Source organism: Myotis nattereri, assembly GCF_964212035.1.
Source record: "Myotis nattereri genome assembly, chromosome: 12".
NCBI lineage: Eukaryota > Metazoa > Chordata > Mammalia > Chiroptera > Vespertilionidae > Myotis > Myotis nattereri.
Genome location: NC_138087.1, coordinates 33,614,095 through 33,758,273, shown reverse-complemented (window position 1 = coordinate 33,758,273; position 144,179 = coordinate 33,614,095). Strand labels below are relative to the sequence as shown.

Below are 144,179 nucleotides of genomic sequence, written 5' to 3'. Positions count from 1 at the left end.
TTATTTACAGGTTTCAATGTTTTTACATTAACAACAGTAAAGCTTATAGTTGTCAATGGACATTTGAGTCATTTTCTGTTTTTTGCTATTACAAACTGCACTGCTATGAACATACCTATACTTCCTTCACATGTCTCCCAATATAAATATGCAAGAATTTCTCTAGGAGTGAGACTGATGAATCATGGGGTATTTTTATTATTTTCTTTACAAAGTGGTTATACCAAGTTATCTTCCCATCCACAGTATATGTATTCCTCCTGCTTTATATGACCACCAACACTATTTATTGTTAGAGTTTTTTATTTTTGCCAGTCTCATGGATAAGGTTATGATTTTTTGTTTTGTTTTATTTTCTTAATCCTCATCAGAGAATATTTTTCCCATTAATTTTTAGAGATGGAGGGAGGGAGAGAGGGGGGTGAGGGAGAAACATTGATGTGAGAGAGACACATCTATTAGTTGCCTCCCACAGGAGCCTCAACTGGGCCAGGGATCAAACATGCAACCCAGGTGTGTGCCCTTGACTGGAAATCAAATCCAAGACCCTTTGATGCATGGGTCGATGCTCTAACCACTGGGAACACTGGCCAGGGATATGTTTATGGTTTTAATTTGCATTTCCTAAATTACTAATGAAGTAGAACATTTTTAATAGCTTAATTGGCTCTTCAGCTTTGTTTTTCTGTGAAATACCTACTCAAATTTTTGTCCATTTTTCTACTGAATTTTTTTCTAACTGATGTGTACAAGTAATATATATCCTGGATAATGACCTTTTGTCAGTTTTATCAGTTGCAAATGGCTTCTCCAATTTGTGCCTTGTATCCTCATTCTTTGTCTTTGAGTAAACAGAAATTTTAATATAGTTGAATTTATAAATCTTTTCCTTCACGGTTTTTTTCTTTTTGTATCTTATTGAAGAAATCCTTCCATATGCCAAGTCATTAAAATATTTTTCTATATTGCTTCTAACAATGTCATAAATTTGCTTTTTATGTTTTAAAATTTATTTTTATCACATGAATAATCCATTTTCCCAGCATCACACATTCATTCTTTTCCTCACTGATTTGCTTTAAGTTTCCATATACCATATAAAGATCTACTTCTTATCTCTCTATTCTGTTCCATTTTTGTCTGTCTTTGAACTATCAGGTTTATAAATCTTGATATCTAATATTCTGGTAAAGCAAGTCCCCCAATCTTATACTTCTTCAGGATTTGCTTATCTCTTCCTAGTCCTTTGCATTTCCACCTGAATTTTAGAATGGGCTCATTAGGTTTAAATATACAATTGGAATTTTTATTGGAATTGTATTGAATCTATAGATCCCTTGGGAAAAGTAAATTATTTACAATAATATATCTTCTAACCCATATTATTGAATGGGTTAGAAGAAATAGAGAGAAATATACTATATTTCTCTATTTAGATATTTTCTAAAGATTTCAATAAAGTTTCATAATTTCTGCCATAAAGTACTTGAACACTTCCTATTAGGTTTCTTCCTAGAACTTATTATTTCTTAATGCTATTGTAAATTTTATTAAATCAGACCAACTGTTGCTATTGTATAGAAAATGTAATGACTTTTTAGTATATATTGTGCCCAAAAGGCATGCTAAACTTTTTTATTAATTCAAATAAGTTACCTATTAACTAATTTTTTATCTTGATACATTTTATTCTTTTTTTCTTGCCATATCACAGTGGCTAGAACCTCAATACAATGTTGAAAGAAAGCAAATAATATACTAACTCCTCTTGTTCCTGATCTTAAAGTGAGTGCTTTTAACATTTCAAAATTGAGTTTGCCAATATTTAAGTTGAAGAAACTGTGCTGCTGAGAAATAAAGCAGTGGCTCAGGATCATAAGGCCTCTAAGTGATAAACCCAGGATTCAACACTGATCCAACACCCATGTTCTTTTTTTTTCAACATTAAAATATTTTTATTAGCATTACATTGAGCCAAAATCAAACTGCTGAAAGGCACACAATACATATCATTATGTGAAGTTAGGAATGTGAAACAGTAGTGAAACACATACATAGACTGAGAAGGTAGAAAGACATGCATGGAAATGAGCAACAAGACATTCAGAAGAGTGGGGCTGGAGGGGAAACCATCGAGGTCGATGAGGAAATGACACAGGGAAGTTCTGCTTGATGTTTATTTTATTATTTTTTTAATTTAAATTCTTTATTGTTTAAAGTATTACACATGTCTTTTTTTTTAATTCTTTATTGTTTAAAGTATTACACATGTCTTTTTTCCCCATTGACCTCTCCCTGACTGTCCCCACCCCCCAGTCCCCACCCCCCAGCACATGCCCTCACCCTCCCCCCTGTCTTTGTCCATTGGTTATGCTATTATGCATGCATACAAGTCCTTTGGTTGATCTCTTACCCCTCACCTCCCACCTTCCCTCATAGGTTGGACAGTCTGTTCAATGCTTCTATGACTCTGGTTCTATTTTTGTTCACCAGTTTATGTTGTTCATTACATTCCACAAATGAGTGAGATTATGTGATATTTATCTTTCTCCAACTGGCTTATTTCGCTTAGCATAATGCTCTGCAGTTCCATCCATGCTGTTGTAAATGGTAAGAATTCCTACTCTTTTACAGCAGCGTAGTATTCCATTGTGTAGATGTACCACAGTTTTCTAATCTACTCATCTGCTAATGGGCACTTAAGCTGTTTCCAAATCTTAGCTATGGTGAATTGTGCTGCTATGAACATAGGGGTGCATATATCTTTTCTGATTGGTGTTTCTGTTTTCTTGGGATATATTCCTAGAAGTGGTATTACTGGAAGACCCATGTTCTTTTAATCAATTTGTCAGTGGAGAAAAAAAGTTAACTAGTGAGGCTTAAAATAGGCAGAGGCAAGACAGTACGTTTGGATTTAAGAAGATCTAAACCACAATAAAAAAAAACAAAACTTTGAGCTTTGCTAAGACTTCAGAAAATCCCGGGACTCTTTCAGAGGGGCAAGCATGGATATGATCCTTCCATAAAATTGTCAGATGGCTCTCACTGCTCACAAGGATAAAGTCCCAGTACCCAGCAGGCTACCTTTCTAGATTTATTTCTAGCAATCCTATCCCCAAATACCTTCATCCCTGCACAATTCATCATTCCCCAAACTTGTTATATGTTTTCAGTAGAGACCCGGTGCACGAAATTCATGCACAGGTAGGGTCCCTAGGCCTGGCAGGCAATCAGGGCTGATCTGTGGGGCAACCAGCAGAGTGATAAGGGCCCCCCGCTCACACCTGCCATAGCTGGCCTGTTGCCACCCGCTCACTGGCCCCACCCCCCGCCGCTGTCACTGGTTGGGACCTGTGGGCTGGGGCAGCTCCTGTGTTGAATATCTGCCCCCTGGTGGTCAGTGCATGTCATAGCAACCAGTCGTTCCACTGGTCCCTTGGCCGGTCGATTGCATATTAGGATTTTATATAGATAGATGCTACTGTGACAGAGTATTCAGTTCTTCCCCCTGTTGCACAATTAAGACTCCTCTAACCATTCATTTAGTCAACCAACAAATAATTAAGCACTAAGGATATAATGGTACAGAAAACAGAATTAGTCCATTCATTTGTCAGGGGTTCAGAGAAGAGGAAGTTGTGGGAGAGAAACAGAGGGAAGAATAGCAATGTTATAACTGTCTTTCCATTTTTTTAAATTGAGTTTTTAATTTGTAAGCTATGAAGTTCCCCATCTTATCCCTTTGCTTCTTTTATTAGTCACAATTCTCCAAAGAAACAGAACTGAAATCCCAACAAACGTTTCATGCTGACCTCCCTTATAAGTTCCTAATGCTGACCAGCGGGATGGCTTTGTTTCTCTCTTACAGTAACTTGAAGACTCTAGCCTGGCCAACCTTGCTGCAGCTAAGGAGGGGTAAAAAAATTTTATGGAGCAGAGTATTGATTTTCTTTCTTAGGAGATGGAAAATATTAAGCTGTCTGGGGTTTTGTTCATTTACTTCAAGCCCAAGAGGGCTTACATAGACTTCGCACACTAAAAGAAATTTAATTTTCAATTTGGATTAATAGAAATAACAGAAAATGATTATTTAAAGTCCTATAAAATAAAAATATGGACAAAGTCATTTTGAATGCAACACAAGAGGGCCCTTTTGGGGATGCTGGAGACATATGTGTGTGTTTTTCTAAATCTCCCTTCCACATAGATGAAAAAAAAACAAAAAACAAATAACAAAATATATCCTGCTTATAAAATCATGTAAGACATTTTCTTTAGCATGGGCATAAAGCTCAGTTTATCCACAGAGTCTATGAAGCAGCATAAGATAAGGGTGCAAATATACAAATCTGAATACGCCTTGGTTCAGTTTAATAGTCCACTATCAGAAGAGTTTACACTACCATCTAGTGGTTCTTTTAGGGAAAAAAAAATTTGTTTCCTTCAAAATGCTTCATCTAGATAGGCAATCTGGTTTATAGAAATAGGTCATTTTGTTCTGAGGGAAAACAGGCTAAGAGCAATAAAACAAACACCTATTTATACAGTAGACCATGGTGGACAGATCATTAGATTAAAAGTCTGAGATCTGATTTTCTATTTTTCATAGCTTTGTGATTTTGGACAAGTCTTACCTCTCCAAGATTGTTTTTCTCATTTGTAAAATAAAGTGACTGCACTAGATTGGTGTTTCTCAAGTGGCAAGTTATAACACAGTAGTTATACAATAGATTTAATAAGTCATGATCAGAATTTTAAAAAATTTAAATATAACAAAAAACTATATCAGAGGTTATTTGATGAAGTAAATAAATGTACGCATATGTGTTGCATGAGTATGTCTCTGCATATATATATGTTTCCAGAAGCACAATATAAAATGTATCTGTTACTATGGGCCACAGACAAAAAAATGTTAGAAAGTCTCTAAGATTCCTTTAAGTTCTAAATTCCATGTGTCTATGAATTGTGCCTATGAGTCCTGACTCCAAATACTGATAAGGGTTTGAACCTGCTTAATTTATATCTGATATCCGATAGACTAGTCTGCTGACCAGCAGGATGGCTTTGTTTCTCTCTTACAGTAACTTAAAGACTGGCCAACGTGGCTCAGGGATTGAGCATCAACCTATGAACCAGGAGGTCATGGTTCAATTCCCGGTCAGGGCACATGCCCAGGTTGTTGGCTTAATCCCCAGTGTGGGGCATGCAGGAGGCAGGCAGTCAATGATTCTCTCTCATCATTGATGTTTCTATCTCTCTCTCCCTCTCCCTTCCTCTCTGAAATCAATAAAAAAAAATTTTTTAAGATTCTGACTGAAATAGATAAAAATATTTGCCTAGTTTTATTATGTGTTCTGTTTTATTTTCTTTCTCCAGAGACTACTACCAATCTTTCTAATACAATATTTCTCAAAATAATGATCCAGGAATCAAATGCCTTAGGAATGTTTGTTTAAAAATAAAAATTTTTGCTTCCTTATCCCACTGTTAGACCTACTGAATCAGAACCTTGAGGCAAGTCCAGTAATTTGCACTACCCTCAAGTAAACGTAGGTGATTCCTATGTGCCTTAAAGTTTGAGAAATACTAGTTTAATTTTCAATGACATTTCCAAGGAGAAAGTTCTTAGCAACTAATTTTGTTGATCCCTATCCATCCTAACATTCTTTGTGCTATCTCGTCCTTTTCTCCATTTACCTCTTCCAAAAAGAGATAATCCTTGCTTATTTCCATCTCAAAAGAACAGATTTCTAATATCTACAGAGAATTAGGCCAATGGAAGCCCCAGCAATTTCCAGACATAAAATCTATAATATCTAACATATGACCTGAGACCAATTTGATTTTTAATATATTAGACTATACTGAACAGATACTAGACAAAATTGCTCATATGCACATAGTCATGCTTGATACTTTTAAACAAAGGCCATATCCTTTTTCTTCCAAATTTCCAAATAAATACTTATGAATATTAGTGGTTACATACATCCTTACTACTCAAAGTGCAGTCCCTATACCATCAACATCAATCAGCATTGTCTAGGAGATTGTTAGAAATAGACTCTCAAAGCCTACCCTAGAATCTGAATTATCTGCATTTTAACAAAATTCCCCCAAGTAAACCGTATGGACACTATAGTTTAAGAAGTGCTACACTATAAATAGTTGGACCTGAGATAATCAATCAGTAAGTACACAGTGATTGTAGCCAGGTTTTTTTTTAAATATATTTTTATTGATTGCAAAGAGGAAGGGAAAAGAAAGAGAGATAGAAACATCAATGAGAGAGAATCATTGATTGGCTGCCTCCTGCATGCTCAACACTGAGGACCAAGCCCACAACCTGGGCATGTGCCCCGACCAGGAAATGAATCCTGATCTCCTGGTTCATAGCTCGATGCTCAACCCCTGAGCCACACTGGCCGGGCTAGCCAGGATTTTTGATGGAGTTCACAGTGGGATGGGGGAAATATATGGCTTCCATGCATTGTTATGGACTGAATGTTTCCTCTCCAAATTCATATATTGAAGCCCAAACCCCCATTATGATGGTAATTGAAGGTTGGGGGCCTTTGGGAGGTAATTCAGTTTAGATGAAGTCAAGAGGGTGAGGCCCCATCATAGGATTAAAATCCTACCTAATAATAGACAAAGATGGTAATTGACCATACCTTCACTATGCCTCCCATTGGATAATCAGCACAATATGCAAATTAGCCACCAACAAATATGGCGGCTAATTTGCATACTGCAGGCAGGGTTGGACAGTGCAAGCCGCCATCCGGGCCCTGTGTGCAGCCCTAGCCAGGTCCCCCGTGTGCCGTCTAAGCCCTGCACCGCCTAAGCCCTACCCCTAGCCGGACCCCAAGTGCCACTTAATACCCGCCCCCAGCTGGGACCCCTGTGTGCTGCCTAAGCCCCACCCTCAGCCAGGACACCATGGCGATTAGAGAGCAGGAAAGTGCCGCCCACAGGGAGCACCAAGCAGGGCCTGACCCCAGGTCCTGGCGATCCAGCTATTGGTGAGCAGGAAAGTGCAGACTGTAGGCAGCACCCAGCAAGGTCTGCTCCTGGGTCGCCATGGCGATCCCAAAGCAGGAAAGGGCGGCCTGCAGGCAGCCCCCGTGTGTGCCTTCTCCTGGGTCACCGTGGCGATCCATGAACAGGAAAGCGCAGCCTGCAGGCAGCACCCCACCCTGGCCACAGCTCAAGGGAGAGTACAACACGCAGTGGAGGCCAGGAACCTGAGAAATCAACAGAGAGGGGTGCCTGCTCCAAGCCTCCACGGTGTGGCTGGGGGCAGGCCCCCAGCAGACACACACACACACACACACACACACACACACACACACGGGACGCCTGCTCCAAGTCTCTGCTGGCAGACTGTGGCCATCAGTAGGACATCCACTGAGGGCTCCCAGACTGAGGGGCAGACTGGGCTGAGGGAACCCCACCCCCCAGTGCACGAATTTAATGTACCGGGCCTCAAGTCTATAATAATAAAAGCCTAATATGCTAATTAGACCAGACAGCCAAACGACCTTCCGGATGTCCTTCCTGACCAAGCCGTGGCAATGGGGGCCAAGGCAGAGGTAAGCTCACAGTGAGTAAATTTTAATAATTTTAAAACTTTTCGCCGAAACCGGTTTGGCTCAGTGGATCGAGTGTCGGCCTGCGGACTGAAAGGGCCCAGGTTCGATTCCGGTCAAGGGCATGTACCTGGGTTGTGGGCATATCCCCAGTAGGGGATGTGCAGGAGGCAGCTGATCGATGTTTCTCTCTCATCGATGTTTCTAACTCTCTATCTCTCTCCCTTCCTCTCTGTAAAAAATCAATAAAATATATTTTTTAAAAAAAACAAAAAACTTTTATTTCTTCTCCCTACATTGTCTCTGTTTTCTCTAAGTTATTTTTGTGTGTGTGTGATTGCATGCTTCGGTACATTTCTATCCTCAAGTGTCTGATAATTGTTGATTATCTTCTCATAGTTAAAAAGCTAATTGGAAGCTGTGAGTACCTGGGAGGCACTTGAGCTCCATCCTTAGATATTTTGGATGGCCTGTTTAGTTGGGAACTTCTAATGCCAGTATGTAATATGGTAAGCCACACGAAGAGTGCAGTTATACTTGGCTGTAGGTTGGGCAAGCATCATTACAAAAGGAGTGCAGTCCAGAGGCAGAGAGCAGAACAGAGGTGTCAGGTATGATCAAAGCTACATAGGTAGCTATATCATGATTCCAGGCTATACACATCAATTTGTAGCAAGACTACAGAAAGTGACTAGGGAGAGGGAGAACTCAAAGGAAGTAGAATGGACCAAAAGGTACCATGTACCAAGCATACTGGGGAGGGAAACTGAGGCAAGAGTCCATCTTATGAATAAAGCCAAGATTAGGGGATGAAATGGGAAGCTACAGCTCAGAGATTACCTAGACAGCCAGGGCTCTTGTTGGAATGCAAGCACTAGGTTGCTGATGTTAATAATTAGACTTCCACTACCTTCAAGACTGGCTCAAGAACTAGTGAGGGCCTGGTCTAATAAATGGGATCCATTATCTATAGAAAGCTGGGAAAGATACTGAGTAAAAGAAATAAGGCAGTGACCGACAACATAGGTAAAAACATAGTTTAAATTAACATCTAAAGCATACCAAAGAAGCCGAAACTGGTTTGGCTCAGTGGATAGAGCGTCAGCCTGCAGACTGAAAGGTCCCAGGTTCGATTCCAGTCAGGGGCATGTACCTGGGTTGCGGGCATATCCCCAGTAGGGGATGTGCAGGAGGCAGCTGATCGATGTTTCTCTCTCATCGATGTTTCTAACTATCTCTCTCCCTTCCTCTCTGTAAAAAATCAATAAAATATATTTTTTTAAAAAAAAGCATACCAAAGAGGATAAATTATTCACATAATGGCAACATGGTTGGAACAAAAGGGAACAACTCCAGGCTAACAATTAGTTAAATGTACCACTGTGGCCATACCTACCATAAAATATGAAAATACTTCCATACTAGTTGGCAAATAGCAGCTACACTGAGTCCTTAAAGTGTCCCCCTCCTTCTCCCTTCTCTCTCCTAAACCTCCCCAGTGGCATAGATCACCTCTTGATCCAGCATACAAATGACCCAGCAGAAGGCCTCCTGGACTCTATTCCAGCCACTGTCCATTCTGATTATCAGTGCTCATGCAGCATCAGTTATTAAATATTTTGCTATGTTCCTGAGAGGCGTAACCTAAATTGTGAATATAATAAATGTGCATGCAAATGAACAAGTTCACAAATATTTTTACATGAGCAACCCATATTTAATATCTCTATGAATGTGAGTGCAGAGGTATTCTAAGAGGTCATGTAAAGAATTTTCATCAATAGAGGAACCTTCCTCATACTGGTGTGAAGTAACTTCAAGGCTCTTTATTCTAAACAGCTATCTCTTCTGAGTCTATGAGTCATCTGTAGTATTTACCAACCTAACAAGGCCCAGTAAAATACTTTCAACTTTAAGATAAAAATCCAACTTGGGACTTCCTGTTCAAACTCCATGTTCTCCAATAAAAAAAAACTCACTAAAACGACAGTAGAGGAAATTTTTAAGGCATAATACATAAGGGCAAAGAAATCAGGAGAAGAAATAACCACCACAAAAATGAGAAAGATGGAAAGCAGAGGGAAGAGTGATAACTTAACTTGAGAAATTTGAATCCTAGTTGGCTGCGGAAAAATTCCAGAATCGAAGCAAATTACACTGCATAACCACTAAAAGGCTCAGTAACTGGCAGCACCAGATGTCTCCTGAAGTAGGAAGAGAAGGGTGGTAGTGTGAAAATAGTACTAAATACATGAAGATTGGTTAAAAAGCCATTTAGGGCATTAGGCACCTCTATAACTCTCCCCCAACTCTAGTCAAGTAATTGTGGCAAAGATCATCACAAAATATTGAAGGTTTAATCTTTGGGGATAAAACAGAGGAACTATGATTGAAGGGCAGTAGGCACAAATGAGAGCAAGGATTTGTACTAAAACAGGGATAAGATTTAACAAAGCCGAAGATGGCCAATGAAGATATTTTATGTTCAACTAGTACTAATCAAAGAAATATAAACTAAAAGAGCATGATGTAATACTTCCCTATTAAATTGGCAAAGACTAATGATAATACCTAGTGTTAAGGAGAATACAGGAAAACAAACTCACAATCTGCCGCTGGTGGGTAAATAGTTTAAATTTTTCCAGAAGTCAAATATATACCAAAAATCTTAAAAGTGGGGTCCAGCCACACTGCTTCTAAGAATGTACCTTATCTGCCCTAGCTGGTTTGGCTCAGTGGATAGAGGGTCAGCCTGCAGACTGAAGGGTCCCAAGTTTGATTCCAGTCAAGGGTGTGTGTGTGTGTGTGTGTGTGTGTGTGTGTGTGTGTGTGGTACCTTATGGAAATAGGTATGCAGAGATTTAAATAAAGAATGTTTATAAAAGCAAAGAGAAAATATGGGAGCAAACTAACTTCTCAACAAGAGATGTTAGATTAAACAATTACATATATTTATACAATATCATTGAGATAGATATTTCGTTTGCCTCTGTAGCTTTAATCTCCACCCTTCTCTACTCTTTTCCTCCCTATTTTGTTCCCTGAAAGGTTAATCTTTATAGAGTGTATCAAACAGGTTCCCTTACCTCCTGGCTTCAAGTTATGTTTGGCAGACAGAAAGCATCCGAAGAGATGACTGTTCTGATCAAAGGGTGGAAGGAAAGAGGTCAGGGTACTTATTCCTCCTGTTCCCTCCCTGTAGGGCCATAGTTGGCAGGAGGTCTTAAGGGGTTTCTGCAACCATTCCCTCCTATTCCCATTTAGGCTTTGGAATAGTAACTGCTTCCCTGTTGCTACCCTTGACTGCTGCACTATCTCTCAACCCATTGTGAACGTTCTTTAATTATTCATTTTAAGTAAATCATCTATTTCCAACTAAGAGTCTGACTCTACTTCCACTGAAAATCATGTGTCACTCCTATAAGACATTCTATGGGTTTGCCACAATTCATTCAACCAACACCCTGAAAAACATTTAAATTGTTTCTAATCTTAGTGAGGAGTCTGACTCCTGGCAGAAAACCTATGTGTGATCTCTCAGGCCAGACCATAAGCAATTACAAAGACTTTACCTGATAGGTTCCTTGGGAAAAGCTGCCCTCCAACATCAAACTTGGGGCCCAGCCAGTGCACTGCAGTCTCAGAAGGAGTTGTAGTCAAAGACTCAGGCCTCCCAGCCAACCATGCTCTTACACATATCTGTATTCCTAGCCCAGACACCTCCATTTGGAAGCCTCTTTGTCAGGGACTTTCCCAGATATCTCTGCTGAGACCTCCTTAGGAGAGGGAGGAAGAGGAACTTTGAAGACATATTTCTCCACTCTGACTCTGGACTCAGTGAGTACTATTTTTCCATTCCTACCTCCTTCCTCAATCCCTCCTCCCAGCTCCTGGGTCCATAAAATGGCAGGAGCCTTTTGTTTGGAGCTCTCATGGTAGTGAGAAAATCCTCACACCTGATCCTCACCAGGGAAGATCCATGGGGACGAATGAAACACTAGGGGAGCCTGGCTTTCTTTTGATTAGTCTCTTGCTTTATACTAGAGCAGTAAGTAAGGAAAGCCTGACTGTTACTTTTATTTTGGCAGCTCAGCTCTCTCCAGCTCAGCTCTTTACAATTTACTATAAACATTGCTCAAAAAACTAAGCTTACATGTGTATAATTTCTCACATGTGGGAATATATGATAAATTTCTAGAAGTACAATTATGATCAAAGAGTAATACATAACTTTGATAGCTATTGCCTAATTTATCTTCATAGAGATTATATCAGTTTATGCTCCTCCCCCCGCATTGTATAAGAGTGCTGCTCTGAGTGAGTTATTTAAATTTTTGTGCATCAGTTTTCTCTTCTATAAAAGGGGTGTAAAAATAGAACCTAGTTCACAGAATTGCTGTGAGGATTAAATGATTTATTACAAATTAGTGCTTTACTATTATTATTTCCTATACCCTTGATAATAAAGAATACCATTTTATTTTTGCCAATCAGAAGAAAAATGGTCTCTCAGTGTAATTGTATTTCACTTGATATGAGCAAAGTAAGCATTTTATTATATCTTAAAGGACAAAGAAGTTCTTGATACAGTTATAGAAATGCTGATATGAAATAATCTCCAAGAAACCTTATTAAGTAAAGGAAGCAAGGAGCAAATAGTGCACAAAAGAGTTGTGCATAAGAAGGGTTAAAAAATAACATGTTTACGTATTTTTTTCTCTGTGCACAGAATAACTCCAGAAGACTATACTGGAAACTGGTAACACTGAATTCTGGGGTGGGGTATGGAAGAGCAAGGTGGAGAAACTAGGATAAGGATAGGAGAGGTATTTTTTTATTACACACATTTTTTCACCTTTTGAGTTTTGTCTTGTGAATGCTTCACATACTCCCTCATTGCCAAAAAAAAAAAAAACCCAACAACAACCAAAAAACATTTTTTTAATAAAATTGGTTTAAACTTTTTAAAATCATTGTAAAAAATGTTTTTTTAATATATCTTTATTGATTTTCAGAGAGGGAGAAGGAGAGAGAACTAGAAACATCAATAATGAGAGAGAATCATTGATCAGCTGCCTCCTGCACTCACCCTATTGGGGATCATGTCCACAAACCAGGCATGTGCCCTGATCAGGAATTGAACTGTGACCTCCTGGTTCATAGGTTGATGCTCAACCACTGAGCCACGCCAGCCCAGCAACAAATGTATTTTTAATAACATGGAAAATGTTCATGATAAACTGTTAAGAGAAAATATTAGGTTATAAAGCAGAAATGTATATATAATCCAAACCTAGTAATCATATATGCATAGAAAAATATCTGGCAGGGTAAAATCAAAAGCATTAACTATAATTAACACTGGAGAGTGGAGTTACCAGTCATTTTTCTTTTCCTTTCTATGCTTTTCCGTATTTTCCAAATTCTCTGCTTTGAAAATGTATTACTTTTATAACTAGAAGGAAATGTTAGCTTTAAAAAAGGACATGCATAGCAATAAAAATATATAACAAAATAAACACATAACAACATAAATGAATCTCAGACATGATTTTAAATAACCCACCCACAATCCGGCTGGTGTGGCTCAGTGGTTGAGCACTGACCCATGAACCAAGAGGTCGCTGGTTTGAATCCCAGTCAGGGCATATGCCCAGGGTTGCAGGCTCAATCCCCAGTAGAGGGTGTGCAGGAGATAGCCTATCAATGATGTTTCTCTCTCATTGGTATTTCTCTCTCTCTCTCGCTTCCTCTCTCTCAGAAAGTCAATAAAAACATATTTTCTTTTAAAAAGAAGCCACACACACACACACAAAAGAGTGCTTATTATATGATTCCATTTACAGACTATTCAAAAACAGACAAAACTTACGTTTATAGAGGCCAGACCAGCAGCTACCTGTGTGGGGGAAATAAGGGGAGAAATGGCTGTGATTGGAAAGGGGCATGAGATAGTCTTCTGGAGTGTCAGAAATACTCTGTGTCTTGATCTGGTGGGGGTGTTACACGAGTGTGTACATATGTACAAGTACCCTGAGTTATATATGCAAGATTTGGCCACTTTATGTATGTTATATCTCTATTTGTAAAATTAAGTCTAGAGGGATATTATTTCTACAATATACACACAAAGATATTATGAGAGTTATATATGCCATATCTTAAGAGAAAAAAGAATAACGGGGATGTTCCAAAGAGCATGCAATGGTAAAGATGGAGCCAAGTAGACCTAGACCTAGGTTTGAATTCCAGCCCTGCCACTATCAGGGAAACAGCCAAAATGCAGAGACAAAGAAAGAAGTCCTAAATGAAAGAACAGGAGAAATCCCCAGAAAAATAATGACATGAAATAGAGGCAAGCAAACTACTAGATACAGAATTGAAAACAATGGTTATAAGAATGCTCAAGGAACTTTGTGAGAACTTCAACAGCATTAAAAAGGAGACAGAGCCTGGCAGGATGTGGTACAATGGTTAGCCTCAACCTATGAACCAGGAGGTTGAACCAGGAGGTCATTCGATGCTTGAGTTATGGGCTTGATCCCCAGTGGGGGGGGGGGCGGTGCAAGAGGCAGCCAATCAATGATTCTCTCTCATCACTGACATTTCTATCTCTCTCCTCTCTTCTTCTCTGAAATCAATGGAAAAAAAAAACACACATTTTTTAAAAAGGAAGGGAAAAAAGGTTTAAAATGGCAATAGATATCTATCAGCAATTGAATCTAAATAACGAACAAATAAGCAGTACAGAAACAGACAAATAGGTATAGAAAACATTTTGACAGTTGCCAGATGGGAGGGGAGTTGGAGGGATGGGTGAAAAAGGTGATGGGATTAAGAAGTACAAATTGGTTGTTAAAGAATAATCATAGGAATGTAAAGTACAGCATAGGGAATATAGTCAATAATATTCTAATAACTATGTATGGTATCAGATGGGCACAAGATTTATTGGGATGATCATTTAGTAAGTTACATACTAGTAATGTCCAATCAGGTTGTACACTGAAATTACTATAATAATGGAAGTCAATTGTAATTGAAAAATAAATAATTATTTTATTTAATTAATTTAGTTAGTCAGTTAGAAAAGCAAGCAAGAATTTACTGACCACAACAAAAACACAATTAGGACAGTGAAACAAGGAAGGGCATAGAAGGAGCAACAGGAGAGTCTAGGCTGGGCTGTTCTAACTTTCTGAGAAGTCAGAAAAAAAGAGTGCCTCAGAGACAGATTCAGGGGATTATCCTGGGATGAGCTGCCACTGCCCATTGGTCCCCTGGTTGCAACTCTTGTAGGGTCTCTTGGAAGTTTAGGAGATACGGGCCTATGGGGGAAGTAGAGGGGAAAGGGAATATAATGGGCATGCTATGCTTCCTGGATTTTAAATATAAAATACAAAATATAATAAGATACTTAACCATTTGTACACCATAGGTGTCTAGAGACACATGGGGCGGATCTTTTATAATTAAATTCAAAATATCATGGCAGTTAACTGGTTAAAATCAAAAGGTTTTGGTTTTTTTTAAGTATGTAACAAAGGTCCTGGCCGGACAGCTCAGTTGGTTGGAGCATCATCCCATACACCAAAAGGTTGTGGGTTCAGTTCCTGGTTAGGGCACATACCTAGGATGTGAATTTGATCCCCAGTAGGGGGTGTGTATGAGAGGTAACCAATTGATGTTTCTCTTTCTATCTTCCTCCCTCTGTAAAAATCAATAAACCTATTCTCCGGTAAGGATTTTTTTTTATAAAACATGTAACAAAGTAATTTGATATTTATTTCCCATCACCACCCATCCCTTGAGGTATTTATTGGTGAGATGTTGAACAAAACAGCAGCTAATGTCAGAAAAACACAAAGAGGAAACCAAACAAGAGGTTTTCTTTCCCATGCCAGAGGACTAATGGTACTCCAGGCAAAGAGGATGGATTTTATCTTGTTGATCTTGGGCAAAGTCTTCTGGAATCTAGCCAAAAGTCCTGAAGGCAACTGAAAATAATATGAATTTATCCATCTCTTTCTTTATCAACAAGGATGTGATTTGTGCCCTACCCTCACCTTAAGGACATTTTAAAAGTTAGGTACTGATCATTCTAAGCGGCATTTCCATATTTCCTGTTCATTACAGTTACTACTATACAAAAGAGACCTTTTATACAGTCTTTCCAGGCTGGGAAGTGCAACATGGAATTTTATTCAGTAATATATTAGACTTTGAAAAAACAACTCTGACTAAATCCTGAAATAACAGGAGGGGATCCCCTTTGTTAGCTCAAGAAGAAGCCCCAGCCCAGCCAGCATGGCTTAGTGATTGAGCTTCAACCTATGAACCAGGAGGTCACGGTTCAATTCCCAATCAGGGCACATGCCCAAGTTGTGAGCTCGATTCCCAGTGGGGGACATGCAGGAGGCAGCCCATCAATGATTCTCTCTCATCATTGATGTTTCTATCTTTCTCTCCCTTCTTCTGTGAAATCAATAAAAATATATTTTTTTAAATGGTGACAGATATTAACTAGACTTATTATGGCGATCATTTCATAATATATACAAATATATTGAGTCATTTCACCTGAAATTAACATGTTATATGTCAATTATACCTAAGTTAAAATATATAAATAAGTCCCAAAACAGGCAAAACTAAATAATGCATTATTTATAGATACATACATAGGTGTCAAAAACTTACAAAGAAGAGAAGAAATGACTTCCCCAAAATTTGGAGTAGAGGCTAACTGGGGAGATAGAAAGAGAAGGACATGCAGTAAATTTCAAAAATATTGGAAACATATTATTTCTAACTTGAGTGGTGAGTTCCTAGTTATTTACATTTATAATTTTTAAAGGTACATATATACTTTTGTTCACATGATTTATTTCAGTTTTAAGAAAGAGCTAAACATGAACTTTATAAAAAACAACCTAAGTAGCCCTGAGTTTATAGATTAATCTCCTAAGTTTCTTACTTAACAACTATGTGACCTCAGACAAGTTATTCTCTATGAATCTTGGTTTCCTAATCTTCAAAAATGGGGAAATTGAGTCTCACAGAGGGTAACAGTATTTCTAATACCTACCTTTCAGGAATATTATGAGGATTAAATAAAATAAAATGTGAAAACACCTAGAACAATTCGTGGCACATGATAAGCAGTCAACAAACATTAGACATTTCCATTATTTTTATTATAGAAGATACATAATAAATGCTAATTTCCTTCTGTCTTTTCATTCAGAAAGGAAAGAGGAAACTCTACAGTCCATTCTGAATTCCAGTAGAAGAATCAAGCAGTCATTACTGTTTGTAGTTTGCTGCATTACTACAGTGTTTCTTCAATTCTAAAATGCTTATTATTATGTGAAATTTTAATGCTTGTAAAATTAGGATTACATCTTAAAATCAATGTACAATTTGGTATAGGTTTTCCTCCTAGAAACCTTTTACTTAAAAGATGTCATACAATTGATTGTGTCTCACAATTAAGGAAATAAAATAATTATGCTGTCGCTATAGCAGGCATGACAGTTTTAAACAAGAATAGCTACGCAACCAGAGAGTAGAGTTCAGGCCTCAGGTTTTTTGTGTTACAGCAAAATACCACAATGGTCATAACCTTGAAAAAAACATGAATTTTCTATTAGTAGTCTGATTTTCCCCAGACCTCTGCAGAGTTAAATTGCTTTGGCCCCACATTTTGCTGGTTCTAAACCTTCAGTGTCAAGCTTCAGGATTTAACACTCCACCTACAAGTCTCCCTAGTTACTTCTGGGAGTCCTCAATGATCAGTCGCTTCCATGTGCTTCTGCTCTACACTCTCTGTAGACATCTCCACTTTATGCCCAGTCACTTGAGAGAAGGTGTATCTACCACTACTCAAAATCTAAACATTCTCCAGATAAATTTTCCTACTACATTTTTCTGCTGGGTTAAAGGTCAAGTAATCTGGGTCCCCTACAGACATGTTAGCAGCAGTCTAGTCTTTGTTGAAACTGCATGTAATTCAGGAAGTGTCAAAGAGGAGCTTGATAATGAGAAGCAAGTTTCAATCTTGTCTTTTTGCAATCCCCTGCTCCCTTTTAAGGCACCCTCTGAATTTCTAGATCCTGACTAGAGAAACAAGTCAAGCCCTAGGTTCCTTGACAGAATACAGACCATCTACATCCATCAGTATATAACTGACCATGTCTTTTCTGGCTCATGTACCAGCTTTGTCTACTTTCTTCTCTTAGGTGATTCCCCACTATTGCCACTAGAACTTATCTTCCAACATGCTATCCTCCAAAAAGGAAAAAGATCAAAACTTCTAGGAAGTTCTCCCCCACTTTCCTCATCCAAATGAAAAAAAAAGGAATAAGAACAACTTCCACTGTGAAATTTCCCCTAAAGTTTGTCCATATTGTCCTAAATAGAGCCCAAGGGCTTTAATATGTACTTCATGGGCTTCCTTGTACTTCATTTTCAGCATTAAGAGCTGTTTCTGGTTCAGTCTGGAACCACTAGCTTTTCTGCAAGCATCAAAGGAAAAGTCCATTCTTCTAGAACAAAACACAGTGTTTAAGGAGCCCTTACGACCCTTTGCAGACATTTATATATACAGCCCATCATGTTTCCAACAAGAAGAATCTTCATTTTTAATATAGGGAAGTCCTACATCTTTTGATAATTTTCCTTTCCTTCCTCTCCATGTCTTCATCTCCCTGTCATTCCTCTTCTACGTCTGAGGATCTGTACACACAAAACTACAAACCCCTTCATCCATACATATCAACTCATGTAAATGAATACTTGGGGGCAGGGGTTCACTAGTTCTTCAGATTCAACCAGATTCCTCTGAGGACTCCTACCACAATTATATACACCACCAAAGAAAATGAATAACAGTATTAAGCTCCAATTTAATATCCTGATAGTATGTTTGGGGTTCAGAGAGAAAAATCCTATTCTATAATATACCTAATCATTTAAAAAAAACACACACACTAAAAAACACTAATTGGTCCATGTAGGAGGAATGCTGCAAGAAAATGTCATCCTGGTCCTAAACAAAGATCAACTTAATTACTGAAATATGAGGATTGCTAGCAATAACACTTGCAAACCTACCATAATGGTCATAGTCTTCAAAAAAAACTTGAATTTTCTAATAGTAGCTGTAAGCTGCTACAAATATTCCAGTTCATGCTGAAGGATATCTATGGGAGGGTGACTCACTGCATATATTCTTGGTGGAGCTGGGCTATCATATGAGATTATAGTGAAAATAAAAATCAAATCAAATATTCTCACTTTCCACAAGAAAAGCCTAACTACCAATTTTCTCCTCCTACTCTTAAAACATTCTGACTGGATTAGAGTTTCAACTATATGGCTTGTTTTCAGGCTCAATTAAATATTTAAACATTTTTCGGTGAGCACCAAAGCCCCATTAAAGCAAGTCTAGCCCCAGAGGGATGTCTCCAGCACAGAAGTTCTCCCACTGCAGACACAGCTGATTCTCACAGCCAATTGGCCTGGAGGTCAACTCCTCACAGTGATAACTACAACAATCAAGGATTAATTACAACAAAACTGTGCACAAAGCCCACAAGGGGGTGCACCAAGAGTGTCTACCTCAGGTAATTGGGACATTTAGCACAGAAAGGAACTCTATCGACACAGCGACGCATAAAAAATGCCGAGACAAAGAAACAGGACACAAACGACAGAATTGGAGGAAAGCAAACTGCTGGATATAGAGTTCAAAACCACATTTTTAAGGTCTTTAAAGAACTGTCTAAAAGCCGCTGATAAACTTAATAAGGCCCTCGAAAAGACTGGTGAGACCGCCGATAAATGTAGTGAGATCTTCAAGAAGACTGGTGAGACTGCCGATAAATGTAGTGAGATCCTCAAGAAATCTAATGAGACCCTTGATGTTGTGATAAAGGACCAACTAGAAATTAAGCATACACTGACTGAAATAAAGAATATTATACAGACTCCCAACAACAGACGAGAGGATCACAAGAATCAAGTCAAAGATTTGAAATACGAAGAAACAAAAAACACCCAACCGGAAAAGCAAAATGAAAAAGAATCCAAAAATACGAAGACAGTGTAAGGAGCCTCTGGGACAGCTTCAAGCGTACCAACATCCGAATTATAGGGGTGCCAGAAGAAGAGAGAGAGCAAGATATTGAAAACCTATTTGAAGAAATAATCACAGAAAACTTCCCCTACCTGGTCAAAGAAATAGACTTACAGGTCCAGGAAGCGCAGAGAACCCCAAACAAAAGGAATCCAAAGAGGACCACACCAAGACACATCATAATTAAAATGCCAAGAGCAAAAGACAAAGAGAGAATCCTAAAAGCAGCAAGAGAAAGAAAATCAGTTACCTACAAGGGAGTACCCATACTACTGTCAGCTGATTTCTCAACAGAAACCTTGCAGGCCAGAAGGGAGTGGCAAGAAATATTCAAAGTGATGAATACCAAGAACCTACAACCAAGACTACTTTATCCAGCAAAACTATCATTCAGAAGTGAAGGCCAGATAAAGAGCTTCACAGATAAGAAAAAGCTAAAGGAGTTCATCACCACCAAACCAGTATTATATGAAATGCTGAAAGGTATCCTTTAAGAAGAGGAAGAAGAAGAAACAGGTAAAGATACAAATTATGAACAACAAATACACATCTATTAACAAGTGAATCTAAAAATCAAGGGAATAAATAATCTGATGAACAGTAAGCATTTTTCCTAGTATTCAGCTAAAATGAACAAAATGTTTATGGTAATAGTTCTGTAATAACAGAGTTAAAGCCCTAGAGAACCCACTGTAGTTAAATCTAGCAGTGCAAATGACTGGACTGCAGGGTAAATTGTCAATTTTTTTTAACTCATTTTAGAGAGAGAAGGAATGGGGAGAGGGAGAAGGGGAGGAGAGAGAGAGAGAGAGAGAGAGAGAGAGAGAGAGAGAGAGAGGAAAAGAGAGGGAAAAAAACCATGGATTTGTTTTCCATTCATTGGTTAATTCTTGAATGTGCCCTGATTGGGGATCAAACCCACAACCTTGGCATATCAGGATAACACTCTAACCAACTGAGCTACCTGGCCAGGTCTGTCAGTTCTTTAGAAGCAGCTGGAACCACAAATGTGGGTTATTTTATAAATTGATATAGTCAGGAAGCACCATATTGATCTTTAATAACAAAAGATGTCAAATGTTTAAACCTGTTGGCAGTGGTACAAATACCTATTCATTCCTAGCTCTAATAGCAATTACTACAATCTCACTTCTTTCTTCCCCAAACAACCCAGACCTGATGAAGGGTATGGCTTTGTTTTTTAAATTCAAGTTTCAATAACTTATCTATAAAACATATCATACAGGCTTAAAAAAATAAGATTGAAAAATCATTTTGTTGTATTTTTACCTTTATGTTTGAAAAGGATTGGTATGGCTCCATCAACCTTACTAGAGAAATAATTCACTTTTTACTAAAAATGGCTCAATAATATTTTCCTTGGAAACAAAAGATAGCAAACCATTGTAGAATTAAAGACAATTCTCAAGCTCTTTCTTCATAGGTTGCTGAATCAATTTTCTTGGCTGTTTTTAGTGCCAAAATAGCAGCAAAAAGCTTTCCGTTTCAGATGACTAATTTTATGAGCCTTTCTATGAAATATAGATTATTTCATTGTCAAACCTAGAGATGTGAAATTCTAAAACCATGGGGCAATGGCTTGATAGTTTACTATTTAATAAACTAAAAAAGTAGTTTATTCATCCTCTCTCCCATTTTTGGGGGGGAGGGGGTGAGGCAACCTAATTTTCGGTGGCCTTGTTTCGACAAGGATTAAAAAAATAGTTTATTCAAGTAATTGGTTAAAATCACTATAAATTAAATGAAATTTCACTTGATAGGTTTATGTTTTAAAAATATAACTGGCCATAACCGGTTTGGCTCAGTGGATATAGCGTCGGCCTGGGGACTGAAAGATCCCAGGTTCAATTCCGGTCAAGGGCATGTACCTTGGTTGCAGGCACATCCCCAGTAGGGGGTGTGCAGGAGGCAGCTGATCGATGTTTCTCTCTCACTGATGTTTCTGACTCTCTATCCCTCTCTCTTCCTCTCTGTAAAAAAAATCAATAAAATATATTTTAAAAAAATAAAAATAACTGTTCTTTTTATGTGGTTATATATAAGCCTAATAAAATGGATTGCTCCATTGTGTTACTTATTGGTCCAGGTCTACTCAGGAGGTCAGAACATTGCTAGATGGGAAACCCCCTTCCAGAGGCTATGTTTTGATTTGGCATCTGGAAGCAAAGTTGCTGAGAGGGGTCAGGTTAATTTTGCTACAAGGGAAACCATTACATAAAGGAATCGAACTTTAACAAAAGATTTCATATTTTGAATTGAAAGATGAGGAAGCATAGAAACAAGAAATTAGACAGTGAGGTGGATGGCTAAAATAATTCAGAAAAGGATAGTCAGGTGCAAGTTCAAATCTGGTGATTTAGAATCTCAACTTTGAATAGACAATGTGTGTTCATGTAATTTAGCTTAATCCAGGAGGTTCTTTACCCTTCATCCTCATGAAAGAGGAGTTCTAGTTCAGAAGTCAGAGCATTCCTGAAACCACTCATGTTTCTGCAGGCAATGGAGGAAGAGTTCACTCTCTGGAACAAAATAGTTTTTAGGCAGTCCTGGCTGCCCTTTTCAGGCCTCTATTCAGTCAAATCCCTTCATGTTTCCAATTCCAATGTTTTCATTGTTCCAAGAACAATTCTCATTTTTTAATCTAGGGAGGTACACTCATGACAAGACAATAAACACTATTCAATTATGTAAAAGAATTGTTAAATATACACCCAAAGGAGGGCTGAAGTTGGTTAGATGCTTTATTATAGCTACATAGGCATGACTATGGCTAATTGCTGCAATTTGCTGAGAATCATACCATGTTCCACAAGATAATGTTTGCAAGAACTACCACAGTATCCAACAAAATCACTAGAATCTAAGACTTGCTCAAAGCCACTCCTTGGGAATCAATAGCCAGCTATGGGATACTTGACCCCCTGCCCTCACTGGACTGAAGTCCTGATTTTTCCTCTGTATAAATTAGAAGCTCTGAAATTAGAAATAGGGGAATATGGTAGGTTGACATCCTGACAGACCTTATCCAACTATTTCTACCTAACTGATAACCATGTCTGTGGGCAGACTTGCTTTGAGAAATGTGAGAGAACGCTTCAAAAAGAAAGATGCAACTGCAGTATTAAAAACCCATGCACTATCCATTTGCATATGTCTTATTCCTTCTCTCCTAAGTTCTCACTGTACAATAGTATGTGGTTATTTTTTTATTAAGCTTAAGTTTGACTCAACTATTATAGATTTACTCCTCCCCACCAAAACAACAGACAATTGTGAGTGGTCAGACTCACTTTCTGAATCCTGCTATCCCAAGCCTCTGACACTGTTGATACTTCATGCCATGGGAGTATGTTAGTCACTACCGGGCTCAAGCATTCTGAGGAGACTTCAGATCCACTTTGAGTGATGCTAGGAGTTTCTCGGGGTCACTTGGGGAACATGGGAGAGGAAAATAGGTAGGGTATGAGGCCAGGAGTGACTCCCTGCCCCATTTGGGGGCAGTTTTTATTTATGTATTGGGCTTTTTCATACATTTCTATCAGTACAAAGAGTCCAATTGATTTTCAAAGGTTTGAAAATGGCTGGTGTGGTACATAGAGATCATAAGGGGACTCAGACTTGGTTAGAAGGCCAGAACCTGCCACTTACTATAGCAGGAGGGAAAGCACTACCAATAATAATCTCCGCACTGCCTACCTCACAAGCTCGCCGTTATGTCGAAATACCACTACGAGTGTGGGAGGCGTAAGAGCTTAGCCTGGGTTCCACCACAGTTTTCTCCAGCCGGAAGTCCCGTCTGCACGACCCTCCTCACCCCACCCCCCATCCCTCACCCCTTACCCGGAAGTGGACCCCGCAGGTCTGGCCGTCCACTCTGCGCTCTAGGTCTTCCATCCACTGGTGGTGGCGTCCATTCCACCCACCAAAATATGGATCCCTCAGACCTAGAGTCCCACCCAGCCCCCCAAGAGTCTGACCGCACAGACCTAGACTTCTCCTCTCCTGGCCAAGATTATTTCTCCACTAGCCATGAGTTTGACTCTCTCTACCTAGAATTGGACTTGGACTCTCTTAACGAAGACCTTTCTCAGCCCATGACAGGCGCCATGACAGGGACCTCTGCAGGCGCGTATGAACCCCATTCACCTACCAAACCGGAGGATCTCACAGAGGCAGAGCAGAAAAAGCTCAGGTCCGAGCTCACTAAATTGGAAGCTGAAATTGTAACCCTACGCCATGCGCTAGCAGCCAAAGAAAGACACTGCGTGGAGCTCAAGAGGAAGCTGGGCCTCACGGCCTTGGTGGAGCTGAAGCAGAATCTGTCCAAGAGCTGGCACGAGGTTCAGGCCTCCAACGCCTACATGAAACAAAAGACGTCAGCTGCACTGTCCACCATGGGCTCGGCCATCTGCAAGAAGCTTGGAGACATGAAGAAATCAGCCACATTCAGATCCTTTGAAGGTCTGGTGGGGACAATCAAGTCCAGAGTTGCAGGTGGCAGAGAGCTTGACAATGACGCCCTTCCTTCTTCAGCGGGGTGTGGGGATGATTGGCCCCCAGTTTCAGGGAATAGAGATGATTCACCCCCAATTACAGGGAGTGAGAATGATCCAGTTGCAGGGAGTGGAGATGATCTGGTTACGGGAACTGGGGATGACCTGCTTCCCTTTCTGGAGCAGGAATGAGCTCCTTATAACTTGCCTGGCCACCTAACCAATGCAAGAGCTCCCTTCCCTCATCACAATTACAACTCTGCCCATCAAAAACAAGCAACCTAACCACAATGGTAAAGTTAATTCGGGAAATGGACAGAGTCCAATTTTGAGAAAAGTAATGTCCATTTTACACAGGTATTTGCTGCTGTTGAGATAGAAAATCTAACATTTTGTACCTGGTTATTTTACACTAAAGTGTGTAGATCAAATGCATCACCATACTAGCCTTCCTGGGGTTGCATTTAAATGGACAAGACAATGGCTCCAGAGGGGTCTAAGGCCAAAGTTCAAACTCTTTTTTTGAAAACTAGTCTCATCAGAAGGCAAAGTAGGTTTCTGTTTAAAACTGGGAAAATGTATAAAGTAGGTTATAAATCTATCTACTCCCCATCTCCTTCCTTCACTAAATCTCAGAAAAAAACTTGAAAGCTTCAAATAGTCTATGATTTTTATTTTAAAAAGATGTTCAAGAAAACATTTTTAAAAAAGAAAACATGTTTTTTCTCTGAGACCCTCAGAAAGGGAAAAAATATTAGTAGACTAATTGTTACATAATACTATAACTTTTATAAAACTTGACTTTTTAAAAGCTCCTAATTAAGCAAAGTAACTTTAGCTTCAGTTTAGTTAACTACTTTGGATTCAAGCCAAAATTGCAACTTTACTTTGCCTTAAGCTGTGTTCTTTTTATATAGCAAAATGAGGATTTTAAAGTTTAAACTTGTGGCAGCATGTCTCTATAGCAGCATGCCACATAAAAGGGAGAAAGTTGATCCTCAGTTCTGCAGCAATTCCTAGTTACCACCTCCAGCTGAGGGTCTGGAGGGAAAACAGCATAGCCACATTCCAGAAAAACCCCTCTCTTAAGCAACATTTAAAACAGAATGCCTATCCCCTATAATGCTGTCTGTTATCCTGTTGAATGGGATAACTAACTGATTATACATCACTGGTCACCTTGACTCCAGGTCTGTCCTTTTTTATAGCTAACCCCAACTGAAAGGAAACAGAATCCTGTGAGTTTGTTTGAACTTTCTCATATCTGATTTTTGGAGTTATGATGTTTTTTATTTTTATTTTCCTTTCCCAATTTCAAAATGCCTGGACCTGGCAGCTTCTTTCATTCCTCCAGTTCACACTGCCTGAGGTAAAAGTTTATGTCTTAATGGCTTTCAGTAGGGGGACTAGGACACTTATTTGCAGCAGGTATACATTGATAACATCTCACTGCCTAAAGGTAGCCCCTCCAGCCTAAGAAGATGATCCCATCCAAAGACAGAGAAACAGCGATGAGACTATCAATCCCCAGAGGGAAAGTAGGGGAGGGTGGGGGTAAGGGGAAGAGATCAACCAAAGGACTTGTATGCATGCATATAAGCCAAACCAATGGACACGGACAAGGAGGGAGGGGTGGGGGGAGGGGGGGGGTGGGGGGAGGGGGGATGAGGACACATTTGTAATACCTTAACCAATAAAGAAATTTTAAAAAAAATAAAAAAAGATGATCCTGTTTTATTGATTCTTGAATAATGCTCCCCCTATATCCCTATAAGCAAAACCAAATAACCACTATAAATGCAAAAGTACTTGGTAAGCTGTAAAGTCAGTAATGTATCCCAACCCTCCACAGATTTCTGAAGATAAAGTTTTGCTTGGATTAAAGTAAGATATTCAACTATTTTTTAATCTGTTGTGTTTATCAACTAAAATGATTTTCTATGCTAAAGAACTGGAGACAATCTTGTAGCATGCATAAAGCCAAAATACTCCAACAGGCAAAGGCTTTGACCCCATATTGCAGAAAGCCTTGTGTTTGAGAAAAATCTCAGACTGACGTCATGAGCCAAACCAAAATATGTTCTATTTAATTTAATAATTCAAATACATGTAGTAACAGTTTCTCCAAATAAATCCTCAACTCACTGAGAGCATTAAGAACATATCTATCTTTGTTCATCATTGTATTTCCATGCCTGGGTAGACATTCAATAAATACCTTGCTGAATTAATGAATTAGTATCACATACTTCAGACATCAAATCTTTGACCCAAGAGATTATCAACAACATGAACTGGTTGACAAGTTCCCTATTCAAAGACAATTTAAGACTCTACTTACATGTCAAGCTCTGAAAGAACATAAATTAATTAGACATGGTGAATGCTCTCTAGAAATAAATTTTCTAATTGTTATAATTCACTTCAGTGGGTGCTAAAATAGAGGAAGTCTGTGAAGAAAGAGTATTCACCTCTGCCTTGATAGGTCAGAAAAATTCAGAGAGACAGAAAGTCTTAAAGGACATAGTAGGAATTTGCCAGACATATAAAAGTAGAACATTCCAGACAACAGCCAGAGGAACTAAATCAGAAAGGAATGTAATAGAATGACATGTTTCAAATAACCAACTGAAATTTGAACTTGCACTTGACTATCCTTTTCTGAATTATTTTAGCCATCCACCTCACTGTCTAATTTCTTGTTTCTATGCTTCCTCATCTTTCAATTCAAAATATGAAATCTTTTGTTAAAGTTCGATTCCTTTATGTAATGATTTCCCTTGTAGCAAAATTAACCTGACCTCTCTCAGCAACTTTGCTTCCAGATGCCAAATCAAAACATAGCCTCTGGAAGGGGGTTTCCCATCTAGCAATGTTCTGACCTCCTGAGTAGACCTGGACCAATAAGCCATTGTGGCTGGAGAGAAAGGATAGGTGGTGAGAGATAAACAGGGGCAAGATCATAGTCATATATGCTAAATCAGACATTAGTATTAATCCTGTAGGAAATGGGGAGGAAAGTACTTAAATGTATGTTTCTGACAGATCACTCTGGTCATCATAGAAATAGATTCAGATGTACTTAAGAGGCAGAATCTCCAAGACTTAGAAAACAACTGAATGGGCAAGAAGGATGGATAGATTTGTGAGATGATATGAATGTAGAATTTAAAAGACTTGATACTAACAATGCTGGAGCTGCACATTCATTTTGCTTTGGTTCTTTTATTGGATTCCAGCATATCTCCACCAATAGCCATGGACACCAAATACATGCCTCCATGAGCATATGGACTCTTAATTAAAGGTTTCCTCCAGATCTTCTTTCTTCTAGTTGCTTCTGCCTTTCCTATGTATTGCTTACCCTCATTTTCTAGCTGATCTACCATAATAATTTGATAACCTTTGCTCATCTAGCCCTATTTGCATGTTGGAGCCTAGCTTCAATCTATTTAACTGTAACTGGCCACTTCCAATAGGATACAATTTCCAACAGTTCTTAGAATATGTGAATCTCCAAAGATGCTCCATATCTGGATCTGGCTCTCCCCCAGTCAACCACTAGTTGAGAGGAATATTGGAACAAAATTCCCTGAGGCTCCCAATTTTCTTTGTCTTCCATCACCCAGATGAGTGGAGTAGGAGTGGAAAAGTAGAGACAGGGTTGAAAGTTCTAATTCCCTCCAGATGACACTCCCCATGCAGCTGGCAAGAGAGGGAACAGAGTACCAAGCCCTTGTTTGTTAGCATCATAGCATACCCTGGCATACTGCTATCACCACCCCCAAAGAAATTCACCAGAAACTTCTGGAGACTACTTTACTTTTTAGCTCCAGATTTTAGAGAAACTATATTACATACCTAACTTCATGGACTGAAAAGAGGTAAGCAACCATCAGTGATCCAGAACTATGTAGGTCTTCTCACAGTGGTAAGGTACTTGATAGCCCTACCCACCAAGAGAACAATGATGCCATTTGTTGATACTGTTAGGGGATAAGGTCAGTTGCATCTGAGCCATGGAATTTCAGTTTTTGCCCGTTAACTCCACTGTAAGAAAAAAGGATGAGTGTCACTGTATCAAAATTACTGGGGCCTTGCCCAGCCAGTGTGGCTCAGTGGTTGAGTGTCAATCCATGCACCAACAGGTCACCTGTTTGATTCCTAGTCAGGACAAATGTCTGGGTTGCATGCCTGATCCCTAGTGGGGTTGTACAGAGGCAGCCGATCAATGATTCTCTCTCATCATTGATGTTTCTATCTCTCTTCCTCTCCCTTCCTCTCTCTCTAAAAATGAATAAAAACACATGTTTGGCTCAATGGATAGAGCACTGGCCCACAGACTGAAGGGTCCAGGGTTCAATTCCAGACAAAAGCATGTACCTCAGTTGCAGCCTTGATCCCCAGCCAAGTCAGGACATGTGTGGGAGGCAACCAACCGATGTGTCTCTCTCACATTGATGTTTCTCTCTCTCTGCCTCACCCCCTCCCTTCCACTCTCTCTCAAAAAAATAAATGGAAAGATATCCTTGGGTGAGGATTAACAATAACAACTATATATATATATATATATATATATATATATATATATATATATCTCCTATCTAATAAAAGAGAAACATGGTAATTAGCCGTACGTCCGCTACCCTTCCCATTGGCTAATCAGGGCGATATTCAAATTAACTTCTGGCCAAGATGGCGCCGGCAGCCAGGCAGCTTGAAGTGAACATGAGGCTTGCTTGCTTCAGTGACGGAGGACCCAACGTTTCCCCCCCTGCCGCTGCCGGCCTATGAGCTTGCAGTTTGAAACATTGTTACAAATACAGAAGCTAAACAAAACCCCAGAAACCTGCTTTCAGCCAGCCGGAATCTCAGAGCTGGAGTTGAAACAGTGTTTCGATTATAGAAACCAAACAAACCAGATACCTGCTTTTAGCAACGGAGGCCTAAGAGCTGGAGCCAAGCCTCAGAGCTAAAGCTGGCCCAGAATAAAAAAGAAAAAAAAAGAAAAAAAGGAGCGGTTGGGAGCTTCTGTCACCCGCCAGCCTGAAAACAGCCCTCAGCCCCTCACCCAGACTGGCCAGGCATGCCAGTGGGGACCCCCACACTGAAGGGTGTGTGATCAGCTGAAAACAGCCATCATCCCCTCATCCAGGCTGGCCAGGCACCCAGTGGGGACCCCCACCCTGATCCAGGACACCCTTCAGGGCAAACCAGCCGGCACCCACCCGTGCACCAGGCCTCTATCCTATATAGTAAAAGGGTAATATGCCTCCCAGCACCGGGATCAGCGGAGCCGCAAGGCCTCCCAGCACCGGGATTAGCGTGACAGGGGGCAGCGCCTAAACCCCCTGATCGCCCTGCGGCTCTGTGTGTGACAGGGGGCGGGGCCACACCTCCCTATCCGCCCTGCTCTGTTCATGACAGGGGAAGGCGCCCCAACCCCCTGATCAGCCCTGCTCTGTGCCTGATAGGCACCCTAACCCCCTGATCGCCCTGTGGGTCTGTGTGTGACAGGGTGCGGCGCCCCAACCCCCTGATCGGCCCTGCTCTGTGGGTGACAGGGTGCAGCGCCCCAACCGCCCCCCCATGGGCCCTGCTCTGTGTGTGACGGGTTAGAGCCATAACCTCCCCATGAGCCCTGTCCTGAGTGTGACAGGGTGCGGCGCCCCAACCCCCTGATCCGCCCTGCTCTGTGTGTGACAGGGGGCGGTGCCCCAACTCCCCTATCGGACCTACTCTGTGAGTGACAGGGGGGAGCCCCTCAACCCCCTGATGGGCCCTGCTCTGTGCGTGACAGGGGGGAGCTCCCCAACTCCCTGATCGAACCTGCTCTGTGCGTGACAGGGTACGGAGCCCCAACCCCCCTGATGGGCCCTGCTCTGTGAGTGTCAGGGGGCAGCGCCCCAACCCCCTGATTGGCCCCGCTCTGTGCGTGACAGGGGGTGGCGCCGCAACCTCCCCATCGACCCTGCCTTGAGTGTGACGGGGGCGGTGCCCCAACCCCCGAATCGGCCCTACCCTGAGCGTGACTGAGGGTGGCATCGCAACCTCCCGATCCGCCCTGCTCTGTGCATGACAGGGGGCGGCGCCCTGACTCCCCAATCGGCCCTGCTCTAAGCCCGACCAGGGGCTGCACCTAGGGATTGGGCCTGCCCTCTGCCACCCGGGAGCAGGCCTAAGCCAGCAGGTCGTTATCTCCCGAGGGGTCCCAGACTGCGAGAGGGCACAGGCCAGGCTGAGGGCATCTAGTATATATATATATATACTAGATGCCCGGTGCACAAAAATTTGTGCACTCGGGGAGGAGAGGAGGGTCCCTCAGTCCCTCTCGCAGTCTGGGACTCCTCGGGAGATAACGACCTGCTGGCTTAGGCCTGCTCCCGGGTGGCAGAGGGCAGGCCCAATCCCTAGGTGCAGCCCCTGGTCGGGCTCAGAGCAGGGCCGATTGGGGAGTCGGGGCGCTGCCCCCTGTCATGCACAGAGCAGGGCGGATCGGGAGGTTGCGATGCCACCCTCAGTCACGCTCAGGGTAGGGCCGATTCGGGGGTTGGGGCACCGCCCCCGTCACACTCAAGGCAGGGTCGATGGGGAGGTTGCGGCGCCACCCCCTGTCACGCACAGAGCGGGGCCAATCAGGGGGTTGGGGCGCTGCCCCCTGACACTCACAGAGCAGGGCCCATCAGGGGGTTGGGGAGCTCCCCCCTGTCATGCACAGAGAAGGGCCCATCAGGGGGTTGAGGAGCTCCCCCCGTCAGGTCACTCAGAGAGTAGGTCCGATAGGGGAGTTGGGGCACCGCCCCTGTCACACTCAGGGCAGGGCAAATCAGGGGGTTGGGGCGCCGCCCTCTATCACCCACAGAGCAGGGCCGATCAGGGGGTTGGGGCGCCACCACTCTCACACTCAGGGCAGGGCCGATGGGGAGGTTATGGCTCTACCCCGTAGGGCCCGTGGGCGGTGGGGGGTGGGGCACCGCCCTCTATCACCCACAGAGCAGGGCCGATCAGGGGGTTGGGGCGCTGCCACTCTCACACTCAGGGCAGGGTCGATGGGGAGGTTATGGTTCTACCCCGTCACACACAGAGCAGGGCCCGTGGGGTGGGGGGGTTGGGGTGCTGCACCCTGTCACATACAGAGCCACAGGGTTATCAGGGGGTTTGGGCGCTGCCCCCTGTCACACTGATCCTGGTGCTGGGAGGCATATTACCCTTTTACTATATAGAATAGAGGCCTGGTACATGGGTTGGGGCTGACTGGTTTGCCCTTAAGGGTGTCCTGGATCAGGGTGGGGGTCCCCACTGGGTGCCTGGCCAGCCTGGGTGAGGGGATGATGGCTGTTTGCAGCTGGTCACACACCCTTCAGGGTGGGGGTCATCACTGGGGTGCCTGGCCAATCTGGGTGAGAGGCTGAGGGCTGTTTTCAGGCTGGCGGGTGACGGAAGCTCCCAACCGCTCCTTTTTTTCTTTTTTTTCTTTTTTATTCTGGGCCAGCTTTAGCTCTGAGGCTTGGCTCCAGCTCTTAGGCCTCCGCTCCTGAAAGCAGGTTTCTTGCCTTTGTTTACAATGTTGCGATTCTGCTGGCTGAAGCCTGGGACTAAAGCTGGTTTCTGGGGTTTTGTTTAGCTTATATTTGTTACTATGTTTCTTAAACTGCAAGCTCAGAGGCCTGCAGCCGCAGGCGGGGAACGTTGGTTTCCTCCATCACTGAGGCAAGCAAGCCTCATGTTAGTTTCAAGCTGCCTGGCTGCCGGCCGCCATCTTGGCTGACAGTTAATTTGCATATCTCGCTGATTAGCCAATGAAAAGGGTAGTGGTCATATGCCAATTACCATGTTTCTCTTTTATTAGTGTAGATGACATACTACTGAGGTCTTAATGCAATCATCATTTGAGACCATGTCCCATTCCTATTGATGGGAGGCTCAATGATGCCACAACTTCCAGTGCCTAGCATTGTTCACATAAGGAAAGTGACAAGTGAAAGAATGCCTTCTAAGTGATGCACCTTGGACAGGTAGTATGAACACATTATCATGTCACTTGGTCATCTGTTGGAAATTACTAAGCAGGTCCCTAAGTTAAAAATGTCTGACAATTCCTGAAAGTTCACCAGGTAGTTTTACCATTCATTTTTGGTTTATCTATACTACCACTCAAATAACTGACCACCTCAAGAAGGGAAGTAGGTTCTTCTGGAAGATGAAGGTTTTGGTCACTTCAACCCCAGTCATGGCTACCTGGCTTCATACCATAGCATCAAAACTGATGCATCCAACATGGTGCCACATCTCCAGGAAGACTTTCCTTGCAGAGCCTGGTCCATCTAGACCAATGGTTCTCAACCTCTGGCCCTTTAAATACAATTCCTCATGTTGTGACCCAACCATAAAATTATTTTCGTTGCTACTTCATAACTGTAATGTTGCTACTGTTATGAATTGTAATGTAAATATCTGATATGCAGGATGGTTTTAGGCGACCCCTGTGAAAAGGTCATTTGACCGCCAAAGGGGTCGCGACCCACAGGTTGAGAACCACTGATCTAGACTTTATCCACCTTCATGTCTTATCTCCCATACCCAAAAACCTGGGCTCGGAAGCCAGAGCACATAGAACTATTAAACACCTGCTGATTGATGCCTTGGCTGCCTTTATGCTTAACTAGAGGCCCAGTGCATGAAATTTGTGCACGGACGGGGTTTTCCTTCAACCTGGCCTGCACCCTTTCCAATCTGGGACCCCTCGGAGGATCGGGCCTAAACCAGCAGTTGGATATCCCTCTCACAATCTGGACCGCTGGCTCCTAACTGCTCGCCTGCCTGCCTGCCTGATTGCCCCTAACCTCTTCTGCCTGTCAGCCTGATCGCCCCCTAACCACTCCCTTGCCAGCCTGATCTCCCCCAACTGCCCTCTCCTACTGGCCTGATCGCCCCCAACTGCCCTCCCCTGCCGCAACCTGCCTCCTCCACCAGGACCCGCCTCTTCCATGCAAGGTGGCAGAGACGCTGGGACTGGCCTCCTCCCCTGCGGGACCCCCAGGCCTCAATGCGCGGAGCGGCTGCCGAGCTCTGCCTCAGGGCCCCGCACGAGGGCATCTCACGAGGGTGTGACACCACCTAGGCTTTTATTATATAGGATACTGCGAAGAAGTTATAAAGCCAGGAAAATGGTGGTGGGAACCAGCCTCCCACTAGCCTCTGTCTGACTCCAAACCTTTGGCTCTCTATAGCCCAAATTTTGAATCTATATCTGGCCTTATGGATCTGGTATTCAAACCAAGTGGTCCCATCAAATAACACTTGTCTTTTCATAATGCACTTTTAAAAATTTAGATTGGGAGAGACACAAGATGGCAGCGGAATAGGCAGATGCGTCCCAGGTCTTGTACCGGAGCAAAGGAGTGAGCAGCTGAAACTAATAACACCCACCCCAAATTGGCGAAGTATACTCAGCTGGTGAGATAGTTTGCAGCCGGAAAGGGCAGAGTTCCCCTGGAAAGGTAAAAACCAGGGATCTGGGCAGGAAAGTTTGCCAGACCTCTGAGCTCAGAGGGTCACAGGGAGACCACGTGGCACACAGCCGCCGCGTCTCTTGGGACAGGCACAGCCCCTGACTGTGGAAAGGAGATCTGAGGGACTGTTGGCGCTGGCGGATTTGAGATCTGGGTTCCATAATTATGGAGGACTGAGCCTAAAAGGGGCAGCCTGAAGCGCTGACCAGACCATGCAGTGCCAGTAAAAGAGGAGCTTACAGAGACTCAGCCTTCCCCGTTTCTGCAGCCAGCGTTTGTTTGTTTGTTTTCACTGAACTCTGTTCATAGGACATTTCGGATAAAGACACTCACCCGTGCTGAAAAGTGGGAGAAGGTGCGGACAAGTGGAATCTGGGGAGAGAAGGGGGGCCAGGAGAGGTGGCAGCAAATTGAGTGCTGAGTCACCCCTAAGCCCAGAACTTGGGCAGCCATTTTTTCTCCTGAGGCTATAATTCCTCCCTCCAGGCCCGAAGCAAGGAATACAGCCACACCCAGATTCCACCTTGAATGAGGTGAAGGATTAAAATAATCTGATTAATCCCTGGGAGTTAACAGGGTATGGCCTATAGAGGGCCTCTTAGTCCCAGCAACAACAACAACAACAGAATCACAGACATTCCAGAAAACTGGGATCTTAAGCCAGCCAAAGGAATGACATTTCAATTTTTCAATTTTATTTTTTTATTATTTTGTTAGCTTTTCTTTTTGCTTTTTTCTTTGTTTTCCCTTTTTTTTGTTTGTTTGTTGCTTTTTTTTCCTTTCTTCTTTCTTTGTTCTCCTTTTTTTTTATTCCTTTATTTCCTACTTCTGTTCACATTATTTTTTCAACCACATGAGCAACAGACATGTGAGTGGTGTGCTCTTGTCTAGGGAGCATCAGCCCCGTGAGCAGCCTACCTCGAGCCTAAGAGCAGCAGCCTCATGTGGCCTGCCCCTGTCCAAGGAGCAGCAGCTGTGTGAGCAGCCCGCTTCCCCGTCCGAAGAGCAGCAACCACACGAGCAGTCCGACCTGTCCGAGGAGCAGCAGCCGCACAAGCAGTCTTCCTACATCTGAGGAGAGGCAGCCCTGCGCAGCCTGCCCCCATCTGAGGAGCAGCAGCTGCACACAGCCCGCACCCTGCACTAGTCCGAGGAGCAGCAGCTGCACAAGCATCTTGCCCTTGCCCAAGCAGCAGCAGCCACATGAGCAGCCTGCCCAATCGGAGGAACAGCAGCTGTGTGAGCAGCCCGCCCCCATCCGAGGAGCAGCAGTTCTGCGAGCGGCCTGGCCCCATTCAAGGAGCGGTGGCAGCCCACCCCAGTGCGAGGAACAGCAACCACATGAGCAGACCGCCCACATCCGAGGAGTGGCAGCACTATGCAGCACACACCAGTCCGAGGAGCAGAGCCACAACAGCCTGCACCTGTCCAACAAGCAGCAGCCGGTCCTAGAAGCAGTAGCCCCAAAAGCAGCCCACCATATCAGAGGAACAACAGCAGTGGGCAGCCAGCCCCCATTCAAGGATCAGCAGCCACATGAGCAGTCCACCCCAGTTCAAGGGGTAGCAGCTGCGTATATAGCCCACCCCATGCAAGGAACAGTAGCCTCTTGATCAGCACATCCTCTGTCTGAGAAACAGCAACTGTGTGTGAAGCCTCCCCCCACCAGCCAGAGGAGCCACCACAGCGGTGAACAGCACCCACCACAGGAGCTCCTGCCAACTGAGGAGCAGCTGCTACAACAACTGCCAGAGGAGCAACCACAGCCCAAGGAGCCACTGCTACCCAAGGAGCAGCTCCTGAACGACTCAACATCTAGATATGTCGGTGAGATCAAACATGGGTAGAAAAAGAAACTCCCAAAGGAAAAGGAGAACTCGCCAGAAAAGCAGCTAAGTGAAACTGAGACATGCAGCATGACAGAAAAAGAATTCAGATTAAGGGTCCTAGATTGCATAAACTGGATGGAGGAAAAAATCAACAACTTATGCAAAAAGCAAGAAGAAACAGATGAAAAAAAATCAATAAGTTATGTAAGAACCAAGAAGAAATGAAAAGTGATATAGGTGCAATAAAAAACACCATTGAAAGTTTCAACAGTAGACTAGGAGAAGCGGAGGACCGAATTAGTGAATTAGAAGACAGGGAAACAAAACACACCCAAACTGAACTGAAATTGGAGAAAAATATTAAAAGACAGGAGGAGAGCCTAAGGGAGCTATGGGACAACATGAAACAAAACAACATACGAATAATAGGGGTGCCAGAACAACAGAAAGAGGAAGAGCCCCAAACAAGGTGAACCCGAAAAGACCCACACCAACACACATCATAATTACCATGGCAAATGCTCAGGACAAAGAGAGAATCTTAAAGGGTGCAAGAGAGAGACGGAAAGTTACATACAAGGGATCTCCCATTAGATTATCAAATGATTTCTCAACAGAAACACATCAGGCCAGAAAAGAATGGATGGAAATTTACAAAGTGATGCAAAGTAAAGGAATGAATCCAAGAATACTCTATCCAGCGAGGCTATCATTCAAAATTGAAGGGGAAATAAGAAGCCTCACAGACAAAAAAAGGCTAAGGGAGTTTATCACCACCAAGCCAGCAATGCAAGAAATGCTAAAGGGACTCGTGTAAAAAGAAGAAATAAAAAGCTCAGAAAGAAAAAAGGCACACAAAAAAAGAAATGGCTACAAACAAGTACCTTTCAATAATAACTTTAAACGTAAATGGACTAAATGCTCCAATCAAAAGACATCAAGTGGCTGAATGGATAAAAAAACATGACCCATACATTTGCTGTCTACAAGAGACCCACCTCAGAAGAAGGGACTCACACAGACTGAAAGTGAAGGGCTGGAAAAATATCTTTCAGGCAAATGGAAAGGAAAAAAAAGCTGGGGTAGCAATACTTATATCGGACAAAATAGACCTCAAAGTGAAGGCCATAACAAGAGATAAGGAAGGCCACTTCATAATACTAAAGGGATCAATACAACAAGAGGATATAACCCTGATAAACATATATGCACCCAATGCAGGAGCACCCAAATACATAAAAAAAACTCCTGGAAGATATCAAGGGAGAGATCGACAACAATACAATCATAATAGGGGATTTTAATACACCACTGACATCACTGGATAAATCCTCTAAACAAAAAATTGGCAAAGAAAGAGCAATCCTAAATGACTCACTAGATCAGATGGACCTAATTGACATCTTCAGAACATTTCACCCCAAAGCCACGAAATATATGTCCTTCTCCAGTGCTCATGGGACATATTCAAAAATAGACCACATATTGGGTCACAAACAAAGTCTCCCCAAATTCAAGAAGATTGAAATCATACCAAGCATCTTCTCAGACCACAAGGGCATAATATTAGAAATAAACTACAATAAAAACAACTCAAAATACTCAAACACTTGGAAGCTGAATAGCATGTTATTAAATATTGATTGGGTTACCAATGAGATCAAAGAAGAATTTAAAAACATCCTGGAAACTAATGACAATGAAAACACAACAATCCAAAACCTATGGGACACAATGAAGGCAGTTCTGAGAGGGAAGTTTATAGATCTACAGGCCTACCTCAAACAACAAGAAAAAATGGTAGTAAATCATCTAAATCTACATCTCAAAGAATTAGAAAGAGAGCAACAAGAAAAGCCCAGAGTGAGCAGAAGGAAGGAGATAATAAAGATTAGAGCAGAAATAAATGACATAGAGACCAAAAAAACAATACATAAAATCAATGAAACCAAGAGCTGGTTCTTTGAAAGGATAAACAAGATTAATGAACCTCTAGCCAGGCTCACCAAGAAGCAAAGAGAGAGGACCCAAATAAACAAAATCAGAAATGATAGAGGCAAAATAACAACAGACCCCACAGAAATACAAATGATTGTTAAAAAATACTATAAACAACTCTACTCCAACAAACTAGACAACCTGGAGGAAATGGACATATGCCTAGAAAAATACAACATTCCAAAACTCAATCAGGAAGAATCTAAAAATCTCAACAGGCCAATAACTATGGAAGAAATTGAAGCAGTCATCAAAAAGCTCCCAGCAAACAAAAGCCCAGGACCAGATGGCTTCACAGGGGAGTTTTACCAAACATTCAAGGAAGAACTAAAACCTATCCTCCTCAGACTACTACAAAAAATTAAAGAGGAAGGAACACTTCCAAGCTCATTCTATGAAGCCAGCATCACGCTAATACCAAAACCAGGTAAAGACAACACAATGAAAGAGAATTACAGGCCAATATCCCTCATGAACATAGATGCCAAAATCCTCAACAAAATCTTAGCAAATCAGATGCAGCAGTACATCAGAAAGATCACACACCATGACCAAGTAGGATTTATTCCAGAGATGCAAGGATGGTACAAGATCCGCAAATCAATAAACGTGATACATCACATAAACAAATTGAAAGAAAAAAACCACATAGTCATATCAATTGATGCAGAAAAAGCGTTTGACAAAATTCAACAACCATTTTTGATAAAAACTCTCAGCAAGGTGGGAATAGAAGGATCATACCTCAACATAATAAAAGCCATATATGACAAACCCACAGCCAACATCATACTCAATGGACAAAAACTAACACCATTTCCCCTAAGAACAGGAACAAGACAGGGATGCCCACTCTCACCACTCCTGTTCAACATAGTACTGGAAGTACTAGCCATTGCAATTAGACAAGAAGAAGAAATAAAAGGCATCCAAATAGGAAAAGAAGAAGCTAAACTGTCCTTATTTGCAGATGACATGATATTATACATAAAAAACCCTAAAGACAACATCAAAAAACTATCAGACTTAATAAATGAATTCGGCAATGTAGCAGGATACAAAATTAATGCCAAGAAATCTATGGCATTTCTATATGCCAATAGTGAACTTACAGAAAGAGAGACTAAAAAAACAATCCCATTTACCATCACACCAAAAAAATTAAGCTACATAGGAATAAACTTAACTAAAGAGTTAAAAGACCTCTACTCAAAAAACTAGATAGAGGAAGACATAAACAAATGGAAGAACATACCATGTTCATGGATTGGTAGAATCAACATCATTAAAATGTCCATACTACCCAAAGCAATCTATAAATTCAATGCACTTCCCATTAAAATACCAATGGCATATTTCACAGACCTAGAACGAACTCTCCAAAAATTCATCTGGAATAAAAAAAGACCCCGAATAGCTGCAGTGATCCTGAGAAAGAACAAAGTAGGTGGGATCTCAATACCAGATATCAAGCTGTATTACAAAGCCACTATTCTCAAAACTGTCTGGTATTGACACAAGAACAGACATATAGATCAATGGAATAGAATAGAGAGCCCAGAAATCGACCCGAACCAATATGCTCAATTAATATTTGACAAAGGAGGCAAGAACATACAATGGAGTCAAGATAGTCTCTTCAATAAATGGTGTTGGGAAAATTGGACAGATACATGCAAGAAAATGAAACTAGACCACCAATTTACACCATACACAAAAATAAACTCAAAATGGATAAAGGACTTAAATGTACGACGGGAAACCATAAAAATACTAGAAGAATCCCAAAGGCAACAAAATCTCAGACATATGCTGAAGCAATTTCTTCACTGATACAGCTCCTAGGGCATTGGAAATTAAAGATAAAATAAACAAATGGGACTACATCAAAATAAAAAGCTTCTGCACAGCAAAAGAAACCATCAATAAAACAACAAGAAAGCCCACTGCATGGGAGAACATATTTGCCAATGTTATCACCGATAAGGGTTTAATCTCCAACATTCATAGGGAACTCATACAACTTAACAAAAGGAAGATAAACAATCCAATCAAAAAATGGGCAAAGGACCTAAATAGACACCTTTCAAAAGAGGACATTCAGAAAGCCAAGAGACATATGAAAACATGCTCAAAGTCACTAATCATCTGAGAGATGCAAATCAAAACAACAATGAGGTACCATCTCACACCTGTCAGAATGGCTATCATCAACAAATCAACAAACGACAAGTGCTGGAGAGGATGTGGAGAAAAAGGAACACTCGAGCACTGCTGGTGGGAATGCAGACTGGTGCAGCCACTATGGAAGACAGTATGGCGTTCCCATTTGACCCTGTGATCTCACTTCTAGGAATATATCCCAAGAAACCAGAAACACCAATCAGAATGGATATATACACCCCTATGTTCATAGCAGCACAATTCACCATAGCTAAGATCTGGAAACAGCCTAAGTGCCCTACAGTAGATCAATGGATTAGAAAACCATGGTACATCTACACAATGGAATACTATGCTGCTGTAAAAAAGAAGGAACTCTTACCATTTGCAACACCATGGATGGAACTGGAAAGCATTATGCTAAGTGAAATAAGCCAGTCAATGAAGGAAAAATACCACGTGATCTCACTCATTTATGGATAATAAAGACCATTATGAACTTATGAACAAAAATAGATACAGAGGCAGAGCTGCCTCGAACAAACTGTCAAACTACAGCAGGAAGGCTGGGGAGGGTTGGGGGCCAGGAGGGCGGGGATAAGAGATCAACCGAAGGACTTGTATGCATGCATGTAAGCATAAACCAATGGACATAAGACACTGGGGGGTAGGGAAGGACAGGGGATTGTCAAGGGCAGGGGAAAAAAGGAGACATATGTAATACTCTTTGTAATACTTTAAGCAATAAAACAATAAAAAAATTAAATAGATTAAAAAAAAATTTAGTTTGGCCCTAGCCAGTTTGGCTCAGTGGATAGAGCATCAGCCTGTGGACTGAAAGGTCCCAGGTTCGATTCCGGTCAAGGGCATGTACCTTGGTTGCAGGCACATCCCCAGTAGGAGGTGTGCAGGAGGCAGCTGATCGATGTTACTCTCTCATCGATGTTTCTAACTCTTTATCCTTCTCCTTTTCTCTTAACTCTTTATCCTTCTCCTTTTCTCTCTGTAAAAGATCAATAAACTATATTTTTTTAAAAATTTAGTTTACCTTTTGATCTCTAACTCTGTGATGCTACCTATGAAAGCTTGACAAACCCATCTGAACCTTATAAGAGAGGAGATGGGCACCCTCCACATTTAGAGTCACCAAAGATTGCCTAGTTTACAATGTGTATAGTTGCAAAAAGGCAAACATCTATATATATAAAAGGCTAATATGCTAAGTGTCTGTCCAGGTAATGATGTCACGTAGCAACACCTAACTTCCTCTCCCTAGCGACAAGTAGCCTCCCTACAGTTTCTTCAGCCCAGGAACACAACTTGCTTTATAGCCAGGTGCAAACACTTCACACTTAAACCAAATGTCTTTGAAGCATTTTCCTGTACCTCATCTCATTTCATCCTCACAGAAGTCCTGGAGTATCTAGATAGAAGACTCAGTGGAATCCTATTTTCTTTTCATTAGCCAGAACATGGAGATTTGGAAAGTTTAGAAACTTGACCTGACTGAAAAGAAGAAATAGTGGACCTTGAAAATGACTTCAGGTTTTCTCACTGTGCAGAATATAGTCAAACACTGCTGCAGTTAAATATTTTACCCTTTGTTCTCCCTGCATGATCTATAATAATGATCTGCTTCATGTTGATATTTACTGCTGTGTTGCAGACAATTACCTGAAAGAGAAGTTAGGGTGCTTCACTGGGCTGGAAAGTTTAGCTACATCAGAAAGCAGGTCTAATTAAGCAAGTTTATTCTATATATAAAAGGCTAAGTTGACTCACACATGGATGGTACATATAAAGCTCTCACTGGCATCAATCACATGCATGTGTTTCCATCTGTCACTGTCGATCATGAATTTGTTTGACACTATTATAGAGAAAGGGTGAATATCAATATTAAAATATTTCTTCTAATTAATTTCCTTTCAATGTGCACAAATTCATGCACTGGGCCACTAGTTTGTAATAATAAGAGCTAACATTAGATTTCACTTACTATGGACCAGAAACTAGTCTAATGCATTTTACGTTTTAACTCATTTAATCCTCACTATAGCTCTTCAATGTCGGTTCTTTATTATTCCAGTTTTACAGATTGGGAAACCAAGATTCAAAGAGGTAATGTAATTTTCCCCAAAATACACAACTAGTAAGTGTCAGACCCATTTACAAGCTAGGAAGAGCAGTCTCACCAGAAAATAACCCTACCAGCACCTTGATCTTGAATTCCAGCCTCTAGAACTGTGAGAAAATAAATGTCTGCTATTTGAGCCACTCAGTCTGTGATATCTTTTTATGATAGTCCTACTAAAATAATAAAATTTCCTTCAAATTTTAACTCAGAAGTCACCCATACAATTTTAACCACCATATCCACATTTTTTGTTTTAGCACATATGTCATGGGTTATATTTTACTATAATTTTATCTTTCTCATTGACTCTTCAACTAGAAATGTAGTTGAAGAGGCAAAGTTTTTTATTGTCAGTTTTGTTCACTATTATATCCCCAGCTTCTAATGCAGTGTCTGGCATATAGTAAGTGTTCGATAAATAAATGACTTGAGGGAGGAAATCCAGGAACTGACTGAGTCTTCCTCATATTTTGTCAAACTCCACAGGACAGGAGGGAGGCAGAGCTGGGCCAGTAAGTAAAATCTGATTTGTACTTAAAAGGGGTCAGCATGATGACAAATATCAACTTCAACAAAAGATCAGAATAGCCAGAGACAGAAAGGCAAACTAGGTCCAAACCAAGTAGGAATCTTAAGTCACTAAAAAATTAAGGGCAGTTAGGCAGCCAACAACTAATTCTGCCATATACCTTGTTGGTAAGCCTTGTGGCTTTTACTTCTGCTTGGTTCACCTGCTTAGATATCTGTCTCCAGAAGGCTTTGAAGACTTCTCACTGCTATTTTGGCACTCTTGTCCTTAGCCCAGGCAGGATTGGTGATCTTAGGAATGATATGCAAGTCTACTCCATGCCTTCCAAAGTTTCCTTCCCTCCCTAGAGCTTGAGAGTCCTAAAAAAGAAAACGGTGATAGCACTCCACCAGGTAGCACCTAGTAGACTCTCTAGGCTCCCCCTGGGAATCTCTTGCTTTGGCTCCCATTGTCTGCCACTTGGATTTCATCTCTCTCCCTGAATCCTTTTGATGGCATCATAATTGTGATTTAATTCCTGGATGCTGTCTCTTTAATTACCTTCAGCACTTTACTCAAAAGTCTCTGAGCAGCTGAACCCAATATCTGGGGATTCTACTCCTACAGGAGTGGTTTGGAGCGAAGGAATAGAGAGAAACTAAAACATAATGTTTCTCACAGCCATCTCCCCCCACTCACAACTTCTCCTCAACACTAGGGGGTGCTACTTACACAGTCATTTTATCCTGTTTTGTGCCACACAAACCCCACTGCTTTTCTCTTCATCCCTAAACCTCCATCAGCCACATCTCTTGATGAAATGTTTATCATTAAAGCCTAAATCTATGATTCCTCCTGAAATATGGGTAAATCTTACACCAGTTCCTTAAGTAGAAAAAGACCATTAACTAGGATTTTGACTTTAACCTATAGAACGCACTTGAAATGCTGAGAAGGAAGTCAGGGGATTTGTTGTTGTTGTTAACTTCATTGAGTATCTAACAAAGTCCATATATTTCCTTCAGGACCAGGCAAATAGAGTGAACTTCTTGTTCTGATTGAAATGAGGAAAGAAAAATCCTTCTCTGAAGGAAGAGATTATTTGTGGCATTCCCATTATTAAAGAAGGAAAAAGGTAAATTATTTGAGTCAGTGGATGAAAAGAAAGGAAATGTACCAGGAGCTGCTCTGAAGCTGAGCAAGAAAAAATTCTCGAGGAGAAACTATGATGGTGGCATAGGGAAATACCGAAATTGCTGCCTCCTATAACAACTTCAAAACACAATAAAAAGACAAAACGGACATCATCCAGAACTTACAGGAAGGCTGGCGGAGTGGAAATTCTACAACTAGAAGGAAAGAGAAAAGCACATTGAGGGTCAGGAGCTGCAGAAGTAAAGTGCAAAGGTATGGAGGCTTGAGAGTGTGCGGAAAGGGACTGGTACCTGAGGACTGGGCTGTCTTTTTGAATTGGGAGGGAGTCACAAGCTCCCGACTGCTCTGAACTCTGGTTCCGGGAAGTCTCTGGGGACCCAGGACTCATACGGGGAGAAACTAGACTGTCTGGCAGCGGGCAGAACTTGGAACTCAAGGGCGGCTTTCCCTCAGAGGTGCTTGCAGCAATTAAATTATCAGGACACTGAGACGCGGGGCCCCTTAGGGCAGGGCTGAGAATCCACCATAGTTCCTTGCTCCACCCTTTGATTCCCTGAGACCCCGCCCCACCCAGGCTGCGGCAGAGGCTTTTGCATATGAATGCCCTGGCCCTTTGCAACCTGAAAATTACCTAACAAACTGCAGCTGGGCCACAGACCCAGAACTTCAAAGAGAAGGGCCAAGGCCCCACAGCAGCTTGCATTGCTTCACAGCTGGGCCTCATCAGGGCACCTCCAAACTCCAAAAAAGGAAGGGGAATCTGCAGTTCTCTTCATAGCTCCTGCTGGGTAACCTCCAAGAGCCAGTGTACCCAGTGGTCAGAGGGGGACCATCTGGATTACAACTCCTCAGACCCATAAGGGACACACACAGGGGGCAGACTCAGTGAGCACCAAAGCCCCACTGAAGCAAGTCTTGCCCCAGAAGGGTGTCTTCAGCACAGAAGTTCTCCCACTGCAAACACAGCCGATTCTCACTGCCAATTGGCCTGGAGGTCAATTCCTCCCAGTGATCCTACAACAATCAAGGCTTAACTACAACAAGACTGTGCACAAAGCCCACAAGGGGGTGCACCAAGAGTGTCCACCTCAGGTAATGGGGGAGGCTGAGCCACTGGGCCCTAGAGGACACCTAGCACACAAAACCACTCTACCAACACAGGGAAGCATAAAAAATGCAGAGACAAAGAAACAGGTCACAAATGACAGAAATGGAGGAAAGCAAATGACTGGATATAGAGTTCAAAACCACGTTTATAAGGTTTTTCAAGAATTTTATGGAAACCGCCAATAAATTTAGTGAGACCCTCAAGAAATCTAGTGAGACCCTCGAGGATATGAAAAAGGACCAACTAGAAATTAAGCATACACTGACTGAAATAAAGAATAATATACAGAGATCCAACAGCAGACAAGAGGATCCCAAGAATCAAGTCAAAGATTTGAAATACAAAAAAACAAAAAATACCCAACCGAAAAAGAAAAAAGAAAAAAGATTCCAAAAATATGAAGATAGTGTAAGGAGCCTCTGGGACAACTTCAAGCGTACCAACATCCGAATTATAGGGATACCAGAAGAAGAGAGAGGGCAAGATATTGAAAACCTATTTGAAGAAATAATGACAGAAAACTTCCCCTACCTGGTGAAAGAAATAGACTTACAAGTCCAGGAAGCACAGAGAACCCCAAACAAAAGGAACCCAAAGAGGACCACACCAAGACACATCATAATTAAAATGCCAAGAGCAAAAGACAAAGAGAGAATCTTAAAAGCAGCAAGAGAAAGAAAGTCAGTTACCTACAAGGGAGTACCCATATGACTGTCAGCTGATTTCTGAACAGAAACCATGCAGGCCAGAAGAGAGTGGCAAGAAATATTCAAAGTGATGAATAGCAAGAACCTACAACCAAGATTACTTTATCCAGCAAAGCTATCATTCAGAATAGAAGGTCAGATAAAGAGCTTCACAGATAAGAAAAAGCTAAAGGAGTTCATTACCACCAAACCAGCATTATATGAAATGCTGAAAGGTATTCTTTAAGAAGAGGAAGAAGAAGAAGGAACTCTTACCATTTGCCACAGCATGGATGGAACTGGAAAGCGGATAAATACATGATCTCACTCATTTGTGGAATATAATGAACAACATAAACTGATGAACAAGGACTGATCCAGAGACGGAGAGGCATTGATTGGACTGTCGGGCCTTGGAGGGAAGGTAGGGGAGGGTGGGGGTAAGGGGGAAAGATCAACCAAAGGACTTATATGCAAGCATATAGGCCTAACCAATGGACACGGACAACGGGGGTGGTGAGGGCAAGAGCGGGGGGGGGGGGGGGTTGGCGGGGGGTAGGGGGTAACATGGGGATAAGGACACATATGTAATATCTTAATCAATAAAGAATATATTTAAAAAAAAGAAAAAAAACCAAAAAACAAAAACAAACAAAAAACAACAAAAAAGAAAAAATTCTCAAGTTCTCACAACACACCATCCCGTAGGCCCCAAATTCTGAAAGCCGCCAGCTCCACACCTCATTACCCTCTTCCTAATCACCTCATAAGGGAATTCCCTGCCCTAATCTGACAGAGGCTTACAAGTAGGTGATAGTGGAAAAGGGAAGAGTCCCCCATTCCTGGCATCATTAGTTGAACCCCAGACCACACCTCCCTGCAAAAATACTGTTTATCGAGTGGCCAAGTACAGTAGTTCTGTTGGAACTCTACTTTAGAGCATTGTGGGTTAAACACAGCTAATCACCATGCATAAAATGGTTTCTATGGAGAATGCATTCTGATTTCCACATAACTCCCTTCTACAAATGAACCACTGGAATTCTGCCGTTCTGATACAGGGACTGCCTGTGCAACTCTCAAGTGAGAGGAAGATGTATTGATGTCTTTCAGGACTGACAGGTTTATAGGATAAGGAAAGATTGTGTGTTTTTTATGCTTGAGAGCTTTCTTACATTGTCTTTTGATCATTCTAGAGATAAAGAAACATGTTCTCTTCCTTTTTTGCTAGGTCTCAAAGGAATCTGAGGTACTGACCAAAATATCCATTGTTTCCTGTAGAGTCAAAAGCAAAGGTGTTATGTCTCACTTGCTTAGAAATGTAAGAGAGCAAGTAAAAGTCAGAAGGAAGTCTAATTTTAGCTTCTTTTGGGCACTTTGATCAGAAAACTATTAAAGCATATCTGATAAAAGTGCACTTCTTTATCAAAGCTCAGAGATTTTTGAGTTTATCTAAATTCAGATTATTAAACTGTACTTTAGCCACTTTAGTATATTTGTATATGTGTTTGGGGTATGGGGTTGACTCATGCAGTCTTCTAGGTGAAGCTGAAGTCTAGTTAACTCTGAAAAGATGCCATTACTAAGTGAGCTGTAGCTTCATTGTTTATATGCAAGATGGCCAACAAATCATATTTATCCTTTTTAGGGACACTTAGTAAAACAATGCAACTAACTTCTAATACATGGAAATGTTTCTACGCTGCAAGTTTTTTCTGAGGAGAAAAAAGACATGATTTGAAAACAGCAAGAGACGGATGAAACACACTTTTTCATATGAGGCATTGGCAATTAACATTTTTACATACAAAAAATGTCCTGCAAGTATTTAAAGAACATTCAAATAACTCTCTTTTGAGGCTATGGCTAAATTGTGTAAGGACAGTGACAAAGTTCAGTAAACCTTGATATCATGCATTTGAGCACATGCTATGTGCTAAGACATTACATCTATTATTTTCTATAATGCTCACTAAAGTCTTTTGGGAAAGAAATTAACACTCCCATTTTATAAATGAGGAAATTAAGGCAGAAAGATTAAGGAATTTGCCCAAGTCTATGCAGCTTGCAAATAGCAGAGTGGACATTTGAATCCAGGTGTGTTTGACTCAGAGCCAGGCACTCAGCTAAACTGTTGCCTCCAAAATGGCAAAAGTCCTGCTGCCACTATTAAACATTAGCCACTAAGGCCAAGCATTACCCAGGGGCATCTTTGTAGTGCAAGCATCACATGTAAAATCCTCCCAAAGGTTTTCTCTGTAGGAAAGAGGGCACTTGCAAGAGGAAGGTGATCTTGAATATTATTGTCAATATCAAGTCTTTAAAGTTAATCTATGTTTTTGTGCAATAGATGGTCTTTAAGCAAGTATCTTTTAGAAGTAGAATATAAATAATGCAATCTGCATAAAAATAGGCATAATGGCTTGTAGGGGATATAGGTGCCCTGCTTGGGGAAACTGGTAGACATAGGGGAACAAGCATGCACACATAGATATGTGTGTACACACATGCACGCACCTTGTGGAGTGGCCTTGCTACAACACAAAAGAGAGAGGCAAGGCATGTGTGCTAGTCCCATCTCTAGTCTTACTCAGAGGCTTGTTAATATTGGGAGGCTCAAGCCTGGTGACCTGAGCTAGCTGTCTTGAGGCTATGGCTAAATGTGGTGGAAGTTTGGATCACTTACTCTCATTCACCCCAGGATAGCCCATAAAGCTATAGAGGTATAAATTCTTCCTCTTGGAAGATGAGCAATGTCTATCCGTTCTTGTGGGTAGACCTTTGTTGATCTCCCTTTGGACATGGCTGTTGAGCATCAGGAGCAGAGCTATAAGCCTCCGTATCTCCTAAAATTCAGTATGTTAGAAATGCAATCAGTTTGTACCCAACAGAACCTCCTCCATCCCAATTTCCAACCAAAGCTCTGAATATTTATGAATCATTATGACTGTTTAATTTCAAAGAGGACTGCTGATTTGCCTCTAAATTTCTCTGGATGGGTGAATAGGAGTGGGTTTAGCTGCCCACAGCAACTGCTAGGCCCACAATCTGTGAAAGCAGGGTTTGCATCTGCATCCCATCTTCTACTGACTGGGTGGGCCCAGCAGGAACTTGTTCTCAGGGCTCTGAATTTTCCTTCTGTCATGTCATATTCCCCAGGCCCAAGGACTAAAGAAAAGCAAAGCCATTGCCTTGTTTCTAGGGCAACCAAGCAGGTGCTCTGAATCCAGTGGTTCATAACAAAACACTCAATTTCTCCTTGCTGGGAGGCAAAGGTTGTTCTAGCTAGGGTAGAAGTTACATTCCAAGTGGTCAGAACTGGAACCGTGTTTGCCATGTGGCATCAGAAGGTCAGATGAGCCAGCTAAATCAGCTTACATTGAGCTGGCAAGACAAAGAGTTAATAGGTAACCCAAAGGCCGAGGTTGGGATTGTAGAACTAGGACTTGAGAATCAGGCAGACTGGGGTTCATTCAATTTACAAGAAGGTAAGGAACAAAGAAAGGTGTCCAAGAGCACTGCTGTAAAGAACCTCAGAGTGTTCATAAGTGAAACCAAGACACCATGAAATATAAAAGGATACATGGGTAATTTGTTAGCTTCAGAGCAAAGTATGCAGCCTTCTCCCTCCTGCCAGTTTGGGGGTGAGTTGGAATAGGTCCTGTCTCCATCTAGTTCCAAGCCCAGGGGTGTATATCAGTGATTCATATTATATAAAAGCTCCTTTGTCAGAGCTGTGATATCACCTTGGCTCCAGTCTAGTGACTTTTGTCTACTTTTACCCCTGCTTGACCACAGATTAGGTGAAATATCAAGCCCCTTTTTTAGGTCTCCTGTCCCAAAGCTTTCAGGTAAGGTCCCAATCAGCTACCATTTAAGGCTCTGCAGGCCTAAGTACAGTCTGACTGGCAAAAAAGCATACCAAAAGAACAACAATCCAATGCCTTGTCAGGGTCTTCAAGACTTAACCTCATCAATTTCATCTTGTTACCACAGTGTCCCATGTTTACCTCATTCCAGCTTCACCAATCTTTTTGGTCCTTAACTATGCCAAACTCCCATACCACCCCTAGACCCAGGCTCTGCTCTGAGTCCTGCATTTTATGTCCCATCTAGCTTTCCTTCATCCATGCCCCTCCCTATAAGGTGAGGTCGACAGTCCATAGGACAAACACCCAGTACCTCCCACCCTTCTAGATCACAGTTGGAATTCCTGGGACCACAAAGGGCTCTGGGCACACAGCCTCAAACCTGATCCTAGAGCCTGCAGGACCTCTTCTCTCGGTCCATCCTCCTGAGAGGACCATTCCCACTGACTGGTATGTACATCTCTAGACTCTGTGTTGCATATCACATAACTCAGTGACATATATTCTATAGTGACTTTCCAGGTTTTTCCTCAAGGGGTCCTGGTCTCCCTTTTAGTCAATTAACTCTGGGTCTATATCCCACTTTAGTTCTAGAAACTGGGTGATTTTTTTCATTGCAGTACTTATGTCAGCTTTCCAGCTCTCAATTTTTATTATACAAATGAAACAATGCCCTGGTCAGACCTCCATCTATTTTGCCCCTAAAATCACCATAGATCCATGTAGGCCAAGGCACTTTAATTGCTACTCTGATTTTGATGCCATGTGCAATAATTATGTCCAACTTGTCTCTGAGAATTAAGACCTGCCATGGCCTCTCATTCTGAAATCCCATCATCCTCACTGATGTCAGGCAGCCTAATTTCCATATCACATCTGCAGGCATGGCCTGTAGATAACAGGCATCACTGAGCTTTCTAAATAAACTGATGGACCTAGTATATTTTCTATTGCCTCAGAAATGGGAGTGAGCACTGGGTCTTTCCAGGGAACACAATTGGTGACAGGTTCTCAGCTTGTACTTAGGAAATCCACTCTAACATTCCTGCTTCCCTGATCTATATGGTCTCTTTTGCTCAATATAATGCCAAATGACTGCTAACTTCACCTCACATCTTCTAGGTCATTGTCATGAATTAAGTTTCAAGGACCCAACCTGACAGTGTGTTTAGATCAGCCCTAGGTCTTAAAACATTGAATCCTGAGTCATGGGAGAATACCCCATACCAGTAAATTTTTCCAGCCTTATATTCCCCGATCTGATATCTTCAAAATCCGCTCCTACACATATTCTGTTACCTGCTAGTATATAATAGCCAGATTCTGCCATTTGTGTGATAGTCTACTTCCTCCCTAAGCAGGGACTATTTCTTTCCTCTCAGAGTGTGCTGGAATATGATCTTGGTTACTGGCTTGGAGGTATGGTGGAGGCAATTTTTAGAGAAAAAACATCATCTTGTTAGACACCTGCTTCAGGTGAGGCCATTGCACAGCCTCTAGGAAAAAGGAGGCTGATTTCTTTTGGAAAAGGAAACAGGTAAATTCTACTGGCCCAGGAACATTCCAGGGAATTTTTCAAATCAGAGTTCTTAGGTTGATCTACTAACGGATCTGCATCATAAGTCTCTGTGACCTCTTCCCATCTGGGTTCTGGCTTTAATATAGTGTATTTATGAAAGCCACACATTGAATTTCCTTTACATTTCTACTATCCTTATAATTAGAACCTAGATCTGATTTTCAATTCATCCTATTCTGAGGCCAGGCTGCCATCAACACCTCCAGTATCCAGAGAATCCCTTAAATTAACAATTAGCTGCCCTGCAACAATCATTTTCTTTTTGTAAGACTTTTGCTGCCAGACTCAGTGAGCACCAAAGCCCCACTGAAACAAGTCTTGCCCCAGAAGGGTGTCTCCAGCACAGAAGTTCTCCCACCGTAGACACAGCTGAATCTCACAGCCAATTGGCCTGGAGGTCAATTCCTCCCAGGGATACCAACTACAATCAAGGCTTAACTACAACAAGACTATGCACACAGCCCACAAAGGGGTGCACCAAGAGTGTCCACCTCAGGTAATTGGGAAGGCTGAGCCACTGGGCCCTAGAGGACACCTAGCACAGAAAACCACTCTGTCAACACATGAAAGCAGCCAAAATGCAGAGACAAGGAAACAGGTCACAAATGACAGAAATGGAGGAAAGCAAATGACTGGATATAGAGTTCAAAACCACGTTTATAAGGTTTTTCAAGAATTTCCTAGAGTAGGGGAGGCCAGGGGATTGTCAAGGGCGGGGGGAAAAAAAGGAGACATATGTAATACTCTTTGTAATACTTTAAGCAATAAAAAAAAATATATTAAAATAAAATAAAATAAAATAAAATTCTCTCTTTGTCCTGAAAAAAAATAAAATAAAATAAATAAAAACAAACAAACAAACAAAAAAAAAGAATTTTCTAGAAACTGCCAATAAATTTACTAAGACCCTCAATAAGTCTAGTGAGACCCTCAAGGACATGAAAAAGGACCAACTAGAAATTAAGCATACACTGACTGAAATAAAGAATATTATACAAAGGTCCAACAGCAGACTAGAAGATCCCAAGAATCAAATCAAAGATTTGAAGTATGAAGAAGTAAAAAACACCCAACCAGAAAAGCAAAATGAAAAAAGAATCCAAAAATATGAAGATAGTGTAAGGAGCCTCTGGGACAACTTCAAGCGTACCAACATCCTAATTATGGGGGTGCCAGAAGAAAAGAGAGAGCAAGATATTGAAAACCTATTTAAAGAAATAATGACAGAAAACTTCCCCTACCTGGTGAAAGAAATAGACTTAAAAGTCCAGGAGGCAAAGAGAACCCCAAACAAAAGGAATCCAAAGAGGACCACACCAAGACACATCATAATTAAAATGCCAAGAGCAAAAGACAAAGAGAGAATCTTAAAAGCAGCAAGAGAAAAACAGCTAGTTACCTACAAGGGAGTACCCATACGATTGTCAGCTGATTTCTCAACAGAAACTATGCAGGCCAGAAGAGAGTGGCAAGAAATATTCAAAGTGATGAATACCAAGAACCTACAACCAAGATTAGTCTACCCAGCAAAACTATCATTCAGAAGTGAAGGCCAGATAAAGAGCTTCACAGATAAGAAAAAGCTAAAGGAGTTCATCACCATCAAACCAGTATTATATGAAATGCTGAAAGGTATTCTTTAAGAAGAGGAAGAAGAAGAAAAAGGTAAAGATAAAAATTATGAATAACAAATACATATCTATCAACAAGTGAATCTAAAAATCAAGTGAATAAAAAATCTGATGAGCAGAATAAACTGGTGAATATAAGAGAATCAGGGGCATAGATAGGGAGTGGACTGACAATTCTCGGGGGAAAGGGGTATGCGGGTGTGGGAAGAGACTGGACAAAAATCATATACCTAGGGATGAGGACAGTGGGGGTGGGGGGTAAGCGCAAAGGGTAGGGTGGGAACCCGGGGGAAGGTGAGCTATGGGGGGGGGAGGGAAGAAGAACTGTAATAATCCAAACAATAAAGATTAAAAAAAAAAGACTTCTGCTGCCAACAAAAGCAGCAACAAATCTTGTAATTATCATTTTCCACATAATGCTTTGTAACTCCTCCCACCTAACCACAGGCAAGACTTCATTAATATGACCCTACTCTTAAGGGTTATTATTGTTTCACTTACCACCAGCAATGTGGTCTCTATTGCCTATAGTCAAGGAGACAATCCAACTCCAAAATTCTACCTTGAGAATTTGCTTTTTAGGGCTAATCCTGGAATCCATTTTCATAGCCTCAGTTCCCTAGAAAAGACAGAGAATGAGGTAAAGCTTTTGTGCTAATATTTTAATGGAAACTACAATCCCAAGGAAGCAAGAATGAGGGGAAAAGAGAAGTCAGTCAGGAAAGGAGAGAAGGCAAATACTAAGCTGACCATCGCTTTATAAGGCACATAATGAATTAATTGCCTAATGTCATGGGAACTCTCTAGAAAGGCCAAATGGAGATACTGTGTCTTGAAATCATCTGCTAGGGAGAAAAAGGATGGACAATTTATCTGCTGACTCCTTCCCATTTCTCTTTAAGTTTGCTCCATACAGCATCAATGCCCCTGTACTTTCACATTCCCTCTGGACATCCACTGGTTCCGGATGGAATAGGCAAGGCCCTAGAGATACTGTGACAAATGGCCAAGAACCATGGAACCTGTGGGGTTGAATGGATTGGAAAAAGCACATAAGCTAGGTCTGGTACAGCCATAGCACAAATGGGGTGGGGTTGGGGTTAGGGATATCTCACAATTACAGTCATGCAAACTTAGTATGAAAAGTGTCAAAGAGAACTTTGACACCAGTTAAAATTCTAGCCAGACACTAAAGGCAGTAAAAACAGATTTACTCACTAACTACTGCAGCAGGAAAGAGAGTCCAGTGTAAACCAAGCTCAACTTTGATTCATGTAGAGGTGATGGGTATCTTAAAGGAAGAATAAGGGATTAGAAAGAGAGAATAAGTAGGAGTTTAACAGAATTAAGGAAGTAAAAATTACAAAAAGCACGTAGGGAGTTTGGTCAATGTGATTAGGCCATTTGAATTTTCCTACTGGCATTTATCAAAGTTAGGCTCATGCCCTCGCATAGACACTGGGAGACAGGTGTTAATTGAAACAAATAGTAGATTGTTTTTGGCAGATTTGAGATTTCCCAGGAGGGAAGTTAATGGGTGCTTGATCATCCCAAATATATGGGCCTGAGCTGTTAGAAATCATGCTAGAGCTTATTCAAGTCTTTTGAGGTGGGCAGGGGTTGGAGGGTGGGAGCAGGAGTGTAATAAAACTGTGCTGAGAATCTGCAATCTCTATAGGTCAAGGTTGAGGCCTAGTCAAATAGAGGGCTCAAAGGAGCCTGCATTTGATCAAGAAAATAGTCTTTGTGAGTACATCTATGAACTAAGGACTCTGGTATCTAATACATATCTCTGACATTGCAAATCTGGATATTCCCTTTCTGACATCCATTAACTCCAGCAAGCTAGCCCTTGCTCTCTAGGCTAACTCAATGTCCCAGGGTCCTAAGTTGGCAAGGGAGTTCACAAACATTCACCCGTGTAAGAAATCATCTTCCTTTGCAGCTGGGTACCATTCCCTCAACCCTGACAAAACAGCAAGAAAACCTGATAAATATCCCCTCACCCCAACTCTTCTTTGCAAGACACTGGGTAGCTATACTACAATTTAGTAAAGATTAATTAAGTCCTTAAACCTTTAAAGGTGTTAATAAATTAACTCTGATTTTCTATTATGCAAAAAAAAAAATGAATACAGCTTATGTTGCTGCCGTTCTTTAGGAAATATGGGCATTACCTCCTACTTATTAAAAATTCAGGTTTTAGTACCATTGACTTACTAGAAACATGATCTTTAAAGAATAAATTCCTCCATTTACCTGTCTGTGAGTTTATTTTAATTCAACTTTATGGCAAAGTGACTTGCATTAAAACTAAGGAGAGCTTGCCCCTCTGAAAGTGTTTAATATATAGTCAAGAACCTGAGTTACCTCCAAATCCTATCCAACTCTGTGCTACTTGGTGTGCTTCAGAGGATCTGCCACCTACTGCTAAGATGTATTCAAACTTTTCAAACATCTAGCTTCAATTTATTAAAGAAATCTGATTATTAGATTGTCAAAATCTCTATTGTAGAAAAGCGGTACTAAGAGAATTCTTTTTGAGAGAGAGAATTCTTTTCCTAAGAGTCATTTTTCTAAAAATAATAGGTTGAATCAAAGAGGGAAAATGACCTGTATGGGTTATTCTGTTATCTTAAACAAATTTTGTTAGAAGATTGTGGACAAATGAGAATCATAGAATCTCATCCTTGAGTTAAATATTTTTACTGAGCCCTGCATAAGAAATGTTTGGTTAATACTTTGCAGATTCTTACAACATGTCACAGATCAGAACCTATTAGAATGGTGTATCAAGAATCTGCATTTTTTGCCCTGGCTGGTTTGGCTCAGTGGATAGAGCGTCAGCCTGTGGACTGAAGGGTCCCAGGTTTGATTCCGGCCAAGGGCACATGCCTGGGTTGTGGGCTCGATCCCCAGTAGGGGTGTGCAGGAGGCAGCCAATCAATGATTCTCTCTTATCATTGATGTTTCTATCTCTCTCTCCCTCTCCCTTCCTCTCTGAAATCAATAAAGATATATATATATGAATCTACATTTTTAACAAGCTCTCCAAGTGATTCCTATGGCCACCGAAGTTTAAAAACTAGGGTGGAAGGAGATGAGGACTCTCATACACTACTGATAAGAGGAAAAGTTGATAGTACTTTATTGGAAGGCAGTTTAGTAGAAACTCTCTCAACCAAACCTGGATTAAGTAAGTTAATAGGTAAACTGATAACAGTCCTTCTAAAAATAGTCCTCCAGGCCAGGACCCATCGAGTCCTTGATACCAGTAGGTTAGTCTTTGCTCAGCTCTTGCCATTTTGAAATATCTGCAAGCACACACACACACACACACACTTTTATGGCCTGGAGGTCAATCCTTCCTGCTGACTTGCCAATAGCAATCAGGGCTCAACTACAACAGGAGGGTGCACACAGCCCATATAGGTGTGTGTGGGGGGGGGGGCGGGGGGGATCACCTGGAGCACCCCACTCAGGTAACTGGGGAGGATGTGCCATTAGGCCCCATAGGACACCCACTACATAAGGTCAAGATCAGGAGGCATAAAAACTCTACTTAATACAAAGAAACAAACACAGAGAGGCAGCCAAAATGAACAAAGAAACATGTCCCAAATGGAAGAACAAGACAAAACTCCAGGAAAAGAACTAAATAAAATGAAGATAAGCAGTCAATCAGATGCAGAGTTCAAAACACTGATTTATAGGGATGCTCAACAAACTTAGGGAAAGAATAGATCAACTCAATGAGAACTTTAACAAAGAGATATAAAACATAAAAATGGAGATAGAAAGAAAAAATAGTCAGAAATGAAGAATACTGCTGGAAGCTAATACCAGCATGTCATAAATGCAAGAAGTTTCATCAAAAGGTTGATGGAACCTTGAGGATTGCCTGCTGGAAATGGCTACGGGCATTTCCCCACACCTAAAGATTTGCATAAACGATTGCTTGCTGCCAGACAGCTGAGAGCATTTCAATCTACATGTTATTGCCTCCTGATGGCCAAACACCTGAACAGCAAAGGCAGTTCCCCCAATCCAACAATGCCTACTGTATACCAAACTTACATTTGACATGTATATATACTTTGCCTTAAGACAAATTGTGTTAATAAAGAACAAGGGGTCCAGAGATTCAGGAGGACTTGGTTTCTTTAGCTAAGTCTCCTCTGGCTCCCCAAAATGCCTTCCAAAATTATGTTTCGTCTCTAGAATCTTTAATAATTTACCACAGCCCCTTCTCCAGATTCCTGAACTCCTTCTAGATGCTGAGAAATACGCACCAGCATTAGAATACAATAACTGAAATTAGGAATACATAAGAGGGAAACAACAGCTGATTAGATGAAGGAGAGGAGCAAATCAGCAATTTGGAATCTAAGGTAGCAGAAAACCTATCAGAAAAGCAAAAAGAAAGAAGAATACAATAAAAAGGATAGTTTAAGGGGCCTCTGGGACAACATCAAGCATAACAACATTTGCATTATGGGGGTGCCAGAAGGAGAAAAGAAAGAGCAAGGAATTGAAAATCTATTTGAAAAAATAATGACAAAAAACTTCCCTAACTTGGTGGAGAAAGCAGACACACAAGTCCAAGAAGCACAGAGAGTCACAAACAAGGTGAACTCAAAGAGGCCAACACCAAGACACATCATAATTAAAATACCAATACTTAAAGACAAAAAGAGAATCTTTTTTTTTATATATATATTTTATTGATTTTTTTACAGAGAGGAAGGGAGAGAGATAGAGAGTTAGAAACATCGATGAGAGAGAATCATCGATCAGCTGCCTCCTGCACATCTCCCACTGGGGACATGCCCGCAACCCAGGTACATGCCCTTGACCGGAATCGAACCTGGGACCTCTCAGTCCGCAGGCCGATGCTCTATCCACTGAGCCAAACTGGTTACGGCAAAAAAGAGAATCTTAAAAGCAGCAAAAGAATGTCAGTTACTACCTACAAGGGAGCTCCCATAAGACTGTCAGAAAATTTCTCAACAGAAACTTTTTAGGACAGAAGGAACTGGCACAAATATTCAGTGATGAAAACCAAGGACCTACAACCAAGATTACTCTATCTAGCAAAACTATCATTTAGAATAGAAAAACATATAAAGAGCTTCCCTGATAAGAAAAACCTTAAAAAGTCCATCACCACCAAACCAGTATTACCAGAAAAAGGGTCTTCTTCAAGAAGAAAAAGAAAAAAATGGCTGAAGCCGGTTTGGCTCAGTGGATAGAGCATCGGCCTGCGGACTGAAAGGTCCCGGGTTCGATTCCGGTCAAGGGCATGTACCTGGGTTGCGGGCACATCCCCAGTGGGAGATGTGCAGGAGGCAGCTGATCGATGTTTCTCTCTCATCGATGTTTCTAACTCTCTCTATCTCTCTCCCTTCCTCTCTGTAAAAAATCAATAAAATATATATTAAAAAAAAGAAAAAAATGAATAAAATAGCAATAAGTACATATCTAAATGCAAATGAATCAAATGCCCCAATCAAAAGACACAGGGTGACTGAATGGAAAAGCAAACAAAACCCATACATATACTAACAGAGGCTCACTTCAGATCAAAAGACACACACAGACGGGAAGTAAAGAGATGGAAAAAGATATCTCATGAAAATGAAAAAAAGCTGGGGTAGCAATACTCTACTGAACAAAACAGACTGAAAACAAAGGCTATAGCCGCAGCGTCGCTCAGTGGTTGAGTGTCAACCTATGAACTGGGAAGTCGTGGTTTGATTCAGGGCATACGTCCAGGTTGTGGGCTTGATCTCCAGTAAGGGGCATACAGGAGACAGCCAATCAATGACTCTCAATAAAAATATGTTTTTTTAAAAAAAAAACAAAGGGCCTTTGTCAATTTGGCTCAGTGGATAGAGTGTCAGCCTGCAGACTGGAAGGTCCCAGGTACAATTCCAGTCAAGGGCATGTACCTTGGTTGCGGGCACATCCCGAATAGGAGGTGTGCAGGAGGCAGCTGATGGATATTTCTCTCCTATCGATGTTTCTCTCTATCCCTCTCCCTTCCTCTCTGTAAAAAATCAACAAAATATATATATTTTTTTTAAAAAGCGAGAACTCAACCAACATTGGAGTTGTGATAGCCAGAAGGGGAAAGTCCCATGCCCTACCACTCATTGTGGGCTGTCCCAAACATAAAGAGAGGTTCCTTGCATTTCCAAGAAGAAGATTGTTTTCGACTCTGCTACCCTACCAGTAGGGAGATTTTTTTTTCCTCCCCTGCAACCATGGCCCAGCCAGTGAAAAGCCACTACACTTCAAAATCCCAGTTTATCTAATGAACTCTTTGTCTATAACAGCTCCTCCCTTTCCTCTATAAAAGAATGTACCTCTCTTTGCCATAGCTTACATGTCCCAAATTGCAGTTCTCTGCCATTCCTGAATAAAGTGTTTAGTTTTTCAGATCAACAAGTCCTAACCTGCAATGGGACTGTATTTGGGACTTTTAAATAGGTAATTAAGGTTAAAAGGGCATATGGTTGAGACCCTAATCCAATATGACTGATATCCTTATAAGGAAAGAGACACCAGAGATGCACACATATAGATAGAAAAAAATCATGTGAGGACAGAGCCAGGAGGCAGCCATCTGCAAGCCAAGGAGACAGGCATCAGGAGGAACCAAACTTGCCAACACATTTTTTTAAAATACTCACCCACTGATTTTTGGAGACAGTGAAAGGAAGAAAGAGAAAGAAACATCCATGTGAGAGAGACCCATCAACTCATTGCTTCTCATATGCACCCCGATTAGGCTGGAGATCAAACCTGCAACCCAGGTACATGTCTTTGGCCGGTATTGAATCCGAGACCCTTCGGTGCGAGGGCCAGTGCTCTAACCACTGATCCATACCACCCAGGACTAACACCTTAATCTTAGATTTCCAGCCTCCAAACAATGAGAAAATAAATTTTTTTCTTGTTTAAGTCACCCAGTTTATGGTATTTTTAATGGCAACCCTAGCACACTAATAATACATCATCCAGTATTTAAATGACCAAGTATTTTTAACCCACAGATAAATGCCTACCAATAAGAATAGAAAATAGAAAGTAGGGGAGGGCGGGGGTAAGGGGAAGAGATCAACAGAAGGACTTGTATACATGTATATAAGCCAAACCAATGGACATGGACAACGGGGGGATGGGAGCATGAGTTTGTGTGTGGGGGGGAGGTTGGGGGTTAAAGGGGGGGATGAGGACACATTTGTAATACCTTAACTAATAATAAAAAAATAAAAATAAAAATAAAAAAAAAGAATAGAAAATAATCACTTTAGGAATCTTGCAAATAATTTACTAGAAAATGATAAACTGATTCTATACATAGTAGCAAATAGAATGACCACGTGGGTCCAGATACTTTAATGACTACACCATGGTTGAATTGACTGCTCCCAAACTGGGACACATTCAGAGTTATCATGCTAATCACTATATATGGATTGGGACTAAGCCCAGAAGAGATCCAGGGAAATCATACTTCCTCTGTGTACCACACTACCTCTAGCATTGGCCCGATTGGACTTTCTGCTTCAAAAGAGACATTCAGGGGCATCTATTCTATTTCTACTTAAACTGCAAGACTATAATAATAAAAGAGTAATATGCTAATTAGACCGTGTGTATAATAAATGTTTGTTTAATGGATGGTCTAGAATAGTCGCACCTTAGATCAGCGGTTCTCAACCTGTGGGTCGCGACCCCTTTGGCGGTTGAGCGACCCTTTCACAGGTGTCGCCTAAGACCATCCTGCATATCAGATATTTACATTACAATTCAGAACAGTAGCAACATTACAGTTATGAAGTTTGGGGCTGCGAGGGAAGCCCGGGCATCCTTCCAGATGACCTTCCGGATGAAGCCGGGGCTGCGAGCGAAGCCCGGGTCCTGGGTGCCTGCCAGCAGCCGGAGATAAGCCCAGGTCCCGGGTGCCAGAGGGAAGCCGGTGCCAGCAGCAGGGGGAAGGAAGGCCTACTCTTGCAAGAATTTCGTGCATCAGGCCTTTAGTGGGACATATAAAAATCTTCTAGCAATATTGTGAGAGTTGCTTTACTGAAGTTACTGAATACAAAATCTTAACAAGGGCATGCCCCTGACTCAATTGCATTCACTCTCCTTGAGTTCCTTTTGACCTTTTGACAATTAAAATTCATTTAGCATATTTGCTGACTTTGGATAAAGTTGCTGAAGATATGCGCCAATTTTAATCACATTCATTTCTATTCCATGATTCCCCCTTACACACACACACACACACACACACACACAATGATCTATGAATAATTCAGAATAGCTGAAATCCCCAAGGAATATCTTTTTTTCCATGTCATCATGTCATTCATATATATATATATGGCTTTATTGTTGAAAGTATTACATAGGTCCTCCTCCCCCCCCCCCACCCCATTAACCTCTCCTAGCCTGCTCCCATCATCCCCCCGACCCCAGGCCCTCACCATCCCATTGTCTGTGTCCACGGGTAATATCTTTTGAGCATAACCTCACTTTTAAAATTTGTATCTTCCTCAATTCGTCCCCATAATTTCATTATATCAGGAAGCTAAATGCAAATGCATTTTAGCTCTTTATTTTGACTGTTTAAAATATGCACAAGGTATATTTCAACAAATGAAAAAAAAATCCAATAGGTCTCATTCTTTCCTATCATCTCATTCACATGTCATTCCAGTCTCTTTATTAAAGATATTAAAACACTGTGAGCCTTTGTTGACTCACTCCACGCCCCCTCACCTGCCTCACCTCAGGGATTGCTATCCCATCCCCTTCTGCGTTTGTCCATGCTACAACACCTTCTCTGTTGTCACATAACTCCACAACCACCCCTACAATAGTGGGGGTTTGGTTCACTTCACTCTTGTTGGCCTTGAGAATTCTAGGATCATCATCCTCCCCTTCACCAAAACCCTGTGGTTCTAGTTACATTGGCCTCAGGAAGAAGCGATGTGATAAAGCTGCTCTTCCATTTACTGCCTTTTCTCTTGATTCCCTGCCCACTGATCCCACAACACCACTAATATAAGGCTACAGAATGGCTACTAGGCTTTTCTGAAGAATTGTGAGAGACATAAAGTGAATTACAATGTAAGAAAAGACATAGAAATGGATGTTAAAGGTCCAAAGGAACAGAAATAAGGGCCCCCTTGGGAGAGCACCACAGTTCCTAGACTTGTTTCTACCACCCTCCTTCAAAGTTTACTTTGCCCCAGAGAGCCCTTCCTTTTTTATTCACAGTGAAATGCTAATCCTGCTTTAGAAATATCCTACTCCCTAACATAGGAGGTAATGTACTAGTCTTAGGCTTTGTGTTCCACCCAGAGCAATTAATCTGAAACTGAACATTTCCCTGTATCTGCATTTATATCTACAATAATAACACTCAGGATCTTCAGCAAAATTTTGAGACTCAAAGCAGTACACCCTTTCATGAAACCTTTGCTATTTTAGAGGAAAGCTATGCCTCCTCACTCTTCCTAGGGAAATCTAGCAGAAAATGCACATGTACATACACACTCACCACATGTGCTCACAGAGCATATGCACACACATGGTCACACATATGCATACATATTCACACACATGCATACACACACTACCATAACTTTAAAAAAAACAAAACTACCAACTTCTCATCAATATCTTTAATGACAGAACCTGCAGAAGCTTTTAAATTTAGCTTTTCCTTACTTTTGACCAGATCAAATTCTTATTGGGCTTTCTCCCTAATTAATCTCTGAAAGAGGAGGAGGAAGAACAGAAAGCTTTTTATTATTATATTTTATTGATTTTTTTACAGAGAGGAAGAGAGAGGGATAGAGAGTTAGGAACATCGATGAGAGAGAAACATCAATCAGCTGCCTCCTGCACACTCCCCACTGGGGATGTGCCCACAACCAAGGTACATGCCCTTGACCGGAATCGAACCCGGGACCCTTGAGTCCGCAGACTGATGCTCTATCCACTGAGCCAAACTGGTTAGGGCAGAAAGCTTTTTATTTCTCTATACAGATCGACCCTGAGGCCAAGGGTAGGATTTATGTTTTCATTAATATAATTAATAGATATTAAAAATTACTTTTTCTAAGAAGGGCATCTATATAATTATGTGAGTATAAACATATACTAGTACAAACATTTATTATACACACAGTAAAATGTACTATCTACATAAGTGTATAGTTCACTATTTTTACATATATAAACTCTCCTGTGGCCACCATTCAAATCATAATATAGAATGCTAGAGGCCCGGTGCACGAAATTCATGCACTGGGGCGCCGGGAGTCCCTCAGCCCAGCCTGCGCCCTCTCACAGTCAGGGACATCCCTCTCGCAGTCTAGGGCTCTTGCAGTCCAGGACCCCTTGCTCCTTACCGCCCGCCTGCAGCAGAGTCAAGAGAGACTACCCCCACTGCCACTGTGCTCACCAGCCATGAGCCCAGCTTCTGGCTGAGCAGTGCTCCTCCTGTGGGAGCGCACTGACCACCAGGGGGCAGCTCCTGTGTTAATCATCTGCCCCCTGGTGGTCAGTGTGCATCATAACAACTGGTTGTTCTGCCTTTTGTTCTATTTGCATATTAGGGTTTTATTATATAAGATCACTATCACCCAAAAGTTTCTTTTTTTGCTTTCCCTAGTCAGCACCACCAATTTCCCCACTCCCCAAAGTTTTGACTTCTAACACTATGGATTAAATTTGCATCTTCTTGAATTTTACATAAAGGGAATCATACTGTATATAGTTTTTGTGCCTGGTTTCATTTACTCAGCATAATTTTTTTGGGATTCACTCATGTGGCATTATTAGTAATTCATTCTTTTCCATCACTGTGTAGTATTCCATGGTATGAATATACCGCAAACTGCTCATCCATTTTCCTATTTATAGACATCTTAGTGGTTTCCAATTTGGAGCTATTATAACTGAAGCCAATATGAACATTCTTGTATTTTTGCATATATATATATATATATATATATATATATATATATATATATATAAAATTGCTCCTAGGGTAGTAGGTATGTAAAAACTGCCCAGGTTTCCAATTTGGTTGAATCAATTTGCACTCCCACCAGCGATATATGGAAGTCCCACTTGCTCTATATTCTTGTTAACACATGATATTGTCAGTCTTTTTATCTTTATTAATTCTACTGTAATTTGTGATAAGTTTTAAGAAACTAAATATTATTGTGATAGTCCTAAAAGTAATTTTTATTGCTATGGATTTAAAACAAACAAAACAATCATTCCTACTGTCTTTCAGATAGTACCATGATATATTCTGAGGGGGTCACTCAAGAAAGTATATAGTTTTGGCTTAGCTTGGATTAGATAAAATGATTCTGGGTCACAAATTTGAGGTAAATCAAAGTTTACCGGCATCAACTGGTCATGTGACAAAAAAATCCAGTCTGAACCAGCAAATATTTGAAGCACACTTATAGAAATAACATGTGGTAGGACGAAGAGATTAGAAGATCAAGAGAAATACAATAATAAGATTACTAATGCCTTAAAAATTTACCATTGGGCAACCTATTACAACTAGGGTTAGTAGGAGATTGTGTTTTAAATTAATTACAAAAATGGCCATAATTATTTCCCTGCCTACCTCTTTGCAATGAGTCTTTGTAGCTCCTCCTGTTAAGAAGGGGAACTCGTTTTCTCTCTCCTTAAATTTGGGCTAGCCTTGAAACTTTCTTTAGTCAATAAACTCTGGTGCCAATTCTGAGCCTAGGCCACTGGCTCTCTTAGAACCCTGCACATCCACCATGTGAACAAGTCCAAGCTAGACCCATATGGAACAGAGACAAATCATCTAAGGCAGTGGTTCTCAACCTTCTGGCCCTTTAAATACAGTTCCTCATGTTGTGACCCAACCATAAAATTATTTTCGTTGCTACTTCATAACTGTAATGTTGCTACTGTCCTGAATTGTAATGTAAATATCTGATATGCAGGATGGTCTTTGGCGACACCTGTGAAAGGGTCGCTCAACCGCCAAAGGGGTCGCGACCCACAGGTTGAGAACCGCTGATCTAAGGTGGGACTATTCTAGAGCATCCAATAATCACTTGAGACCTGCAAAACTGCTCAGTGGAGCCCAGCCCAAATTGTTGATATATAAAATAATGAGTTAAATAAATGGTTGTTGTTTTAACCCTCTAAGTTTTGAGGTGGCTTATTATGCAGCAAAAACTAACAAATGCAAGAAGTATATCACAAGTACTTGATGGAGAAGGAATTTTTAATTATCATTATGAATAGCATATATCAATTGCTTCTGAGTCCTGCCAACAGCTGCTGCTGATAATGGCAGTCAACATTCACTAATGATATGATAAGTAATTACATATGATAGCTCATTAATTCTTACAACAAAGCTATTAGGTATCTAATAGATTACAATTGAGGAAACTGAGGTTTGCTTCACACAGTTAACTTTAAAGCTAACTCTAAAGCTTAAGCTCTGAACCATTGCATCACTAGCTAAGAGCTAGTGATTTACTCTAATCCAATACAGGCCTTCCTCATTTAATTGCACCTTGCTTTATTGTGCTTTGCTGTATTATGCTTCACAGATGTTGCATTTATTTATTTATTTATTACAAATTGAAGGCAAGATCTTCCACCAGCAAAAAGATTACAACTCCTTCAATAAATGGTATTGGGAAAATTGGACAGAGACATGCCAAAAAAAAAAAAAAAAAGAAAGAAAAGAAAGAAAGAGAAAAAGAAACCCGACCACCAACTTACACCATACACAAGAATAAGCTCAAAATGGATAAAAGACTTAAATGTAAGTCAGGAAACCAAAACAATCCTAGAAGAAATCATCGGCAGCAAAACCTCAGACATCTCTTGTAGCAGTATGTTTATGGATACATCTCCTAGGGCAGTAATGGTGAACCTATAACACACTTGTCAGAGGTGACAGGCGAACTCATTTTTTTGGTTGATTTTTCTTTGTTAAATGGCATTTAAATACATAAAATAAATATCAAAAATATAAATCTTTGTTTTACTATGGTTGCAAATATCAAAGAATTTCTATATGTGACACGGCACCAGAGTTAAGTTAGGGTTTTTCAAAATGCTGACACACCGAGCTCAAAAGGTTCGCCATCACTGTCCTAGGGCAAAGGAAACTAAGGAGAAAATAAACAAATAGGACTACATCAAAGTAAAAAGCTTCTGCACAGCAAAAGAAACCATCAACAAAATGAAAAGGGAGCCCACTATATGGGAGAATATATTTGGCAATGACTCATCGAAAAAGGGTTAATATCCAAAATATATAAGGAACTCATACAACTTAACAAAAGGAGACAAACAATCCCAATTACAAAATGGGCAACGGACCTAAATAGACACTTCTCCAAAGTGGACATATAGATGGCTCAGAGACATGAAAAAATGCTCGAAGTCACTAATCATCTGAGAGATGCTATTTAAAATGACAATGAGGTATCACCTCACACCTGTCAGAATGGCCATCATCAACAAATCAGCAAATGACAAGTGCTGGCAAGGATGTGGAGAAAAGGGAACCCTCATACACTGCTGGTGGGAATGCAGACTGGTGCAGCCATTATGGAAAACAGTGTGGAGTTTCCTCAAAAAATTAAATATGGAACTGCATTTGACCCAGTGATCCCACTTCCAGGAATATATCCTAAGAACCAGAAACACCAATCAGAAAGAATGTATGCACCCCTATGTTTATAGCAGCACAATTTACAATAGCTAAGATCTGGAAACAGCCCAAGTGCCCATCAGCAGATGAGTGGATAAAAAAAGCTGTGGTACATTTACACCATAGATTACTATGCAGCAGTAAAAAAGAAGAATCTCTTACCCTTTGAAACAGTATGGAGGGACCTGGAGAGTATCATGCTAAGTGAAGTAAGTCAGTCAGATAAAGACAAGAACCACATTATCTCACTCATATGTGGAATCTAAGTAACAAAATAAACTGATGGAGTGGACCCAGAGATATGGAAGCATGGAACACAATGCGGAATCTCAGAGGGAGGGCAGGGGAGGGTGAGTGGGTGGGAGTTAATGAACCAAAGACCTTGTATGCATATATGCATAATCCATGGACACAGACAATAGGGTGGTGAAGGCCTGGGGTGGGGGCAGGGGTGGGCTGGAGGGGATCAATGGGGAAAAAAGAGGGCATATATAATAGTTTAACAAAAAAAAATTATTAAAATAAAATTTTTTTAAATATATTACAACCCACTTTATTGCTACACTCACTTTACTACAGTAATCTAGAATTAAACTAGTAATATCTCTGAGGTATACCTGTCCTACCTTTCCTACTCATCTCAATTTACAGATAGACAGTTGATAACCAAGAAAAGCTATAATTTTGCCCATAGCAGCCCCTCATAATTCCCAGTGTAACATAGTCTTTTGCTAAAATTCTTCATATGTAAATCACATTAGTGCTCATCATAAAACTCTCCATGGCATTTTATAAAAGAAAATATCTAGGCTAGATATCCTATAAAATTATCTTTCAACAACCTAGAAAATACAACAAAATTTTCTCACTGTATGGAAACCTTACAAAACGCAATGTTAACATATAGTTGGAAGGAATGCATTAGATGTACATATTTGGTTTACTTGCATTGTGTAAATATCATCTCAGGTACCAGGGAGAAAATGAGACTGTTATGTTATTATAAGTATTTTTTGCATTGTATTGTGATTTTGGGGGCCTTACAAAGTTCTTTTAGGTCTTAAATCTGGGGTCTGGGAGTGGCAGAGAGAAGACAATGGATCTTTTTGAGTTTTGAAAATCCTCTGAGATTTCATAAGAGAATAGAAAGCTGCTTCAAGTACCTTAAAACATTATGATTCGCCTGTTGAATTAACAAAACACCAAAATAATTTAGATATGTAAACTTGCCCTCGTGGGTTTGGCTCACTGGATAGAGCGTTGGCCTGTGGACCGAAGGGTCCCAGATTCGATTCCAGTCAAGGGCACATATCTCGGTTGCAGGCTCCTCCTGGCTTAGGCCCTGGTCAGGGCCTTGCAGTAGGCAACCAATCGATGTGTTTCTCTCACATTGATGTTTCTCTATGTCTTTCCCTCTCTCTTCCACTCTCTCTAAAAATCAATGGGAAAATATCTTCAAGTGAGGGTTAAAAATGATGGTAATAAGATATGTAAATTTGCCAAGCAAAAGTTAGCACTTTATAATTTATGTCCATCTTGAGCTGACTGGACAATATAGAAAAGAGGTTTCTCAAACTAATAAACCCAAAGCTCTAATATGCTTATAAAAAATTTTTTAAATATGCTTTTATTGGTTTCAGAGAGAGAAGGGAGAGGAAGAGACAAAGAGAAACATCAATGATAAGAGAGAATCATTGATCGGCTGCCTCCTGCAATACACCCTACTGGGGATCGAGCCCAAAACCCAGGCATGTACCCTAACCAGAAATTGAACTGTGACCTCCTGGTTCATAGAACCAAACCGGGCAGGCTAATATAGTTTTTTAAATGACAATGCTTCCCATTTCAAATTTTTTATTGTCTCAAATCACCAACAGAAAATTAGAATAAATTCTATTGATTGAATGCACTAAGATATTATAACAAAAATGGAGGAAATTAAGCATTATTGAGTGCCTATACAATGAGACTTTGTCTCATTAGGTTCTTAAGGCACTTTGAGATGTATTATACCCATTTCAGATACAGAAATCAAGGCTCAGAGAAATTAAATACATTGCTCAATTTCATAATGCTGGTAATGCGCAGATCCGACTTAAATTCAGGCCTATCACGCTATCCATCTTCATCAAATCTTCATTAAACAAATGAATTACTAAATGGATATAGATTAAGTTATATAGGATTCTCGCTCATGCAAATCAACAAAATAATGTCAACATGTGTTTTCAACTGGAAAACCAGGGGAAAATACCTCCCTATAGAAAGCATTTTAATATCATAACCTTTCCTCTTCACAGGCAATAATCTTAGTAGCAAACTAAGTACTGTATTAGTGAGACTGGGAGATTAATAAACAGAAATCTCACTTAAATTGGGGTTGGGAGGGCCTGTCACTCATTGTCAATCACTCTAAACAGGAAGAGAGACGTTTCCAGCTTCAATAGGAAGATGTTTTTCTACTCTACTACTCCAACAGGCAGAATGAGTATCTTCTCTTTGCCTGCAACTACTTTCAACCAATAAAGACTGTTAAAACTCAGCCAATGAAAAGCCACTACACTTTGAACTCTGTTTCCTCCAATGGACTCTGATTACAACAGCATCTGAACTTTCCCTTTCCTCTATAAAAGAATGCTCCTCTCCTTTGTTCTTTGGATGTGTGTATGGTTCCCCATTAGACTACATGGCCTGACTACGATTCTTTATTGTTCCCAAATAAACCCATTTTGTTGGAGAACTATCTGGCTATTTGCTTAAAGTCAACAGATTGAAATATTGCATTTTTCCCTCTAAACAAATCTAGAAAAATATCTATTTTTAATTATCTCAGTTTTCTTATCTTTCTTCATAAATAGGGATAGTTTTGAATGTGTTCAACCTCTTAGAACCTAGAGATTCAGATTATAAGAAAATGTATAGTAAAGTGTTTACTATGCAAAAATTATGGTTATCTGTATAAAGGAAGACAGGATTTATCTACCTACCTGAAAAGAAGAAGTGGGAGGGCATGAAGAAATGCTCTAAGGTAAAAATGATGAACAGTCATCTCTGCCTTTAGAGGCCTGCAGATTATGCACATTTATGGAACTGTGACCTCCCTCCCTCTCTTCATCCTTCAACAACCACTTATTAAATATATCTAGGTACCAAGCTCTAAGCTTTGTGTTGGAAACAAAGATAAATAGAATATGTCCCTATCCTCTAGGGAATAAAATGTAATGGGTGGTGAATACACAATACAGTGAACAGATTATGTGTTCACTGAATTGTACACCTGAAACCTGTATAATTTTGTTAACCAGTGTCATCCCAATAAATTCAATAAAAAGGTAGGGGGGAATGTAATGGGGAAGGCAGTCATACAAACAATAATTAAAGCTCTAAGTTAAGTGTTAAGAGTAGAGATATGGGCTAAGTAGGGAAATAAAAAGGAAGCATTTCCTTCACCTGGGAGGTATCAGAAAAAATATCCTGCAGGAAGTGACATTTGAGGGAAATCTTGACATTTGAGTTTAAGTTTTCTAGGCTGAGAAGGCATGGTAAGAAAGAGACAGGCCAAGTTCAAAAGATGATGGCTAGAGGGGTCTAAAGGCAGGAGTTTACTGACCCTTACCTTCAAGATAAAAACTGGAATGAAATGAAGTGTTCCACAAATCAAAATCCAGCAAATCTGTCAATTTTTCTCCTAGATCAGTGTTTCTCAAAATTTCTTCTTAAGGCAGAGGATCATGATAAGGATGGGGTTAGGGATGGATTGTAACCTAAAGTAACTTTCAGAGAACACAGTATATCTGAAGTGTCATAAATTGTACTAGAGGCCCAGTGCACTATTTTTTAAAATATATTTTATTGATTTTTTTACAGAGAAGAAGGGAGAGGGACAGAGAGCTAGAAACATCGATGAGAGAGAAACATCGATCAGCTGCTTCCAGCACACTCCCCACTGGGATGTGCCCGCAACCAAGGTACAAGCCCTTGACCGGCATTGAACCTGGGACCCTTGAGTCCACAGGCCGACGCTCTATCCACTGAGCCAAACCGGTAAGGGCCCAGTGCACTATTAAATCGTGAGTGTGTAGGGTCCCCTAGGCCTAGCCTGACATCAGGGCCATGTCCACCACTTTGTGACACCTCTCACACTCTGCAGATGCTGCTGGTGTCTTGTGATGCTCCAGGGACACTGACTGCGCCCCATGATGCCCCAGGGGAGTGGGGGGTAGAGGTGGGGGTCGGGGGAGGGCGGAACCCCAGACTCCACCGCCACAGGCCTCTCGAGCTCATTTGTGCCTGGCTGGGCCTCATTCCTCTCTCCCCAGTGTTGAGTGTCTGACCATTGGCTGCTCCAAACCATTTGGGTCTTTCCCTTAGTAACAGCTTTTACCTTCTGCCTCAATCCCTCTCCTAGCTCAGCCCTTCCCTGTGTGCTGCCTACCCCGCCCCCCACCGGCCGCGTGTGCCCTGCCCCTCCCCTGGCGGCAGGAGCACCTCCGCTCACCACCTGGGGACCCAAGCTGGGCTTCCCGCCCCCGCCCACAAAGCACCCATCCCCCGTGCCCACTTCGCCATGCGGCCCTGCCCATCTTGCTGTGATCTGAGCCTGTGGGCCACGGGACCAAGAGGTGCTCCATGCACTTCCTGGTGACTGGTCTTTGGTCATTACAGCATCACGGCATTATGGTCACAAGCCTTTTATTATATACTAGAGGCCCGGTGCACAAAAATTTGTGCACTCGGGGGGGAAGGGGGGTCCCTCAGCCCAGCCTGTGCCCTCTCGCAGTCTGGGACCCCTCGGGAGATAACGACCTGCTGGCTTAGGCTTGCTCCTGGGTGGCAGAGGGCAGGCCCAATCCCTAGGTGCAGCCCCTGGTCGGGATCAGAGCAGGGCCGATTGAGGGGTTGGGGCACCACCCCCTGTCACACTCAAGGCAGGGTCGATGGGGAGGTTGCGGCGCGACCCCCTGTCATGCACAGAGCAGGGCCAATCCGGAGGTTGGGGCACTGCCCCCTGTCACACACAGAGCAGGGCCCATCAGGGGTGTTGGGGCTCCATACCCTGTCATGCACAGAGCAGGGCCCATCAGAAGGTTGGGGAGCTCCCTCCTGTCACACACAGAGCAGCGCCCATCAGGGGGTTGAGGAACTCCCCCCTGTCACTCACAGAGTAGGTCCGATAGGGGAGTTGGGGCACCGCCCCCATCACACACAGAGCAGGGCGGATCAGTGGGTTGGGGTGCTGCCTTCTATCACCCACAGAGCAGGGCCAATCAGGGGATTGGGGCACCGCCACTGTCACACTCAGGGCAGGGCTGATGGGGAGGTTACGGCTCTACCCCATCACACACAGAGCACGGCCCGTGGGGGGGCGGGAGGGGGGGGTTGGGGCACCACCCTCTATCACCCACAGAGCAGGGCAGATCAGGGGGTTGGGGCGCCGCCACTGTCACACTCAGGGCAGGGCCCATGGGGGGGGGGGCTTGGGTGGCCACCTTCTATCACCCACAGAGCAGGGCCAATCAGGGGGTTGGGGCGCCGCCACTATCAAACTCAGGGCAGGGCTGATGGGGAGGTTATTGTTCTACCCTGTCACACACAGAGCAGGGCCCGGGGGAGGGGGGGGTTGGGGTGCCGCACCCTGTCACACACAGAGCAGGGCCGATCAGGGTGTTTGGGCGCTGCCCCCTGTCATGCTGATTCCGGTGCCGGGAGTCCTCTCGGCTCCACTGATCCCGGTGCTGGGAGGCATATTACTCTTTTACTATATAGGGTAGAGGCCTGGTGCACGGGTGGGGGCCGGCTGGTTTGCCCTGAAGGGTGTTCTGAATCAGGGTGGGGTCCCCACTGGGGTGCCTGTCCAGTCTGGGTGAGGGGATGATGGCTGTTTGCAGCTGATCACACACCCTTCAGGGTGAAGGTCCCCACTGGGGTGCCTGGCCAGTCTGGGTGAGGGGCTGAGGGCTGTTTTCAGGCTGGCAGGTGACTGAACTCCCAAACGCTCCTTTTTTCCTTTTTTTTTTTTTTTTATTCTGGCCCAGCTTTAGCTTGAGGCTTGGCTCCAGCTCTTAGGCCACAGCTCCTGAAAGTAGGTTTCTGGCGTTTGCATACAATGTTGCAAATCTGCTGGCTGAAGTCTGGCGGTATTTGTTACAATGTTTAAACTGCCCGCTCAGAAGCCTGCAGCCGCAGGCGGGGAATGTTGGTTTCCTCCATCACTGAGGCAACCAAGCCTTTATGTTAGTTTCAAGCTGCCTGGCTGCCGGCTGCCATCTTGGCTGGCAGTTAATTTGCATATCTCACTGATTAGCCAATGAAAAGGGTAGCGGTCGTACGCCAATTACCATGTTTCTCTTTTATTAGTGTAGATGTGGACTAGAGGTCCACAGTATGAAGATTCGTGCAAGAATGGGCCTTCCTTCCCCTGGCTGCCAGCACCACCCTTGCTCTGGTCCGGAAACGCCTTTCCTCCTTCCCACACTGCCCAGAGGCCTGGAGCAGCTGGAACTGTGTGGAACACCTGCATCGTCACCATGTGTCCCACCCCACCCCGGGCGCTCTGTACCTGTGTATGCAAATTAACCCATCTTTGTTGGGTTGATTTGCATACTCACTCCTGATTGGCTGGTGGGCATCGCGAAGGTATGGTCCATTTGCATCTTTCTCTTTTAGTAATGTAGACTAGTGGCCCGGTGCACAAAAATTTGTGCACTCGGGGTGGGGGGGTTCCTCAGCCCGGCCTGTGCCCTCTCACAATCTGGGACCCCTCGGGGGATGACCACCTGCTGGCTTAGGCCTGCTCCCCGGGGGATTGGGCCTAAGATGGCAATCAGACATCCTTCTGGCAGCCTGGCAGCCCTTGGGGCATGTCCACTTGCCAGCAGGGAGCAGACCTAAGCTGCAGTCAGACATCCTTAGCGCTGCTGAGGAGGCAGGAGAGGCTCCCACAACCACCGCTGTACTGGCAGCCATCAGCCTGGCTTGTGGCTGAGCAGTGTTCCCCCATGTGGGAGCGCACTGACCACCAGGGGGCAGCTTCTGCATTGAGCATCTGCCCCCTGGTGGTCAGTGTGTGTATAGTGACCAGTCATTCCCAGTCTTTCTGCTGTTAGGGTCAGTTTGCATATTACCCTTTTATTATATAGGATTATTATATAGGATAGAGGCCTGGTGCATGGGTGGGGGCCACTAGTTTGCCCTGAAGGGTGACCCGGATCAGGGTCGGGGTCCTACTTGGGTGCCTGGCCAGCCTGGGTGAGGGGCTGATGGGTGTTTGCATCTGGTCACACCCCCTTTAGGGTGGGGGTCCCCACAGGGGTGCCTGGCCAGTCTGGGTGAGGGGCTGAGGGCTGTTTTCAGGCTGGCCGGCGACTGAAGCTCCCAGCCTCTCCTTTTTTTTTTTTCTTTTTTTTCTGGGATTTATTTACCTTCTATAATTGAAACTTTGTTGCCGTATCTGGCGCTCCCAGCTCTGAGGCCGCGGCTGGCTGAAAGCAGGTATCTGGAGTTTGTTTGGCTTCTATAATTGAAACATTGTTGTTTTCGGAGCTGTTGCTTTTGGAGCTTAGAGCAGGCTGTGGCAGGCGGGGAACCTTGGCTTCCTCCATCACTAGAGCAAGCAAGCCTCCTGCTTGTTTCAGGTGCGTGGCTGCCAGCCGCCATCTTTGTTGGCAGTTAATTTGCATATCTCGCTGATTAGCCAATGGGAAGTGTAGCGGAGGTACGGTTAATTACTTTTCTTGTCTTTTATTAGATAGGATACTTAAGCTGGGATCAGTAAACTATGTCCACAGGACAAATTCTATACTCTGCCACCTACATTTGTGAATAAAGTTTTATCAGAACACAGGCACATTCATTCATTCACGTATGGAATAGAGCTACTTTTGTACTTCAATTGCAAAATGAGTAGTTATAACAGAGATTGTCTGCCCATAAAACTTAACATATTTACCATTTGAGCCTTTACGTAAGTTTAGAACTAAATATCAACATGAATAAATCTCAGAAAAATAAGCATTGAGTTTAAAAAATGTTTCAATGTTATAAAGAATCATGTTAAATAAAGCTTTAAAAGACCCCAATTTACTATTGTTTAGAGATACATGTACACTATTAAAAGTAAAAAGACAGATATACCAATAATAAAACCCAATTAAGGGCAATGTTTATCTCTTTGGAAAAAGGAGAGAAAGAGGAATGTACACAAAGTGGGGTTTTAACTAATTGAAATGTTTTGTTTCTAAAGCAAGGTGGTAAATAAAAAAGTGTTCATTATATTATTGTCTCTATATTTTTTGTATGACTGATGTATTTCATAATTTAAAAACTTTTTGGTCATACAAAAAATTACATAGAAAAAATTAGATGGAGGAGTTGTGGGGCAGATTCTATTTCTCAAAAATGGTTACAATATCTTCCATCCCACATGCTCTTCTTACAATCTGGCTGACACCCCTACTATTGAGAGGTGAGGGTCTCTGGTCCACCCCCTGAAATTGAGTGTGTTTTGTTTAAAAGAATATGGTAGAAGTGACACTATGTGACTTTCAAACTAGGCCATAAATAGTAATACAGCTTATGCTTTGCTCACTGGAAGTCTCATCTTTGAAGTCTTCAACCACTGTGTAAACAGCCTTACTGCTCTAAGGCAGGCAGGCTGTGAGGAAGCCCAAACTAGCCCACAGAGAGAGACCATGTAGAGCAGTGTTTCTCAACCTGTGGGTCGCGACCCCTTTGGGGGTCAAATGACCCTTTCACAGGGGTCGCCTAAGACCATCGGAAAACACATATATAATTACATATTGTTTTTGTGATTAATCACTATGTTTTATGTTCAATTTATAACAATGAAAATACATCCTGCATATCAGATATTTCCATTACAATTCATAACAGTAGCAAAATTACAGTTATGAAGTAGCAACGAAAATAATATTATGGTTGGGGGTCACCACAACATGAGGAACTGTATTAAAGGGTCGTGGCATTAGGAAGGTTGAGAACCACTGATGTAGAGAATCTAGCCCTGAGATTTTCATGGGAGAGATGCCTAGCTTGTTCTCAACTGCCCTGGTCCTGGTTCTTCTAGTTTTAGTTGTATCTGACTGCAATGGATTGACAGATTCTGAGCTAAACTCAGGCTTTCCAACGGAATTATTTCAGAATTCCTGTCCCACTGTGAGCAATAGGAAAGTGATGGTTGTTATTTTAAACTTCTAAAATTTGTTTTACAGAGCAAGTTGTAACTGGAAGTTGAACCCTAAATTGACCCCATCATCAGAAGTTGAATCCTAAATGCCTTCCAGGAAATATAAACTGAATTGATCCAAAGATTCTCAGAAAGGTTCAGCAATAGGAAGGAACAATCTCAGAAGGCAGAAGAAGGCATGTGGTTGAAAACAGGATTAAATTGTAAGTCTTTAATGAGAATCCCAAGTTCCCAATCCTATCTGAGCCATCAAATATTCCAAAGAACCAGGGGCACTCACAAGGAGGATTATTCTCAGAACCAGGTGAAGGGGGAAGCCTCCAGAGAAACAAAAGAGGGGCAACTGAAGGGTAAAAAACACTGGCTAGGGAGGAAGGACACTGAGGATTTAAGCTCTCACACTGTCACTCATTGATTGCATGCCTTTGTCCAATCATTTTCTCATTTAAAGAGGTCAGACCAGAATGATCTCTAAAGTAGATGTCCACAGTAAAAATCAGTGATTCTATTAAAGAGGACACACTTTAAAATAAAATATGACTAGGTTAAGTAATGAGCCACAATATGAAGTGCTTTTTAATCTATGGAAATTCTAATCTGCTTCTTATAACATGTAGTTCTTTTAAAAATAGCATTAGAGATTGTAACAGAAAACTTCCAGTTAAGGTACTTTAATGTTTCTCCTTCCCTCTCCCAAGGGACCAGTTCAAAGGGTATGAGCTAAAAAGTTATAGGAAATGAATGGAATATGCATGAACCTAAGACTATAAAGCTGTTACACCTAGATCCAAAGCAACAAGAGGAGAGAGAGGTTTCCAGAACATGAAAGAGTGAGTCATGTGGAGCAGGCCACTTTAAGAGGCGTGAGTAGTGCCTTCCCAAAAAGGCAACAGACAACTGGAGGTAACCTTCCAGGGAGAAAGCCAGGGAAATAAATATACTGACCTCATTCTCTTCTCATCCTGTGTTTCCTGTCTGTGCTTCCTCCCACTAGCCAAGCTCAGAAGCCTGAAAGCACTGACCCCATTGATGTACTTCTTGTCCTTGGACCCCAGGACAGAGAGCAGGTTGAGAGTGGCCCTGGAGGAGCAAAAAAGAAGACAATCAGCATAGAGGTGCCATTGAAAAGGTAGTAACCATAGCTTCAGAGAGCATATTCAAATTCACTATTTCGATATATATACTAGTAAAAGTTCTTTGGGAGCTTGAGCTAAGAAAAGGAGATATTCTGAGCTGTGATAAGATTCTAGAATAATTAGTCCTACAGTCAATCTTTTACTCTTCTGTTTTGCCTATTTAGACGTGAACACACACTGGATCATAACTGGTGGCATAAACTTTAGTATTTGCTCTGCATCCATATAAATAATTAATTTTTTATTTTACTGTTCACATCTAAGTTGGTTCAGCTATGCATCGAGTAAGAAGGCATGATATGTTTAAACTGTCTGCTATTTTGGTTTTTGACAGAGAACTTCTATCTTGTTTTTACAACTGGGAAGCTTTGAAAGAAGCAGACAACAACATTATCATAGGGCAGGAGAGAAAGCCTTCATTACAATATGTATTGTGTGGAGAAACAGCAGGCTGTGTTTTGCTACATATAGAATCACTTATTTATTATTTATATCTTAAGTAACTTACTATACATATTGTTTCCAGATGTAATTAATTTGATCTGCACAGGACAAATAATGTCTTTTCTGTATCTCATACCTCTAAGCCAGCGGTTCTCAACCTGTGGGTCGCGACCCCTTTGGGGGTCGAACGACCCTTTCACAGGGGTCGCCTAAGACCATCGGAAAACACATATATAATTACATATTGTTTTTGTGATTAATCACTATGCTTTAATTATGGTCAATTGGTAACAATGAATTTGGGGGTCACCACAACATGAGGAACTGTATGAAAGGGTTGCGGCATTAGGAAGGTTGAGAACCACTTCTCTAAGCTCTGACCTGCCAATCCTTTGAGATCTATCTTGATTAGAATAACAGAGATCCTACAGTCCCGGTAGATGACCAATTTTGACAGTAGTCCCCCCCCCCCACCCCCCTCCCCACCCAAAGGCTTTCTCATGAATAAGTCCCACCCCATTGGGAAGGAGAAATCACCACTGGAAGTGAGTACAGGAGATCTTGACTAGTTCTTTCAGAACTTTTCTACTGCCTTTCAAAACTTTGGATTTATAGTTCCATCTGTTGTAAGATAGCTCCACCTCAGACGCAACACAGCTCAAACAGAAATCACCGCATTTTTCCAACTTGCTTTCTCTTCTCGTTCAGAGTATCACCATTTACCCAAGCCATGAAGTCTCCCAAATTAGAAACTTGGGGATTATTCTCCGCATCCTGTTTTCCTCATCCCTCTTCTCCACTCACTCTGCAAGTCTGATAGGCTTGATTTCCGACAATTCTCTGAAACCTATCCTTTCTTTTACCTACTGCCACAGATTTCACCCAAACTGACACGACTGCTTCTTCTCTAAGCTTCCTGACAACCCCCCTGCTTCTCATCCCTTAGTTTTCCCCTAAGGCATCCTTCCACGTTCCTCTGCTGTCTTTCCAAATGCATATTTAACCACATCAGTGGACTCCTTAAGAACCTTAGTTTCTCCCTGGGGCTCACAAAATAGACTGCTTTGAATGCTAATTTTCACACTCTGCCCTTTTCTATTTAGTCAACCTTTCCTGGATACGAAACCTCTTCCCACCTGTAAAAAATGCATACCTTCTGTCTTTGCTTAAGCACCCTTTCCTCTTTGAGTATGCTTTAGATTCTAAATCCTTTCCATAATCATAGCATGAAAATAATTTGTGTGCTCCCAAGGGACAGGCACTACGCTGAACACTTGACGTGTGTTATACGTTTATAAGCACCCTTTTACGCTGAGAACATTGAAGCAAATAATTTGTCCAAGATCAGGCTTTAAACAGCAAAACTGGAATTACAATCCAGGTCCATCTCAATCCAGGAACTGAACGTGTACATGCTTCCCTTCTCAGTTCCAGTTGTGCCGTTACCCTTAAAACTCCCAGATCATTCTTGTCCCCTTTCTCTCACTTCTAATTGCTGCTTTAACCTGAACAAATATTGGATCATAACTGGTGGCATACTCTTTAGTATTTGCTCCGCACCTATATAAAGTTTCTTTATTTTACTGTTCACCTCCAAGTTCACATCAAAGCGTGCTGTATAGTACCAAATTATTCTTTAATATCTTCATTTTTCTAAAGCTTACAATTGTAAATTCATTGTGAACAGGGAATTAAATTCTTAATATGCCTCCACAAGGGCATAGCATATTTTTTAATAGCAAATAACTATCTCCTATTGGGGCAGGTGATAAGCGTGCTTCACATATCTCCATTATCGTATTTACACATGTAATGAAGACTCAATATTTACTTAAATCAGGAGCAGACAAGATGAATTATATTTAGAGGATATAGATGAAGGTAAACTTTTCGGCAAGGACAGAGACTCTCTCTCTCTATATATATAGTCTATTAAAAGGAATATATATATATATATATATATATATATATATATATATATATATTCCTTTTTTCCCTGCCCCTCCTGTGTCAGGCTTTTTTTTTTTTTTTTTGTAGTTAATAGGTTATTACAAAAATGTTGCTCTACCTTTATGGTAATAATTAGCACCGGTCTCAACATTCAAGCCACGTAAAGTCCCAGTTATAGATATATTTTTTCTACTTTCATATGCTCTCTTCCTTCTGAAGAGATTTTCACTTTTAAAAAGGCCTACTGTTAGGTAACGCGGCGCTGGGCCTATTTCTGAAGAGAATTTATTCCTAGTAAGATCTTGGAGCTCTTTCTTCCGAGGCGTGTCGCTCCGCAGCCTTTGTTTCCATGGCCCTGCAGCCCGTAGGCCAGAAGCGCACTAAAGGGAAGGTGCACGCACGGAGCCGTCCGGTTCGGAGGAGGGGCCCTCCGGGTGGCGGCCCCCGCACCCCTGTGGCGAGAGGTCCGGGGTGAGCCCCGCGGGCCAGGCAGGGCGACCCCAGCAGCACCGAGGCCTGTGGGCCTGGGGCCGCCGCCTCGGCCCAGCGGCGGGAAACCGCCGGAAGTGGCTTCCGAGCTGAGGTAGCTTTCGGGCCCGGCGGCGGCAAAGGACTTGGCGAAGCAGCAGGGTCCCCAGAGCGGCCAACCCCGCCAGGCCGCGTGGCCGGCGGCGCCCCAGTGAGCGCCACTGAACGGGCTCATTTCCCTACGTGCTTCCTCAGAAACGCAGGCCGCGGCCGCCCGCTGATTATACAAGCGCACGCCAGGTTCTTATGTTCGGTGTTTTTTTTTAAACCACAGAACCGTACCCGCTACAACTGAGGGGTCGCTCGCCCCCAGTGTCCCGTAACAAGGACCAAAACTGCAACCATCGTGGACGGCCTCGTAACCGCTCAAAATCCGAAGGCTAGAGGGCGTGCCCAGAACCCAGGTGCCAGCGAAGGAGCAAGTTAACGGCTCTGGGCAACCCCGCCCCTCCGCCCCGCCTTCCAGCCCATGTAGTTCCCTCGCCACTTCCCCGGGCGCTTCCTTTTTAAGGCGGAGCCCGGTGTGGATCTCGCGAGATCCGGGTTGGCGCCGTGACCTCCATGTGGGAGCTAAAGCTCTATAAGTAAACACTCCGCGCGGCGCAGACGAGGTTCCTTCCTATTTGTGAGGCGGCGGCTCCAGCAGCGGCACCGCGGTCTGGTTCCGGTTTCCTTTCGTTCCGATCTCCGCTGGGTGGGTACGCGATCTAGGATCGCGGCCGCCTATCGGGCCCGGCGTCTGGTCGGTGTTCCTCGCTCGTGCGCGCGCTCGCCCGCGGAGAGCCGGAGCCACCGGGAAGCGGCGCAAGCCAGGCGGGGCGCGGCGCCCTAAGCGCAGGGGGAGACAAAGCGGAGCCAGCCCCCTTTCCCGGCGCCAAGATGTGGATCCAGGTCCGCACCATCGACGGCTCCCAGACGCGCACCATCGAGGACGTGTCTCGCAAAGCCACAATCGAGGAGCTGCGCGAGCGGGTTTGGGCGCTGTTCGACGTGCGGCCCGAGTGCCAGCGCCTCTTCTATCGGGGCAAGCAGGTGAGCGCGCCCACCGCAGCCCTCGAGAAGCCCGCGGCGAGGGCAGCGGGGCGCCTCCAGGATGCGTGGACCGGGCGGGCCGAAGGGCTGGGTGCCCCGCGCGCGCGGAGCACACCTGGCCCCACTTGGAGTGGGCAGCCCGCGAGCCTCAAAGCGCGGGGCCTGGGCCCGCTGAGGGTGCGCAGCCGGGGCCCCGCCAGCCCCGAGTGCAGGTGCGCCCGGCGAGGTCCGAAGCGAGGGCGCCTAGAGCCCTGAGCCCCCGCTGCCCTTTCCAGTGGGGGCGGCAGCCGCCCAGAGCGCGTGGGTTCCTGCGCTTCCCGCGCTCAGCGGGGTCAGGGGCCCCTGGAGGGCGGGGAGAACAGCGGGCCGTGGCGGCCATGCCACAGTGCAGGTGGGGAGGGCCGGCGGCTCGGGCTCCCGGCGGCGCTGAGCCGGCTAACGGCTCTTTTCGCGCTCCGGCTCCCGAATAAGAGGGGGGGAAACTTAACCTACCGGGCACCAGAACCCTAGCTCTGCCTCGTCGGTGTGGAAGGGATTTGTAAACACTGAAGATTTGCAAGGTTTCCAGAACTTTGGGTCCCCGTCCCTCGCCGCCTCCTCGAGTTGCAGTCTGTCTCTCTCGGGGAAGATTAGAGACCTGGGCTGGGGGAGCTGTTGATGGAACCCGGGACCGGGGTTCCGCTGCCCAGTATAGGCCCAAAAGGTTATTCCCGGACAGGAAGGGAACGTGAGAGACTGTTGTGCTCTTCTGGTCGCCAATCTGAATAGTCTCCTCACCTGTTTTTAACCGGGCAGCTGGAGCACAGCGCGAAAGGCTGGAAGTGTTTTTGGCGGTGCACGAATCTATGGGCGTCTCTGGTCGCTTGTATGGTATGGCCGTGCACGGGCCCATGGGAGGTTTTTCCTATCCCGCAAGTCTCTCTCGGTCTGTACCGGAGACTCAGACACATCCTATTTTTCTTGTCTTTTTTTTTTATTTTTTATGTTGACCCACTGAAAAAGTTGGCGTTCAACCGTTGATGGACCACAGTTTGGCTCTGATCCTGCGGTTTGAAATAAATGTAGCTCTCTTGGATTCGGTGGTAGCCGTTTTCCTACAACCACAAAGGATTTGAAAGGAATATTTTCCTACCCTTGATATGCTTCTAAATCTGCCCAGAAATTTGAGAGTAACAAGATTACTCTCTAAGAGTGAGCCCTGAGGTTATTTTAATTTGTTTTTAAATAAATGTTGTCGCTTTACTCTGTTCTTGCAGCCAGTGTATATTGATCCTTTAGTGTTTGACTTGTAATAAAAGCGGGTGTTCAATTTAGTTATAAACTTCGCTTTTGAAATAATTGTATAAAACACTATGTAGATTTATATTGCTGTACTGCCGGTGGCTGGTACCTTTTAGTATTTTGGTCAAAGGTGAAAAGCATGAAATCAAGTCTTGGGAATTGTACTAGGGACAATAGTACATGAATGCCTGGGATGCTTTGGTGATTTCAGCACCAGTGATGGAAATGAAGCATGAGAAATGTATTCCTGGTCACAACCCCCATGTCAGACATGCTAAAAGAGTATGCACCTGGTTGCCTTGAGGAAAAGGTAGAGGTTGGGTTAAATTCAGTATAACACAATAAATTTCCAGTAAACCAGGTACCTGGTTCCAGGTTCGGGGAAGTGTTTGGGATAAAACCTTTTGTGCTTCTTTCCCCAGGACAGTTGATAAAGTACTTTTAATTTTTTTTTTTTTTCAGCTCAGTGATAAACCAATAGGGATAAGGAATGGGCCTTTGATGCTCATTGAGTAGGAGACTGAGAAGGAAGGACACTGCTCCAGCTGTGTTTGCTTCCTTATGAGATTACAAGTTGTCATGGCAGTGATTATTATCTCCATCTTCCTTCTTTGGAGTTCACAGTGCATAGATAGGGTAGTATGTCTGTAGCGGGCAACTACTGGATTGGTGTCACAGGACTGCCCTTATCTTGTAAAATGACTTCATACTTATTAGGAAAAGGCACCCCTTCTTCAAGAGGCTTTACTGCCATAGTGAAAAATGTTAAAAACAAGTTTACACTGTCCATGATGTAAATGGTACCCTTTCCCCTTTGTTATACCAGCTGCTTTTACCATTTGGTGCAGTGGTTCTCAACCTTGGCTGCACATTAGAATCACCTGGGAATCTTTTTAAAATCCTGATTTCTGGGCCTCATACACTGCTTTAATGTGTATCAGAATCACTTGTGGATATTTTATTATAGATGTTGAGCTCACCCCAGAATTGCAAGTAGTTAAATTTAACAAGATCCCACAGGAGAGTCTGATGAACACCAGAGTTTGAAAATGAAAATTGAATGATAGTCAATCTCCTATTAGTTTCTTACTATTCAAAATATGGTCCCTGGGTCAGCAGAGCCAGCAGCATTAACTTCACCTTGGGAGCCTCACACAGAAGTAGAATTTGTCTTTTAACAAGGACCCCAGGTGATCTGTATGCAAATTAAAATCGAGAAGCTATTTAATTGACTCCACTTTTGAGGGTCAAAGTGGAGAATTAGCAATTCAAGGTTAAGTTCTGGTTAAAGTAGGGTAACCTCATTTGGGTATTCTCTTATGAGGGGTGGGGGTTGAGTGTGAAGCACCTTGGGGATTGGTGGTTTTTTTGTTTGTTTTGTGTGGTTTTTTTTTAAGAAGTTACGCCCTAGCTGGTTTGGCTCAGTGGATAGTGTTGGACTGCAGACTGCAAGGTCAGGGGTTCAATTCCAGTCAATGGCACATGCTTGGGTTGCAGGCTCCATCCCCAGTAGGAGCATGTAGGAGACAGCCGAGCAATAATACTCTCTCATCATTGATGTTTCTATCTCTCTCTCCCTCTTCCTCTCTGAAATCAATAAAAATATATATATTTTAAAAAGAAGTTGCATTGGTGCATCTCTAAATCTAGTGAGAATCCAGAGCTTTTCCTACTTTGAAAAAATCCTCTTTTCATTCTTTCCCCTGTACCACTTAGAGATAACCATAGAGTAGATGGTAGATAAGAGCTATGAACCAAAACTGAAGAAAAACTGAGTAGTAGTTGATTTTTTACAGAGAGGAAGGGAGAGAGATAGTTAGAAATATCTATGAGAGAGAAACATCGATTAGCTGCCTCCTGCACATCCCCTACTGGGGATGTGCCCGCAACCCAGGTACATGCCCTTGACCGGAATCGAACCTGGGACCCTTCAGTCCGCAAGCCGACGCTCCATCCACTGAGCCAAACCGGTTTCGGCTGCCTGTGGACTTTTTACACAGACTACAAAGTAAAAAATGTTTGTCTATTTAAAGGTTGTGTTTGTGTGTTATCTGTTGTATATATTATAAGTGAAAGGTACATGAAACATCATTGATGTTTTTATCTCTCTATCCCTCTTCCTCTCTGAAATCAATAAAAAATACTTTTTTTTTTTTTTTTTTTTAAAGAGTGCAGTCTAGCAAAACAAAATTCTAGGACCATTCCTGCCTCTCTAGCATTATAAATGTTGGGCCTCCGTCTTCTAGGCAGGCAGTTCTCAAACATTTTCTGCTATGAGACATTGATGGAACTATGAGTTACGTGCCTGAAATTCATAGGTGTTTGTAATTTCTAAGTGACCCAACCCCCTTCCCACTCAGAGTATAGTTTAAGTGACAGGTAACTTTTAGTCTGCACTGTTAAATTTAGGAGAACTTCAGTACTTTTCCAGTAACAAATCATTCCCACATTTTTTTACAATTCTTAACAGTGGCTTAGCTATGTGGAACTTGATGTGAAATAGATAATAACTTTTAGGAAAACTGGAAAGATAGCTATGAATTAGGGAAGGGAGTGGATAATATGGGTCAAAGTGGCTCTCATAGTAAGCATACATAATTGGAAAGATGGTTACATGTTAATGTGAGCTTAACTTCTATTATAGGGCCTCATGCCTTGAATATGCTTAGTGCTTCACTCTGACATTCACTCAGGCATTACTTTTCCTTTCAAACCAAGTGCCCTTTGAAGCAGCTTGTATTTACTGACTTGGTAGAAACTAGTGAAAGGGGTTGAGTATATAAGAATACCCTCAATGTCCCTCTGACTCTTGTGCCTCAAATTTCAGTGGAAAAAAATGTTTATGGAAACACGTTGGATTTCCAAGTATTATACCACCATAACAGCTCATCATTTTAGGGAATGCCCTACCAGTTAACTTGCACATTCTGTGCTATTGGAGAGGTGTTTTTGTTTTCTATTTTAAACACTTCCATTTTTTAAAATAATAATATGCAACAGTTGTATGTTCAATTAAATTGTGTTTTTTTCAGCTGTTCCAGAATTATTGCGTTCTGTTTTCATGGGGTGGGGGGTGTGATCTTGGAGAAGTGTCAAAATGAAGGTGTGAATGTATGGTTTTTTCCTACCTTTCATTTTTAACCCAGAAGTTCAGGATTAGAGGGAGTTCTTGTTTGTCTTTTAATAAGGTAAACAATATTAACTTTGCCATCCCTATAAGGGAATATCTGCTTACTGGCTTTTGGAAGACTCCTTTCACTTATTTGGAATAAGTATATTAACTAACCCGTGAGATAGTGTCTTAATTTAATTTCCCCACTGGGAATTTTATGAATTTCTTGATCTCTTGTTCTACTTAAGAATTGTGAACACCTGTAATGTGCAGGATTGTGTTTCTGGACCACTTGAATTACAATTACTTAATCTAATACGTTACTAAGTTTATCATTCAAGGGCAGACTTTTGTTCTTCAGTTGACTTCTTAAACATGGTCTTACCGTGATAGAGTTGTAGATGGTGATAGGTAATTGCGTAAAAGAAGGGGAAATGAACAATTAAATGATTGATGTGCCTAGGGAAATGATAGTTCTAATCTTGAAGGAGTTTAGTTTTATTGTATCATAGTGAAATGGCCAGCGAATTTTACAAAGAAACAAATGGAGACTTAGTTTCCTAGGGCTTCTGTAACATAGTACCAAAACCTAAAACCACAGACATTTTTGTGTCAGGGTTCTGGAGGCTATCCTTTTGAAATCAAGATGTCCCATCAGCAGGACCCTTCACTCTCTGATAGCTCTAGGGAAGAATCTTCCTTGCTTCCTTTAGCTATTAGTGGTTGCTAGCAATCTTTAATGTTCTTTGGCTTGTAGTAACACTCCAGTCATATGGTTGTTTCCTCCCTGTGTGCCTTTGCACCTTCCCTCTGTGTGTCTTTCTATCCAAGTTTCAACTTTGTATCTACTTTTTTAAATCCTCACCAAGAGGATATGTTTTTATTGATTTGAGGGAGAGGAAGACAGAGACACTCATCAATGTGAGAAAGAAACATTGATCAGTTGCCCTCCAAACATGCCCCGACCTGTGATCAAATTGAAACTTGGGTATATGTCCTGACCAGGAATGGAACCCACCACCTTTTGATGTATGGGACGACGCTCCAACCAACAGCCACACCAGCCAGGGCCAAATTTCAACTTTTTGTAAGAATACCAATCACAATGGATTGGGACCCACCTTTATGACCTAGTTTTAACTTGATTACTTCTGTAAAGACCGTGTTGCCAAGTGTCACATTCTGATATAGATGGTATTAGGATATCAAATATTTGGATTGACACAATTCAGTGTATTATAGAGACCTTGCCAAAATATGGGTAAGTTGCAGGATAATTTATTCAACCTGAAAGATTTTTCATGATGTAACTTACAAGCTTGAGAAATGGATGGGCCCTGGCCAGTGTGGTTTAGTTGATTGGAGTGTCATCCCTTGCAAGTTTCCATTCCCTGACAGGGTATACACCCAAGTGGTGGTGGTCCATTCAGGTGCATGTGGAACATAACCAATCAGTTTTTCTCTCAAAAAAAAAAAAAAAAAAAAAAGAAAGAAATGGATGGAATTAGAGAACTTTAGGCAAGTGGAATAGCATGAGCAAGAACTGTAATCCTGCTTGAAGTGTTTTTTCCTGCTTGATTTAAAAAAAATTTAATAATCTTCAGAAAGATGAAATGGTTACTTTAATGTCTTTATGAACACAAGGTCATAAAAAAGTCACTTTCATAAAACTTTTTACTTTCAGTGGATTCAGGCACTGTTCATTGAAATAAAATTTGGTGAGAAATCTAGATTTTTTTTCTTCTTAGGTGATGGGGTCACAACAGCAATGATGTGTTGTTGTTTTTTATTTCAGTGGCTATCAGTGTACCCTATAGCTAATATGAAATAATTCTTAATTTATTGAAGTCTTGAGAAGATATTGACATCAGAGGCCATACAGTAATAGATGAATAGTTTCAGGATCACTAGATTACAATGCTGTGCATTTTATTTTAATAATTTGGCTAGGACCTTTGGGTACCTAAAGATAAAGAAAAATCAAGTTTTGAGAGAAGCATTTTAATCTTTTCTATCTTTTGTTTCTAGTTGGAAGATGGATATACTTTATTTGACTATGATGTTGGACTGAATGATATAATTCAGCTACTAGCTCGCCCAGATTCTGATCTTCCTAGCACGTCTAAACAGAGTGATGTTAAGGCCAAACCCTGTTCTGATAATCCACCTAAAGTGAAGAAAGCACCAAGAGTGAGATCTTCCAGTCAGCCGCCTACATCAGCTCGTGATTTTCTTATTGATCCTGGCATTGGACTGTATAAGGTATGTTGTATTCAGAATTCTTGTTAGTTGTACCCTGGCTATTGTGACTCAGAGGTTGCCCGTTTGATTCCAGGTCAGGGCACATGCCTAGATTTCAGGCTCAATTCCTGGTGCTGGGGGGCGGGGGGCGGGGGGGTGCTGGAGGCACCAGATCGAAGTTTTACTCTCACATTGATGTTTCTCTAAAAATCAATGTTAAAAACTGTTTAGCCTGACCAGCATGGCTCAGTGGTTGAGTGTTGACCTACGAATCAGGAGGTCATGGTTCGATTCCTGGTCAGGGCACATGCCAGGGTTGCTGGCTCAATCCCCAGTGTGGGGCATGCAGGAGGTAGCCGATCAATGATTCTCTCTTATTGATATTTCTGTCTCTTTCTCTCTCTCCCTTCTTCCCTGAAATCAATAAAAAGTGTGGGGTTTTGAAAAAAATTTTTTAGTAAAATAAAATAAGATAAAATGTTTTAAAAATTCTTGTTACTCTATTCTCTTCAGGATGTTGTGAATATGTACATTGATTACCATTTGAAAGTAAAGATTGGGCTGTTAATACTTTTTACAGTCTTTTAAAAATGTAAAATATATAGGTAGAATTTAAAGCATAATAAAGCAAATACCTGTATAATTCCACCAAGGTTAAGAAGTAGAATGATGCCAATTCCTTTTTAAAGCCTCTTATATGCCCTTACCAATAACACGTTTCCCTCTCTGAACAAGGTAAACTACTTATTTTGACTTTTATGATCATTTTCTTGTTTTTCTATAGTGTTGTTAATGTATATATCTCTGAACAATGTTTTCTTTTGCCAGTATTTGGATTTTATATAATGGAATTCCACTTTTTCTCAACTTTGAGAGATTCTGCATAAAGCTTTATTTACTTATTTAAATATTTTTATTGATTTCAGAGAGGAAGGGAGAGAGAGATAGAAACATCAGTGATGAGAGAGAATCACTGATCCGCTGCCTCCTGCACGCCCCGCCTCCCCCCCGTCCCCCCCCAATCGAGCCCACAACCCAGGCATGTGCCCTTGACTAGAAATGAAACTGGGATCCTTCAGTCTGCAGTATGACACTCTATCCACTGAGCCAAACCAGCTAGGGCTAACGCTTTATTTTTCACTTCTATATTATTTCATTTTATTAACATGTCACAATATATGTGTCTACCTGTGATTATTAGCCATTTGAACTGTTTCCACTTTTAGTTGTTTTAAACAGTTCTGCTGTAAACCTATTTGTATTTTGGTGTGAGTGCTCAAGAATTTCTCTAGGAATTTTTATCTAGAAATAGAAGTGCTGGTTGTTCACTCACAGGATACTGCCAAACTGCTCTGTACTGTATTCCATTGGTCTGTTTGCCCATCTATCCCCTGTGCCCACAGTGTTCTAAGTACTATAATGTTGTTTTGATATCTCCCTTTTCTCCATCTCCAAATTTAATTCCTTTTCAAAGGTGTCTTGGTTTTTGGCTTTAACACTTGCATGTAAAATTTTAGAATTAGCTTGTCAAAACTACAGAGAAATAATAATGGAGGGATTTTTTAAAAAATATATATTTTATTGATTTTTTACAGAGAGGAAGTAAGAGGGATAGAGAGTTAGAAACATCGATCAGCTGTCTCCTGCACGCCCCCTACTGGGGATGTGCTCGAAACCAAGGTACATGCCCTTGACTGGAATCGAACCCGGGACTCTTGAGTCCGCAGGCCGACGCTCTATCCACTGAGCCAAACCGGTCAGGGCAATAATGGAGGGATTTTGATGGGGATTGTATATAGATCAGCTTGGAATTGACATCTTTTCAATAGTCCTTCTTTCATGAACTTGATAGATGTCTCCATTAATCTAGGTCGTTGACATCTTAATTAGTTTTCTCTTTACATATCTTGTTTTGATTTCTAGTAGCTTCTTGATGCTATTATAAACGGTTATCTTTTAAAATTGTGATTTATTTGTTGATATATAGAAATGCAATTTATTTATTGACCTTTGCAATTAGCGACTTTTTCAAATTCTGTTCTAATAAGTTTTGTAGAAATAATTGGATGACAGTTTTGTTTCATCCTATCCTTATAGCTCCTTTCTTATCAGTTGAGATAAATTGGGACTGAGACTCATTTATTTATTTTCAGAGCATTTTCAAGGTTAAACATTAAAAATTGGGCCCTGGCTGGTTTGGCTCAGTGGATTGAGCATCGACCTGTGGACTGAAGGGTCCCGGGTTCGATTCCAGGTGAGGGCACATGCCCGGGTTTCCAGTTTGATCCCCAGTAGGGGCGTCCAGGAGTCAGGCAGTCAGTGATTCTCTCTCATCATTGATGTTTCTATCTCTCTCCCTCTTCCTTCCTCTTTGAGATCAATAAAAATACATATTTTTTAAAAAATTTAAATTAAAAATTGGTAGATGAAGTGAAATATCTAAAAGTACCTGGCCAGGGTGGCTACATCGATGAATTGCTTTAAGCCTATAAAGAATAGATACCTATAATAGTACCTAAATTGACCCACAACATAAAGAAATGGGAGGCTTTTTTTATATATATATATATATAAAAATAATAACTTTTTTAAATCCTCACCTGAGGATATTTTTTCCTTTTTTTGTTTTGTTTTGTTTTTGTTTTTAAGAGAGAGTGGAGGGTATGGAGGAGGATGGGTGGCAGAGAGAGAGAAAGAGAAACATCAACGTGAGAAAGATACATCAACGTGAGAAAGATACATCTATTGGTTGCCTCACACATGAGCCCTGATCAGGGCCCGGGGCTCAAACCTGCAACCTTACAACTGAGATATTGAACCAATGACCCTTTGGTCTCAGGGCTGAAGCTCTAACCACAGAAGCATACCAGCCAAGGCAAAACATGACAAAAAGCATACCAATATTATTAACATATTCATATAAAGCTTAAGCTATATTTAGCAAATAAAACTGTGACTATATATGCCGGAAGCTGGTCCATCCTTGCTGCTTGACACAGTCACTGCAGGGAAGAAACATCTGCACAGCATATGTTTCAAGGGACCTGGCGTATATGGCATACTCTTCCTAATGTTTGCTCACCTTCTTGGTGCTATGTGTTTTAACCAAGGTCACCTCTCTGAGAAAGGTTGTTTCCCCAGGTAGGGATTTTTCCATGAAGTTAGGGAGGGAATAAAACCCCTTAACTAAATGCCAGACTGGTAGTTAATCACTTTAACTACGAACAATCACCCTTAAGCTACATAATCTTTACTCCCTGGAATGGAGATAAGAAACACCCTGGCCTTTGGAATAGAAATTGATAGGATTAAAATCAACTGGTATAAATACAGATGTAACAAGACAATAAAAGACCGAACCTGGCGACAGAACCTGGCTGGAGAACCTAGACAGAACTTGACTGGAGATCCTGGCTAGAGATCCTGGCTAGGCTGCTGATCAACCGAACGGTGTTTCCGTGTCATTCCTTCCTCGCCGACTCCGTCCACACCTTGGGGAACCCCTGGACCTGCTGGGGCTGGACCCCAACATATATATTAAAAGAATATAGTACCTTGGTCATGTATACTTTGTCATGAAACGGAATAGTTTATTATTAGAAAGTGTTTGGGGTTTTTTAAAATATATTTTTATTGATTTCTGAGAGGAAGGGAGAGGGGGAGAGAGATAGATACATTAATTCTTCCAGTGGTATTAGTCTCTCTGTGTTGTCATTTACCTCCATTAAAACTAAAGTCCATCGGTACACTTGAGACACTGTTCCCAACCCCCACATATTTCTCTTTGTCATCTTGTCTGCTTTTTCATTGCTCTCTTCTGGCTATAATTACTTTTTAGTTTTTAGGTTTTTTATAGGCTTTACATTTTATTTTTACATTTTTATTTTAGAGATAGAAAGGGAAGGGAAGAGAAACATCAATTTGTTGTTTCACTTATTTCGTTTTCATGGATTGATTCTTATATATGCCCTGAGCATTTATCAAACCCATAAGCTTGGTGCATAGGGATGACGTTCTAACCAACGCAGCTATCTGGCCAGGGCAATAGACTTAACACTTTAGAGCGATTCTAGGTTCACAGCAAAATTTAGTGGGAAATACAGAGATTTCTCATATACCCCCTGCCAAAACACATGAATAGCCTTCCTCATTATCAAATCCCCTACCTGAGTGGTACATTTGCTAGAATTGATGTACCTACGTTGATATACCATCACCCTCAGTCCATAGTTTACATTAGGGTTAACTTCTTGGTGGTGTACATGCAGTGGCTTTGGACTTTTTCAGTTCTTGATTTCAACTGGATTACTAAGAAAGTTATGATTAACATGAAAACAGAGGATACTGCCAAGGAAACAAGTATTCTCTTCTGAACTGTCTTCAAAACACAGATTTTACAAAAGAGTTTTAACCTTTTTCTTATAGACATTTTGACCCATTCAGATTTTGCCTAAGAATGTCTATGTAATGTTCAGAAACTTCTGAATTTAAAAGCATTTTTTCCATACAGTTTATATGCATATCATGAGTGGGTAATTATACTTTATAGGAGAATTTGTAGTTCTTGTTTCTAGTTATAAATGTAGGGTTACTCAAAGAATGCCTTACTTTTAAGTGTGATGTTTAAGCAATGACAGTATTTTTAGATTGACATAGATTTCTGTTAGCTCTAATTGTATTTCCAAATACTACGTTATCCAGACACTAGATCTGCATGCTAGTTTCTTATTTTTCATATGCAAATTAAGTATTCCATTTGTACCTCATACTCTTCCATAGCAAGGTTTATATTGCTAAGTGTATTTTTGCTGTGACTGTTTTTGTATCAACTATATGCTCCATTCTTTTCTAGAATAATAATTGTGTAGTGTGATATGAAACCCTTACATTTTGATTTGCTCTGAAAGAGTAGTAGCTTCAGTTTATTCTCTCAAGTATTATAGACGTTAACATTATTTTTTGTTTTATCTATTTTTTGTTTTGCCTGTAAGAAATTAAATTCTACCAAGCCAGTTTGGCTCAGTGGATAGAGCCTTGGCCCTTGGACTGAAGGATCTTGGTTTTGATTCCGGTCAAGGGCTCGTACCTTGAGATCCCCTTTGTGCGGGAGGAACCAATTGATGTGTGTTTCTCTCTGTTTCTCCCCCTCCCTTCCACTCTCTAACAAATCAATGGAAAAATATCCTCAGGTAAAGATTAATAAAAGAAAAAAAAGAAAGAAAGAAATTAAATTCTTTACACTTGTCAGTGGCTATTATGGAAGAAAAAGACCCTGTGTCCATTTAATGCATGAGTTAATTTATGCAGTGTATACCATGCTCCATCTCTGATCTTCGTTATATCTAGCCTGGTTGGCCCTTAGATCTTTTCCTTCTCTCCTAAACTCTTCATTCTTATGATACATTGAACCTTATGTTTTTCAAGATGTTTCATTGCTGCCATGTTACTACATACAGTGTCTTTGGTCAAATGTGGTACTTCTTCTGGTAGTGATAGTTAATTTTTGTTTTGTCTGTATTCTCTCTACCTTCTATATTAGCTGGGTGGTTTGAAACCTTTTTATATTTTTAATATCGTATTTCTTAGTTCATCAGTTAACCTTTAAAGTTGTTTACCCATCTTGTCATTTCATGGCAAAAACATAAGCTTCAAGGTCAAGATGTCATCAAATCATAGCTTTATATTTCATTAGCTTTCAGTGGAGCAAGTTAACTTTGTTTCCTTATCTTGTAAAATCGGAAGTCTTAGTTGTTAGAATTGGACAAGCCTAAATAAAGGAGCCTTGCATAATATCTGGCATATGGGTATTTAACTTTTAGCATATACTGCCCTCTTACTCCTGCCCCAAATGTCAGAATTCTTTTGGATACCTTAAGTGGTCAGGTTAAAGGGATGTCTTTTGGTTTTTTTCTGCTGAAAGGGCCTTGACCTTTAGACCAATTTCCTCAGATTTTTTAGGAGAGTTTGTTTGTTTGTTTGTTTGTTTTTAGTAACCAGCTTCATATTGTAACAACTTCTGGTATACTGTTTTTCCTTTTATTACATTGCACAGTTAATTCTGGATCATCCACTAGACTTGACTATATCTGTCTTGCGTCATATAGCTCTGTTCATTTTATCTGGTTTTTGAGGTAATAATGCATTTGCTAGTGAGTTACTAACTGGTAGAACTTACCTATTTTGTATAAATGGGTTCACTAAATTCTTCCCTTTGTACATGTGCACAATTTCTTCATTTTTGAGTTTTATTTTCAGTTTAATACTTTACTGTTTTCTGGTTGGACTGACTGTGTAAGTTATCTTTAGGATTCTGAAGATATTAATGGAGCAAATTAATAACACAATCATAACACTTTAAACTCTTGGCTTTTTGTTAGTAACATTCTTTTTTTTAAAAAAAAATTTTTTTTTAATCCTCACCTGGGGATATACTTATTGATTTAGAGGGGGAAGGAGAGGGAGGGGGAGGGGGAGGAGGAAGGGGAGAGAGAGACAGACAGACAGACACACACACACATCAATCGGTTGCATCCCAACTGGGGATTGAACCCTCAACCATTTTGGTGTACAGGTTGCTCCATCTAACTGAGCCACCCAGCTGGGGCTCATTAGTGACATTCTTATTGAATGACTTTCCAGAATACCCTTGAGTACTTTCATATTTTTAAAAGTCAAGTGTAGACATCAGAGAAGTCAAAGAAAACACCATTTCAGCACACATTTCATTGAAGGAAATTTGGAGGAAAGTTAATTTTCATACTAGTAAATAACGGATTTGAACAAAATAGATCCAGAGTCATAGAAGCATGGAACAGACTGTAGAGCCTCAGAGGGAAGTCAGGGGTGGGTGAGTAGGTGGGAAGAGATCAGCCAAAGAACTTGTATGTATATAGGCATAACCCATGGACATAGATAATAGGGGGAGTGAAGGCTGTGGCAGGGGTGTGGACAGGCTATAAGGGGTCAATGGAGGAAAAAGGGGACATATGTAATACTTTCAACAATACAATTTTTTAAAAAGGAAAGTTAATTTTTATACTAGTAAATAATGCATTTTTAGAGTATATAAAAAGAATAGTTTTGATCTAATCTTTGAAATTACTTTAAGCATGAGTAGCTACAAATATTCATAACCGTGATAACTATGAAAATAACCTACGTTATACTAAGGTTTTTAAAGCAGTAGATGAAATTACACTTCATTAATTAATTTTAAACTTTTTTAGGTAAATGAATTGGTGGATGTCAGAGATGTCAACTTGGGTTCCTGGTTTGAAGCACGTATACATAGTATTACTAGAGCTTCTGATGAACATTCTCGTGGCAAAACTCCCCTGAAGAATGGCAGTTCTTGTAAAAGGACTAATGGAAATGTAAATCATAATTCCAAAGAAAGCACAAATAAATTGGACAATGTACCCTCTACGTCTAATTCAGACTCTGTTGCTGCTGATGAAGATGTTATTTATCGTATCGAGTATGATGAGTAAGTGCTCATGCTATTGAGGACTTCATTAATGTTTTGTTTATAGAAGCAAAGCCTTCCATTTCAAGATTGTTTTCAAATAATAGTCTTTTTGAAGAAATCATTTAGGGGTCTATTCAGTCTATTACTACTTGTTTGTTTGTTTAATATTTATAATAAGGGCTCCTTAATGCTCAGTTATCTCTGGCTCCTAAGTGGTTTGTTGTTTTTGGTAGCCTAATACCTGGCTTAATTTAGTATGTTTATTCCTCTATAAGGCTTTTTTGTATAGATTTTAATATTTTAGATAGTATATAAAACATAATGTAATAGCTATTAGAATGAGGTTGAAATATATTTTTTTAAAAATATATTTTTATTGATTTCAGAGAGGAAAGGAGAGGGAGAGAGAGATAGAAACACCAATGATGAGAGAGAATCATTGATCGGCTGTCTCCTGCATGCCCCCACTGGGGATCGAGCCTGCAACCCGGACATATGCTCTTGACCAGAATCGAACCCAGGACCCTTCAATCTGCAGGCCAGCGCTCTGTCCACTGAGCCAAACCAGCTAGGACTTGATTTTTTTTTTTTTTTAAATAGCTTGCTATTGAGATAGTTCACAATTTATCCGTTTAAAGAATGCAATTTGTTGGTTTTAAGTGTATTCACAGGATTGTGCATTGCCACAAACTAATTTTGGAACATTTTTATCGCCTCCACCTCCCCAAACCTCATACCCAGCAGTAACTCCCCAATAAAATGTTTATATGAAGATAGTATTAAGAACTTAACTTTTCTAACACTGAATTATTTTTATTTTCAAAATCCTACTATAAAAGTTACTGTTCTGAAGGATTTAGTATTTATTCAACACACTAAATGAACTTACATTCTCATTCAAGTGATACTTACCATGTGTGCCTATATTATGCTACCAAATCCTTATTGAGTGTAAGTGTTCAAGATCCTAACGTGGTTGTGATTTTTCCTACCACAAAAATGTCTTAAAAGACTTGGGTGTTAACACAGATTTTCAGGATGGGTGAGAAGGTGTTAAAAGGGATCCCTTTAATCTTTACTTTCCTAATACTTCTGACATGGTTGTGGCTAACTTGAAAACATAGCTTATTTCAAATGAGCTATCATCCTGCTCTCTACCATAGTAGGTGGTAATAGAACCAACAACCAGAATAATATTAAGATCTGAGATTGGCCAAGACTGACAATATTGGTAAATCGAGGCTGGAATAATTTGTGTTCTTAGTACTCAGTCCCTGGATTCCTGAATGCCATAGCAAAGAGGCAAGAAACTACAGGGGTGGGGCCTTTAGCTATCTGAGTATTTGCTGTCAACAAGTAGAGTTCTTGATTTGCTTTGAGTTTTATTTCTTGAGGTATAAAAGAAATAACTAGGAAAACAACTATCTGGGACCTGATTCTGGTCAATAAAGAAATTATTGTTTGGCATAAAGTATTGTACAGATGGCACAGTGTAGAAATAGAGTAAGAAGCTTTAAACATTGCATGAACCAAGGGTTATCAAATTTTTAGTTTCAGGGACTCTTAACTATGGAGTAAGACATTCCAAGGTGTAGGCCTGAGTTTGGTATAATACTAGCTCAAATCACAGTACCTTAGTATTTATTTGGCTTTTTATTTTATTTTATTTTTTTTGTAATGAAATTTGTCTTGATTGGAATGAATGTTCGGCCCATTTTTATCAAGCATTTTCTACTAAAGAGCAATATGGGGGAAAGGGATTGATAGTGACAGTTTAAATATAGTAAATATGTTTTATTAAAGGCTGAAGATGATATGTAACACCTGGCAACTATGAGTGTTCATCCTTATTTTCGTACATGTCTAGTTGTCTTGTTGATTTTTCCATTTTGTTTCCATTTAGAGAAAAATATTAGAATTAAGTCTATTTCTAAAAGAAATTATATTTCATTCAAGCTAAATGATGTGTGTGACTTTAAATGAGGGACCATTTCTCAATGTCTTTATCTATACTAACTTTGCATAGAAAGCAATGTCCATAATGTGTTTATGGGGAATTTATCTATTATGGAATGTTGGTATATTCTCAGTTGGGGCCGGGGGGGATACTTCATAATAGATGCATATTTGTTCTGAGCTTAGTCCTGGTTTTCCTGTTAAATTAGGCTCTTAAATATAGCAGTCATTCTAGGATAAGCTTTCTGAATTTGACATATTGTTGAACAAGATCTCAAAATCTTCTCTGATACTTTCTTGCTTTTAAGGATTCAAGATGTAGCTTTATTTGGTCTTACAGTCCAGTCCAGTTAAAAAAGGTGAATTTGAGAAAACTACTCTTGTTAGTGATTTTATATCTTAAGTATGAATAATTATTGTCTGTAGCTAAGCAGAGCTGACATCTTTAAACATCAGAACAAGAGCCCCCCAAAATTCTGAGCAATGTCAAAATTTCTAGGTTTTGATGGGGGAAAAATCAAGACCAAGCCAAAGTGTCTTGATCTCCAGTATGAGGACCTAGGAGAGCTTTAGTTCCAGAACCCTGCTGCAATGACCAGTCTGCCCCATTGCTTCTTGGTTGCTACTAACATATTTACCCAAAACTGAGAATATTCCTCTAACTTTCTGTGACTTACAGAATTCTGAAAGGATGATAATCAAAAGGAGGACGGAAGAAGTTAGACAGGTCTGTGACCTTAACCATTGCTCTTCTGTTGTGTTATAAAGATCACATAGTGCTTAGAAAAATGACTTTACAGATACAAGTTGATTTTTACCTTTTCAAATATATACATTATCCCTTTACATTGGTCTTTCTCAAAAAGATGGCCATCAACACTGCAGATTCACCCAGGTAAGGTATATAAAATGCAGATTGCTGAGGGACACCAGACATCCCTACTCCCTGCATTGGGTGGGTCTGAGGTAGGTTCCTGGAACCTGCTTTTCAAACAGGTACCTCAGGGGCCTGTTAAATACACAGAGCAGTGGTTCTCTTACAGGTTCTATATAGTTCAGGCATTTGAATTTGGTTTGAGTTCTAGGTCTTTGGTTTATTGGTAATTTTTTTGTTTAGGTTGAGCTCTTTCAGCTTTAATTTTCTCATCTGTAAATATGTGACTTAGGTTCGTTATTTCCTAATAACCTTGAAAAGTACCCAGTAATAATAGTTTTTGTTGGTTTATTTCTTTCTTTGATTTTCACTTATTTATTAATAAAACCAGGATATTTGGTAAGTATTTTTAAATAATATGGATTTATCTTTGGCATGGGTATCTTTTAACCTAAGTATGTTGTTTCCATTATTCTTAATATAGTTATCCAACATTGTTAGTGTTCTACAAATGAGATTTATTTTTATGTAATATATAAAGCGCTACTGTAAGCAGTTATAAGTAAGTTACTCTTAATTGTCTGTGAGTAAGTTTTACATTTAAGGCATGAAACTTAGTAACGCTATCTATTAGAATAAGAAATGCTTTCTTTTGCATGTGGTATGACATTAAAGATTTGCTAAACTAGAACATGCCTCCAGATGAATGGTGTCCTTATTATAGCATATTAACATCAGGAAACCATGTTTTAGGAGGAAATTTCAGTTCTACTACTTTGCTTAGTACAGTTTGAGTTTTCTAAAAGTATTTGTTGCTTTAAAGTCACCTAAGGAAATGTAGTTTTACCATTTTATAATAAACCTATTTTTTAAATTGTGCGTAATCAGTTGCCCTAAAACATCATTCCCCAGACTTCACTCAATGATTATTTTGTTTATCAATTTATTTTATACCTATATTAGAATAATGCCTTGACTTCAGATTCTGAGAACACGAGGTCATGTACGAGAGAATGAAGAACCCTACTTTCATTCTTCTATAGGTACAGGGTTCGCCCTCAGCTCAGTGTAGGTAAAGTTGGCCTTGATACATTCCTACCTCTCTGTGTTTCAGGCCTTTGGGATATCTTGAGCCCTGTTTTAGAAGTTGTTCAAGCTTTCAACATTTCCCAGAATATTTCATACAGTCTCTTGTACAGTTATTCTCAGTGCAAATGCTGGAAGAAATCAGTTGCATGAACTAATTTGTACTGGTTATCTTCAACCACACGTTAGAACTTGTGGGGGTGATGGTAATGCTGTGTTGGGAACTGCCTATACTACTTAAAAAAGAAAAAAGACTTGCTTACTACTATAAGAAGCAGTTGAGCTGATTACAGGTTTTTCATTTTTAAGAGTACCGCAACATAATATTTAAAAAGTCTTTTTGTTACTAGCTCTGCATAGAATTCTGTGTTCCCATAGTTGTGGAACTGTCTAGATTAGTGGTCGGCAAACTCATTAGTCAACAGAGCCAAATATCAACAGTACAATGATTGAAATTTCTTTTGAGAGCCGAATTTTTTAAACTTAAACTATATAGGTAAGTACATTGTTATTAACTTAATTAGGGTACTCCTAAGGCTTAGGAAGAGCCACACTCAAGGGGTCAAAGAGCCGCATGTGGTTCGCGAGCCGCAGTTTGCCGACCACTGGTCTAGATCAAGACTTCTCAAAGGAAGAATAGGAGACACAGCATAATCAAGGAGATCTTTTTGAAATACGGTAGTCATAGTTTATTACAGTGATGGCGAACCTTTTGAGCTCAGCGTGTCAGCATTTTGAAAAACCCTAACTTAACTCTGGTGCCGTGTCACATATAGAAATTTTTTGATATTTGCAACCATAGTAAAACAAAGACTTTTATTTTTGAGATTTATTTTATATATTTAAATGCCACTTAATAAAGAAAAATCAACCAAAAAAATGAGTTCGCGTGTCACCTCTGACATGCGTGTCATAGGTTCGCCATCACTAGTTTATTATATTCGATTAAGAGCTTTAGTTATATAAAAGCAAACTTTTCTGTTTATGAGTTGTGTGTTTTCAAATATTTGTAGGCCTTGGTATACTGCAAATGCTAAAGTTTGAGCACACCTGCTCCTTAATGAAAACTTGCTGTTTTACAGTATACTGTGATAGAAATATGCACACCCAGCATTTAGAGTACCCAGAGCTCAGAATACAGGTAGAAGAGATACTTCTGTATTCCTGAAGAATATGATACCAAAGATAGAGAAGTAGGAAATAATGGGGTTACCTAAGGGTGATTAGTATGACTGGAGAGTAGGAGGTATACGGTGGGTAGTAAATGAAACTCAAGATGAATAAGAACTTCCAGTTATTAGTAAACTTGACAGATTAAGATGCATGTTTGTCTCCACTCCTTAAACTGTCCTAGAACATAGTAAAAGAATAAATGGGTAAATAAATGGGTAAATCCCCAAGGACAATAAATAGGATAGAAATAAAAGACACAGAAGAGAAAACAGCAACATTTTGGAAGGTAAGCTAATGGATAAATGATACCTAACTTAGCAGGTCAAGAGAAAGCTGAAACCTAAGGATGTGAAGCCAACAACAAGCAAGTAAATTGGCATTGAAGAATCTTTGGGAGGCTCAGGCCTTGGACTCACCAGGTACCTTGGAGGTAGGCATACAAAGTAAAGCTGAGAACAAGAGGATTGGTTAATTTATATGAAAGAGCATTTTAACCACTCTTCACCCCACTCAAGTTGAGGGGAAAAAACAAAAGGAAGATGTATTCAGGAAGTAGGATTCAATACAGGAAATGTTGAAAGGAGGTCCTACCATGACATCTGTGGTCTAGTCCTACAGCAAGCTTCCAGATTATGATAGGACAGAGGTCTTTAAAATGTTTTGAAGCCCAAAAGATTAGTAGAGTATCAGAAATGTCTGAATGTAGAGGAGTTTTAAAACTGGCAGAATGGAAAAAAATTAATGATGGGTACACAAGAAAACGGCAAGTTGCAACTAAAAAGAACAGTTAAGCATCAACAGAAAACAAATCAGTGGAAGAAAGGACATGTAAAGCACATTTCATTATTTAGTTGTAATATTTAGTCAACATGTAAAAACTTTTATTAAAAATATTGATTTTTATCAATATTATTCAAACCAACTTAGTTTGTATAATGTTAAGAGCAAGAAAAAGTTTGTCAATGTAGGAGTATGTGTCTAGAGCCAAATGATCAGAATTTTGAATCATCTCTCTTCTTCCTAAACAACTTATTTCACTTCTGTACCTCATGTGTAAAATAGGGATAGAATAGCACCTACCTCTATCCTAAGAATTGTTAACATATATGAACACTTGGAGCAGGGTCTTGTGTTAGTAACTATGAGAAAGGAAGATGGAGGCAAGTAAACTGTACATGAGGGATGGGTAGAATAACAGTTGAAAGTTAAAAAGTATAAGTGTGTTACTTAAAAATATAGAGGTAAATAAAAGAGCTTAAGAATTAAAAATGGTTGCATCTGGAGAACAGGAATCGAGTGTATGGGCTGGGACAGAAGGCTGCCTGTCTTATTCTAAGCCTTGAGTGTTAACTCTTTAAATGTTATATACATATAGGGGAAAACTGCAAAAAGTAGAAAGAAAGTGCCTTTTGTTTGGATATTAACTTGAGCCTCAAAGCATTTTGTTTTTATTGTAGAATTCTTTAAACTTATGTAGAGGTTGAGAGAACAGTATAATGAACCCATCACTCAGCTTCAACCATTGTGAACTCCTGGCCATCTATATACTAGCATTTCTAAGCACCACTGGATTACTTTGAAGTAAATCCTAAACCAGTGATGGCGAACCTATGACACGCGTGTCAGAGGTGACACGCAAACTCATTTTTTTGGTTGACTTTTCTTTGTTAAATGGCATTTAAATATATAAAATAAATATCAAAAATAGAAATCTTTGTTTTACTATGGTTGCAATATCAAAATTTTTCTATATGTGACACGGCACCAGAGTTAAGTTAGGGTTTTTCAAAATGCTGACACGCCGAGCTCAAAAGGTTCGCCATCACTGGAGCCTTACATCATTTCAACCAGACATGACCTTATGTGTATGGCTTTAGTACCTATAGTGGGCACACTGCTCAAAACTCCATAGAAAGAACTTGCTGACCAGCTACAAGGAATGAATGCAGTCAGTTTATAACTTTTAGCCACAGTGATCAAGGCCACAATCTTCCGGACATCCTCTAGCCAGTGACTAAGCATGGCAGCAGTTCTAGGGCGTGGCAGTTTCTACCCAATGTGGAATTGTTTGGTCAGTCTCTGGACCAAAGTTAACCATTGGGCCGGCCAAGAGTTTGTCAGGCATTCATGCTTTTCAAAGCCCAACCTCTTTCTTTCCTTTCAAACTGACAGACCATCATGATAAGGACCTTTGCTACCGAGTCCTGTTCTTGCTAATTTTCGTAGGTTCATTTTTATTTTGACATCTTAGAGCAGCCGTGGGCAAACTATGGCCCGCGGGCCGGATCCGGCCTGTTTGAAATGAATAAAACTAAAAAAAAAAAAAAAATACCCTTTTATGTAATGATGTTTACTTTGAATTTATATTAGTTCACACAAACACTCCATCCAGGCTTTTGTTCCGGCCCTCCGGTCCAGTTTAAGAACCCATTGTGGCCCTCGAGTCAAAAAGTTTGCCCACCCCTGTCTTAGAGCATTCAACTGACAAAATAACTAAAAGCATTCTTTTTAAAGTATGTAGAAAAGAGCTAACATATTAGACTTGAGACTCCTATTTTTTTAAAAGGCCTGTGTGCGGTTGACCTTTGGTGTTTGGGAACTTTACTTTTAGGTGAGGATTTTCTGAAAAATCCCTGATAAAAATGGTTCACCGTGCTTAAACTGTTTGTGTGAACAATATGGTTTATGCCAAACATCTGCTTCTGGGAGTCTGGAATTTTGGTATGTGCTGGGCCTACATGACTAGCCCCTTAAAAATACTGGGAATTCTTTTTGTTTTGTTTTTTTAATATTTTTAAATTGATTTCAGAGGGGAGGGGAGGGAGGGAGGGAGGGAGGGAGAGAGAGAGAGAGAGAGAGAGAGAGAGAGAGAGAGAGAGAGAGAGAGAGAAAGAGAAACATCAATGATAGAGAATCATTGATTGGCTGCCTCCTACACCCCCCCTACTGGGGACCGAGCCTGCAACCCGAGCATGTGCCCTTGACCAGAATCGAACCTGGGAGGGACCCTTCAACCCGCAGGCCAACCTCTATCCACTTAGCCAAACCAGCTAGGGTGGGAATTCTTCACTGTACATCCCTGGTAGATAGTATTTCATATGGGTTATCACTTGTTGCTGGACAAATTAAGCACGTTAGTGTGACTCCACTGGGAGAGAAGTCTTTGAGTTTGTGCCTGGTTTCCTCTGTACAACACCCCATGTGCCTTTTTCCTTTGCTGATTTTGCTTTTTATCCTGTCTCTGTAGTAAATCATAGACCTGGGAACAGACAATCTGCTATCTTGTGAGAATGAATCCAGTGAGTTCCCTTAGCACAGTGGTCGGCACACTGCAGCTCGCAAGCCACATGCGGCTCTTGGGCCCCTTGAGTGTGGCCACGAAGTTTCAATCGGACTGTATGTGCGCGCCTGCGCGTGGTATTTTGTGAAAGAGCCACACTCAAGGGGCCGCAGTTTGCCGACCACTGCCCTAGCAAATCAGAGAGCCTGAGGATGGACTTGGGGACCCTAACACATTAAAAGAAATCTTACAAGAAATTTATGAATCCTTAATATCAGATAAACAGTCAACGTTCAGACTTACTTAATTGTATTTTTTAAAAATATACTTACCCTAGGGGCCTAGTGCGCGAATTTGCGCATGGGTAATCCCTCAGCCTGGCCAGCAATTGAGGCCTATTGGGGGGCCGGCTGGCAGGGGGAGGGGCCGCAGGAGGTATGCTATGGGAGTGCACTGACTATCAGGGGGCAGCTCCTGAATTGAGCGTCTGCACCCTGGTGGTCAGTGCGTGTCATAACGACTGGTTGAATGGTCGTTCGGTCTTAATGGTTGCTTAAGCATATATATATATGTATATATGTATATATGTATGTATGTGTTGTTAAAGATCAAAATAAGATCTGCCCATTTCATTTAATTGAGTGGTTAAGTCTCAACCTATAGATTACCCCCCTTTTATTCAGTTTTCTCATTGCCTGGACTTTGCTGATTATATTATTTTTGTAATGGTGTTTAACATGTTCCTCTATTAATGTTAGTTTCCTGAAAGCTTATACTTAATTCTAGAGGTTTGATGGGTTTAAATTATATTATTTGATAAGGTTAGTTGAGAGATGGTGTTCACTTATTGTATGTCATTGGGAGGCACATAATACCTGCTTTTCTTCTCTTTTGTGGTAAGATTTTGGGTGGTGTCAGCCTGATCCATAATGGCTTTAGCAGTCATAAATCTTTACCTAAATCCATTGTTTCCTTAAGTGTTGCAAAAATGGTGATACCTTCTATCTTTCCTTAATTTATTAGCTGTTATTCTTTCATAAAGAACTTACCTCAACCAGTTGGTTCATATAGGAGAGTAGGATAAATGAATGATTCTTTAACTTTTTCAGTGTTCAGAATGAGTAAGTTTCCTAGCACTCTCCAGAGATTGGCCAGTGAGATTTTTACTTCTAAGTTTCATGAACTAATGGATTTGTTTTAATCTAACTCAGTTTTGTGTGTGTGTGTGCCCAAATTGTCCCATCTCTAGGTTGTGAGAGCTCCTTCATGTTGAACCTGACGTAATAGTTTATTTAGAAAATGTTTTTATTGACTTAAGAGAGAGAGGAGAAGAAAGGGGAAGAGAAAGAGAAACATCATTGCAAGAGAGAAACATCTTAATCCCTTCACCATTTCACCCCATCCCACAACCCACCTCCCCTATGACAGTTGTCAGTCTGTTCTCTATCCACAAGTCTGTTTCTATTTTGTTAGTTTATTGTTCATTAGGTTCCACATGAATGAAGTTGTAAGGTACTTGTCTTTCTCTGACTGGCTTATTTCATTTAGCATAATGTTCTCCAGGCCCATCCATGCTGTCACAATGGGTAAGATTTTCTTCTTTTTTATGTCTGAGTAGTATTCCATTGTGTAAATGTACCACAGCTTTTTTATCCACTCATGTACTATTGATGGACACTGGGCTTGTTTCATTTTGCTTTTGATTTCTAGGGATTTCTCACATTTTGTTGATTGTTTTATAATTATGTGAAACATTACATGGTTCTATAAGTAAATCTCTAAAACAAAATAAATACATTAGGAGAAACTGTGTCCCTCCTGGTTCCTCCTATAATTATATATAAATATATTTTTTTCACATATATATATTCACATTTATTTGTATTTCCCCTCACATTTATTAGGGGGAAAGTAGCACATATAAACACAGTTTGCATCTTGCTTTCTTTGAGTTAATATAGCTCTCCATATATATCATTCCATAGCAGGTATTCTTTTTTATAGGAGCATAATACTCCATTATATAATTGTATCTGTTATTTTAAGTGGTTTTTCTGTTGTGGACATTAGAGTGTTTCTAGTTCCATTATAGATAGTACAGCTATAAATAGCCTTGTGTATGTTTCTTTTCATAAGGATTTCTGTTTATATTTGGGATGGATTCCTAAAAGTGGAATTCCTGGGTTAATAGGTAAATATATAGACAGTTTTTCTGGCTTTGCCCAAATTCCCCTCTATAATGGGACAGTACCACTTTGTATTCCCAGCAGTAATGTATGAGAATACCTGTTTTTCCATAGCCTATGAACATATATTGTTATCAAACTTCATAAAATATTTTAAGTGGATCTATGTTTTAGAATCTTTGGCAAAAGTGTGGTATGGACTATAAGGTGTGATCCTAATAATGGAGCTATGTTGAGCCTTAAGAGATTTAGAGAAATGCAGGTCTTCACTAAGTGGGTATAGTTTCATTAAAGAAGTGTTGAAGGTACTGCATAAGGAGGACCTAGTAACTAAATGGAAACATGAGAAATTGGGGATAACTCCTAAGTTTCTGGGAGTATGAAAGATTTCCTCTAGAGAAGACTGAGTATTGGCAGATTATGGGATATGGGAATTCTATCTTGGATAACTTTGATTTCAGGTGCTTCTGAGATGTGTGTTAGAAATGTAGTTGGATATATGAATCTGAAGAGGAAATTTTGGGATAGACTAGAGCTTTTGAGTCATCGCTTTATATAGTAAGATATGTGTAGATGAAGATACCCAGGAAAAGAATAATAGTAATATTTGAGCATTTGGATGTTGTCTTAAGAGTAGTTTATATTCCCCTTCCATGTTTATTTTTTACATAGCAATTGACATAACATCTCTTTTACTAGAATTATAAAAATACACTTCATTTTTATGACATTATTCACAGGCTTACTATATACATAGAGCGTATATATACATATACTGTACAATATAATTCTGTTCTGAAATAGTAATTTAGTTCCAGGGCAAATGTAGCTTACATTCTTTAAAATATGAAATGATTTATTTTACCTTATCTTCTATAAACATTTTGTATACAATTTTAAAACTTTGTTCAAGTTCTCTACTTTGTTCAAAATATTTCTGTTCCTGGTGTCTAATTTTGGCAAACTTAGACAAATAAATGGAGGGGTGTTATTTTTGCCATTAAAGTATGCTTTTTTACTGTATTAAACATCAGTAATACATGATAATATGTCAATATAATTTTCATATCACAGCTGAAAAAAGAGTCCGATCTAAAAAAGGAGTTTTCTACCTTATATTGCCTTAAAAATATTAAGGCAGGAACCAAATTCACAGCCATATGAGTACAGTTATTACCATTAGGTACATTTTACATATGAGATTGAGCCACAGAGATGTTTTAGTAACTGTCCCAAGGCTATAGAGCAGTAAGAAGCTAAAGTGGGAATTTAAACGCAGACAGGCTGAAAGTAAAACATTTTGAGTGATGATAATGGTTTCAAAACCTTGCCATATAAGTTGAAGTAAATTCATTTAAAATGTTTTTATTTAAGAGAGAAGATTGAGGGCAGCAGGTACATTTGACAGGTATTAGGTTTGTCATGGAGAGAGTATATAAATTTCATGGTGTAACTTAGGCATACAATGGATGTGTTCCAAAGCTTATCTTTGGTTCAGTATCAAGCATCTTCTCTTTTTAGGGTTAAAACTGACACCTCATCACTTACTGTCTGAGCAAAGGTTGCATGGTTATTTGGAAGGCTTGTGGTGGAGGCAATTATGGCACTGAGGGTAAAATGGGCCCCTTGCAAACCCTGAGATTTTTTCCCCAATTAACTAAAATGTGAAATGACTGGCTAATTAGCTAAAGAGTCCACCCAGGCTTAGTATTAATTTATTCTAAATGAATTAGATATATTCATTAGATATTAGATATATTGTGAGAGTTCTAGGCCTGCATAGTACTTGTTGATTCAGAGCAACCAAACCTCGGTGCTAGAGCTGCTTCTAAATTCAAACCCACTTATATTTTGAACTTGAGGCTCAGTGCATGAAATTCATGCACTTGTTGGGGATCCCTCAGCCAGGATGTCCGACTGCCATGGAAATGAACTGGATTCATGTTCTTATTATATCTAAAACAAATGGCAGAACTGGAACTGGTTCCAAATTCAGGAGGAGGTCAGCATCTACTGTTAAAGTAATTCTTAAACTTGGGTTAAGAAAAGGTGGAGAAAGAAGAACTTGTGTGTTGTTGTTGTTTTAACTCCCCCCAAGTTAGCAAAGAATGTCTCACTAAGATTTTAGCAAGAATTATTTATTCTGGTAGTTAATATAATGAATAAATATCATTTACTTTAAGTACCATTAAGAATACTATGATTAGGTTTTTCTATAGGTTGCATATAATTTTCGTCTTCTTTGGCAGTTATCATAAGCACTGCTCTGTGATTCTTCTCTTCCTCTCTTCTCAGATATCCGGAAAGTGGTATTGTAAAAGTAAATCTGAAGGATCTTCGACCACGCGCTAGAACCATTTTGAAATGGAATGAACTGAATATCGGTGATGTGGTAATGGTTAATTACAATGCAGAAATTCCTAGTAATAGAGGACATTGGTTTGATGCAGAAATTACTGAATTGAAGACAATTTCAAGGACCAAAAAAGAACTTCATGCAACTGTTTTTTTGGGGTAAGACTCTCTTCACTGTTCTAGCATTGCTGCCTTTGGTTCCACAATGGTTTCTGTAAAATTAAGACCTGCCTCCTTTATGTATTGCTTATGCTTAATATCTAAAAATTAGGAATGTAATTTTTAGATATTAAGCACAAGTTCCTTTTTTTTTAAATGGGGGCATCTATGAAAGATGGAAATTTACTTACTAAAGGATACTTTTAAAAATAAGTTCTTAAAATTTTTTTATTAAGAATGACCCTTAAGTCTCTATAGCTACTTTATGGTTGGAGATATTATTTTAAAGCATCTTAGAAATAACTGAGTGTTTTATTAGAGAAATCCTTGCACATCTCACATTTTTTTTTAATAGATTAAATCAAATAATATACAAGAGCATTTCAATAGCCATGGTCTCCATGAGGATCTATGTTGATATAATAGTTGTGACTGTCTACCTAATCAGCTGTCTGCTGTACTTGTAAAACTATCTGAAATTTTTCTTTATGTAGTAATTTCTTCAACTTACAGAATCTGACAAGCTTAACAAAGATAATTCAAAAGGTAAAAATGTCACCAAAACACCAAATCACTCCAAGGTATTTTCATCATAAATTCTTGAAGAAATACTTTTTATTTTTTAATATATTTTATTGATTTTTTACAGAGAGGAAGGGAGAGGGACAGAGAATTAGAAACATCGACGAGAGAGAAACATCAATCAGCTGCCTCCTGCACACCTCCCACTGGGGATATGCCCGCAACCAAGGTACATGCCCTTAACCAGAATCGAACCCGGGACCCTTCGGTCCGTAGGCCGATGCTCCATCCACTGAGCCAAACCGGTCAGGGCTTGAAGAAATACTTTTAGATGTTCCCCTCAAGTGATACAGTACCCTGCATTGTTTCACAGCTACCTTTTCACACTTCAGGAAAATATTATCACCATCTTTCTTAGTCCATGTCTTCTGAATAGAGTTTATTGGATGAATGGTTACTAATTTACTTTAAAAAAAAGTTTGCTAAACTGTTTTCAATTCTTTATTATAAATAATGTTTAAGTAAACAAACTTGTAAATGCATATTTATGCATTTCTTTATTTAGAATGAGTACTTATAAGTACATTTGCTGTATTAGGCATTAGAGATTTTAGGATAACCCTGACAGTTTTCTTTTAAATAAGGGAACCAGCTAAACCAGTGGTCGCCAACTGGTGTTCCACAGACCACGGTGGTCTGTGAAGTCTGAAAGGTTGGCAACCACTGAGCTAAACTATTCTTATCAAGTTCTGGTAAATGGATTATTATAATATACTAGAGGCCCAGTGCACAAAAATTTGTGCACTAGCAGGGGAGGGGGGGTGGGGGGCGTCCCTCAGCCCCACTTGTGCCCTCTCACAGTCTGGGACCCCTTGGGAGATAACCACCTGCTGGCTTAGGCCCACTCCCCGGATGGCAGATGGCAGGCCCGATCCCTTGGTGCCTGCCCCGCTGCCCTGGGTCGCGCACACGGCAGGGCCAATCAGGAGGCTGGGGTGCTGCCCCGGGTCGGGTCACACATGGATACCCACCGCCCCAGGGTCACAGATAGCAGGCGCGGATGGCGCTGTCCCGCCCTGTCTGCAGTATGCAAATTAGCTGCCATCTTTGTTGGTTAATTTGCATATCGTGCTGATTAGCCAATCAGAGGCGTAGCAAAGGTACGTTCAATTATGTTTGTCTATTATTAGATAGTATACTAGAGGCCTGGTGCACAAAAATTTGTGCACTTGCGGGGGGGTCCCCTCAGCCTTGCCTGTGCCCTCTCACAGTCTGGGACCCCTCGGGGGATGACCACCTGCTGGCTTAGGCCCGCTCCCCGGGGGGATTGGGCCTAAGTTGGCAGTCAGACATCCCTCTGGCAGCCCAGGAGCTGTTGGGGGATGTCCACTTGCCAGTGGGGAGCAGACCTAAGCTGTAGTCAGACATCCTTAGTGCTGCTTAGGAGACGGGAGAGGCTCCCACGACCACCATTGTACTGACAGCTCTCAGTCTGGCTTGTGGCTGAGCAGAGCTCCCCCTGTGGGAGTGCACTGACCACCAGGGGACAGCTTCTGCATTGAGCATCTGCCCCCTGGTGGTCAGTGTGTGTCATAGCCACCAGTCATTCTCAGTTGTTCTGCTGTTAGGGTCAATTTGCATATTACCCTTTTATTATATAGGATAGAGGCTTGGTGCACAGGTGGGGGTGGCTGGTTTGCTCTGAAGGGTGTCCCGGATCAGGGTGGGGGTCCCGCTGGGGTGCCTGGCCAGCCTGGATGAGGGACTGATGGCTGTTTGCAGGCTGGTCACACCCCCTTAAGGGTCAGGGTCCCCACTGGGGTGCCTGGCCAGTCTAGGTGAGGGGCTGAGGGCTGTTTTCAGTCTGGCCAAGACCCCCGGCGACAGAAGCTCCCATCCTCTCCTTTTTTTCTTTTTTTTAATTCTGGGATTTATTTACCTTATATAATTGAAACTTTGTAGCCTTGAGAGGAGCTCAGAGCTGGCCTGGGCGGGCGGGAGGGAAGCTTGGCTTCCTCCATCATTGGGGAAACCAAGCCTCCTGCTTGCTCCAGCTCCTTGACTGGTGGGCGTGGCTTAAGGCGTAGCGAAGGTGCAGTCAATTTGCGTGTTTGTCTTTTATTAGTGTAGATTACATATAATGGATATATCTATGATAACCTTGAGGTAACAAATCTGGGATCAAGCATCTGCTTATGGTTAATAATAAAGCAGCAGTCTATAAACTATAGCCCACTGACTGCCTGTTGTTATGAAAAGTTAATTGAATCACAGCAATGCCCATTCATTTATGTATTCTCTGTGGCTGTTTTTGTACTCAACAGAATTGTTGGGTCATTGCAACTGAGACTATCTGGCTTGTAAAACCTAAACTACTTACTCTATTACCCTTGATGGGAAAATGTTTGCTGACTCCTAAGATAAAGAAAAAGCATGTTGTGTGATGTGCTGAAAATAGTTTATATTTTAGAAAACAGTTGCAGAACTTTATCCAAACACAAGCGTGATTTTATTGCCAGAAGTAGGATGCAACTCAATTATAGACTTCCAAGCCACTTGAAATTCTGATATGGATACAAATCATGAAGAAAAGGAGAAAGCACCTATATAAATTGGTTATATAGGAGGTCTTATAAGGTACTTGAGTGCAGGAAGTACAAAAAAGTATGTATACACAATAGGAGAGGATAACAGTACATCACATTGAGCTAAAAAAACAAACAAAAAAAACGTCCCCTAGTGATTCTGAGGTACAGAATCACTTATGGTTAATAAGTGATTTGGGGAACTACAAGTAAGATTGAGTAGAAATTATAGATGGGAAGATATTAGCTCACTAGAGAGGAAAATTATGTGATAGTTATCCTAACAGTAAAACACTCTGTCCTATAAAGCATTATGTTCTTTGTCGTTTAATTTTTTACTAGACATGTTAGGACACAAAGTCAAAAAGGATCCAGTGTGACTTGTGGATTGGAATTTGTTTTTTCATGGTTAGAAATCTTTTCCCCTCGCTGGAAATAGTGGGTAAATAATTGGAGTGAATGTATTCTGCTGTTGATAGACACATAGTGCTGCCATGACATTATATGTGTCCCAGTACTTAAGTTGCATTAATTTTTGTAGTGCACATCTTGTGCAGAGGTAGAATTGCTGGGTTGTAAAAACTGTGCATCTTCAACTTTAATAGATAGAACCAAATATTTAAGTAGTTGTACTGGATTATATATACTTCTATAACAATATGGAAATTCCCTTTTTATTTCCCTGATGACTAATGAAATTAAGAACCTTATGCTTACTGGCAATTTGGATATCTTTTGTGAGGACCCTATTCCAAACATTGGTGTTTGATTGTTGATTGGGGAGTCTGTCTTACTGAGTTCTAATTGTGGAAACTTGACCATTTCAGTTATATGTGGAGAAAATATCTTCTCCAATCCTATGGCTTATCTTTTCTCTTTAATGCTTGCATAGTGTTCTTAATTTTAAATAGTTGAGTTTATCAAACATTTTTTCTTAAGCTTATACTTTCTATAAGAAACCTTGGCTGAACCGGTTTGGCTCAGTGGATAGAGCGTCGGCCTGCGGACTAAAGGGTCCCAGGTTCGATTCCGGTCAAGGGCATGTACCTTGGTTGCGGGCACATCCCTACTGGGGGGCGTGCAGGAGGCAGCTGATCGATGTTTCTAACTCTCTATCCCTCTCTCTTCTTCTCTGTAAAAAAATCAATAAAATATATTTTTTAAAAAAAGAAACCTTCTTGCTTAAACTTTCTAGGGTTGAGGGGTTATGGATGGGGGATGAAACGAGTGAAGATATTCAAAAGGTACAAACTTCCAGTTATAAGATGTATAATTTCCAGGAATGTAGTGAATACCATGGTGACTATAGTTAACATTAGTATATTGTGTATTTGAAAGTTGCTAAGATAGTAGATCTTAAAAATTCTCATCAAGAGAAAAAAAAACATAACTACGTGATGTCATGGATGTTAACGAAACCTTTTGTGGTAATCATTTGTCAGTGTATATATATGTTAGATTATTATGTCATATACTTTAACTTATACAATGCTATGTCAATTACATCTCAATAAAATATAGAAGGGGGAGGGAGAAACTTTTCCCTACCCAGAAAGCATAAAGACACTCCACTGTTACCTTTAAAAACTTGTGGTTGTGCCTTTCTCTAGGTCTTTCATTCACTTGAAGTAGGTTTTTGTGTACAGTGTGAGGGTTTAACTTACCTTGATTTTTTAAGTGTATGTGCTGCTGAAGCGAACACTAACTTACCATGATATATATATGGATAATAACTTACCATTAATTGAGAAGCCCACTTTTTCCTCATTGATCTTCAGTATCTTTATATTTGATACAGCCTTCAGGTCACTATTTTGTAACATTCCCAGCCATCCCTCTTGTGCCTCCTCACTTCCTACCAGTCTCTATGTGGTCTCTATTTTCCATGCTTAGTTATCAGGGTTCTCTCCAGCTAGTCTTTAGTTGATTATTCAGGATGGTTTTTCGGTATTTTAGTTGTAATTCCACTTTGGTCCTGGGAGCATGTCAGTGTAGCTTCCTCTTCCTCCGCCACCATTTTTTAATTCTCTTGAAGTTTTTCTTTATGGAATTACTAGAGGCCTGGTGCACAAAATTCATGCATGGGTGCAGTTCCTGAGATGTGGTGAGCGGGGTCGGATGCTGCGGGCTGGGGCATAGCGTGGGCCTCTGGGCCGCCCAGCGGTGCCGCATGGAAGCTGGGCGGGCAACATGCTCTCTCCCAGCGGGCCTCGCAGACCAGCTCCTGCACGAACCCCGGGGAGCCCAGCCGGCCCTTGTGGTCCTGGTGGCTGCAGCCTGGCTCACTTGAAAGAGGCCACATGGGTGCGTGGCAGGGTGGGTGCCCAGCACCTGAGCGCGGGGGCTTCCCTGGCATCCCAGAGAGGGTAGCAGGGGGAGTGAGAGCGAGCTTGGCGGACACTCCACATTCTCACCACACCTCCATCCCTATCACCTCCACCCCAGGTAGCCAGCGAGAGGTCGCAGTGCATCACCGGCACCTGCCATGTTCCGCATTGCCCTCTGGTAGTCAGTGCACATCATAGTGAGCAGTCGAACTCCTGGTCGAAAGACCACCTGAAGGGACAATTTGCATATTAGGCTTTTATTATATAGGATTCCAGTAAATAAATGAACAGGGAATGATAGAATTGGAATATCACCATTTTCTAACCCCCAGTGAATTAATCTAGGCATTGAGCATCTGTCATTGCTGTCATAGGTAAAGACAACTAAATAATTAGATGCTTTCTGGTGGAAATAGACCTAATAAATAGTTTTACCCAAAAAAAATGAACATGGATTTGATTAAATATTTGTAAAGGTCCAGATAGTAAATAGTTTAACCTTTGGTGGCCAGATGGTTTCTGTCAAAACTACTCAAATCTGCCATTGTGTCAGGAAACCAGCCATTGGGAATACCTAAATGAGTAGGTGTAACTCTGTTTCAGTAAAACTTTACTTACAAAAACAGGCACTGGACCAAGTTTTTTTTCCACTGCTCTGCATCTAACTACCAATTTACTGGAAATATAAACAACAGAAAAAAACTAAACTACACTGTGGGAATGCAAATATCTAAATCAAGACTGTGGGAAACTATAAGACAAATGATGGGAGTTCTTTAACAGGTTGCAAGGAAGAAAGAGATGGTGTGGGAATTTATAGTCTTTAAAACTCTAGCAAAAACTATACATTTGTCTATGCAGTTTTCCTGCATTTGTTTATATTTGACATTAATAGTTTTAAAAGGGTGAAAGGATGGAAAATATCATTTAGCAAATGCTAACTAAACACACACACACACACACACACACACGTACACTTTTGGTACCAAAAGTACGAGTAGAGACACATTTCATAAGAAGCTTTAAGAATTCTAAATCTGTATAAACCCAGTGACATAGCTTCAAAAATATAAAGCAAAACTTGACAGATTAAAAGGAGAAATATATTCAGTCATAACAGGAAACTTTGAAGAAGTATATGCAAACAGGCATAGATTGTTTCCATGAAAAATGTCTTAGTATTTGAAAGACTTTTAAAAATCTTCACCCAACATGCTTACACATGATTGATTTTTAGAAGGTAAGGGAGAGAGAGAAAGAGAAACATCAGTTGGTTGCCTTCTGTATGTGTCCCTACCAAGGATCAAACCCACAACCTAGGTATGTGCCCTGACCGGGAATGAAAGCCATAACTTTTTGGTGTACAGGACGATGTTTCAACCAATTGAGCCACACTGGCAAGGGCTGAAAGCCTTTTTAATTATGTCATATTTTTACCTAGAAACTGACTGTATTTATTGGAAATATGTTTCAATCTTTCATTTTAATTGAGAGTATCATTTATCTAGTCTTTAAATTGAATTTGTGAGATAGCTATCTTTATACCAGATACTCTAAGGGAAGTCTCTAAATTTTTTCCTAATATTACATTAAAGTTACACTTAACTTTGAATATTAACTGATTACTATTGGACTTTTTTTTCTATTGGAAACAATAACTCAGAGTAATTGGAATAACTATAATCCCAATGAGCAAATAGACAAAGTTAGTGAATTTTTACACCTGACTTAATTATCGTTTGCATATGAGTAGATTCTGCTGGCAGAAGTTAACCTTTCTTCCTTTTTCAAACAGGGGTTCCGAAGGAAAATTAAATGACTGCCAGATAAAATTTGTAAATGAAATCTACAAGATCGAGAAACCTGGAGCCCATCCTCTATCATTGGCAGATGGAAAGTTTTTAAGTATGAACTTTTTTCTGGGCTTAGACTACATGTATTGTACGTGATTGGCATTTTAATTGGCCAGGGAATAACTTTTAAGGAAGTATAAAACTTAGCCCATACAATTTTATTTTCAGGATAGCAGTTTTAAGATCCATGGATTTCTTTCATGATAAAATTTGTTTTCAGAGAAATATTTTCTCTTCTTGGCATTTTATTGCCATTTTGTCTACTATAGGTTCTGTTCAAATAAAAATATAGGTCTGTTCAAATAATTCTATTTCAGTAATTTTATGGCCATCCAAGATTAATTTACTAATGAGACCTATTTTTATACCAGTATAGCCTAAGAATAGTAGTGCTGACTGATCCTTGAATTTCTAGGAGGTAATAAATGAGATTTATATAATCATTAAAATGTATTCCTACCTCTTCATTCTACCTATTTTACTGCTTAATATCATGCATCTAGTTGGTAACAGAGTTATGACTAAATCCTAGGTCTTTTCATTTATGATTCAATTGCTGTCTTTCCAAATAGATTACAGTGTCTCACACTCTCTTAGTTCTGGATTTTTTTGTGGAGAGCAATCCATTGATTTTATGCCACATGTCAGTGTCTAATATATTCTGGAAAAGAACTGTTCAAGAGGGAAGAGATCCTGTCTAACCTCTTCTTACCCCAATTGTGCAAGATTGTAAGACAAAAACTTTAACAGATCAATAAATAGACTTTCATGTTACCTATCTAAGCCCTTCCAATTTTTTTTGTTGTTATTCCTCATCCAAGGATATTATTTTTCCATTGATTTTTAGAGAGAGTAGAAAGGAGGGGGAGAGAGGGAGAGAGAAACATCGATGTGAAAGAGACACATCAGTTGGTTGCCTCCTGCGTGCGGCCCGACCAGGGCCGAGGATTGAGCTTGCAACCAATGTATGTGCCCTTGACTGGAATCAAACCTGGGACCCTCCTCAGTCTGTGGGCCAGTGCTCTATCCATTGAGCAAAACTGACTAGGGCAGTCCTTCTAATTTTTTAAGGCTGCAGTGCTAATAATATGTCTAGATTTGAGTTAAGAACCTTAAAGCAGCGATTGCCAACCTTTCGGACCTCATGGACCATCAGTGGTCCACGGACCACCGGTTGGTGACTCCTGCTCCGAAGGTTTCCTTAAACCAGCAGTTGCCAACCTTTTGGACCTCGGACCACCAGTGGTCCACAGACCACCGGTTGGCAACCGCTGCCTTAAAGCATACTCTGTATGACTATTTGTATGGTTATATCTTAAGAAAAAAGGTAACTTGATGAGTAAACCTACTTAATGTGACTTAGTTTTTCTCATTAAAACACAATGGAAAACCAAGATTGTCTAGGTTTTTCTCATGTCTGTTTTCTCCCACTCAGTATGTCTGTATATATATATTTTTTGTTCTCTGTCTAATACTAATCACTTTATAGCTACAACTTTGCACTTGTGTGTAAAGAAACCATTTCAGAGCCACATCCAGACTTCCATTGATCAGATCACTCACTCCCCAACCAAAACTCTAACCATGCCTTTTAGGTTTGTTGTATTTCATTACTTATGTGTTAAGCTACCTTAGTGGAAGTGAAACAAAAGTACTTTTATTGACAAGAACAGGCAGCTGTCAGTCAAAAAGTTAGCACTAAAATCAGTAGCCTTTCCTCTTTTTTTCTTCTTCTATCCCCTTTCTCAAGTACTTTTCCCCATTTTCCTTATATTGTTAGATTAGTTCTGATATGGTAAATTTCCTTACAGATGTACATACTATATAAATTCAAGTAATATAGAACTCCCAGGAGGCAATCATGCTAACAGCGTATGTTATTTCTAGACATCTTCCTCTATATAATTTATCTTTGTATATTTAAATAATTTTGTGTTATTTAAAAATTATTTCCTTTTTGAAATGTGGCTTCCTCTATATTAATAGTTCTTGTAAATTGACATAAAATCTATCCAACTGTTCCTCTTTTGATTGACATTTAATATTAACTTTTGGTATTATGAACATTACTGTAAGACTTTTTGGGTGTACCTATGTATATTTTAAAATTTTAAGGGAACACTTTGTCAAAAGGTGTTTGGATTTAGATAGGGAAGGGACAATAAATGGTACTTCTTAACTTGCCAGAGTTTTGAACCAATTGATAAGTTGGATAAAATCAACTGAGTTAGAAATGCCACTTATTCAACAAAGTATTGTATTTCCCTTGAAATTATAAGATATGGTGTCCTAGTGAGTTCACTGCATTGGTGCACATTTGGGAAACCATGAGTCTAGTCAATATAAATTTTTAAGACAGAAGTGCATTATCCTCATGATGGAGTCTAGTTAGATTTATTACTGACACATGCCTGGGCCCCATCCCTGAAAATTTGATTCATAAATCTAAAATGAGACTCATGCACTTATTATTAAAGTCCCATACTCTGATTAATTCTTATGGTTCCTTTCTCATCATAAAAGCTGTGTGGTATTTTTATGGGTTTTTCTTCAGAAGATTCATAGATATAAAAATGATTTTAAGACTAGGCTTGCTGTATTGTGTTCTTATTAGGGAGAAATGAACCTGAATGTAACTTTTGTCGCGGAGACCCAGATAAAAACTGCCATAATTGCTCCTGTCGTGAATGTGGTGAAAAACAGGACCCAAGCATGCAGCTTCTTTGTGATGAATGTAACCTGGCCTATCATATTTACTGCCTGAACCCACCTTTGGATAAGGTCCCTGAAGAGGAATGGTATGATTATCAGGGTTGTTTTTTTTTTTGTTACCACATTTAAAATTGAATGTGAAATAGATATTTGAACTGCCAAACATAGATTTCCAAAGATGCATAATGTTGCATTAAAGTATTTAATGTATTATGGCCTTAATACTTTTATTATTCAGTTATTACAACAGCTTCTGAACTGGTCTCTAGCTCCATATTTAATGCCTTCAGTCTCTGCTCCAATACAGAATCTATATTCTAAAGACACATGGCATTTCTAATCACTCTTAGCACACATACAATACTGATGTATTTCCTTTATAGCACTTAGCACTTTTCTGAAATTGATTCATTGTATGGACTAGTTTTCCTTAACTACTATGTATAGACACTTGGATCACAAACATTGCTCTTACTCAGCAAAATAGTGCCTGGCATTAGGTTCTGAACAAACCTGATGAAGGAATGGATTCCAGGGGTGACTTTAGGATCATATAATTAGAAAATTGTCTTAGATTACACTATGGAATATATCCACATTGATATTGAGATCCTTCACTTCACCTGGACCTCCTTAACCTTACATCTTTTCTACTTCTCTAAATCACGTTTGGATATTTAATCTCTGAACTTATTTTCTCATCAGACAGATAATACCTGCTTTAACCATAAGATCTTTGATGAAATTATCATTATAAAGGTTAGCACAACAGGTAATATACATTCTTAACGAATTGATTTTTGGAAGCTTTCTTGATTTCCTAATTAGGAGGGATTTCACTTAATAGTATTTATTGCCTTACTATACATAATTTTGCCTTGAATTTGTGTCTGTATCTCACAGCCTAACTTTGCTCTATAGATAATTATGAAATGGAAAGTATAGACAAATTTAAAATTAATGGGAATGGCCAGACGATCTTTATTAAGATACTAACGGCCCCGTACATGACATTCATGCATTGGGGCGGGGGGGGGGGTCCCTTAGCCCTGCCTGGGCCCTCTCACAGTCCAGGACCCCTTGCTCCTTACTACCCACCTGCAGCACAGGTGGGAGAGGCTCCCGCGGCATTCCCGTTTGAGAGCACACTGACCTCCAGGGGGCAGCTCATGAGTTGAGTGTCTGCCCCCTGGTGGTCAGTGCGCATCATAATGACCAGTCATTCTGCCGTTTGGTCGATTTGCATATTGGCCTTTTTTTATATAGGACTAGGGGCCCGGTGCACGAAATTCGTGCACTGGGTGTGTGTGTGGGGGGAGTGTCCCTCAGCCCAGCCTGCCCCCTCTCACATACTGGGAGCCCTTAGGCGTTGACTCCATCAACCTTCGATCGCCTGATCGGCCCCTTGCCCAGGCCTGACTCCTCTGCCAGAGGTGTCAGGCTTGGACAGGGGACCCCCATGTCCCCTCGATCACTGGCTCTGGCCCCCGCCCAGGCCTGAGGCCTCTGGCCCAGGAATCATGCCTGGGCAGGGGACCCCCATCTCCCTCTGATCGCTTGCTCCACCCCCCCGCCCAAGCCTGACGCCTCTGACCCAGGCTTCAGGCCTGGGCAAGGGGACCATCATATCCCCCCAATCCCCGGCTCAGCCCCCCGCCCAGGCCTGATGCCTCGGCCAGAGGAGTTGACCCTCATCACCCTCCGGTCACCAATCACCGGATCGGCCCCTATACCAGACCTGAGGCCTCCGGCAGAGGTGTCAGGCCTGGGCAGGGGACCCCCAGCTCCCCACGGTTGCAGGCTCCGCCCCTGCCCAGGCCTAACGCCTCTGGCCTAGGCATCCGGCCTGGGCAGCGGGGACCCGCAGCTGCAGCGGCCCCGCGATCGTGGGCTCCGCTTTAGGCCCAGGCAAGGGACGCCTAGCTCCCGGGACTGCCAGCTTCAACCGTGTCCAGCTCCCATCGCTGGCTCCACCCCTACTTCCTGCTATCACTGGCCAGAGCGGCAAAGGCGCCTGATTCTCCGATCATGGCTGGGGGGCAGGGCAAAGGCGGCCCCAGCCCCCCAGCTCTTAGCTCCCCCCTGGGTTTCCGATCACTGTCAGTGGCAGGGGGCTTCTTCCTGCTTTCCCTTTCGCCTCCCTGCATTGTGCCTACATATGCAAATTAACCGCCATCTTGTTGGCAGTTAACTGCCAGTCTTAGTTGGCAGTTAACTGCCAATCATAGTTGGCAGTTAATTTGCATATAGCCCTGATTAGCCAATGAAAACGGTATCGTCGTACGCCAATTACCATTTTTCTCTTTTATTAGTGTAGATTCCATTCCTTGGTGACACAGAATAGCCCATTTCATGCTATAGACATACTTTGCTTTTTAGAAATGATGTAAGATGGCTTATAATGATATGTAGGCATATAGTAGGTCCTCAGGTTATGTCGGAGATCCGTTCCTACGGCATGATGTAACACGATTTTTGCCGTAAGTCGGAACCCACCTACATAGCACCTACGTCACTCACATGGAGCACATATACAGCAATAATGAAGTGAAACAGTGAAAAAAATTTAAAAGAAAGTTAACAAATCCTGACCTTTACTTGTGGTAAATAAATAATAAAAAACATAAAGCACATATGTACATACCTCAAAATGACAGAATTTTTTTTTTATAAAAGGGGATGGTGACATAACCACAAAATGACGTACGTCGAGTTCGATGTAACCCTGTACTTTATTTCGTTGTGCTTCACAGATGTCTTTTACACATTGAAGGCAAGACACTGCCAGAAAACATTATAACTTGATTTATTGCAATACTCACTCTATTGCGGTGGTCTGCCTGTACAGGTTACAGCAGCGTGACCAACTACAAATAAGCTAAAGGACAAACAAGTACAAAGAATTAAAATTGAACTAGGGCTAAGGCTAATATAAACATCCTTAAATACTTGTTATAATAGACTATACATTTTTCACTTGAGAATTCTAATAACCAATTTAGATGGGAGATGTATGGGTTGCATACATAGTTCAATGTTCAGTCTAGAATCATCTATTATGTGAATAATTTCCATTCTCAGGGTTAGTGATAAGATGATTCCATTTGAATTGGACAGCTGTGTCTGGCTTTTGAATTAAATTTGAGAATTTATGATATTAAAATATTTTATATTCTTTAAGAGAGTGACAACTTTTGTTGTTGTTTTGACCAGCTTAAACCATGTAAATATTTTGAAAACTTTAATACTTAAGTGCCAGCTGAAGCTCTATAGTATACACTGATTATAATATCTTAAAACTCATTCTACCCTACAAAGGCCATTATTTTGTTAATAGAGGCCTGCTGCATGGATTCGTGCATGGGTGGGGTCCCTCAGCCTGGCCTGCACCCTCTCGCAGTCCAGGGATTGGGCCAAAACCCAGCAGTCCAACATCCTCCCGAGGGATGTAGCAGTGCCAAAGTGGCAGATGGCTGGGGATGACCCCAGCCAGGGCCGGGCGCAGCTCTGCTGCCACTCATCCCAGCCCTGCTGCACCTGCTGCTGCTGCCGCCTGGTAGCACTGCCACGGAGATGGGAGAGGCTCCCACTGCCACAGCTGCGTTCACCAGCCATGAGCCCAACTTCTGGCTGAGCAGTGCACCCACTGTGGGAGCACACTGACCACCAGGGGGCAGCTCCTGCATTGAGCATCTGCCCCCTGGTGGTCAGTGTGCGTTATAGTGACCAGTCATTTGGTCATAATGGCCACTTAGGCTTTTATATATATAGATTGGCTTTAATACGGTATTACCAGAATTCTCTCTCTCTCTCTCTTTTTTTTTTTTTTTTTTAAGGTATTGTCCTTCCTGTAAAACTGATTCCAGTGAAGTTGTAAAGGCTGGTGAAAAACTTAAGATGAGTAAAAAGAAAGCAAAGATGCCATCAGCTAGTACCGGAAGCCGGAGAGACTGGGGCAGGGTAAAGACAAAAGTCTCCCTTTTTTTTCCTAGTTATAATAACTATAATGCAAGTTATAATAACAGTAGTAGTAATGGTATAAATGGTACTCTATCAGAAATATTAACAAATATGTTGTTTAATGATATTAATTGTTAATTTATAAATTATTACTAGGGGCCCCGTGCACAATCAGGGCCGGGAGGGACCGTGGGAGGACTCCGGGGTGTGTCTGGCCCATCTCGCCCAGTCCCCAGCAGCAAGCTGTACCCCAGCAGCAGGCTAACCTACCGGTTGGAGTATCTGCCCCCTGGTGGTCAGTGCGTGTCATAGCAACTGGTTGAACAAACAGTCGGAGACTTAGCATATTAGGCTTTTATTATATAGGACTAGAGGCCCAGTACACAAAAATTTGTGCACTCGGGGGGCGGGTGTCCCTCAGCCTGGCCTGTGCCCTCTCGCAGTTTGGGACCCCTCGAGGGATGACCACCTGCTGGCTTAGGCCTCTCCCCGGGGCGGGGGAGGGGGAATTGGACCTAAGCTGGCAATCAGACATCCCTCTGGCAGCCCGGCAGCCCTCGGGGGATGTCCACTTGCCAGTGGGGAGCAGACCTAAGCTGAAGTCAGACATCCTTAGCCCTGCTGAGGAGGCAGGAGAGGCTCCCACCTCCACCACTGTACTGGCAGCCATCAGCCTGGCTTGTGGCTGAGCAGTGTTCCCCCATGTGGGAGTGCACTGACCACCAGGGGACAGCTTCTGCATTGAGCATCTGCCCCCTGGTGGTCAGTGTGTGTCTTAGTGACCAGTCATTCCCAGTCTTTCTGCTGTTAGGGTCAGTTTGCATATTACCCTTTTATTATATAGGATAGAGGCCTGGTGTACGGGTGGGGGCCAACTGGTTTGCCCTGAAGGGTGTCCCGGATCAGGGTGGGGGTCCCGCTGGGGTGCCTGGCCAGCCTGGGTGAGGGGCTGATGGGTGTTTGCAGGCTGGTCACACCCCCTTCAGGGTCGGGGTCCCCACTGGGGTGCCTGGCCAGCCTTGATGAGGGGCTGATGGCTGTTTTCAGGCTGCCTGCACCCCCTTTAGGGTGGGGGTGCCTGGCTAGCCTGGATGAGGGACTGATGGCTTTTTTCAGGCTGCCTGTACCCCCTTCAAGGTGGGGGTCCCCACTGGGGGGCCTGGTCAGTCTGGATGAGGGGCTAAGGGTTTTCAGGCTGGCCAAGCCCGCTGGCGACTGAAGCTCCCAGCCTCTCCTTTTATTCTTTTTTTTTTTTATTCTGGGATTTATTTACCTTCTATAATTGAAACTTTGTTGCTGCTCCAGCTCCGAGGCCACAGCCTGCTGAAAGCAGATATCTGGGGTTTGTTTAGCTTCTATAATTGCAACTTTGTAGCTTAGAGTGGAGCTCAGAGCCGGGCCGCAATAGGGAGGAAGCAATAGGGAGGAAGCAATAGGGAGGAAGCAATAGGGAGGAAGCTTGGCTTCCTCCATCACTGGAGCAAGCAAGCCTCCTGCTCGCTTCAGCTGCGTGGCTGCCGGGGGTTAATTTGCATATCTCGCTGATTAGCCAATGGGAAGCCTAGCGGAGGTACGGTAAATTTCAATCTTTGTCTATTATTAGATAGACTAATTGTCCATTGAACTTAATATGAATTGTTTTATATTGTTAATCATATAGTTGGGTTTATATTCACAGGTATGGGATTTAAGGGCTTTAAGATTTAACATAACTGATTTCTCAAATGGCTGTTCTGTGACTTGTAGGGAATGGCCTGTGTTGGTCGCACTAAAGAATGTACCATTGTTCCTTCTAATCATTATGGACCTATTCCTGGGATTCCAGTTGGATCGACTTGGAGATTTAGAGTTCAGGTATTTTTAAAATTGGCTTAGTGGAAAGGGTAAAATTGGATATAGTTCAAATTGTGAAAACTGTCATTGCCTGTTGATTATAAATAGACTAACCTATGTAGTAACACATGGTATTCAGTTGTTAGAATGCAAGATTTTCTGTTATAATGGGTAGGCTCTTCCCCATAGTTTGACAGAGAAACATGCATAATGAAATTAGCCTAATTTTATCATCTCAGCCTAATTTCAGCCTTTTCATCATTTAATTTTACTCTTCTGTTATGTGATGTTAGTTAGCATTATTGGTAAGCTTTCTAAAGAAATTTTCTTGCCAAGAGTTTAATATTTGAAATGTTAACTTTTTTTCTTTAAGTCATGTATGTGGTAAGTTCTCATCTAATGTCATTGAACTTCAAAAAGGCTCACTTCAGGTGTTTTCTTTGAGACTTATCCTCTTGAATGATTGTTAAGGTATTGGTCAGAGGAACTGCCATAAATTCAGGATAAAATTACTTACCTTTTCCGCTTGAAGAAGGCTCTGTTGAATTTATTACTGATTTATTGTTTAGAAATTTAATTTTATCATTACAGAAAATGTAAGTTTCCAATTAGAGGGTATTAAACTTTAAATAAGAGTAGAGGGGTTTTGTGTGTTTGTGTGTATTGATTTGAGAGAGAGATTTGAGACTTGTTATAAATTCATTGGTTGAATTTTGTTTGTACCCTGACTGGGGGGTTGAACCCACAACTTTGGCGTATTGAGAAGATGCTCTAGTCAACTGAGGGTCCCAGCCAGGATCTACAGTGGTAACATTTTAAAATTAAAATAGTGTGATACATATACATAGCTTAAAAAGTTACATGCTAGTACATGGCATATTTTAAAAATCCACCCTTTGTTTGTTCCCATTTCCTATTTGTCAGAGGCAACCACTTTAACATTTTAGTTGTTTTCTTCTGGATTTACCACCTTATTTCTAAATAATGTGTTTAAACTGCTTTTGTCTTCATATATTATTAGTTTTATTAACTTCTATAGAAAATGAATAGTTAAACACACTTTATCCTCCCATCCTTGCAGTGGTTTAAATAATTTTGGTTAAATCAGTATTCAAGGTTTGTATTATTATGACTTTGGATATGTAAATACAGTAAAAATATTATAAATAAATACAGTATCATAAAATATAAATACAATAAAAACTGCATTTTTTTTTTATTGATTTTTTTTTTTTTACAGAGGGGAAGGGAGAGGGATAGAGAGTTAGAAACATCAATGAGAAACAGTGATCAGCTGCCTCCTGCACACCCCCTACTGGGGATGTGCCTGCAACCAAGGTACATGCCCTTGACCGGAATCGAACCTGGGACCCTTCAGTCCGCAGGTCGATGCTCTATCCACTGAGCCAAATCGGTTAGGGCTATTTTAATTTTTTTAAAATATATTGCAATTGATTTCAGAGAGGAAGGGAGAGGGAGAGAGAGATAGAAACATCAATGATGAGAGAGAATCATTGATTGTCTGCCTCCTGCACACTCTCCACTGGGGATCGAGCCGCAACCTGGGCATGTGCCCTTGACCAGAATCGAACCCAGAACCCTTGAGTCCACAGGCCAATGCTCTATCCACTGAGCCAAACTGGCCAGGGCTGTATTTTTAATTGTCTTTTATTTTGCTTTGATTTTGTGTGTGTGTGTACCTGTCACTAATTCATTTCCGAATTCTAAAAGCCCCATTAATAAGGTCTAATACAGGGGTGGCCAAACTTTTTGACTGGAGGGCCATAATGGGTTCTTAAACTGGACCGGAGGGCCGGAACAAAAGCATGGATGGAGTGTTTGTGTGAACTAATATAAATTCAAAGTAAACATCATTACATAAAAGGATACGGTCTTTTTTTTTTTTTTAGTTTTATTCATTTCAAATGGGCCGGATCTGGCCCGCAGGCCATAGTTTGCCCACGGCTGGTCTAAGATGATTTTGAGGTTGTTGGTCTGAGCAACTAAAAGGATGAATTTGCCACTTAGGAAATTGGGGAAGATTCAGAATAGATGTATTTTCTTCAGGGTTGGTGAGGTTGGGAATCAGGTGGTCCTATCTTCTGAAGTACCTGGTATTTTCAAGGACTAAATCCAAGTTCTGTTGCCCATACCAGCTTCTCATGGCTGGTATGTGCCTCTTTCCCTAGCCCAGTACTCAGGCATGGATTTTAGCTCCCTTTCCTCTGCTAAGAACAATTGTATGTTAAGCAGATGAATTATAGTGCTTCTCTGAGGGAGTTTGAAATACACAAAGACGTGACTCGGTTTAGTGAGACAGATGTGAATGTAAATGGAAAAAATAGTAGGCTTTTGAAGAAGTAGAATAGCATGAGTAAACTAAGAAAATGGGTAGCATGTTTGAATAACATTGAGTAGTTTTGGTTCAAACACAGAGGCTCCATGAAGGAGAAGCTGGAGATAAGGAGATAGGAGTCAGATTGAGAGAGGACAATGTGTAATGCTTAACTTGGGCTCTATAGACTATCAGACCATTTAATATATTTTAAGCAGCTGAAAATTAAAAGCAGGTTTCTTCTTAAAAGGATCATTCTGTTTGTGGTGGGTAGAATGGGTTTGAAGGAACAAAACTGGAGGCCGTGAAACAGGGTCTAGTTTAAGCATTAACGACTCAAACTAATATAACTATGAAAGGAGAAAAAGATTTGGGAGATCAAATCAGCAGTATTTGTGACCAAATAAATGGGTTTGAACAATAATGGAGAAGATTGCCGAAACCGGTTTGGTTCAGTGGATAGAGCGTCGGCCTGCGGACTGAAAGGTCCCAGGTTCGATTCCGGTCAAGGGCATGTACCTGGGTTGCGGGCACGTCCCCAGTGGGAGATGTGCAGGAAGCAGCTGATCGATTTTTCTCTCTCATCGATGTTTCTGACTCTCTATCTCTCTCCCTTCCTCTCTGTGGAAAATCAATAAAATATATTTAAAAAAAAAATAATGGAGAAGATTGAGGCTAAAATGACCTCTGTCTTTCTGACATGGCTAGGGAACAGTGGCATAATCAAAAATGAAAAATAAGGGAAGAGATCTGTAGCACTGATAGAAAGTTCTTGTTTACCCGAGTTGAGCTATTATTAGCAATAGACAAAAAAAGATTACTTAATGATTATTTTGAAACTCAGAATTCTAAGCTTGAGCACTTTTAGGAATCATTGAGCAAAAAGTAGAACTCTGGGTGACGATGCAGTTCTTAATTGGAGGCTTTTTGGATCAAAAGGTATAAGTGGAAGCATTTTGTAAATGTAACAGTTAATTAACTGTTCAAAGGTATTTTGAGACTCTGTTTATTTTATAGGTGAGTGAAGCAGGTGTACATAGGCCCCATGTTGGTGGAATTCATGGTCGAAGTAATGATGGAGCCTATTCTCTTGTCCTGGCTGGTGGATTTGCAGATGAAGTAGTAAGTCATGATACAACCTTGTACTTTATTTCAAATCTGTTTTGATCATTCAGTAAAATACAGAAGTTATGTCTAGAGTATATCAAATCCTACCTCTTTTTAATGTAATATTTATGTTGAAGTTTTATACAGGTTACAAGGTAAATCAATTTACACTATTTAATCTTTGTATTGTTTTGATATATAATCAGTTACCATATATAGTTAACTGGTTATTGCAGTGAAAATACATTCCCTGTAGATCTCATTTTTTAAATTAAACTTGTAATTTTGGGATAACTGTAGATTGACATGTAGCATTAGAAATAGTATAAATATCTTTGTGCTCTTTACCCATTTTCCCTCAATGGCACATTTTACAAAATTATAAAACAATGTCACAGCCAGGATATTGGCATGATACATTCAGAATACAACATTATTTTCCTTACCACAAGTATCCTTCTTGTTGCCCTTTTATAGACACACATACTAGATCTGTTCCCCCAAACCCTGATATCCACTAATCTGTTCTTCATTTCTAAAATGTTTTCACTTCAAAAATCTTTATAAGTGGAATCATGTAGTATGTAACCTTTGGAAATGGCTTTTTTTTTTGCTCAGCATAATTCTCAAACTATGGCATGTATCAATAGTTCATTCTTTTTATTGCTGAGTATTAGTCCATGATACAGGTGTACCACAGTTTGTTTAACCATTCACCTCTAGAAGAACATCTGGGTTATTTATTATGAATAAAACTCTAACATTTGTGTACGGTTTTTGTTGTTGTTTTGCTGATTAAGTCTCCAGTTCTCTGGGATAAATGCTCAGAAGTACAGTTGCTGGGTTGTGTGGTAGTTGACATGCATATTTTGAAGTTATATCTTTAAGTATTTTTTAGAAATATAAAGAACGTTATATAGCTTATTAAAATCAGCACTTAGTTTTTTGTGTTTTTTTTTAAGACTCTGTAAGAAAACAAACCAACTAAAGTGGAATCTCTTCAACATATGTTTTTAGCAATTAGTAAGTTTTTTTGATCTGGGCTCTGACCTTTGTGTGTGAGACCTTGGCCAAATTATTTAACTCTACTAAACTTCAGTTTCCCCAGGTGTAAAATAGAAAAAATAATAGCATAATTTTATGTCAGAAAGTATTGACTTTGAATGAAGTAATTTATGTAGTCCTGGGCATATAATAAGGATGTAGACAGTTCTGTGATTTGGATCAGAGCTTATCTTAAATATATGAAACATATAAACCTGTAATTGTAAAACTAAAAATGAGTACCCAGTTAAAGTTAGATGGATGTTATCACTTCCTGTTTTCCCATGTTTTGAATATATTTATTAGTTAAACATTAAACATTTGTGGAGAAAAAGTGCTAAAGAAGTGTCTTATGCCATTGATTCTAAGTTTATTAAATAATGCAAAGAATAATTTAGGCTTAGAGATTGCCAACTAAGATGTCTCTGGAGATGTTATATTTTGTAAGCATTTCCAATCTTTTGATCTTTTATTGTAGGCAAATCATATCTACAGAAGTAATAAATACATAAATATCCTCCTCCTATATAATAAAAGGCTAATATGCAAATCGACTGAACAGCAGAACAGCCAGTCTCAATGACATGCACTGACCACCAGGGTCCAGATGCTCAATGCAGGAGCTGCCCCCTGGTGGTCAGTGCGCTCCCATAGGGGGAGCACCGCTCACGGCTGGTGAGCACAGTGGCAGTGGCGGGAGCCTCTCCCACCTCTGCGGCAGCGCTAAGGATGTCTGACTGACAGCTTAGGCCTGTGGGGAGTGGGCCTAAGCCAGCAGTCGGACATCCTCCAAGGGCTCCTGGACTGTGAGGGGGCGCAGGCCAGGCTCGGACACACACACACACACACACACACACACACACACACACACTGCACAAATTGCATGCACTGGGCCTCTAGTATAATAAATAATAAATACATAATAAATGTGTTGTGGAGAATTTTTAAAATGGTACTCCAAGCTAATATTGATAAGTTTATTTTAACAACACTAAGTTAAATGAAATAATATTCCCAACCAATAAGAGCTAATTTTGTAACATTCTATAGATTATTTGATTATATATATATATATATATATATATATATATATATATATATATATTATGAGAATCGCCCTGTTTGGAGGTATGTAACTTTAAAAAGAGATTTTTAGATTAAGTATATACTTAAAAGTATACTATACATAAGATTGCATTTGAACTGGGACTTATTTTGGTAGATACCTTGGGAGACCATGTCAATTTACAACATCCTAACCAGTGTTCTGACTTTGAAATGAGAATTGATGAAATTATACTTGGGTTTAGGTGTCTTAATGATGAAGAAATCTTCTTCTACAGGACCGAGGTGATGAATTCACATACACTGGGAGTGGTGGTAAAAACCTGGCTGGTAATAAAAGAATTGGTTCACCATCGGCTGATCAGACATTAACAAACATGAACAGGTACTCTTTAGAGTTTGTAAAGACTGTTTAGAATATGGGCTTTGTATAAATGTTTGATTATAGGACTATAATTTATAACTTAGACTGTAGTGGAGAATCGTACATTGAAAGTTAAAGATCTAAAATTAAAATCCCATTACCTAATTATATAATTGTTCTCAAATCCTTACTTATTTCTTCAAATTATTTTTAAAATGACATATTTTCCAATTTTAATAGCTGTACTTTGCATTTGAAAACATGTTGAATCCTTTGAAAGAAAGAAGCCTTATATAACTTAAGTAAAATCGAGGACAAGGTGGCTTATCTACTACCCCACAGGTCAGAGTTGTTTTCTACTGAACACAGATTTATCTTTCTTTTTTTTTAAGCTTTTTAAGTTAATTTTTAGAGAGGGAGAGACAGAAACATCAATGCCTTCTGCATGCCCCCTACCTGGGATCAAGCCCGCAGCCCTTTGGTGCCTGAGTCCACACCCAACCAACTGAGCCACACTGACCAGGGCCACAGATTTTTTTCTTTTAAATATATTTTATTGATTTTTTTTACAGAGAGGAAGGGTGAGGGATAGAGAGTTAGAAACATCGATGAGAGAGAAACATCGATCAGCTGCCTCCTGCACACTCCCTGCTAGGGATGTGCCCGCAACCCAGGTACATGCCCTTGACCGGAATCGAACCTGGGACCCTTCTGTCGCAGGCCAACGCTCTATCCACTAAGCCAAACCGGGTAGGGCAAGGGCCACAGATTTATCTTGCGCTTTTTTTCCCACACACACACACATTTAAAGTGGCTAAGTTCTTTTTAGAAGAGACACTAATGTGGGACAGGGAGCCACACTTATGCACTTAAGTAACACATCATATAGCTTAATCAGAATTACACTCAGGGTGTTTTTAGGATTTATAATAAGATTCTTTAAATATTAGGAGAATGTTTATTTAGTGACAAAAGTGATCTTTTTAAACTAAATGCTTGTAAGGTATTACAAAAAAGCCACCTTATGTTGTCCTTGATTTTATAGAAATACTAATGGCATTCTAGCTTCCATGGGAACAGAAAATGTATAACTTCAAAATGTTTTCTTTCATAAGTGCATGCTAATATGAGTAATAATAAATTTAGTAACCCAAACCATGATACAGCAACAGCTACATTATAACTTGTCATGCTGATAATTTGTCATCATTTCATAAAGTTTAAATTTTTCATATTATATTAATAAGGGTATTTTGTGGGTTGTTAAGTAAAAGTGAGTATTTTTCACTTTCTTGAGTCTAAATCACTTGGTTTTATATAGTATACCCATAATTTCTGATTACTGTGTGCAGTAAAGAATATACCAGTATGATTTCAAGACTTTGTTGCATACCAGGTTATATAGATTCTATTTTCATGTCTTCCTTCTATATTATTTCTGGCAGTAGGATTATTTTACTGAACCAGCAGAGGAGACAGATCAGATTTGCTGGTGAAACATTCCTGAGGCAGGAATCCAGTCCCTAGCTAGTCTTCTAGCAATATAGCAGCTCTTTAGGGGGAGTGATCTTAAAAGTAGTTAGATTTGATATGTTTTTGTCAATGAAAATGTATCTCAAATTTGAAAAAGACTATTCCAGGTTGTCAGATCTGAAAATTATATTTTTCCCTGTAATGATAGATTATTTTGTTTGAATGAGATTTCTTTCATAACTACCTGCACTTGAAATGTACACAGTAGATTCTTTTAAGCTTTTGAAGAATCTAATAAGTATACCCTCTTTACCATGTTTATAATCTTGTTACCAAATGATTGACAAGTAGTAAAAATGTTTTAAAAGGAAGGTAGTGAAAATGAAATATGAGCTCAAAACACTTTAGGATTGATATATCATAGAAACTCTACTATCCATTCAGTTAATTTATACATTAAGCTCTGAATACGCCTTGTGATTCATTGTAAAGACCTCTCAGGCAAAGGTACCTGTATGTTTTGTGAGCATGAAAACTAGGTAAAATTCCCTTAGCTCTGACCTACAGTATACTCTTTCCTGACTAGTATATAGTCCAATTCATTTTTGTTTCTCTGCTAAGAGGTAGTTTGATACCTGCTTTTCAGAAGTTTGTTCCTATTTCTTCTAAACTCTTGCTCTTTATGAAACTGAAAGGATAGGGATAGCAAGGTAATCAGGCCATCCTTTGTCAGGTTAGTTAGAGACAACCAATTGAGCTGTGGATAGAGTAATGGAAGAGCCTTGTTTTAGCTAGTTTCATCGTCTTGGACTCTTTTCAATAACTTGAACAGCCTGGCACTTACGAGAAGCTAGAAGTGAATTAATGCCAGCTAGTGGTGGCAGTCATTATGACTCAAGGAACCTGTGAGCACCAAAGCATTGCACTCATTAACATGAAGATAGTAGTTATCTTTATGTTAGCTCTTTAAGAAGATGAAGTATGTATTGAGATAGATAGTCCATAAAGATGTAATACTATACCTAGAGTCGTTGCCTGTGTTTTTTCCTCTACCTCCCAGAGGAAATGTATCTCCCTTTAAGATAAAAAAGATAATAAGCTTTAACTCTTTGGCCATATCTATAAAAGTGGTTTTTGTTTGTTTAAGAAACACTTTCTTAAGTTCATTTACTTTAACAATATAACTATGATCAAGATACTGTTTTAGTTTTTTTATTCAAGATATATTTTAGTAGAAAAAAACAAAGAGGACATCTGTAATACTTTCAACAATAAAGATACATTTTTTTTAAATGCTATTTTAGTAGATTGTCATTTAGTCTTCAGACCTATTTTTTGAGCCTGCATAAAGAGAACTGTACCCTGAACATGTATTTTGTATCACCAGATTGTATGTGTATGTATTTTTTTAATACAGTGGGGCCTTGACTTAGGAGTGTCCCGACTAACGAGTTTTTCGAGATACGAGCCGTCTCTCGGCCGATTTTTTGTGAGCTAAAATTCGGGTTACGAGCCAGCTTCAGATACCCCACCTCTAGTTGGCGCAGCGAATGCCACAACATCAGCCCAGAACATGTGTCTCACTTGTTCACTTTTTGATTTGACATACGAGTAATTTGAGTTATGAGCTTTGTCACGGAATGAATTAAACTCGTAAGTCAAGTCCCCACTGTATATATAAATATATATATATTTATATATGTATATTTATACATATATATTTAAAATATTGATTTCAGAGAGGAATGGGGAAGGAGAGAGATATAGAAACATTAATGATGAGAGAGAACCCACAGCCTGGGCCTGGGCCTCACCTGGGAATTGAACCATGTGTGACCTGGTTTATAAGTTGACTCTCTACCACTGAGCCACGCCAGTCAGGCTATGTGTATGTATTTTTGACCTGATGTGTTCTCAGTGGTTTCTTTTCACCTAAGTTAGAAAGTAGGTGCCTTAGAGAGAAAAAATACTAATTTTACGTAGATTCTAGTTTGGTCTTTTTTTGGCAGGACTAAGTTCTCCCAAGAAAGATTAACATTTAGTAACCTTACTGATTGATTATTACGGAGTACGCATACTTAGGAAACTTAAGCTAAATCAGGTGCTGCTTCCAGCTTAGTGTTCCTGCTTGTTCATTTGTCATCAGTAAAATGCACTGATCTTGAGCAGCCAGACGTCTTTATTATCATGAGTTAGCACAGACATTTGAATGCTTCAGTTTTATTTAAACGTATCTTTTTACTGGAGGTTTTTAAAGGATATTTCGTATTGAACTTGTTCTTAATATTTTCTAAACTTTAAGGAATCTCTGTTGTCTGGAAAGTGGAGCTAGAGAGGTCATTTGTACCTTGCTGACAAATGTATTTTTCTGGGTTTCTTTCTACATTATTTCAGCGATTTACTTCACTCCCATATCAAAAATAACTATTACAACAATCACTTGCTTTAGTTTTCCAACTTTTCCCTTCCCTCAACAAACGTTATTTAAAGAAAATTCCATGTATTTCTAGTTGTTTTCTATTATACGTGGCACAGATGTTATTACTTTCAGAAGAACCCTACAGGCTATCTGAGAACCAATCCCCTGGCTTGGGGATGACATCAGAAAACTGATTTGTCTTCTCTGCTGGTGGGGGAAAGCATAATCCTATTATCTGGAATAATATGGAAAGAATCATAGAATCTTAACCATCAGGTAAGGCATAATTCACCTTTTAATTGAGCTACTGATGTGATTATATACTTGGAGAAAGATTACTTGGTATAAAGACTTTGCTTTATTTTTTAGGGCATTGGCCCTAAACTGTGATGCTCCATTGGATGATAAAGTTGGAGCAGAATCTCGGAATTGGAGAGCTGGTAAGCCAGTCAGAGTGATACGCAGTTTTAAAGGGAGGAAGATCAGCAAATATGCTCCTGAAGAAGGCAACAGATATGATGGCATTTATAAGGTGCTCTATCTGGCATGACCTCTTGTTAGTCATTCTTCCTGGGCTTTTAGGACAGAGTTACCACAGGGAACTACTCTGCTGTGGGTGGGCTGGAGGAAACAGTAGACTATCTTAGTTGGTATTTCTACTTTTTCTGGCTATATAGCAGATACACAAAGTGACCTTAATTTTGATACTTTTCTTTTAAGACTAATTTCAAGATCATAAGGGCAGAGTTATATTTGGGGTTAAGCTTTTTATAAGTATATTCTCTATGATAAAACCATTTAAATAACTTGGCCATTGTAGATCTTGATTCTTATGTAGCTCTCAGAATGAGTTTAATTGTAATCGATTTTCAAGCAGCACAGTATAATTTTTAAATAGGTTGTATTCTTTGTTTAAACAATAGAGGCATTTACTGTCACCATTTCTATTTACCATTATGCAAAATTCTATTAATGAGCATAATCTTGTTAGTATTTCAAATTTATAGCAATCTATACTTATATAGGAACTATCTTAATAAGAAATAAGGTCAAAATAATAATTTGAATATTTATTTGCTACTACAGCAAAAGAAGTACCTTTTGAAGTTGCATTTAGTTTTGGCTAGTTTAAATCACTAATAGGATCACAATATGAATAAGTTTACACTTTAAATCTCAAACTAGTACTGAAATATTATGATTTAGGTGGTGAAATACTGGCCAGAGAAATCAACAAGCCATGGATTCTTGGTTTGGCGTTATCTTTTAAGAAGAGATGATGATGAACCTGCTCCTTGGACCTCAGAAGGAATAGAACGGTCAAGGAGATTATGCCTACGTTTACAGGTTAGGTTACATTTGTCTAGGCTACTTATATAGTCATAAAAATGTACACCTCTACTATAGACATACCTTAACACTGGATATAACCCACAGCAGTTGATCTGTGGATAGTAAGGTGTAAGAATGAGATCATGCAAGTATACAGAAGGAAAAGCAGTAAAAGGTAGCATCCTAGATTCAAACTGCCCTCAGCCCAAGAACTGTACTTGGGAAAAGTTGGGCTGGTCAATGAAAAGTAAAGTATTTCCAATTCAAAATGGAATTGACTTGAAGTATGAGGGAAAGGGATACATAAACTTTAAGTATAGGAAGCCTTGAGAAGGGATGTGTATCCTAGATGGCACAGGGGTGTGTCTGGTAAGGGAAAGGGGGAGGTGGCTTGTTAGAGTGGTCTGCTTCCTACCCTTCTCACTTTTCCTCACCCCTTTTCTCTCTTCCCCCTCAAAGCTGCTTCCCTGCCCTGTCACCACCTTTAGTGTTATGTCTTTTTTTCCCTTTTGCCCATGTCAGCTGTTAACTCATATAAGACTTCGTTGGTTTTGTGTGCATAGTGGATGATATGGCTACATTCCCCCTGCACTGCCTAGACTTTGTCCCTGACACTGACTTCAGAGCATGGTTTGAGTTCATCCGCCATCATTCCCCATTGTTGTGCTTTCCGTAAAGACTACCAGCTTTATCATTTTCCCTGGCTCTGCCCACACTGCATGTGTAGGGGCTGAACTATGGGCAAGTGTCTGACCACCCAGGCAGGTGAGTCTGTGTCTCTTAGTGCAAGTCTATCTGTTTTTGTTTTTAAAATCATAGAATTGATTATTTAAGTGAGACTCATCAGCTGCTAAAATAATTGCCAATATACAGTTGACCCTTGAACAATATAAGTGTTAGGGGCATCAACCCCTGCTCAGTCAAAAAGCCATGTATAACATTTGATTCCACAAAAACTTACCTGCTGTTGACCAGAAGCCTTACTGGAATTGACTTGAAGTATGAGGGAATTGACTTGAAGCCTTACCGATAACATAGGCCAGTGATCGGCAAACCGCGGCTTGCGAGCCACATGCAGCTCTTTGGCCCCTTGAGGGTGGCTCTTCGACAAAATACCATGTGCGGGCACGCACGTACAGGGAACGTTGTGGAGTGAAAGAAGATGTAGTGTCAAGGATTGAGAAAGGTATGTTGAGACGGTTTGGACACATGGAGACGATGAATGAATGGAGATAGATGAAATAAGTATACAAGACGAGTGTGGATGGGAGAGTTGGAAAGGGTCGACCTCAGCGAACGTACCTCAGTCAGATAGAGGACGTTTTTAGCAAAGACCAGCTTAGGAGTACTCTAATTAAGTTAGTAACAATGTGCCTACCTATATAGTTTTAAGTTTAAAAAATTTGGCTCTCAAAAGAAATTTCAATCATTGTACTGTTGATATTTGGCTCTGTTGACTTATGAGTTTGCCGACCACTGACATAGACTATTAGCACGTATTTTATTTGTTATATGTATTATCTATAATAATAAAAGCATAATATGCTAATTAGACTGGACAGCCAAACAGCCGAACGACCATCCAGGTGATCTTCCGGACAAAGCCAGGGCTGCAAGGGCCAAGCCCCTTGCATGACTTTCGTGCATCGGGCCTCTAGTATACTATATTAAACTAGAAAAAAGAAAATGTTATTAAGAAAAATCTGAAGAAGAGAAAATACATTTACAATACTGTATTTAATGTTACTATAGGTTTACATCATCTGTTTATAAGATGAATTATCTGTCAGTACCTACATCAGTATTGTCTTATATCAGTGGTTCTCAACCTCTGTGTCACGACCCTTTTGGAGGTTGAATGACCCTTTCACAGGGGTCGCCTAAATACATCCTGCATATCAGATATTTACATTACGGCTCATAACAGTAGCAAAATTACAGTTATGAAGTAACAACGAAAACAATTTTATGGTTGGGGGTCACAACATGAGGAACTGTATTAAAGGGTCACAGCATTAGGAAGGTTGAGAACCACTGTCTTGCATGATACAAGATAATATGTGTTACTAACAGTAGAGATAAAACATAAAAAGATAATGTGAAAAAGAAATTTATATCTATTTAGAGATAAAACAATTTGTGTAATAAAATCTCCAAAAATTTTCCAGTATATTTATTGAAAAGAATTTACATATAATTGAGCCCCCACACAAACCAAACTTGGGCTGTTCAAGGGTCAACTCTAATTCTTTTTGTAACTGATATTTCAAAAAATCTTTTGTATTTTTAAAAGACTTTCTCAGATCCATTGTTCATCAAAGAATGTTTTAAATAGTTTAGACATGAAACTGTGAGTGGAAGCATATAAGCCTATCTACTATGATGAGTTAATGTATCATTGATGAGGCTTGAAACATATTGAGCTTTAAACATGAGTGTTATCACAAAGCATGTCCCAAACAACAAAAAACAGCCAGTAAAATACAAGCATAATAGGTAGAATTTATTTCTTAAAGTTTGATCTTTGGCTGATAAAGAATTCAATGATTTAGTGGTATGAAATCTTCTAAAGGCTTTTATTCCCTCTTCCCTAATTTTGAGAGAGAAGAAATTTGGCCCTTAATGTTTTGGTGGATTTTTGTTTTGTTTTTTAGATTGGCCCCACAATTTAGTGTAATCCCATCTATGTGAGTACCATCTATTGTGCTCTGCGGTTGATCTTCACATATCTTCATATCAAGATTCCACTTTTCTTTCTTCCTCAAAATGTTCAAGCCACCTAGTCACAGCTCCTATAAACTTACCTCTCCTGTTTTGGATCTGAAACTAAGATCACTGTATTATCAAATGGAATTTCTTAACAATCAAAACTACATGGTTTTACACTGAATTGGGGATTTTAATGTCTTCTGTCCTTTAATTTTGTTTCTTTTCAATGTCTGTTTCCTTTATATAAAGTTGTTCAGTTAGGGAAAGTATAGACTCCTCCTCTCTCCCTTTTTAAATTTCTCACCAAGACCTAGAATTCCCCTTCTCTGTGAAGCTTAAGTCTACATTGTACTTTTTCCCCCCATCAGTATCCAGTAGGTTACCCTTCGGATAAGGAAGGGAAGAAGACTAAAGGACAGTCAAAGAAGGCAGGGGAAACCTCAAAAAGGCCAGCTCCAGATGATGGTAGGTAATGATTACAGAAAATAGATCCTAATACAGTTTCTAATAAAGAGAAACATTAAGAGACTAAATTGAGAAACTTGTAAGAAATTAAAAGCAAAGTGAAGAGGGGTGGTGGCAGAGCAGTGGGGGGTGGGGGGTACTTTTATTATATTTTGGTAGTGTCACAACCAAAACAGCAGCAAATACAGTATCCTACACTCCAGGGGAAGTTAGATGCTGCTTTATGAAGGTTATCTTTGTGCTAAACTTTACTGGTGCCAGTTAACTAATGTTTCATAGTTCTGCTTAGAACCACTTATAAGTCTACTGATATATTTCTAAATTAATCTAGATGCTTGTGAAAGTACCTCCAAGGTGTTCAAAGCAGATTCAGCAGAAGCAGTTGAGGCTTTCCAACTAACCCCTGAACAACAGCATCTAATCAGAGAAGATCATCAAAACCAGAAGCTATGGGATGAAGTGCTTGCATATCTTGTGGAAGGACCAGTATGTAAAGATTTTTTAAAAATTATAATTACATGCCTTTAATTTATTTTTCAACTTTATTTTTAAGTATAGTTGACATACAATATTATATTAGTGTCAGGTGTACAACATAGTGATTAGACATTTATATACTTTACGAGAGGTCTGGTGCATAAAATTCGTGCATGGCAGGGGAGGGGGATGTTAGCCCGGCCTGCACCCTCTCCAATCTGGGACCCCTGTGGGATCGGGCCTAAACCGGCAGTCGGATATCCCTCTCGCAATCCAGGACCACTGGCTTCTAACCATTCTGCCTTCTTGTGGTAGGATTTTACTTGCTTGGGTAAGATGATTGCGATGTAGCTTCTAATGATTACTTTGGACATTTATGTACTGTTATTGATTGCCCTGGGCAGGTTGCATGCCCATTTTCTTCCGATAATCCAGAAACACATTTATTAAGCCGGAAAAATCAGGTGTTGGCCATGGTGACTTTTTTTTTTTTAATATATTTTATTGGTTTTTTACAGAGAGGAAGGGATAGAGAGTTAGAAACATCGATGAGAGAGAAACATCAATCAGCTGCCTCCTGCACACTCCCTACTGGGGATGTGCCCACAACCAAGGTACATGCCCTTGGCCAGAATCGAACCAGGGACCCTTCAGTCCGCAGGCTGATGCTCTATCCACTGAGCCAAACCAGCCAGGGCTATTTTATTGATTTTTTTACAGAGAAGAAGGGAGAGGGATAGAGAGTTAGAAACATCAATGAGAGAGATCGATCAGCTGCCTCCTGCTCGCCCCCCACTGGGGATGTGCTCGCAACCAAGGTACATGCCCTTGACCAGAATCGAACCCGGGACCCCTCAGTCCACAGGCCAACACTCTATCCACTGAGCCAAACCGGTTAGGGCGCCATGGTGACTTTTAAATAAATGTACATATAATATATACATTTATATCCAAACACCTTCCCAAGGTCCTACATGACCTGTCATCTCTCCCTACTTCTGCAGTCTCCTCTTGCTGCTCTCTCAGGCCCAACTTGCTTTGGCTACACTGATGCCTGTCATTTAACACACCCAGCCCATTCTGGCTACTAGACCTTTACATGCTGAAATTCTCTCCTCTACATCTTCCTGTGGCTCCTTCATATTCTGTCTCTGCAATAGTATTACACTCCTCAGAGATGTCTTTGCTGACTACACTTTCTAAAGTAGCCACCCTTTACTCTGTTGCTTTAATTTGCTTTGTTTCCTCGGTTATTACTATCTGAAATTTCATTTATTTATTTTTTTATTTTGCTCTCCTAAAAGAATATAAAGTTTTGTGAGCATAGAGAATTGACCTTTTTATCACTGCCATGTAAATGAGTGCCTAGCACATTGTATCAATTCAAAATACCTCTAGTACATATTATAGGCACCCTGGAGGTACCAGGGAAATATCAGTCTTTAAAAAAAGGCATTTGTCAGGGAGAGGGTACCTGGTACTAAATTTATAGTTTTTTCCACAGCTCCCCAAACTGGTATATTCTTTTAATGTATTCCATAATACTCTGTGGGTAATTCACTTGACGTTCATAATCCATGTTCATAAATAAGTTAGTATTAAGACATAACTTTGAAATTGCATCTGATTTTTTTGAGGCATAATTGACATAAAACATTTTATTAGTTTCATTGTATATAACAATGATTTGGTATTTGTATGTATTGCAAAATAATCACCACAGTAAGTCTAGTTAACAACTGTCTCCATACATAGTTACAAAAGTTTTTTTCTTGTGATTAGAACTTCTAAGATTTATTTTTTTAGTAACTTTGAACTATGCAATATAGTATTATTAACTTATAGTCACTATGCTGCATATCACATCACCAGGAGTTATTTATTTTATACCTAGAAGTTTGTACCTTTTGACTCTCTTCACCCATTTGGCTTACCCCCAACCTCACCCCTGGCAGCCACTAATTTGTCCTCTATATTTATGAGGTTAGGTTTGTTTGTTTAGATTCCACATGTAAGTGAGATCATATGGTATTTGTCTTACACTTTGGGATCTTTGATTTTTTATTTTTACTTGAAATTCTTGTAAATACTACTTTTCTATTACAATAACATAAAATGTACTCCCTGTCTACTAAAATTAACTGAATGGAGAATTATCCTTGTGACTATTCAAAAACTGCTTATCCTATCAAAAACTGTTTAAAAGAAAAAAAAGTTTGAGTAGAATGGAACAAGTAATGGTTTGAAGAGTATAGAACACCCATTGGATGTTTATAATTTAGTCCCAATTTGAGTAAACATTAGCATGAGGGAAATATGGGATTTGGGGGTTGAGGCAAAACATTACAGAAGGTAGTCCCAGGAAAATATGTTGATTCTTTGGGGTCTTAGATATTAAAGAGTATTATTACTCACTGCTTTTGTTTTTAAGCTTAAATATTCAAGTTTTATAGCAAAAGATTGAATAAATAATGCATTTTTATATACTGGAATACCATATAGCTTTTTGAAAAATGTATATAATGATCTTGAGACAAGCTGTGATTTTTTTTCTTTATTTTGTTGTGTTGTTTATTTACATTGCCGTTTATCCCCCATATACCCTCTTCCACCTCCACCACCCCCAGCCTCCCATCCCTGCAGTCACCACACTGTTCTCTGTGTCCATGAGCCATAATATTTTTTAACAGTGAAAAATAATATTCTCTGGAACATGAGGTTTGGGTGGGCAGCATTTATATTTTAATGTTATATATTTGACTTTGCAACCTTTCCAACCCAATCCTGAGATTTAAAACTAAAGTGTATTATCTTACGAAATGGGTTTTTTCCTGTTTCTGTGGCATGTTTGCTAATCATTGCAATCACTACTTGAGTTTTTTCTTAACTATAAAACCATTAAATGCAACCAAGACACTTTAAAAAAATCATTTTGAATTTTATTAATATGTTATGAAATGCTAACCTATTTGTTCTTCCCTTTGGGTACCATCTAGAATTTCCTGAAAAAATTGGAACAATCCTTTATGTGTGTCTGCTGCCAGGAGCTAGTTTACCAGCCTGTAACAACAGACTGCCTCCACAATGTCTGTAAAGTAAGTAGAATTCCTTTCCCGTTTCCCCTTATTAGGCCAGAAGGCACACTAACCTCCAAAACTGCTTTTACCATGTGAAGAAGCGTTTTTCCATAAAACAAAATAATCATAGAACCTTGCCAATTCAGAAGCACTTAATTACATCTTAGTGGTAAGTGCGTTTTAATTAGATAGTAATAGTAAATCAAATATATGTAGTTGAGGTATTCTATCATGTTTGGCATTGTTAGGAAGGGGTTGAAATGGAGAAGAGAAATAGGTATCATTGCCTTTTTTTCTTACACCTTTTATGTTTTGTATAGTTTAGTGCAAACTGAAATAGTTGCATGTACGTAAGGAGATCTAAAACAGATTCTATCTGGCAGCATACCCAGAGGAGTTGAATATTGTGTTGTGAAAGGGAGATTTGAGCTATAGTAAAAACAAGGTTGGAATCTTGCTCTACTGCTTGGTGGTTGTGTGCCCAGACCTAAGTTCCAAACTTGAATTTCTTTTGTAAAATGGAAATAAACTTTCCACATATAAGTTTGTCCCTGACCTTGAGCTGGCTAACTGTATAATAGATTTAGTTCTTTTTAAAATCTTTTTGGAACACACATTACATTATAAGTTAAGTGATTAGTTCTAAGCCGGGGAATCCTGAGGTGTTTTTTCTTTAGTGCTCTATCAGAAAAGAACAGGATTAAAATCCAACCTAGAAGATGAAGCTAGTGAGAACCATAATCTTTAACACCCTCATTTTACTGGATGAGGAAATTAGAGCATACAAAAGTTGAATCATTTACCTTAACTCACAGTATGTGCTAGAACAGTGATTTTCAATTGGTGTGCTGCAAGAATTTTTAAAAAGTGCAATACCTGACTATTTGGTTGGGGCACTGACCTCTTTTTCCTTAGATTGTCAAATAAAATAAATGACAACAACCAAAATAAAAAAAAATGCCAATAGCCAACACAACAATAGCCATCCAGTGTGAATGCTCTGTCTCCAACCATAAATAATATAGGTTATATAATAGAGTTTGCATATTATTGGTCACATGCATAATAAGGTTGCGTCAGATTGGTTAATTCTTGGTACCAGAATTCCTTAGACAAGTATAGGCACCTGATTTTTTAAAGTCTCTTTGGAGCAATAAGGATAGGTACTTAACTATTACCTCTTCCCTCTCTCCCCCCTATAAATAAAATTTAAAAAATGTCTTTTTTTGTTGTTGTCATATTGGCAAAAAGTAGATTTTTTTGGTATGCTGCAGAATTTTAGTAATTAGTTTATGTGTGCCGTGAGATGAAAAAGGAAGTTGAAATTGCTGTGCTAGAGGTAGAGCTAAAGCCATGTCTTTAGACTAGTGTTCATAGTATAGATTCAGGCCTTTATTGGTATTCATCTTTATGTTTTTCTTGTTGCTAAACAGTAAGTTTCTAGTTCTTATTTAAAAGCATAAATTGTTGAGTCCTTTTCTACATGCTTTACCAGATGAAATTGGGTGAATTTTTTGGGTTTTTGTTTTGTTGTGTTTTACCTTAGGATTGTTTACAGCGTTCCTTTAAGGCTCAAGTTTTCTCTTGCCCTGCTTGCCGGCATGATCTTGGCCAGAATTACATCATGATTCCCAATGAGATCCTGCAGACTCTACTTGACCTTTTCTTCCCTGGCTACAGCAAAGGACGATGATCTGTCTACTTCCACTGTGTTGCTCCTGGTGATTTTTTTGGACAATAAAGAATCTAAAGTGGTTGGGGGTGGGTAGGGATGGAAGCAATGGTGGACCGTATCTCTCATGTTCTGAAGCAGCTAATCCTCTTTTCCTACATAGCCATCATCTTGTGTGTGTAGTAAGAGGCCCATTTCTCAACTGTCTTTTAAATATCAAAAGGTAGTTCCTGTCAGTGACAACTAGTTGTAATGAGTAGAAGTTAAAGCCTCAGCTCTAGTTGATATCCAAGTTATGATTTATTTTGCAACTACCTCAGGACAGAAAAGATTTATGGGAATTTTTAAATCATTGAATAATTAGTTAAATGAAATTTTAGCTACACACTGCCTCCCAGATATTAGTTGTGCCTGGTTCATGTAATTTGATTTTACAGGAAAGGAAATGACACTTGAGATCATTGGAATGAATGCAGCTTCTGTAGTGTGCAAAATACGTTTTTAATATCTCCCATTACAGTGTGTGTTTTACAAGAACAGGTTCATTTTTTAGCCCATTTTGTGAGCTCCATTGTGCTTTTTTCTGGTGTTTTATGCAAGTTGACTACTAATGACTAATGAGAACAATATGAATGCATCGTTGCTGCATTGTAATGTGTGGTTTTGCACTTAAAAGAAGTATTCTGATGCTCTACTTGTAACTGTTTATGAAAAGCATCTTCTGTACTAGTCAGACTGCTTTCATTGAGTCTCACCAGTGGTTTTACATCTGTAGAGCATTGAGGACTGGGCTGACTTTTGAGAGGGCTGAAATTGCTTCATATTGTGATCCTAAATTTTATATTCACTGCTCCCTAAAGTATACCTTAATAAATATTTTATGACCAGCAAAATAGCTCATCTTCACTGTTTTACATTTGTCTGGCTTATAGGTATGTGTGTTTAAGAATCAGTCATTTCCAGATTATTTCATTGTACGTTTTTATTGATACAGGTATTTTTTTAAAAGAGATTTTATTTTTTGTAGTAGTTTTAGGTTCACAGAAAAATTGAGAGGAAGGTACAGAAGTTTTTTATATATCCCTTGCTCCCTCCGCAACCTCCCCTATTATCTTTATCGTCCACCAGAGCAGTCATTTGTTACAGTTGATGAACCTATATTGACACGTCATTATTACCCAAAGTCCGCAGTTTACA

General features: G+C 40.4%; 1 protein-coding gene across 1 annotated transcript; it reads left to right on the top strand.

Moving 5' to 3' along the window:
• Window positions 1-80,005: 80,005 nt before the first annotated feature.
• UHRF2 (ubiquitin like with PHD and ring finger domains 2) lies at window positions 80,006-143,872 on the top strand. The gene is made up of 16 exons (XM_081103411.1): window positions 80,006-80,480; window positions 86,902-87,135; window positions 94,341-94,600; window positions 107,433-107,651; window positions 114,881-114,990; window positions 117,553-117,736; window positions 121,487-121,610; window positions 123,357-123,464; window positions 126,796-126,900; window positions 129,273-129,379; window positions 133,620-133,782; window positions 134,457-134,597; window positions 137,660-137,756; window positions 138,088-138,242; window positions 141,230-141,328; window positions 142,857-143,872. The coding sequence occupies exons 1-16, from the start codon at window positions 80,328-80,330 to the stop codon at window positions 143,001-143,003; spliced, it is 2,406 nt and encodes an 801-aa protein (XP_080959537.1). The 5' UTR covers window positions 80,006-80,327; the 3' UTR covers window positions 143,004-143,872.
• Window positions 143,873-144,179: the final 307 nt, after the last annotated feature.

What these genes read in the sequence shown, in the direction of transcription:
- UHRF2 (XM_081103411.1), top strand. Translation starts at nt 80,328, where the DNA reads ATGTGGATCCAGGTCCGCACCATCGACGGCTCCCAGACGCGCACCATC. An exon ending in CTGGCATTGGACTGTATAAG is followed by an intron (nt 87,136 to 94,340) that starts GTATGTTGTATT and finishes AAACTTTTTTAG; the next exon opens with GTAAATGAATTGGTGGATGT. An exon ending in GCCGGAGAGACTGGGGCAGG is followed by an intron (nt 121,611 to 123,356) that starts GTAAAGACAAAA and finishes TGTGACTTGTAG; the next exon opens with GGAATGGCCTGTGTTGGTCG.